The 120,914-nt window shown below is 45.2% G+C and overlaps 8 protein-coding genes across 14 annotated transcripts; 5 read left to right on the top strand and 3 right to left on the bottom strand.

Annotated features, from left to right (window-relative positions):
- Positions 1-6,666: 6,666 nt before the first annotated feature.
- On the bottom strand, positions 6,667-22,144 carry LOC108937422 (mitogen-activated protein kinase kinase kinase 3-like). 4 transcript variants are annotated; one of them, XM_018757375.2, is made up of 18 exons: positions 22,045-22,144; positions 20,551-20,740; positions 17,061-17,137; positions 15,774-15,895; positions 15,454-15,494; positions 14,846-14,945; positions 14,629-14,742; positions 13,983-14,097; positions 13,487-13,620; positions 13,285-13,358; positions 13,110-13,177; positions 12,925-13,020; positions 12,462-12,626; positions 11,857-12,005; positions 11,063-11,194; positions 10,814-10,943; positions 10,346-10,523; positions 6,670-9,111 (listed from the first exon to the last, which is right to left on the bottom strand). In XM_018757375.2, the coding sequence occupies exons 3-18, from the start codon at positions 17,062-17,064 to the stop codon at positions 8,883-8,885; spliced, it is 1,851 nt and encodes a 616-aa protein (XP_018612891.1). In that variant the 5' UTR covers positions 17,065-17,137; positions 20,551-20,740; positions 22,045-22,144; the 3' UTR covers positions 6,670-8,882. The 4 variants fall into 4 exon arrangements, with proteins under 4 accessions (XP_029110128.1, XP_018612891.1, XP_018612890.1 ...); XM_018757374.2 differs by having other exon boundaries at positions 20,551-20,772; XM_029254295.1 differs by having other exon boundaries at positions 6,667-9,111; positions 13,983-14,067; positions 20,551-22,144.
- A 7,874-nt stretch (positions 22,145-30,018) lies between these two features.
- On the bottom strand, positions 30,019-35,125 carry LOC108937233 (LIM domain-containing protein 2-like). The gene is made up of 4 exons (XM_018757028.2): positions 35,036-35,125; positions 32,968-33,012; positions 32,671-32,807; positions 30,019-31,845 (listed from the first exon to the last, which is right to left on the bottom strand). Exons 1-4 carry the CDS (start codon positions 35,123-35,125, stop codon positions 31,686-31,688), a joined length of 432 nt encoding a protein of 143 aa, XP_018612544.1. The 3' UTR covers positions 30,019-31,685.
- Positions 35,126-46,887: 11,762 nt separating this feature from the next.
- On the top strand, positions 46,888-56,340 carry strada (STE20 related adaptor alpha). Of its 2 annotated transcripts, XM_029254434.1 has the most exons (13): positions 46,888-47,029; positions 47,739-47,809; positions 48,393-48,450; positions 50,959-50,987; positions 52,756-52,858; positions 53,033-53,154; positions 53,255-53,363; positions 53,498-53,621; positions 54,007-54,178; positions 54,278-54,382; positions 54,724-54,971; positions 55,103-55,145; positions 55,343-56,340. In XM_029254434.1, exons 2-13 carry the CDS (start codon positions 47,798-47,800, stop codon positions 55,496-55,498), a joined length of 1,281 nt encoding a protein of 426 aa, XP_029110267.1. In that variant the 5' UTR covers positions 46,888-47,029; positions 47,739-47,797; the 3' UTR covers positions 55,499-56,340. The 2 variants fall into 2 exon arrangements, with proteins under 2 accessions (XP_029110267.1, XP_018612390.1); XM_018756874.1 differs by lacking the exon at positions 50,959-50,987.
- A 34-nt stretch (positions 56,341-56,374) lies between these two features.
- rnf113a (ring finger protein 113A) lies at positions 56,375-60,373 on the bottom strand. Its single transcript, XM_018756876.2, has 10 exons — positions 60,215-60,373; positions 59,713-59,792; positions 59,541-59,636; positions 59,300-59,407; positions 58,934-59,043; positions 58,435-58,541; positions 57,950-58,039; positions 57,709-57,802; positions 57,034-57,140; positions 56,375-56,518 (listed from the first exon to the last, which is right to left on the bottom strand). The coding sequence occupies exons 1-10, from the start codon at positions 60,327-60,329 to the stop codon at positions 56,451-56,453; spliced, it is 975 nt and encodes a 324-aa protein (XP_018612392.1). The 5' UTR covers positions 60,330-60,373; the 3' UTR covers positions 56,375-56,450.
- Positions 60,374-61,345: 972 nt separating this feature from the next.
- Positions 61,346-79,369, top strand: rundc3aa (RUN domain containing 3Aa). The gene is made up of 11 exons (XM_018757404.2): positions 61,346-61,706; positions 71,986-72,113; positions 72,977-73,110; positions 73,712-73,797; positions 74,634-74,723; positions 75,517-75,597; positions 76,096-76,261; positions 76,562-76,719; positions 77,723-77,842; positions 78,260-78,363; positions 78,832-79,369. Exons 1-11 carry the CDS (start codon positions 61,600-61,602, stop codon positions 78,972-78,974), a joined length of 1,317 nt encoding a protein of 438 aa, XP_018612920.1. The 5' UTR covers positions 61,346-61,599; the 3' UTR covers positions 78,975-79,369.
- Positions 79,370-81,790: 2,421 nt separating this feature from the next.
- Positions 81,791-91,261, top strand: fam117aa (family with sequence similarity 117 member Aa). Of its 3 annotated transcripts, XM_018757063.2 has the most exons (9): positions 81,791-81,894; positions 82,162-82,305; positions 84,529-84,671; positions 86,762-86,854; positions 86,992-87,108; positions 87,949-88,065; positions 88,245-88,389; positions 88,486-88,642; positions 89,385-91,261. In XM_018757063.2, exons 2-9 carry the CDS (start codon positions 82,197-82,199, stop codon positions 89,614-89,616), a joined length of 1,113 nt encoding a protein of 370 aa, XP_018612579.1. In that variant the 5' UTR covers positions 81,791-81,894; positions 82,162-82,196; the 3' UTR covers positions 89,617-91,261. The 3 variants fall into 3 exon arrangements, with proteins under 3 accessions (XP_018612579.1, XP_018612577.1, XP_018612580.1); XM_018757061.2 differs by having other exon boundaries at positions 81,791-82,305; XM_018757064.2 differs by having other exon boundaries at positions 81,791-82,305; positions 88,489-88,642.
- Positions 91,262-92,328: 1,067 nt separating this feature from the next.
- On the top strand, positions 92,329-99,546 carry slc35b1 (solute carrier family 35 member B1). Its single transcript, XM_018756891.2, has 9 exons — positions 92,329-92,791; positions 93,447-93,550; positions 93,997-94,127; positions 94,710-94,740; positions 95,437-95,597; positions 95,952-96,078; positions 98,014-98,120; positions 98,278-98,431; positions 98,558-99,546. Exons 1-9 carry the CDS (start codon positions 92,670-92,672, stop codon positions 98,608-98,610), a joined length of 990 nt encoding a protein of 329 aa, XP_018612407.1. The 5' UTR covers positions 92,329-92,669; the 3' UTR covers positions 98,611-99,546.
- A 1,546-nt stretch (positions 99,547-101,092) lies between these two features.
- Positions 101,093-103,455, top strand: ndufa4a (NDUFA4 mitochondrial complex associated a). The gene is made up of 4 exons (XM_018757112.2): positions 101,093-101,258; positions 102,146-102,234; positions 102,575-102,635; positions 103,154-103,455. The coding sequence occupies exons 1-4, from the start codon at positions 101,211-101,213 to the stop codon at positions 103,208-103,210; spliced, it is 255 nt and encodes an 84-aa protein (XP_018612628.1). The 5' UTR covers positions 101,093-101,210; the 3' UTR covers positions 103,211-103,455.
- The last annotated feature ends 17,459 nt before the right edge of the window (positions 103,456-120,914 follow it).

Consider the following 120,914-nt stretch of genomic DNA (forward strand, 5'->3'; position numbering starts at 1 on the left):
CCCGCGCTCCAGCCCCATCGCTGTCAAAATAACTCACTTTTACATAATGCACAATGTATTTCCAAACGCCAATCAGCATCATTGTTCCACATGTTTTTTTAATACTAAGGACTTTTATTATTTACCAAGAAAAATAGTGAATGTTTACTGAGTGGAACAACTAGGCCCCTTTCAAAGAACCAAACCTTATGTGTAAGTGCTTGCCTGTCAAGCCACACCAACTGTTCATAAGTCTTTCTGTTCATAACTCTAAAGGCCACAAACTGCTAAAATACAATTAATAAAAGCTTAATAATACAAAAGTCAATTGGTTATTTCCAGTTTTGGTACTACAGTAGCCTTGGGTACAGCTATAATAAATTAGTTTTTTCATTTTTTTTTTTTTTTTTTACTTTAAGATATATTAAAACCATTTGAAAATTACTGAAAATAAAGATAAAATACTTTGTCTCTGCAGGCTCCTGTTCAGTGCTGACTGCTGATGGTCCCATTAGTACATGCAATATTCATTTACTTCTTGTCGTTTTCATTTTTCTTAAAATCTCCACTCAAAGAACTTAAAAGAGGCTGTTTTACTGTTTTAATAACCGAATTTAGAAAAAGAAAACCTCTCGTGTCCAGCGTTACAGGACGCCTGTTCTTACTGCTACTTGCGGACCCACCAACACCTGACAAAAGCTGTAAACACAGTGGAAGTGAGTTCTCCCTGTTGCGGTGTGCTTAACTCCCATCTATCCGCTGGGGGGGGGAGTAAACGTAGGTCCCGTTCGCTCCGCTGCAAATGGGGCTTTTAGCAAATATGCCATTCGTGGACACAAAACATTTCTGTAAAAAAGTTTGTATGTTTGAAAACTCTGTGTGAAAACTGGGGAGCCGAAGTACAGAGGAGGGAAGACGGAGTAAGAAAAGCTTCATTCCTGATGATCAATTTCAATTATTATCATCATCATCATCATCAATAATAAAATAAGTATTGGTATTATTGAATATTATTCAAATCATAAACAAAGAGCTGATCCTGCTGTGTCACATCAAATGTCAAGAAATAATGGGAAGAGCCTTTAATCTGTATTAATGGGGAGAAGCATAATATTTTTTTTTTTGAGAGGTTATCATTCTTTGTACTTGCATCTATAAAGTAAATCTTGACATACGCAGTGTGTAACAGCCGACGAATCCTCATGAAATATTAAAGAGCGATGTTTGACATGCAGGGGTTCGAACCTTCAAGAATAAAAGTGAAGCTAAACCACCAAACTACGTAACTGTGCACTGAACTTTGAAAACTTCCATACGCTTACGGCTAAGCTCATTAATATTTCCTTCTGCAGTGGAATGTTCAGAGTTTTGGTTCTAAGCACGTCTTTTGAGTCGTCACCCCATACACCACGTCACAGGCCTACCATTAAAAGTACATTACATTTATTCACTGGGCTCACATTGCCTCCAGAGCAATTTGCAGTGATTTACCCACTTATACAGGTGGGTATTTTAAGCGCATTCAGGGTCAGTAGCATCATTAAGGGTACTACATCAGGAGGTGGGACTCAAACCTGTGACCTCCGGGTCCAATGCCAGGAGCTCTAACCCATATTACACCTGTGCCCAAGTTAAAAAAGAAAAAAATCAAAAATTAATAATGTAACAAAAGGAGAAGTTCCAAATTTAAAGAAACGAGTTCAATCACTCCTCGGTTCTCCCTCGTCGCATGGAAAGCTCACACCCGGCAGGAAAACCACAGCTTTTGCATCCCAGAATCTCTTCATCTGGGTGTCTTTCTATGCCATATAAGCTTTCGTACAGTCCCTTCTGCACAGTATCCAAAACCGGGGTCACTGCGGGAAGCATAAACTTGTAGGGATGATGAACAAGATATACTAACTGACATTGAAAATAATTAGCTGGCCTAGACATTTGTCTTCAAAAATGAATCAACTTGACATCAAGGAGACTTAAAGGATCGGGACCACAGGGTGGGCGTCTCTCATTCTCTTGTTCCATCTTAATTCCTCCCTCTTGGCAAAATAGGAAGTTATCACAACATTCCTGCGGCGTTCTGACAGCGTCAAAGAACCGGCAAGCGAGTCGTGTGCCGTTCAAGGTCGACGGCAGGCGTGGGTGCCGCAGTACGGCAGGGCCGAGCAGCCGCGCGTATTGCGCGTGTCCCCCTGGAGGAGGCCGCACGGCGCCGGGGCCTTCGTGACACCCGTGAAGCACCAACATGTGTCGGGTGTGATGTCTCTCCCCTCCCCCACATCGCCCTTCTCAGTTCACTGCCTTCCTGCACACTCGACAGGAGGATCACACACACCGCAGGTGCTGAAATATGCGTGGGGACACACAACACACAGCAGCGGAGACAGCCAAGCTGCACTTACCAACGACGGCCACTAGAGGCAGCGTTCAGCAGCGTTCGTGCGGCGCCTTTCCCACACGTTGCAGTCGCCCTAACGAGCCGCACCACGAGCAACACTCCCGTAATCGTGATTCATGCCATGACTGACATTTGAATAGGCACTTTATTTTATTTATGGCATGCCGTAAGAATCCTTTCAAGCATGCTCCTTATTATAAACTCGCAAAATACATGTACGATATTTATTCTGGAATGTTCCTGACATTTTCAAAGAAAATATGTTACCGTTTGGCTCCTCCGTGTCTTTGCGGTGTTTTTCAGCAGGGTGCCGCTGCAGGGGCCCACAGGAGCGATCTGACTATGGGGATGAATAGAGAGAACAATAATACAGCAGCCATACACGCACACACCACAGATACACACCGTGCAGAGAGAGCAAACGGATCAGGGAGGGACTTGATCTGAAAGCAAAGAGCTGCACTCACCAGTACAGACGAAAGGTGACAGGCACCACACACACACACACCTCGATACCTGGCTGCACAGCAATACATAGCCGGATACACCCGATTACATAAAAGTCCAAAATACGTTTTGCGTTAAGATCTGCATGTGAACAGGGAATTTCTGCTTGTGGAAGAAAAAGTTTGGTTGTCCTTCATGAAGATGATGAGGGCACTTTTTGATGAGTGTTTCGATACCTTAGAAAAGGTTGACAGCTTTTCAGTGATTCATGGGAAACTCATTGCAGTGCTTAGCGCCTTCTTGTGGACAAAGGGGGAAATACAGCTTTGGACTCAGTTTAAGAGGCGGCCTAAATAAAGTGCGCGCACACACACACGGAAACCGCTTGTCCCAAGTGGGGTCGCAGCGATCCGGAGCCTAACCCGGCAACACAGAGTGCAAGGCTGAAGGGGGAGGGGACACACCCAGGATGGGACGCCAGTCCATCGCAAGGCACCCCAAGCGGGACTCGAACCCCAGAACCACCAGACAGGACAGCAGGCACAGGCGAAACCCACTGTGCCATCGCACCCCCCCCCCCTAAATAAAGCAAATAACCAAGCTGAACAATTTTGCTATAATTTGCACTTTGTAGTGAAGCAATGCAGAAATCTGTGCTTTTACAGCTCGCGAAAGAGATACAATTTACAAACCGCTGGTCCTTTGAGCTGCTGCTGGTTTTCCGAGGAAGAGTACCCTGGCGTAGTCACAAAATATTTAATAGCAGCGTTTATTGTGCAACGGCCGTCCCATCCATCACTTTAAGCAGCTATGCCACCGAAGGAAAGTCCGATTTAAAGATTCACTGTTGACAGCAGCCTCATACCCCGAGCTCCGACACTATTTGCCCAGACATCTTTATTGTCTGCCCTGGATACACTTGCTATTAAATAACATCAACCAGCTGATCCACCCTTGAACACTCTGCACGTGGATGTGCTCTTGCACCCACTCTCTCTCACACACACACAGAACCTTTCTGATGTTGAATGCTCCCCCCCCCCTTACTCCTGCATCTAAAATTGTTGGATATGCTGTGTGTCGTGGCTGGGTGGACCCTTGAAAATGTTTAGCTTTCGGACCTTTTAGGGCTATAAGTATAAAATGTGTTCCACAGCTGAATAGGGGTCACACACGTTATAAATTCGAATAAAAACACATTTACAAAGTAAAACATTCTTCCCCCTCTTCCTGATCTGTACTTAAATTAAAAAAAAGTCACATATGTATGTATACTTTCATTTAGAAATGGAAGTTCAATGGGTGCTGGACTGATTCTATCCTCTGTCCTGAGTTCAAACAGAGAACATTCTCTAGAAAGATTATTTAAATTTAAAAAAAAAAAAAAAAAAAAAAAAAAAAAAGATTCAGCTAGTCCTCCTGGTTTGTGTGGAACCCAAGGAGAGGCTTCCGAATATCGCAACGGTCGGGGCCCTGATCCTCGGTGGAGCATCTCATACCACCACTGGCCGCCAGCCTCATGGCCTTGCGCACACTTGTCATGTAACTGAAGACCTGGCTTCCCAGCAGAAAGGTCACACCACTCGTCAGTGTAAAGGAGCACACTTTGCGCAGCGGCCAGGATGCTAACAGCGGTCATCCAGCGGACGGCATTGCAGCTGCAGTAGAGATCAGAGAGCTGGCCAGGCGAGAGCGGGTAAAAGGAAGGAAAAAAAAAAAAAAATGAAGGGAAATCCACGCCACTGTCCGAAAGGCTGCCAGCAGGAGCTCAACAGCGGCTGTGGGTTTTCTTCTGCGTCCATGAGCCCTTCAGCAGTTATTTACGGTTCGCAGACGCAAGCTCCGGAATGTTCCGCACCAAAGAGGAAAAAGGCGCTAAGCTCCTTTGCTGAAAGCAAGGACAGGACTACAGCAATCCCGCGCGAACATATATTAAAGAGAGACACGTCACGCGAGCACATTTCGTTCCAGCATTTTCACTGAGGTTGAGTTATTCAACTGGACCTACACTCGTGGGATGGGATTTTTAAATCTTGTTTAAGGTTTTGGCTTTCAGTTGCTTGTTCAGGAAATGCACTGCGATGCAGACAAGACTCAAAGGTGTTGACAGCTATGCAGGGTCAGGAGGGTCATCAGAAAAATCACAACCGACAAGTGTTACGCTCCACTCCTGGCTGCTTGGTGGTCTTATAAAGGTCCAAAATCAACATCTTGAAGGTTCTTGGTTTTTGGTTTCAATGTGGTGGAATGAGCTCCTTTTGTCCCTCAGTTGCTGAATCCCTTCCAGCATTCAAGAAAGGTCTCAAAACATCTCATATAACATATTTCTGTGCTGATCTACTCCTGGCCATACAGTCATACAGCAGATGTGTCATGGTCAGGTCCTTATGTTTCGATGTTATTCAATCTGTGCCATCAATTCCCTGTTGCTACTCAACTAGTGTACGCCGTGAAAAATGGTTTCAGACCAGCTCTGCTTCGGTAACCTGCTAAATGACAATGTAAATGCTGATTGTACAGAGATATTTCAATTCACTGAAAAGCTGAAAATGAGAATGTCACTAAAACAATTTTTGCACTTTTAGATCTTTGCACCCGGTAAGCAGCTTAGCCGAGCGACAGTGGCGTTTCCTCACTCCAGAAAAACCGTTGTGTTGATTTAGAGCAGCGGGTGACAGAAAACATCTGTAGCTCTTGAGTGGTGAGACAGGTCTGTTGCTAAGGATGGACGACTCCTTCCCCAGAACCAAAGCAGAGACAGTTTCTCCTGCTTTCAGTTATGGAATGCAAATATATGGACAAACATAAAGCAAAGGCTATGAGTGATGGCCCTAAGGCTGATGGGAAAGTAAGTTCACTAGGCAGCACTTGGACCGGTTTGGAGCCGCCTGACGCCATAATACATATGGCAGCTCATCTTGAATCTACTTCCAAACCACCACATTACCTCAAGGTATGTGGGGAAGAAGCGCTGGGTAGCAGCCAGAACTGGGGCCGTCCTCACTAACTCACAAGCCGCTCACCAGTGATTTTGTTTTATGAAGACTGGCACTTTTTCAGTCTTGATTGTTCAGTCAGAACAGAATTTATTGAAACTGAAATTCTCATTATGGGCAGTGCGTTATTCTCGGGGGGGGGGAGTCCATTATTTGAAATGGTGCACTACTGTATCAGAAATACAGAATAGAATGAGAAAATACTTGAACTAGGAGCAGCAAGTGGCAGAGTGGTCACAGCCATTGACTTCTAGAGGACTCTTTAAATCCATGCTGTATTATGCTTGAGTGAGGTACTCTACCTGATTTGATGCAGTAAAAATTACCCAGAAGTATAAACAGCATTGCAAGTAAGCTAGTGTACAAACCTAACAAAATGCCAGTCCAATATTTACACATTTAGCAGATACTTTCTCTAAAGTGATGTAGGATGACTGGAGTATTTCCATGATGACAGACAGACAGACGGCAATTTACAGTCACCAGTTGCCCTGAAACACATCTTTGGACTATGAGAGCAACCCCGAGGACCTGGAAGAAACCCAAGTAAAGATACAGAGAACATGTAAACACCACACAGAAATGATCTATTGACAGAGACCAAGGAATCACTGCTGCCCAGTAGATTCCTTCTGGTCTACAGTGGCCCCTATTGCGGGACCTCCCCATTCAGAATTCCAAGCTTCTCTACCACAATGAGCAACCCTAAATGACCAGAAGCAAGGAACCAGAACAGGTCTAAACACCAACCACACTACAGCAACTGTTCCCATTACTGAAATCATAATTCCTTTCACTGCACATTTTCAAAGTCTTCCAGCCATATGGTACAGAACATGCAATTCACATAAAAAAAAGTGCAAACATTTGACAAGACATACTCCTCACTTTTATTGTAAATATATTTGATATACTGGACTTTGCACTGCAAGTCCCCTGTCAAGATACAAATATATATTTCCTATATGTATTCATATATATATATATAAACTGCAGTTCTGTAATCCTTTGATTACTCCAGGGTTCATTGATTATAAGCTTTGGCAAGTGCCTTATATCACTGATCATTTTAATACTGATTTCAGCTGACTAACACTGAGCAGCTGCACGTCATCCATTTGATCATTAGCCCTCTTTGTGAGCAAGGCATAAGAAAATTGAGCCTGACAGACCCCTGTGACCATGTCCTCTGGTAGCTTAAACATATTCTATAATACCTAGGACAGGCATCCATAGCCAAAAAAGCTCCAGATACCACTTTGTCCATATATTTGAAACATAACAGTGAAACTACATGTCACTGTTAAAATTTTTTCCAATTTTCACTTCGGCTACAAAGTAACATGGTGGGAATTGTGAATTACAGAAGTTTGTTGTAACTGAAAGTTTAGTTCAATTTACAGCCAAATTAGCAGTAACTTTAGGGCTGAAGCAATTAGTTTTTCAGCCTGTCATTTCCACTCGAGGTACTGTAGAATTTCCACAGCTCTACTCTGAGGACATGAGTCACAGTCAAACCCTGGACTAACCAAAATCGTCATGCTGGGTTGAACTCTACTCTGCGGTCCTCAAGTCATCGTGGCCAGAAAAATGACACGCAGCCCTGCTTCAGGGTGTCAAAGAATGGAAGGCACTGTAACACCGTCTCCCAAAACGGATGTCTGGAACTGATGTCAATTTGCTGCCTGGATGAACAGAGCAGGTTATCAACCCTTGTTGCACAATATTATTAACCCATGGTGTAATCTCTGCAAAACCAGCTGCTTCAACGATTCTAAGTCTTATTTCCTAATCATATCCTTGTAATTCTAAACGCATCCTTGGATTTCAAACCGTTTAGAGTCAATATATAAAAAATATATTTATACATATATATTTATATATAAAAATTCAAATAAATGGACATTTGGGACATAAATAAAGAGATGCTTCACATTGAATGATAAAAAGGTGAAAAAGCTGTGACAAACAATGGGAGAGGGAAGGGAATGGGGGGGGGGAGAAACACATTCATGTTCCAAAAAAAGTGCATTTCTGGCTGAACAAAAAGTAAAAGCAAAACCAGAGGAAAATTCCTCCAATTGCCCAGTCACATCCCAGGAGAAAGTCCTACTGCCATGATCGTGCAAACACAAACTTTCTAAAGAGCATCCTTCAGCCTCACTGTGCAACTCCTTGGGAAATACTACAGATAATTCTCCTTTAGCTGTGTCTGGTTTGGGAGATTCCCTTTGCTTTTCTTCTCTTCCTGTTGAGTGAAAGGAAACTCTTTGGTATGTCAACATGCATGAGTAGCAGACATGGCGAGGAGAAGCACATGGCTTCTAAGTCCCACTCTTTTGCAAGTACAGGCTAATAGCTCTTAGGGTGGGGACATGAAGGATCTGCAGGCAGTACAAAGTCCATAAAGATGACAGAGACCCCCCTGAATATTAGATGGGTCCAGCTCTTTATGTGGCATATCCGAAGGTTTAAAAAAAATAAATAAAACTGAACAGGAGCAATGGACAAAGAAAAAAAAAACTGAGTGAAGGAAAAAGAATGGAAAAATCCTTCTGAGAACATTCAGTACATTGGCAGACCATCCTGCCATGCAGAACTAATGTACACTGTCCAATCAGACAGTGGCGATAAGATTAGCACATGGCTAACACTGACTTTGACCCTCAGATCTGCAGGACAAGGAACACAAGTTACAGAAAGGCTCAAGTGTAAACATAGAGCTATGAACACTTTGGTGTATTTCAAAAGGCACTTTTAGAGCAGATGGACAGAGCACCACAGGTCCACCTTGGGGAAGGACACTTGCTTCAGCAGTCCATATGAAATGCACTGAGGGAGCGCTGCAGTTCAAGAAGTCCACCTTCTTGTGTGGTGATGGCACTCCGGTCCGTCACACCACATGGTGCATAACGCCTCTTCCCATTCTTGGTAGCTTGTGAGGGTTGACGCAGCCCCCTAGTGGAGGGAAGTTGGAGGAGCATCACGGAAGTCTAACTGGTGCTACACTTCAGGGTATCCCAGACTGTGGAAGGAGGTGAATTCAGGATGCGAAGGGAAAATCCTCAGCACACGACCTGTAAGAAGGGGTGCCTGAGCAATTCCTCGGCACTTGGCCGATGCCTGGCCTCCACGAAAATACGCCGCAGAAAGTCACGGGCATTCTCCGAGGTGTGGGATGGCAGCACAGGGTTTGTGGGCTGTGTGGCAATTTTGAAGATGGCCGCCATAGCCTCATACTCTGCCCAGGGAGGTTTCTCTGTCAGCATCTCCACCATGGTGCAGCCCAGACTCCTAAAGGAAGAGCAGGGGGGTTGGTGGTACACAGACAGAGTTAAGATGGTGTTGAACCAAGTTTTTACCTGTATAAAAAAACACTTTGCAACACAAGCCACAGTGAGAATGTTACAAAAACCAACTATTCCCCAGAGCTCCAACAGCAACAGCATGGCCTCAACATCCCACCAGCGAACAAGCGCTTTCTGCCAACCTGAGGCCCAGGGCTGTTTTATTTTGGGATTAGGCAGAATGTTTTTGTGGAAAATTTTCCCCTACTTGCTGTTGACAATTAGACCATGTTTTTAAAAGCTGTGGGTGCAAGTGACACAGCAGACTCAGCAGGAGATGAAAAGGGCCTCATGAGGTCCACTCTAGGTCCATCTCCCCTTCTGCTGTCCCCCCCAGGGAGGCCGAGGACTCGGAACATTCCAATCCCTGGAACAGAACAGCTACCCGGCTGCAGAGACTGGTTGTGGGCCAAAGGCATCCCTTCTATGATGAGTCTAATTAAACTGTGGGGTGAGGCTGAACCGTGAATAGGGTAGGAAAGAGGTGTCACTCTTGGCCAGCAGGTGGGGCCCTCCCAGATTATTCCCTCATAGCAGCACCAGACCCCTTTTCTCACTCTATTAAAAATAGCATGTTTTCCTTGTGCCAAATTGACTTTTTTGGTATCCAAATACTCGTAGAAGTCCCATGGGGGAGATGACCTCCTGTTCAGGGGTCAGAATGTCTCCGGAGTATGTCTAACAGCTGTACACATTTATAAACATGGAAAACAGATGACTGCTGGAAACTAGAAGAGAAGACGCAAAAGAGAAAAATGTAGACAGGGGAACAAAACAGACTGCTGATTAATTTCTAATAAATTCCCAGCACTGGTATTTTGACATTACAGTCACTTATTTGTGGAAGTGTTAGGACAGAAGTTGTCCCAACTTTTGATGCATTTTAAAGTTGGTATTAAGACACTTTTGTGAACAAGTGTTGTTACTAAACAAAAGTGCTGTACCCAAAGCACTTGCATTTTAAACCACACCATCAATTTAATCTCACTCGTTTTGCATGTTGCACATCATGTACCTCCTTTACATGTTAGATGCCTGTGTTCTATGTTAGTTGTCAAATACCAGAATTTCCTCATGCATCTCACCTTACTAATATCTATGTTTCTTGGTGACCGACATTCTACAGACCCACTGCACCCTTAACTGCACCACTGCACCCTTAACTGCTGGTAGCGCCTCACCATACGTCGGCTTTCCTGCCGTAGCCCTCGCCGCTGATCACCTCTGGGCTCATCCAGTAGGGGGTGCCAGTGACAGAGCGCATCCCTGTGCTAGACATGCAGATTGTCTGAAGCCTCTTGCTGGCTCCAAAATCTCCCAGCTTCACATTTCCCACAGAGTCTCTCAGGATGTTGGCACCTGTGAATGGGAAGGGTTAGCAAAACAGACGTGACCCATTGGATTGGAAATCTGCACATTTCCATCTGTTCTGACTTGCATTGATTCCAGAGACCATTCTATAAGCTGTCCATGTATCAGTAGAAAAAGCTGTAACTACAGATTTTCTTCAGAGAAATCTATATGGTTAGATCAATAGATTATGAATCATACAAATCAGATTCTTTAAAAAAAAATTCAAAAACAACTTTAGATTAAGACTTAAAATATCAAACTGCTAAACTGCATCCATTCCTGATTCCTCTTGCTACCTTTGATATCACGATGCACAATCATGTTGCTGTGCAGGTAGGACATGCCCTCCAGGATCTGCCGGGTGTACTTCCGGGTCACGTTCTCCGTTAGGGCACCGTAGGCCTTGAGTTGGTCCTTCACTGAACCCTAAGACATATGGTCAGTACAGAACATTCTCAGAGACATGACAAAACACAAATAACTTTCTAACTATGATCTTCAACTTCCTCCTTGCCCTTTCAAACGCAGCTTGCACGGAGACGCACCCCTGGCATGTACTCCATGAAGATGGTGAGGGTCTTCTCATTGTGGTCACGCAGGCAGCCATAGTACTGCACAATACGTTCATGGTGCAGGTTTTTCAGCAGCTGGATCTCGCACTCCAGGGCACTCACCTCCTAAAGACAGGAAGAAGGTAGGCTGAGGAGGTGCCGAACACAGGCATAGCATTATCACACACAGTTGTAATGCTGAACTGCAAAAAAGTCAAGACTATATAAAAACTAACAACTATACACAATGGTTAATCCCTTGTCTTACATATCACGTTTTTGTATATATGCTGAAAGGATTCCATCTGTATTAAGACACAATGTAAATTTCTAATCCAAAAAAAAAAAAAATCTGCAACAATGGCAGATGATGGCATGTTATTTCAGCGCACTCCAGGAGCAGGAAGCCAACACACCTCCCCACAGTTCCCCTACCATCACTCTTGCACAGGACATGACATCATGTTTTCTCAGTAATAGACAGGAAACAACTTTAAAGTGCAGGCAAAAAGCCCAACTCAACCCCAGAGAGAATTCAACACACTTTTTACAGAGAAATTTCTGACATGTTAAATGTTAAGATTCAAGTGGTTTTACAAACACTGTTCACATCGTTAAGTACAGGCCAAAATATGAATGCCCCCAAAAAAAAAAAAAAAAATTATTTCATAAATTGTCTGACTAAAAGTTGTTTGGTACAATATTAAACATAGGCAGATACGAGTCTTATGTAATTGATTAAAATCCTTAAGAGTTCTTAGTTACTACTGGTTCTGCTTGACTGTTACCTTGCTGGTCTCGGGGCTGTCCGGGTCAAACTGGACCTGCTTGGCTGCCAGCTCTCGGCCCGTGTCCACATCATAACACAGGTAAACCCGCCCAAAAGCTCCTTGCCCTAGAAGTTTGCCCCGCCTCCATGTTATGGGGGCGCTAGGGGCTGGGAAACAAACAAACACATAATGCCAAGTCAGCACAACCCATGTCCTTAGGAAAAGAAACCAACTCCTGGCTATAACTCATGACCCCACTATATTGTCTCATTGCTGTAACAATGAACAACCAGGCTTGTTCTTCCTCCCATAGTATAGCAAATACTATGAAACCAAGAGAACATTTACAGTGCTGTGGGTAGATTACGATGAGTTATTTAGCTACTCAGCAGACACTGGCAGCCAAAGCAGCAAGTAACTTTACATTTGACCCATTTATATAGCTAGATGTTCACCAAGCTTTTGGGTACCTAGTGGAGCAACACTTGTATATGTAACAACTCTGACTTCCAGGACAAACATCCATAAGCCTAGCCTTCAAGACCTTCATCACAGGTAGAGCTCCTTAACCACCATACTCCCTACTGGTCTGTGTAACTTTGGAGCGGGTAGTGCAGACCCACACTTATGGGGAACCCCTCTGTCCTGGGGACGAAGCCGGCCCTGTGGATCCATCAGCTGCCATGTAGAACCCAGGCTCTCCTCGCTGCCATTGAGGGCACGGCATGATGGAACTAGCGTGAACAGGTTGCCCTGGGGGCGGCGGATTCGAGGGAAGGTCCTCCGTCCTGTGGATGTGGAGTTAGCAATGTTAGATGACAACACTGAAAAGGATGGTCAAGGAGTGCTAGACTCATAAAACTACTCTTATTAGTTGCCTTATTTAAATGTACTACAAGAGAATTTTATCAATGTAACTTATGGGATTTAATGAAGAAGCCTTCAGGTTAAAGGTATTTAACAACACTGCTTGAGGTCCTTGAAACAGCCATCACTGTTCCAAAGAAAACCTTGCACACACAACTTCTAACCATCCCTCTCTGAAAGAAACTTGCCCATCTTCAAGAATAACAAGAAAGAACCTACCTTCATTGTGGTCCTTGTGCTGGGGGGAGACATGGTACCTGCGAGGGTATGTCCCCCCCTTTCCCACCACCTTGTCATAAATGTGGTTCTCACGATCTACAGAGAACAGGGAAAAAATGTTTTTATGCAACTGAACGGCACAAAGATCTGATACATTGAACATCATCTTCCAACAGAGGATTCACCGGATAAGTCCTGCCGGTTGTCGGGGTAGCTCTTGGCTCTGTACATCCGTGACTTCCTGAGGGCAGGACTGTGGGGAGGCAAGAAGCATAAGCCAGCAAGGTTAATGATCTACACCAGTGAGTTCCTTACCTCATAACACACACACACACACAAACTGCAGAAGTCCCATCCCACCTGTCTGAGTTACTGTCTAGAGACTGGCAGCTGCTTGACACAGAGTTCTCTGCACTGCTCCAGGGGTCCAGGACCTGTACAGAGAAGACAAAGGCCACATGTGAGTGGGTCAGTCCTAGGTTTACTCCTGGGCATTCTCATAGCTTTTTACTCAGTGTTTATGATTTCAGAAAGAGCTTTACTACCCTAACAAGTTACTCACACACTGGTCATTAGTCTCAGGGATGAATTCCCCCTCGCTGTTGATGCTGGTATAGGAGCCCTGGCGGGCGATGCGTTGCTGTCGCTCTGGGACATAGCCAGGGGGTGGAGAGCTACGACCTGTATTCTGGGAGCCTGATTGGGGGAAGGTGGGGTTACTACTAACATGGACTCTGTGATAACCTGAGTTATGCTGAATAACTACAGTAGCACTGCACAGGTCTGCAGTCATTGCTCCACATGTCATTTTAATAAATAGAAAGCAGGAGCAAGAAAATGGGGGGTGGCTGAAAAAGATAAAGATGAAAACAGAGCAAACAAATTATGCTGACAAAATCCTGAGCTAACAATATTAAAACAGAACCAGCCCTACCACTAAATTTCAGCACACAATTTAAAATGTGATGCCAGCTGCATTCTGTATATCTGCAAGCAAAGAGACAGGGGGGTGGTGATACATAAGAGCTCAAAACAGAGAAAAGTCAGATTTCACTCACTGCTAGACAGGTGACGCCCTCTAGGTTCGGAAGACTGATAGGTGGCGTTGACATCACCTGTGGATTGAGAGGCTTTGATCCGCACCTGTTTGCACACGGTACTGTGTGAGGAAGCCTGGAGGAGAAAGGAGAACTAATAACAGCAGCATACAAGACAATGCAATCCTTGCTAAAGTTCATCAAGACTGTTAGATTACACTTCAAAATGTGTACACATCAGAATGCATGTATGTGTGTACTGCACATGTACAAGTAATTGTTGAGTGTTACAGAAGACTGACATGTTATGTGCAAGTATGTGTATTTTAGCAGAGGTCTCACTCCAAAACTGCTTGACAATGAAATGATGCAGTTTGGCAGGCATATTCTCAAACAGCTCAAGGCATAATTCATTACATATTTATTTGGATTGTTTTATTCAGACTGTAAATCCAAATTGTGCAGAAAGTCCAGCCCAATTGTGAACATGACCTCTCCTGATCTCTTCTACATAGCACTCAGGAACACAAGAGGAGATAAGACAGGGAAGAAGAAGCTGACAAAGATTCACCACCAACCCCGTAAAGACTGACAGTGGCCTCATAAAAGATGTCTGCACTTAAAACTGAAAAATACACAGTATCTTGGAAGAAGGCTTGCCACTTACATTGTTATGCTCTGGGGTCAGAAGAAGGATTTTGATGCTCTTTGTGTTGGAGCTGCGATCAAACAGGTCAATGGCTTTATCCAGATCATCTTGACTGCGCAAAGGGATAGATAACTGAGCAGTAGAAACAGAGAAGAATTAATTCACATTGGTTAGTGGTACAAAGTAGACAAATGTGAGTTCCAGTTGTCTCCAGGATTTGTCTAAATGGCATTACCTCGTTATTCATGTAATGCAGGTCCAGCTGTTGGCTGAAGACTGCTTTCATCTTCTGCCGTACCTCTTCAAATTGCACTGGCCGTCCAAACATCAAGATCCTGTCCAAGATCCAGCACAGACAAAAGTGTCAACAAGCAAATTAAGATAAGCTGTATAACATGCAGTATAACATACACAGAGGAACACTGAATTACTAATCCTGTTCTGGTCCTGAATGCACTACTACATATGATCTCCAGGGGGCATCCTATGTAAAACACTGAGTGCACACCTATCATTCCTGTGGTTTCCATCATCAGCTGGTGCCAAACCACAAGCATTCCATGTACAGCCTACTGCATATCGGTGCACGAGCAAACATCGGACACGTGGACACACAAGCATACGTACTCAATAGGTAGCTATGACACACAAACACGCACACACTAATACACAATGGATTTACATGTACAACACATATCCAAAATTTCTCCAACACTCAAATACTCATTGATACAGACTAACAGAAATCTGTTTGTTCTGAAACAGCAAAACCTCACAATGTATAGTACTCATATTTAAATACACCAAATGCAGATTAATATAAAACACACACAAAGTTCTGACCTCCTCTCCCCGCAGAATTCAAACTTGATTCGTACATCATCCTGCAGGGGCAGCACAGGCCCAACAAAAAAAACAAAAAAAACAAAAAGACATGAGTGGGGTTCACACAAGCACCAAATACAAAGCCATAGACAGCATGTTAAACCATCACTGGTGTAGAATTATGGCTGAACAAATACAGTAATGTTCCATTTCGATGTAATAAACCTTCAAGCAAACAAAACCAGTATGCAGTGGAAATGTCCTGCTGTTCTCCAGCCTACATGAGAAACGAGAGGCATTCATTTTATTAGGCAGCTATTGGCTGAAAACAGCCATACCTGTCTGTTGGCAGAGCTAACAGGCTTGGTCTTGCCTGTGTCAAAACTGGGCTGGACTTGGCGCCGTGTCATCTGCAGTGCCACTAGGTCTTTCATGATGGAGTGGAGAGCCTGTCGCTCATCTGCAGCAATTAGACCCAGAGTAACATGGCAGGAGGGGTCACAAGGGATGGAGGGAACAATCAAAAGGAGGTGACCCAAAAAAAAAAAAAAACACACCCCACTATACAGGAAGGTGCTATAATTGTGGAAACAAATCTTTCCAATCACCGCTTCACTTGCTTTTGTATTCAAAGACAGAAGTGGCACTATGATACAGGACAATGTTAAGGCACTGCTATTGCTAAAGGAGTATCTGTCGAAACAGGGGATTTAATCAGTAAATGATTGTGGAATGGGTTCAAATCCATTTCTATTTTCTTAGTCATTTTGGAAAGTTATGTATGTTGATCTCCTTATGGAGTCTAACAAAAATCCAACGGCAATGGGATGGAGAGAAAGTAAGGGAGTTAAAATAACAGAGGCAACTAGTCCTGAAATGACTCCTCACCTTCCCACTATATACACACAAACACACAATTCCGAGTACGAAATCCACGGATAGATATAGGACACGATGCAATCTGTATTTTACACTTGTACCTGGTGAAGATCAGCATTCCTGATAAGGGTAGACCAGTGATCTACATTTGTTCATGCATTTGCAATTGTTATTTTAAATAAATATAAAAAAAAAAAAAACCTTAAAATCATTTTTAATCTCAAATGTTTTGCAAGGACTGCATGTGAAAGCAGTTGGAAATGTGAGACTGGGTCAAATTTACTCAAGTCTTTTCGATATTTCTGTTCCCATCTTTGATCTCTGAGAACACTGCGCCACCTGGCGAAGTAGGGAAAACATTCCACTTGTGTAGTTTGGATGGACATCACAGAGAACTGGTGCAAAGGAAAGCCAGAGCAACCTCCGGAACTCTTACAAGGTATTCTTTTTCAGAGGGGTGTCCAGAAGACCAGGAAGCATCAGCGTGCAAGACTGAACATAACAGGCGGGCAGGATGGCCTGTTCCAGCAAATCTCTGGGATGCATGACTCAAACACTAAAGCTGATTGGTTAGAAAGTAAGCCCCACTGACTTTACTGACATCTTCAAAGAGAAACTGATGCACCCAACCACAGCCCTTTCCGAGACCACACTTACAAAACACCTACAGCCAAGGTGACAGAAACCGGAGGCCACACACCACCGGTTGTGGACAAGATCAACTGCAGCAGAGGTGGAAAACTCACTCATGTTGGCAGGTGGTGGTAGTCACTTCCAAGCTGCTTGCAGATCGTCAGAGAATAATCAGAACCATTTGGAGGAACTACAAATAAAGACACAGAAAGAAATTTATTTTTTTTATGCACGTCAAGTTCCAGGTAAAACCTGTAGCTTTACAACAATTGTTTAAAAAAATAAAAAAAAAAAAAACTTGTTTATCTAACCGAAAAGCTATACACTTGAAAGCACAACAGTAATTATATATCTGTACAAACACTTAACTGTTACTCAGTGTAGTTATTCCTGGCCTCACACAACACATTTGTTATGGTTTTCAAAAGCAAAGAGTACAAGGGTGCAGTTTCAACTGAAAGAATGACATTTACCTCTTAGATGTCAGGAAACAGAAAAGTTACTTTTCATGTGGTGGAAAACAAAATTCCTTAAACTATGATTTTTTTGATGCATAATTTTATTCTGTCAAAAATCATGGTATGATGCTGTGTGCAGTTTGTTGTTCCCTTTGATTCTATAATAGCCTGCACTGATATTTGGAACAGTTATTGAAATTCAGTTGTACTAGATTAGCGAACAAATTGGACATGATGGTGGTTTAGGGGAATGGTCAACTTCACACACTGACTGCAAAAGCTCCTGAAAATAAAATGCTGAATTTAAGTTAAATTCAATTCCTGCTCTATATTACAAACTGAGAGAGGAGGCCAAAGGCAAAATAAATCACCCTGTAGCAACTAAAGAACCCTTATTCTAGTTATTCATCTCACACAAACACAGCAGCTGGTACCATGCCTTCTTCTGGGCCAGTATTAGAGGAAGGCTGCTAGTTCCAGGCCTTAGAAAATGCACATCTACAGTAACCTTCAAAAAGGCACCTAACCTGAACCAAGGGGTTCCACAAGAAAATATGTAACTGTTGAAATAACCTTCAATAAGGGCATCTGCACAGCATGAATAAATATCTGGAAATAGCAGGAGTAATATTACTATCACCTTTCTAAACATAAACCTTACAAAGGGAAGAGAGAAAAAACAAGAGTGTGAAGAATAACACGCCAGTTAACTCATGGTTCACAAAATCTGAAATAGCCCATTTCTAACCCGCATAGTCAGAGTCAGGTGTAGCCTGGCCACAGATGAGGCCAACACTGACACCTGTATCACACTGCCGGCTCTCAAGTACCATAAGAACGTGAGGCATGTCCGCCAGCGGCCACAGACCTGACTTTAATCTGTCCTTACATCCTGCTACCAGAAGCATGAAGAAGTCCAGTGTGTGCTAACCACCCCCTTATTCAACTCCATCTCCCAACATAAACAGAATCCGGGGGTCGGGGGGCTTGGTTGTTGTGAATCTTAAGCAGCTAAAATTATATGACAAATAGCCTTCATTCACTCCAAGCCCCGGTGAGCAGACGTGACATCACACAGCTAGGTCTCTGACTGAGCCCCCCTTACTGCCACCCACTAATGCAAGAAAAAACTGCCTGCCACCGTGCCTCTTGCAACTCTCCCGAGTTCCAATAACCTTCTAGGAAGAACGCATGGAATGCAGCCGGGAGAGCGTGGTCAGCCATGCCCAAGTGTTTTCCTAGCATTGCATTTCCAGAGCTCATGAAATTACACTAATTTACCAACCATCTCCCCCCCCCACTGAGAAACACAACCATCTCTAATAACTAAATTGCCCCAGCTCCTCCTTTGAAGTGTTTAGTCTATGGCTGCCCTTTGAGTCCATTCCCTGCATGCATTTCATCACTCTTGCCAGTGAAACGCTGTAAAAGGCCCATGCACCTACTGAAAGACACTACTGGAGGGTCATGTGTGAACCACAGTGTTCCATGCCTGGGTGGACAGAAAGTTGTAAAAAGAAGCAAAAAGACAATCTTCTACATGCCCAGACCAGCAAAACTTTGGCTGAGTCTTAAACAAAATGATATGCCACTATGTAAAATGAAGCTAATAACTATGAATATCTGACTAATGAAACTGGAAAAGCTGTAAAAAGCATCTCACTTCTCATGCATTCATTTAATTTGTCTAGCACAACGTTTCGACCAAAGAAGCTTAAATTTAAACCGGTGGATGCACCGGGTTAAGCATTTTTACTACTGTACAGTAGTAAGGCCCCACCTGGGATTGGAACTGGAAGCCTCCTCACAACCAGTTAAAATTAAATGAAGCATGCAGAAATACTCACTCACTGTGTCCCAGATTGGAAAGTGGTTTATTCACCAAATTATATATTTTCCCTACATTCCACTTAAACCTGCAGCATCTTGCTCACAAGCCCAGCTCTTAAAGCACATTCTGTATTCATTCACTAATGAAACATTTCACCACAGTGAAGTATATCGAACAATAAAGAGAAACAAGTTTCCTAAAAGACCACTAAGGTTGCCCACACTGAATGCTGCCATTTACAACCACTGGACTATTATTAGCCTTTCACCAAGGTGACCTAAAATGTCAGATAATGAACTTCACGATTTTTCTTTTTCACTCATACAATGAGTACTGTATCAATTTGCTGCTGTGCAGCTACAAGAGCATAACTAGAAAAGCACTAAGTAGTCTAATGGTGCACACACACTTGCAGACCATCATGCCTTACAGAAAACCCTTCAAATTTCAATTTCTTTTAGCTGAAGCATTTCTCCAAAGCCTCCAACAACAAATTTGATGTAGTATTCACCTGATACCTCTTTATCCAAGGTAACTAACAGTAGCAGTGCTAGAAACACTACAGTATACAACCTCATCTATACACCAGACTACACACAAACTATGAGCAATTTAGGGTCAACAATTCACCTGAAACAAATGTCTTTCGACTATACGAGGAAACCGGAGAAACAAGTGGAAAACCAAACGAACATGGGAAGAACAAAAACTCTACACAGACTAAGTTGGGGATCAAGCTCATGTCCTCTCACACCAGTGAGGAGTTGTAAGACAACAGCGCTACGCGCCACCATGCTGATCATGTAACTGGAATGACAATAGAAGCTCAACTTAATAGGGAATGCATGACAAAACTGTTGTTCACCTTGAGGAATTTAATTTCATTTAATATTAAATCTGCAAAAAAAAAAATCTAACAATAAAGATGAGTGCATTTTCAGAAAATTGTTACACAAGTTACCCAATTTAAACAACCTACAGCACCCAATACATAAGAATGGGTTCAATAGCAGGGCCCTAGCATTTGTACCTGCAACATCTTATTAACTTTTAGAGCGCAGCTGTTCACATAAGAAAAGAATTCAAACTGTAAACTGGATTCCTTTCCAGAGATGTAGGGTACTTTCCCCTCAGAGCACAACTCAAGCCAAAACAAACCACTCATCCAGAGCCAGTCTGCAATTCATTTACTCCCCATACACGTGAAAACCCCGCTCTGGACAGCCTCCTCCTTCCTTGGCAAACGGAGTAGAGCTCAGTCAGATCAGCGATCGGCAAAGTTCATAAAAGGGAGACACACGGTCCAACACTCACCGGTGCAGACGGGGTCGAGCCCGGGGGCGGGCACCTGGGCGGCCACGGTGAGGGCCCCAGAGAGCCCCGCACTCGCTCCTCTCTGGAAGTCAGTCTTGAAGAGACGATGGAGATGCGATCCTGCGGCGGCCCAGGGGAGTCATCCTCAGCCGGAGCACACTCTGTTTACTCGGAGTGGCAAAAGAGGCGCCTGCAAGCGCCACGGCGCTAGCGTTGGGACATCTTAATTGACACAGAACGCCAAGCCAATGAATGTAAAAAATAAAACCCGCTGCGATCCTGGCTGAGAAAATGCTTTTAACTAAGGTCTGGCCGTTAAGTTGAGAAGTGCAAACTTTCTCCGATGTTTCATAAAATTACTCCCAAGGTTCACATTTACTTGGACGGTGATCGAATAAAATGTCCTTTATTCGAATAATTTCGAAATGGAAAGAAACGTCCGTTTACGTGGAATATTTACTGTCCGAGAATCAGAAAAGCAAGATGTTCCGAGTGGAGCAATAGAAGAGAAGCAACACAAGCTCCGCGCCGCAGTCTGCAGGCGAAGAACGAGCGGGGACTACGAGACACTCAACTCGAAAGGTGGAACAGCGGAGCCCATCTGTAAAAGTGGGCTGCAGCCGAGGAACGGACCGGGCTTTAGGACGGCCCCTTTTCCTGCTAATTTTACAATTATTTATTTTAATCGTTCTGCCCCAGCTCCAAAAGTGTATCGCTAATATTTCCCACCGCTTTAAGAAAAGAGATTAGTAAATTCCAGGACATATTTTGATTGAAAACGTCACGATGTGCCATCATTTGCTTCGATTAAGTCATAATAACCAGGGGGAAAAAAAAAAGGACTATTTATTTTGATTATTAAAAAGTCAAGTCAGTAGCGCTGCTGTTTCAGACTCACTTCGGATCCTCCAAATCTGAATCAAGAGTGCAGCTTAAACTGGGTACGGGAGTCGGGACACGAACTGGTGTGACGTCGGTCTGCAGCCACAATTACAATATGGAGGTTTTCAGAGTAAAAACAGAGCGATGTCAGCTGCAGTTTCCGAAAAATGCAAGAATTGCTAACTGAAGTTCCTCACTCAGAGTGTTTCGTGAAACAGCAGCAGTTAATCGATCGGTACAGCAAGATTCATTCCTCTGTTTTCAGACTTCTTCTTCTAAACACGACTCACACACAGCCCGACCTGCTGAGCACGGTAAAACTCAACTGCACATAAAGAAACACAATTATGTTAAACAGTCAAAGAAATTGTACTGAAAAACGAGGATGGCCCAAGAAAAAAAAAAAAAAAAAAAAAGTACAGTCTTGAACTGAGGCGAATTTCCTGACAGAAAATAAAAGTGACCGGAACCCATCCGTCAACTTGGAAACAACAACAGCACAACCAACAAAACCAAAAACACTACAGACGGCCCCAAGACAACGCGCGCAGTCCCTCCCTTTCGCGTATATAAAATCGAAGTTAAACTAGTAAAAACTTTTATTTTACTCACGGTTACGAATTCAAACTTTAAGTGACGCCGAGCGAAGACGGACGGGCGCGCGCACCGCTCATCCGACGAGTCGCTTGCTTTACTAGCGAGGGGGGAGAGTGCCCATTACGCGCCTGAAAGACGGGTGCGCGCACGCTCTGACGTAAACACGCCTTGGTGACGTTGTGCGCAAAACGTCTCCCGAGTGTCCGCTGTGTGGTCTCTTCGTTATTTAAATATCATACAGTATGTTAAAATACTCCTCCGTGAACCGCCACCTTACCGTGGTGGAGGGGTTTGAGTGCCTGAATGAGTCCAGGAGCTATGTTGTCTGGGGCTATATGCCCCTGGTAGGGTCTCCCATGGCAGACAGGTCCTGGATGACAGACGAGACAAAGCGCGGTTCAAAAACCCCTTATGACGGAAAAATCAAGGCTTTCGTTTACCCCGCCCGGTATGGGGTCACCGGGGCCCCACCCTGGAGCCAGGCCTGGGGGGGGGCTCGCATGCGAGCGCCTGGTGGCCAGGTCTATGCCCACGGGGCCTGGCCGGGCTCAGCCCGAAGCCATGACGTGGAGCCGCTCTTCGGTGGGCTCACCACCTGCCGGAGAAACCGTAAGGGGCCGGTGCATTGTGATTTGGGCGGTGGTCGGGGCCGAGTGCCCGGCCGACCCAAACCTCGGGCGCCAACTCTGGTTTTTGGGACTTGGAATGTCACCTCACTGGCGGGGAAGGAGCCTGAGCTGGTGCGGGAAGTCGAGAGATACCGTCTAGATATAGTCGGGCTCACTTCCACTCACAGCTTGGGTTCTGGAACCACTCTCCTCGATCGGGGGTGGACTCTCCACTATTCTGGCGTTGCCCAAAGTGAGAGGCGGTGGGCTGGTGTGGGCTTATTAATAGCCCCCCAGTTCAGCCGCCATGTGTTGGAGTCTACCCCGGTGAATGAGAGGGTCGTCTCCCTACGCCTTCGGGTCAGGGAACGGTCTCTCACTGTCGTTTGTGCTTATGCGCCTAGCGGCAGTGTAGAGTACCCGGCCTTTTTAGAGTCCCTGGGGGGCGTGCTGGAAAGCGCTCCCACTGGGGACTCTGTCGTTCTACTGGGGGACTTTAACGCCCACGTGGGCAGCGACAGTGATACCTGGAGGGGCGTGATTGGGAGGAACGGCCTCCCTGATCTGAACCCGAGCGGTGAGTTGTTATTGGATTTCTGTGCTAGTCGCGGTTTATCCATAACGAACACCATGTTCATGCATAAGGGTGTCCATCAGTGCACTTGGCACCAGGACACCCTAGGTCGGAAGTCGATGATCGACTTTGTAGTCGTTTCTTCTGACCTTCGGCCATATGTCTTGGACACTCGGGTGAAGAGAGGGGCTGAGCTGTCAACTGATCACCACCTGGTGGTGAGTTGGATTCGATGGCAGGGGAAAAAGCTGGACAGACCTGGCAGGCCCAAATGCATAGTGAGGGTCTGTTGGGAATGTTTGGCGGAGGCCCCTGTCAGAGAGGTCTTCAACTCCCACCTCCGACAGAGCTTCAACCAGGTCCCGAGGGAGGTGGGGGACATTGAGTCTGAATGGACTATGTTCCGCGCCTCCATTGTCGGGGCGGCGGTTCGGAGCTGCGGCCATAAGGTCTCCGGCGCCTGTTGCAGCGGCAATCCCCGAACACGGTGGTGGACACCGGAAGTAAGGGATGCCGTCAAGCTGAAGAAGGAGTTCTATCGGGCCTGGCTGGCTCATGGGACTCCTGAAGCAGCTGACAGGTACCGACGGGCCAAACGGAGCGCGGCTCTGGCAGTCGCCGCGGCAAAAACTCGGGCTTGGGAGGAGTTCGGTGAGGCCATGGAGGAAGACTTTCGGTCAGCCTCAAAGAGATTCTGGCAAACCGTCCGGCGACTCAGAGGGGGGAAGCGGTGTTCCACGAACACTGTTTACAGTGGAAGTGGTGCGCTGCTGACCTCAGCTGAGGATGTTCTCGGGCGGTGGAAGGAGTACTTTGAGGATCTCCTCAATCCCTCCGACACGCCTTCCGTAGAGGAAGCTGAGGCTGGGGACTTGGAGGGGGACTCGTCCATTACCCTGGCTGAAGTTGCTGAGGTAGTCAAAAAACTCCTCGGTGGCAAGGCTCCGGGGGTGGATGAGATCCGCCCCGAGTTTCTCAAGTCTCTGGATGTTGTGGGGCTGTCTTGGCTGACACGCCTCTGCAGCATCGCGTGGAGTTCGGGAACGGTGCCTCTGGACTGGCAGACCGGGGTGGTGGTCCCTCTTTTTAAGAAGGGGGACCGGAGATTGTGTTCCAACTACAGGGGGATCACACTCCTTAGCCTCCCTGGGAAAGTCTATGCCAGGGTACTGGAAAGGAGAATCCGACCGATAGTCGAACCTCGGATTCAGGAGGAGCAATGCGGTTTTCGCCCTGGCCGTGGAACACTGGACCAGCTCTATACCCTCACTAGGGTGCTGGAGGGTTCGTGGGAGTTTGCCCAACCAGTCCATATGTGTTTTGTGGACCTGGAGAAGGCATTCGACCGTGTCCCTCGTGGCATCCTGTGGGGGGTACTTCGGGATTATGGGGTTCGGGGCTCGTTGCTACGGGCTGTTCGTTCCCTGTATGACCGGAGTAGGAGCTTGGTTCGCATTGCCGGCAGTAAGTCAGACCTGTTCCCGGTTCATGTTGGACTCCGCCAGGGCTGCCCTTTGTCACCGATTCTGTTCATTATCTTTATGGACAGAATTTCTAGGCGCAGTCAGGGAACGGAGGGTGTCTGTTTTGGTGGCCGCGAGATCTCGTCTCTGCTTTTTGCGGACGATGTGGTCCTGTTGGCTTCATCAAGTCAAGACTTGCAGCGTGCACTGGGGAGGTTTGCAGCCGAGTGCGAAGCGGCGGGGATGAGAATCAGCACCTCCAAATCCGAGGCCATGGTTCTCAGTCGGAAAAAGGTGGATTGCCCCCTCCGGGTTAGGGGGGAGTTGCTCCCTCAAGTGGAGGAGTTTAAGTATCTCGGGGTCTTGTTCACGAGTGAGGGAAAAATGGAGCGGCAGGTCGACAGACGGATCGGTGCGGCGTCCGCAGTAATGCGGTCATTGTACCGGTCTGTTGTGGTGAAGAGGGAGCTGAGTCGTAAGGCGAAGCTCTCAATTTACCGGTCGATCTACGTTCCTACCCTCACCTATGGTCATGAACTCTGGATCATGACCGAAAGAATGAGATCGCGGATACAAGCGGCAGAAATGAGTTTCCTCCGCAGAGTGGCTGGGCGCACCCTTAGGGATAGGGTGAGGAGCTCAGTCACCCGGGAGGAGCTCAGAGTAGAGCCGCTGCTCCTCCGCATCGAGAGGAGCCAGTTGAGGTGGCTCGGGCATCTGTTCCGGATGCCTCCTGGACGCCTTCCAGGGGAGGTGTTCCGGGCTTGTCCCACTGGGAGGAGGCCTCGGGGCAGACCCAGGACACGTTGGAGAGACTATGTCTCCCGGCTGGCCTGGGAACGCCTTGGGGTTCCCCCAGAGGAACTGGAGGAGGTGTGCGGGGAGAGGGAAGTCTGGAGGACTCTGCTCGGACTGCTGCCCCCGCGACCCGGCCCCGGATAAAGCGGAGGAAGATGGATGGATGGATGGATGGATGTTAAAATACAAGTATTGTAATCAGTGTGATTGCTGATCTCATGGCACTTTCACTTTTACCAGTTTTTTGTGGGCTTCAGCACCCGTTGTAACAGTACCTCCCGCTTTTGAGCACGTATTCAGTATCTACTAGTATCCATAACTGAAGATCACGTAATTTTTCCCGTGAATTCTTGACTTCTGTACTGGTTTTCAGTGTTTTTTCCCGTACAAATTGATCAGATAAAAGCGTTTGCAGATACTAACTAGCTGACGTGGTGAATGCTCACTGACACGTTTAACATAACAAGAACACAGAGTGGGTGGAGATGCAGTGACTGAATACGATGCAAATAGTACAATCATTACTGGAATGTGTATGAAAATATTTAATTAATATAGAAGTGGAAATACCAGTGGGACCATATTTATAAATAGGTGTAATTATTGACACTTTAATAAATATATTTCCTTGTATACTATCTATGTTACCAGTGCAAAGTTTTGGCTGCATTCTAGTTTATGAGCAGCATGTCAGCAGTGGAATCTTACTATCCAAGAGTCCGCTGCTGAGATTTGTTAGTTCCTCCATCACCATGTAGCTCTCCCAAGTGTCATCCAGATTAATGAAGTGTGAAGCACTCATCTGGCAGGGAAGAAGTTCCACCTGCTCCTCCCACATTGCTGCTTGGACTACTGTAGATCAACCTTCCGAACTTATCTTGACAACCCCACATACCGTCTTTCTGAAGGATCCCCCCCAGACTTCACACAAGGCAGCCCAGCACGAGCCTGAGGCATTCTCCTCTTCTGGAGGAGCCTTCCAAAACCACTCTGTGCCAGGCAGCTCTAAGACCATGTTTACTTTCAATAGATTTTTCTTCCTTTCCCTTATTTAATTACATGCAATTAATCCAGTTAATTAAATGCCAAAGACAATGCATCCAGAAAACTACAGACACGCTGGCTGAAACCACTTGTCCTATATGAGGTCACAGGGAGCCAGAGCCTAACCCGGCAACACAAGGCATAGGGCTGCAAGAGGAGGGGACACATCCAGGACGGGACGCCAGTCCGTTGCAAGGCACCCCAAGAGGGACTCGAATCCCAGACCCACCGGAGAGCAGGACCCGGTCCAACCCACTGCGCCACTGCACCCCCTCTCCAAAAACTAAATCTTCTTTTTTTAAAATTTATTACAAATAAATAACGATCCGTTAACTGACTTGAAAAACATGTAGTACTTCAAAACGTGACAAGAGACTACGCATCTGTAATTACAGAGTTTTTTGCTGTCATAATCAATTTACAGATGTCCAACACTTTTCTCTAAAGTAACTTACAACATTACAACTTACAACAAGCGGAGTTCCGGTGAGCCGGAGCCTAACCCGGCAACACAGGGTATAAGGATGGAGGGAGAGGGGACACACTCAGAACGGGACGCCGGTCCGTCACATGGCACCCCAAGTGGGACCCTAACCCACCAGAGAGCAGGCCCTGGCCAAACCCGCTGTGCCACCACACCCCCCTCTTATTAAAATACTTTGGATCAATGTGTTTAAAACAAGACATATTTAACAGACGACACCCCAACACCTGAGAAGAGTGAGGCTGAACTATGTTTAGCATTTCATCTTCTTTACACTGTCATTAATTTACTCCTCATACTGGTGACATGTTCACTCTCCCTCCCATGACTTTTCTGCCTCCTGGTCACTGTCACACACACAGACTGAAACCTCTTGTCCCAAGTAGGGTTATGGCATGATGGAGCCTAACTCGGAAGCACAAGGCAAGGGGACACGCCAAGGACAGGGCACCAGTCTGTCACAGGGCACCCCCAGCAGGACTCAACCCCCAACCCACCAGAGAGCAGGTACAGGCCAAACCCGCTGCGCCACCACACCCCCTGATCACTCTTGAAAAGTGTAATCTGTTGTTCACTGACCAGAAGAGTCCTTTTCAGCAGATGTCTTGCCCATCTAATACCAGGTTCTCAGTGATATTTTACTAGATGTTTTCTGCTGCTTTGCACTTTCATACCTAATTCTGAATCCTCCCTTTGGTGGTCTGCTGATTTACCAGATGTGGTGACGGGGCAGAATCTCTGTGCTGCTGCATGTAAAAATGTTCATCAGTACCATCTTTCTTTCGTGAATCCCTCATCCCGCAAGGAAATGATTCTGCTGGGAATGTAACGTTAATGATCAGCAGGCCTACAGAGGCCTCTGCCATGATATATGCAAATTTATATAAAAACAATGCCAACCTTCAAAACTGTAATTTGTGGAAATTTAGTACTTGTGTTCAACAGTGGGCTGGCGCTGGATAAGTAATTATCAATAATTGATGTTAGTACTTGATTGACAATCATTTATATTTAATGGAACAAATATTCTGCAAAAAAACTCATGTACAATGACCTTTCTGACCCTAGTAACTAGACCCCACCTGTGTAAATTGATGTCTCCCTCAACACATGAAGCGTTGATTACAGTAAGAAGTCTGTGTGTGGTTTGGCATCAACATCAGGATTCGTAGGTTAAGCTTGTGTATCCCACATACTTTAAGACTTCCAGAAAGGTCCAGCATTTCTAGTCGACAGCTGGTTCCTTACTTCTCGTATGGGACTGTGCTGTCTTTTTATATCTGTTTACTGTTAGCGTTTTAAGTTCTGGCAAGGCATTACAGTTTTTCCCACCTCCCCTTTGACAGTTTCCATCGAGAGTGTCCTGTTCCATACTGTAAATTCCTCTGGATTTGGTCGGCTGCCAAAAATGACTAAAAATTGCCAGTGAAGGATGTATGTTAGCGTCAGGAAAATGGCCCAAGATATAAACATACTTCTTTAGTCCACAACAAATTTCCCTCACACTAACTGAAGGACTTACTGGTATACAAAACAGAAATCAGTGTTTTTCAATATCAGTTTTTAATTTTTTTTTTTTTAAATTTTTTCTGAATGCATGTACAAAATAAGGATGGATAAAACAAGTACCCACAGAACACTATTTGGTTGTTAAAACAAAACACCCCCTTTCACATCACGTATGACCCCCTACACAAATCAGCACGAGAGTAAAAAATTCAGAAAAAAAAGCCCAAATCAATAAAACGGTTTGCTATAAGGCCACATAATCCTACAGCTCAAGTGATACAATAAACTTCCAAAAAGTGCCCCCCATCTCACTTATCCTTGGAAACAAAAACATACATTAAAAAAAAAGCCAGCTGTTACTCTGCAATGAACTAGACACAGCCATTTATTTGTCTTATTTAATTAATGCATTTTTGGTACCATTGTGAAAAATGTGCGTACATACCAATTTAAATATGACAGCGTGAAGATTCATAGTACACAGTGTCTCGAAGGAAAAAAGGACCACGAATAAATATCCTGCTTGACTGTGAATGAAGTATTTACACAAGTCACACAGGAGCTGTGAAGAGGCTCAAGTGAAGGCGCTGGGAAGCTGGAGAAGGTAAATTAGAGTAAAGGCAGGAGGGGAAACAAGAGGGGACCTGAGTGTACCCTAAACACCGAGGTCTGAAAAAGGGATCAAAGCAGCTGTCCGCCGCCAAAAAGCTGCCCGTCCACTCACTGCCAGTTATTATGGCCTGCATACCAGTTACAGTAACAGTAGATGTACCGTACATTTCAGTTTGTCCTGCATGTTCAGCTATGACTGTGGCATGTTTGTTATGCTTTGAATACCACAGCCACGTACCGCACAAACATGGATACAGTTTCATAAGATGAAGTGCACGTGACTCATTTGCATACTTGGAAATACTGGGCTGGAAATAAAATTTCACATTTAAGCAGGTTATTCCCAGAGCTTGAGATAATCATGGTTCGTGTCATTTCCTGACCCATTTCCTTTTCAGTTCTGCCGCTGGGTCGCGGTGAAGTGTGACTACACTCGCTGTTATATCCGTATTATCACTGAAGGGATGGCTCTGCATGGGTGACACTCCGTTCTTATCAGCTACCGTATGCTAAAATGGAATTTTTTATTAGATGGGGAAAAATACACAAATATTTTCATACCAGCAAATTGGACGAGTGACTCAAAATTCCCAATGGAAACCAAGTCTAACAGCCATACCGATGCAGAATTGCAGCCAAAACAAAATATTACTGTTGGTAGTGGAACAATGTTCATGATTTGTTATTAAATCAGAGGAAAAGTTTTCATTTCAGATGGTTTCCAAAAGGGGGGTGCAGTGGCACAGTGGGTTTGACCGGGTCCTGGTCTCCGGTGGGTCTGGGGTTCAAGTCCTGCTTGGGGTGCCTTGTGATGGACTGGCATCCTACCCTGGCTGTCCCCTTCTCCCTCCAGCCTTATGCCCTGTGTTGCTGGGTTAGGGCTCTGGCTCCCTGTGACCCCACTTGGGGCAAGCAGTTTCAGAAGGTGTGTGTGTGTGTGTGTGTGTGTGTGTGTGGTTTCCAAAAGCATTATGTTGCAATGCCTCTCTATCACAGCAGGTGGCACATTCCCTGCTTCAAAGAGCACTTGCGTCACAGAGGACTGGACAACGGTTCTCGAGGTTTTTAAATGGATTCGAACGCATGCCATCACAATTTTTAATTCTAACCATTCACACTAAAGCAACAAATCCCACATACCACAGTGATATTGGTAAACTATGACAAATCGTATCTGTATGGGCTTCATACGGTCACATACTGCGATTTGGCTATTTAATCGCTGGCCATTTCAAGCATATACAACAACACAGTGAAGGCAAACAGGTCCGCCTATATTGAAAAAGCATTCTTTTATTTGTACCGTGGATGGAGACAGTATTAAGAACAGCGGGGCAAGTTATTAACTAGAAACTCAAAATCTTATACTGCTTGATTGTAATGTCAGACATCAGTCATAACCTGGACAGTGACGTTTTTTTTTTTTCCTGAGCAGTATTGGGTAACATCAGAGGTAGAAAGGAGGCAAGAGTTTCCCTTAATTGGTCATGAATGTAGCTGCGAACACTCACCTGGGTATGGCCAAATCTCTGATCACAATAATGCAACACCAGGCTTCCTTGGCGGGGAGGGGGGCACGATAGGTATCGTCATACGGTTTCCAGCTAGATCCACCCTCATCATTTTTTCTTTAGCAAATATCTGCGGTCCCATTTTTTAAGACACCAGGACAATGTGGTACAGTACATTCGCTTGGCATCAGATAGTCATATTCTAATACCTGCAGGTCTCACACAAGTTTAGAAAAAAAATCATGAGAACAGCCTGTATCTAATGCAAAGACTAACATTGCATCACTCAAAGTCAACCATATAACCACACGTGCCTCACCTAAAGTGGGGATCAAAATACGGCATAGGTGTCCTTCACCCCAGGGGTTAGGAAGAACGACGTTCAGGAATGGATCTGAAACCTATCATTATTGTTCCGATCATGCGCACACACACAGACACGCGATAACATGAACCCATTCCTTCGCTGAAAGCACTTATCAATCCAGGCCATGTCACACTACTGGCCCTTCCATAGCCACACCCACAAAGCGAAGAGGCACACGGTGACCTCATCACTCCAGGTCTGAGATATGTATGTGATGGGGATACCCTGTTCACAATCTTTTGCTACAAAAATTACTTTGGGAAAGAAAAAAAAAAATCTAGTGCAGTATCACAGACTTCTGGAAAAATTACTGCATCCCACAAAAAAATAAAAAATAAAAAAAACTAGCTGTCACTCCAGCATAAGCTTAACTCCAGCAATGGTCACCTGAGCGTACAAGGTTAAAAATTCAAATATAACAGTACAGGCAACTGCTAAGCGAACTATGAAAGCGATCGCGACACCATCAAATATTTTCAGAGTTAAAAGTATCGATTGAAAAATGAAAGCAAAATAAAAGGCTATCATAAAATAGACTATATTTTATAATGTCAAAGTGGAAATTAAAAAAGAGCCCAGTTGTACAGAACGACGGGCGATGCCTTGAAAAGGGATCTTTTGCTGCGTCTTGGAATGTGAGGAGTGGGCGTGGCTTGTGGGCGGGGCTCTGCCGAGAGAGGGTGGAGTTACGGAGTCTTGGTGACTCCCTCTGCCTCCTTGGAGGCCCACAGCTCCTTGTGTTGGCGCCGGCCGAAGCCCTCGTCGTAGTTGCCCTTGCTCTTGAACAACTGCTGGAAGTGTGGCTTGCAGTAGAACTCGCCCTGCAGGGCGGCATAGGAGCCCAGGCTGTGGGGTTCGAGGGACAAGGGACACGGGCAGGTCAGTACAGTTGTTCAGAAAAACATTGATATGCGGTGTCCAGAACCGGCTGCCACGCTCCCGCTTTGCGCGGGAGGGCTTTGCGGCAGTGACGCCGAGTCCCGCTGGACGGGCAGGGGTCACCATCTGGTACCGCCGCTGCACCAGTGTCCCATTACCATGAGAATGAGCCCTTGGACCACCGCATCCTCCAGATTTACACGCATGGGTCAGTAGTCACACAAAGCCATGTGAATGCATGTAAAAATTTATCTGATTTTCCATGTTATTAAATTGCTACTTTGCAGCTCATACAACGCATTTATAAAATGTACAGTTTTACTTATTTAAAAAGTGGATACTTTTCTGGGCGGAACTGCGGCTCAGCAGGTAGCGCTGGTGCCTCGCAGCCGCTACGAATAGCGTGGAGCTTGAACTTTATAACTGTTTTTCGTTTCCTCCCGCAGTCCGAAGACGCGTGTTTCAGGTGGACTGGTGACTTTTACATTTCTCATAATATGGGTATGTGAGGGAGAGAGAACGAGCGTGTGCGATTGCCCCGAAATGGACAGGCACAACCCACACACCGTGTACCCTGCTTCACACCCTATACGTTCAGGATAGACTCTAGACAACCGTGACCCTGCTTTGGAGAGGCAATTATTGATAATGGAAGAATTAACATTTCTATTAGACAAATCTGGATTAAAAAGAGGAAAAACAGCAGGACCTTCTTTGGGAGCTGAACCAACAACCTTCTGGTTACTACCTGCTGCTTCAGTGTGTGTGAGTGTGTGTGTGAGCGTGGCTCACCTGAGCTTGGCATTGCAGTGCTTGCAGCAGAAGCAGGAAGTGTGAAAGACGAGCTTATCGGCCACCAGGCGCTCCATGGGGTAGACGGTCTTCTCGCAGGAGGAGCACAGCTCCTTCTGGGTGTTAAAGCTGAAAGACTGAGAACCACAGAGAAGGAAAAAAAAAAAAGAGAAGTGAGTAAAACTGTTCATGGACGTTCCAGCGTAGGGACAGTTAAAGGGATAGATATAAAGAGGTGAAACGGAGGGGTGGCCTGGGGTGCAGGGGGTGACAGGAAAGCCACAGAAGGGAAGGCACCTTGGACCTCTGGACAGGTTTGTCCCCAGGGGCGGTCCGGTCGTCCTGCAAACGGGGGAGGAAAGACAACGCGTCAAGACGGAAACCGAGTTCCGAGCAAACCCGGCACCTTCCCGTCGGCCCCTCCCGTCAGAACCCGGGCCGGCTGCCCGCAGAGCACTCTACATGCCCGCTTCCTCCCCCTCGCTCCATCTGGCTGTGGTGACGGCACCAGTGTGCTGATCTCTGAAAGACCTGACACGCACGCGCGCTCGCACACACACACACACACACACACACGGAGAGGCCCGACTCTCCCACATCCATTGGGATCGATGGCAATTGGATTACCTCATTCGACTGAAATGATCACATTACACTGCTCTGCTGTACAGATGTGTGGATGACTGTAGGGTACTTAGCGTGGCACGGTGGCACAGAGAATAGCGCTGCTGTCTCACAGCGCCTGGGTTGTGCGAGAAAACGTGGGTTCGACCTCCACTCAGTCTGTGTGAAGTTTGCATGTTCTCCCTGTGGCTGTGTGGGTTTCTTCCGGGTGCTCTGGTTTCCTCCCACAGTCCAAAGACATGCTCTTCAGGTTCCCCCCATAGTGTGTGAGTGACAAGAGTTAGTGTGTGTGTTTCACTGATGTATGGATGAGTGACCCAGTGTAAGTAGTGTATCTAGCAGTGTAAGTCACTGCGGTGAATAAGGTGTGTGGAGAGAAACGTCTGCTAAAATAAATGTAAATGTGGCGCAATGGACTCGTCACATTGTCAGTTGCTTTGGATAAAAGTATGAGCTGAATTAGCCAAGTACTATACTAGTTAGCGATCATCAATATTCGAAAAGGACCTGCTAAACAAATGAACGTGCGTGTGAACAAACACTGCACCGTACTTACACACAGCAGCCGAAAGCTCGACGCCCGTATTAAATTACTGTTTAGATGAGGTTGCTTTTACTCCTAAATGACTTAGGCAGCTACCGCTCCCCTGATAGGTCATTGAATCAATGTAAGCTAAATGCCTTCTCAAGGGTACAACAGACAACTCCGTCCTTGACTTGAACCTGGAACAATTTGGTTACAAATCCAAGCACGCAGCAATGAATTTTATCTTAAAAAAATTATGGTTGATTCCTCTGTGACGGACCACTGTCCTGTCAAGGATGTACCCTGTCTGTCTCACACCCTCTGCTTGCAGGATAGACTCTGGACCAGCACAACTCTGCAACGGACAGGAGGTTTTTGATAATGGATGGATAGATAGACTGACGGACAGATAAAGAGACAGATGAATGGATGGAGGTATGGATGGATGAATAGACTGATGGATGAAGAGATAGACGACTGATGCACAGATGGACTGATGCGTGGATGCATTCCGATTCGTGCTGATGTCGCACCTCTTCGGCCTCAACGGCAGACCCTCCAAGCCGGACGAATCCACGGAAAGTGCTGAGCACAGACTGGACCAAAAGCGAGACAGACGGAGCTGTTGGTTCTGCAAGTGTTCCCGCACGTTGCGTCCGGGCTGAGGGTGGGTGCTGGGGGACACAGCTGACTGAGCACAGCAGCACCAGGGGCCCCAACCCTGGCGCGATAAAACCTTCACCAAAACCTTTGTCCGACAGCAGGGAAATTATGCTTTTTAGCAGATCTTTCAGTGACCTTTCATATGCGGCTGTGCCACCAGCTGATGGGTTTTCTTTTTCCTTCACTCTCACTCACACACACACACACACACACACACACACACACACACACACACACACACACACACTCTCTTGAGCCACAACCACAAACTCCCAATCGTTCATTCTAGACTTGGCCTCCTCAGTGAAAACTAATGGAAGCGGTGGACACATACACAAAGGAGGTGAGATGAGGCGCCTGAAGTGCTGGGCATCCACACACCGTCTTGAAATCCATCATCACTGCTTGTCCAAGGCAGGGCAACGGTGGTCCAGAGTATATCCCAGATGGATAGGGTGTGAAGCAGGGTACACCCTGGATGGGACAGCACTCAATCTCAGTGCTGAACTCCATCAGATGGAGCTAATGAGGACTGAAGTTGATGAGTGATACCCTGGTGGACAAAGCTGGCTTTTCTAACGAGGAACCGAAGGACATTTTGCAGGCCAGGGTTGTAGCAGGGAGGTCTGACTGCAAACACATGGTCCCAGTGAGGAGGTCAAGCAATTCAGACAGTCCTCAGAGGACTCAAGTCATCACTCATCTCCCCGATTATCCCGACTGCACGACTTCTTGACATGCAACTGACTGGCTCTTTGTCTTTATTTGGACTGGTTTATTTCTAGAGCACCTTCACTGGAACCACCTCCAGCTCTTTGGGCTGTTGGACGCGATCGCTTTCAGATGCCCCAAGAGGGGAACCCGTCACCAGTGACCGGGTCACATAGAGGGCCTCCCTTGTGTTCCAGCCTCACACAGATAAAACTCATACCAGACAGCGGCGACAGCTGGCACAGAGGATAAAGACATTATGTTCCGCCTTTTTTTAAACTTTAAAAGGTCTCCGAGATTCGCGTTACGTAACAGCTGAAAAATAAATAGTCTAAAGTGTAGCTCCGCAAAAATTCTTTGCGGTTGAAGAGGTGGAAACAGAATGAGTCAGAGCAGCAGTAGACATCTCGCACAGCTCTGGAGAAAAGTTGTCCTGGTTCTTGGCTATTCATGTCTGAAATGGAAGAATAGAAAGCCACAGAGTTCTTATTATTATTATTATTATTATTATTATTATTATTATTATTTCATCATTCCTCTCAGTCACAGCTTTCAACTGGTTCTTGATGAGCTCAGATTTGAACAAGAGACCAAAGAAATTCATCCAGGCAGTTTGCTTATGATCTACGTGGTTCCAATCTGGTTGGCCTGGGAGCTTCTCCAAGTTGTTCCAGAAGCCCCTCTTGAATGATCCTACTTCTCCCACCACTACTGACTCCTGGTCTTGATCTTCCACATTCTACCGACCTCAGTTTCCAGGTCCTCATACTTGCAAAGCATGATTTTTGCATAATCTGGGATATACAGATATATATGTCAATAGGCAGGTTTTCTCCTTCACATCGCGCAGCACTCCATCATGATGGTTCACTGACAACTTACGATGTGCGGCTGTTGGTAAGTCCCAAGAAATGTTAGTACATCCGATGTTGACAGAGAATACGTTACGATGGAAATCATGACCATTTATTATTATTAATCTATTTAGCTGTTGTTTTTGTCCAAGGTGGCTTACAGGGATAGAAAAAATTTGAATAAAAAAAAACGTTAACCCTAACAAATAATAAGTTCAAGTTGGCCACTAAGAGGAAAGTGATAAAACGCACACGTTAAAAGAACGGTAAACCGAGGGAGGGTTGAGGTCCAAGCATGTGGGACAGGAGAAGAGCTGCTTTAACCCACTCTGGCTTTGACATGTGAAGTGGAAGGTCACCGGGCAGCATCGCAGAGCGCAGCGACACGCGCCTGTGGAGGGCGCTATGGGGTCAGCCCGGTCGAGGAGAACGCACGCTGCGGCTCCGACTCGCACCGAGCTGTAGCGTGCACTAATGAGGAGCGAGGGACTGCCACTGAGGCCTGCGGTTTTACCCCGACGTGCCGACGTGGCGCTCGATGACGTGCTGCTCGCCATTTCCCGTCGCACGAACCCAGCGAGGGGTTACCGCTGTACGTCAAGTCCCTTCCCCTTGCTCACTTGGGGAGGTGGGGGCGGGCGGCGATTCTTCCCCACGATGAGATCTCAAACTCAGGACGGCGGGGCGAAGACGACGACGGAGTGCAACTCTTGCAATTGAGGAAGCGAGAATCCGGTTCGGTGCAGTTTCTAAAGAGCGTCTTCTGCTCGAGAGCCCAGCCGCCCTCCAGGGACCGTAACAATAAAATGTAATGAGAGAATTAAAAAAAAAAAAAAAAAAGGATTCTTTGTTATGAAGCCAGCCATACATTTTTCATGAAATGGAACAAAGCAAAAGAGAAAGTGCGCGGAAACAAGAAGGAATGTTGGCCGTGCCTGTTAGAACTTGAGAAATAAGGACACGATTTCTGTACCTTATGGGACATGAACAAACATGACTAAAAGTTGCTTCAGCGGTGCTGTCTTCTCCTTCTGTCTCTCCCCTCACACGCTCCTTCATGGTCACATACACAGGTTTGACAAAACCCATCGAAGAGGACATGAGCAGCGAGATGCTTCGCAGCTTCGGACACACAGCGCTGCAGGTCCGTCAGGCTGAAATGACGTGGTTACAACATACTTTACCGTATCATATTTCCGCTGTGGCTCAGTGAGAAGTAATGGCCTTGTCTTGCCTCCCTGTAGGGAGCCGAGTCCACACCTGAGCATCAAGAGGCATATATTTAAGAGGAGGTGGTACACAGGAGGGGGTGCGATGGTGTGGCGGGTTTGGCCTGTGTCCGCTCTCTGGTGGGTTTGGGGTTCGAGTCCCGCTTGGGATGCCTTGCGATGGACTGGTGTCCCGTCCTGGGTGCGTCCCCTCCCCCTCCAGCCTTGCGGCCTGTGTTGCCGGGTTAGGCTCGGGTTTGCCCCGACCCCGCTCGGGATAAGCGGTTTCACGACTGTGTGTGTGGTTTAGTGTAGTTTAATTTAAATAATGCATGTGGATATTTGTTAAAAAAAACATTCAGAGGAAATGGTAAGTAAGGAACACGGAAACACCCTGGGAATGAGCCAGGGTACCGCCCCTCTTGAGCGGTAAAGTTGCCAGGCAAGTTTTGTGTTAGGTTTTTTTGAGCCTTGGGGTATGTTTTTAGCATTTATTTTAGCATCCATCATGCAATATTTATGTTGGTTGGTTTGTTTTAGTAGATTTTATTGCATATATATTAGTGACAGCACAATGGATTTTCTGGTTTTAATTATTTAAAAAAAAAAAATTACACCAGACCATTAAATGCACTGAAGGACGGGTTGGCTGCGATAATCTCTTGAACAGGGAGGGAACGGCAGCCATAAGAACGGTCTCATCAACAATTATTTATACCTCTTTATAGAGCTGGGTAAATTTGAGGGTAACAGCAGGGGATTTGAACCCAGGTCCTTTTGATTGCAAGTCAAATGAAAGCCTCCATTATCTTGTAGAGGTGTGACCGGGGTCTTTGTGCACATTTCACTCCCTGTGATGGTCTATAAGCAGAATATTTTAATGTCACAGGAAAAAAAATTATGCGACCGAGGCATTCTGCTGCTGCCACCAGCATCCTGACTGTCACATCAGTAGATCATTCTCCCTTTCCTCCCAGAGTTCATTTAAAATCCATATCAATCAAAGGACAACGTAAACATCCACCGCCAAAGTAATAAGTAGCACGGGGTGGTTGGGGGAGGCATTGTTTGCACAGAACATCCCATAATACCTCATTTGCATTTCCACATTAATGAAGGTTCGGGTTCATCAGAAAGAGAGGCCCCACCCACTCCTCCTTCCATTCGCTGAGCTCTGGCTTCTGAGCTACATTCAGCCAATAGAGAGGGGCTTTACCCACAGAAAGGCGGATCCATGGTGAGCTTAGCCCCGCCCCACCCCTCAGGGCAACCATATGGCACCGATAAGACAAAAGCCAGCACAGACAGCGCTAGCCAGACTGTCAAAGATGCCGGCGTCAAATGCAGAGTGCCCTAGGAGTATAATGCGAGCCTTTGTGCAGCTCATAGCATGATGGAGCAAGAAAGGCAGCACACTTGAGTGGCAAATGCCTGAATCGGGTCTTTTCACCTCAAGAAAAGATTCCCATTAATGGTCAAAGACAGCACGTCGACCGACTGCGCTCGCCTACCAGTACCACGGCGTGGTGTCCGGCCCAGGGAGACTCATCGTTCCCACCGAGCACACTCCAGCCGAGTGTGTTTTACAGACGTTTAAGGATCATTTCACACTTTTTTCCACTGAGGTGGCTCTACATGTCATGAGATCCTCCGGGTCACAGTGTCCACCCCTGCACTGGGTGATCAAGTGTATGTGAGGACCGTGACCCAACCACCTATCGTGACCCGTCTCCGCTAGGAGGGAAAAGTATCCCTTGCATGGACTCCACTCCGGACCTGCGTAGATCTAAATACACGGGGGCACAGCAGGCCAGGAAAAAAAAACAAAATGACCCAAACCAAACGCCAAACACAGCTTGCGTGCAACTAATACGAACACGTGTCATTTTGAGGGCAACTGTGTTGTCAAAGACTAGCTGTCCGCCCCCAGGAGTGTTCTTCACATCCGCAATGTCTGGACTTTGGGGTTATTTTCTGCAGCACGGGGCTGATTAAAAATAGAGCAGACAGGGTCAGAGACAAGGATGTGAAAGCGGAGGGTCATAGGAGTCGAGGAAATGAAGGTAAAAAGGGCGCGAGAGGGCTGCAGCATTGAGGTGGGAGAAGAATGAAGGAAAGGAGATCGAAGGGCAGCTGACACTGATCAGCTGCCACCTGAGTGTTTATTCAAAGGAACATCTTCGAATAAGATCAGCCCTGCTATGAATTCCTTGGACACGTCTCAGAAGAGAAGGTCTACGGCGGGACGCGCCGACTCGTGTGCCGGAACCCCGCGCAGGCACCTCTGCTTTCGCAACACGGAGGAGACTTGAGCAAATTCCTGATCATATCGACACCTCCTCGCAGCACTGCGAGCGATGGAGGTGCGCGAATCTGCCGCGGCGTGTCTAGCCCTGCGCGAGACGTACGGCGTACGCCCCTGAGCACACTCCACCGCTGTCTCCTGCAGGACATCGCCGCCATCACGTCCCTTTGCACGGCGCACCGTGTCCACATGGTGCCTCCAGAACAGTGATTGAGCAGAGTCAGCATGTGGCGCAGTGGTTAGAGCTTCTGCCCTGAAGGACCCAGATTTGAATCCCACCTCCTGCTGTATAAAAGAGTAAATCTCTGCAAGTGACTTAGGGTGCAAACCTAATATTGTCAGTTACTGTGAAGAAAAGCATGAGATAAATTAATAATAATAATAATAATAATAATAATAATTAATAGGGGCTGGAGAGAACGTTGCAACCAGAAGCAGCAATTCTCACCCCAGATGTCAGCCATCTCTAGATCAGACTAGGAGGTCAATTTTCACACCAAGGCACAAAATGGACTGAAGGTTTTGCTGAATTGCTTCACTGGTTAGAGTCCACACCATAATTTGCAGGCTTCTCCAAAATGTTGCTACCGCTACCGTTTTCAGTGGGGAAGTTACTGCAGCCAGTCACACATACATTAAAAAAAAAAAAGAAACACTAGCACTCAAGAGCCCATTACCTTGCCATGTGAACATTTAAACATTCATACCCAGAATGATTTGTGGCATCAGATAACTTTCTTGTAAATCTCACTTTATAACAGCACTATGTCCACTGCAAATATTAATAACATCTTCCCCATCACCCATCAATTTTCTGTCATCCTTTCGTGCTGTGTGTATTGTCCAGAGCAATTATTGCTATTCATGAAAGCCTGAAGACAAAGGTCTCAGCAAGTCTAAATCATGAATCACATTCACATTTATTTAATTTAGCAGATGCTTTTCTCCAAAGCAACTTCCAATGAACTCCATGTAGTGTTATCAGCCCACACACCTTATTCACCGTGGTGACTTACACTGCTAGATACACTACTTACACTGGGTCACTCATCCATACATCACTGGAACACACTCTCTGTGTCACATGCTATGGGGCACCCTGAACGGCATGTCTTTGGACTGTGAGAGGAAACCAGAGTACCCAGAGGAAACCCACGCAGAGATGCAAACTCCAGACAGACTGAGCAGGGATCGAACCCATATCCTCTCACACCATCCAGGTGCTGTAGGACAGCAGCATTACTCACTGCACCACCGTGCCACCCTAAAATGTCTTTGAAAAAGACAACTGAAAAGCAAAATAACTTCAAGCAACAAAGAGGGCAATAAGATATGTGTGTTTGTGTGTTTAACACCAATGTGCAATGCCAGGACATCTTCTCACCGTCAGGCAGATGACACCTTTTCCATCATTCAGAAGGGCCTTTTTCCTGCAGCTGTACAGGCAGGTAATCACCAATAACCATTTGTCCAGTGTAAGTCTATCCCAGAAGCGCAGGGTGCGAGATAGAGCACACCTGACATGGAACACCAGGATAGGCCAGTCACACAGACAGACTGAGCCGGATTCAAACCCAAATTTGAAGCTAGTCGAGGAACTGCAAAACAGCGTCATGCTGAAAAACGGTCACTGAATATATCCGCATCTCTCCTTCTTCAGCTCATCTTGGCCCTGGAGCTCAGGCATCTATCCAGCGATTGCCAGTCATCTTGTCACCAGGGGGCTGCGGACTCTCTGCCGCTCAAAAAAGTTATTTCTCTCCTTTCTCGTCTTGACATGAGTCACTGTTTTCACAATCAGTCCACGGGACATGATAAGATGTACACGCGTGCGGCAGCTTCCGTAAAACCGGCAAAGAGAAAACCCATAATGGAATTCCTTAGGGGGTCGCGCGCAAGAGGAACACCTACAACCTCGTCATCGGCAGTGCCGTCCCAAAGGCCCCTGTGCGGCGACCGAGACGGGAACACAAATTTTAAACCAACGATTTGTTTAGCTGTACACAAATGAAGACATCCAGCTCCCCCGACGCCCACTCTCAGCCTCCCGATCCACAGCTTTCAGGCTCCATGAATCACCGGTGCTGCAGCAGATGAAACGGTCTGACAGAACAGAGCACGGGAACACGCATTTTAACACAGTAAAAGAATAATGTTCTGCGACGGGTGACGGAATAAACGACCCAAATATTTTCAGGATGTAAATGTTGCGGGGAGAACTTCAGTGAGACAGGAATCAATCCCCTAGACTGGCGTCAACTCCCAATCAATAAAACAGAGGATTAGCGTCCCCAGCCCGCCAACCCTCTCAAATGACCATATGCAAACACACTTGTGCCACACGGGAACGGCGCCAACATGCACAATATGAGAAACACACACACACACACACACACACCAATATCTGTTTTCCATGCTGGTAACCATGCCACCCTAAAACATACACCTGGTTACAGTTAACAAACACCTAGTTACCATGACTGCCTATTTAGGCTTGTCATATGAACCAGTACATTTGTCACAAACCCAGCTAAACAAAATCATCGCCTGGCTACCCCAGTGTGTGTGTGTGTGTCGCCTGCATGCTTTGCAGATGTTTCACTACAGAACAGACGCAAGTCATCACTTCGGCTCCCTTCATCCATCCTCAACAAGTGAGCCGAAGTTAGTTAAGGCTGATCAATACAGGACTCTACATTCCTTGGACTTCACCCCAAATTCCATAAAGTGATAATTTACTATATTTTTTTAAGATAAGCATTACTTTGGGAGAAATATAGGGGGTGTAATCATAGAGTTAAAGAAGGAGTTTCCTATCAGGGTTCCGCTCAAGGTTACTGCAAGATTGTCCATAATTTTGCCTTGACTTGATCAGATGATGACTGAGACTCATTCCTCAGACACATTCTATCTATGCAGAGATGTAAGAATTTTCTTGAATATTCTTGTATGCTGGTACACGTCTTAATGATAAAGCTAAAGTACATTAACATAATAGTTTCTGCCAACCATCCAGTAGGTTGTCGGTTCATGTGTTGCCAGACATGTGTGAGACGCAAGGAGCTGCTTCGTGACTCTTTGAGACGGTACACTGACTGAGCGTTCCTGGGAAACCTCGGGAGAAAAGCGATAACCACACTAGTGGTCCTGCAGAGCAGGATGCTGTCAGTAGGAGAGTTTGGCACCAAGGCAGCTCTTGTACTGACACAGGAATTGAAACTTTCCACAGCCAAGTGAAAAAGTATCTGCCCCCTTCCAAGTTCTATTTCTTCAACTTTTTGACATCAAGTTTGTTGCGCGATCTTCGATCTTTTCATCAGTTCTGTGTACGAACACACCCTGAGAGAGGGAAAGTGACACCAGTACTGTTCGTCATTTCCTCGGTGTGGACGACAATGAAATGTGCTCTCAGAGCTGTGAAAATGTATCTGCCCCCACCCTGAACGAACCCCATGAGGGGGACATGCACACACAGCACTGTACAGTAATGGCTGGGAACAGGAGTGAAATCTGGGCAGGAACCCATGGTTGGGATCAGGGGAGAGCTGGAGAGATATATGTGTGTGTGTGTGTGTGTGTGTGTGTGTGTGTGTGTGTGTGTGCGCGGCTCCAGCTGCCCTCCCCGTATCCCATCTCCGCAACACATCGGGGCTTTGCGCACCTCCACAGCGACACAATGTAACCTTTTTGGAGACCACCCAGGTCCTCCCTCATTGTTTCACATGGGGGCTCGCTCGTGCTGACTCCACTCGCAGCGTTCGCACACACCACAGCACACAGGCGCACACACACCTTGCTGGACAGCAGATCGGTGCGTGTGTTACAGCAATCACACGGCACGGCTCCGATCCCGGTGAAGCCTCCTCATATACCGCCGGCCCCGCGATACAATGGGCAGCGGATCTCCCGCAGGCGTCCGGCGGAGAGGTGGTGGGCGGGGGCGGGAAACACTCACCATGTGTGTATTTTTCTCAGTGGATCTCGTGTGAAGGCTGCGAGGTCCGCCTCAGCGTGTCTCAAATGATGCCTCTCTCATCCGATCCCCCGCGCGCTCCCCTGTGCGAGTGTGTTGTCAGTGAAACCTACGTACGGCCCCGCGAGCCTCGCTCCATCCTCTCCTTTCGGCCTTTTTTTTTTTTCAACCAGCAGGATGTGGCTCCCCATTGGCCAGAGCGCCCCAAGCTCCGCCCACCCGCGAGTGAGAGCCGCCCTGCTCTGCACGAGCGCTCGGCCTGAGGCGCAAAACGAGAACAACGGCGCGGGGCCTCTTGCATCGTTCGCATGGATTCAAAATACAGAAACGTCTTGAAAGCCATTTAACACGACGCGAAGTGCCTCGCTTGATGTTGTAAAAACCATTTCCTTCTGCTCTTTGCACCTCTTCCGGGCAAAAAAAAAAAAAAAAATGGTACACCCTTCGTCGAGAGGTGTCAACAAAACAAGACTCACTCAGGCAATTTCTTTCGGAGATCTTGCTTCTGAGTTTGTTCTCCTGTTTGTAAATATTATTTCTAAACATTTCTGGTAAATAATTGTTTCGCTTTGATCGGTAACGCCGATTTCGTACAGTACAACAGCACACAACAGCATAACAGAGACAAACTGAACTCCCGTGCATTCAGGTGTAACTGACAAATCACATCACTGTATGATGATGCCTTGCAGAATGTGCAGTGGTCCCCATGTATTTGTAACCAGGAAGTGTTTATAATAGAAGCCAGCCTTGCAGATGCCTCTTATGAAAAGGAAATTAAACAAATGACACAGGCCGGGGGGGGCTTGAAAAAACACAGTTCACACAGCTTCCAAACCACTGCAGAGCTAAAGCCTAGAAATCGGAATATTGCGCTGCGCTAATCCCATCTGTTCGTGTTTTTAAAATCTGAATTAGCATCAAACATCCACTTTGCAAAAGAGCACTTATATAACGAACTGGACTGTTGTGTCGCTAAGGGTCGAATTTAGTTGGGATCCGATGACATCCGTTTGAAAAAAGAAGGAAGGAGCCTCTCGGCCTCGGACGGAGGTGTCGTACGTTTCCAAAGCGCCTCCAATCAGTAACAGACAAAATGCATAATCACTGATTTCTCTTGAGCCCATTAAGTATTTGGTGAAACTTGTAGCATGTTGACATTTTTTTTCTGCAAAGTGACTTCCGATATGAAGTTTTTGAACTAAGAGACATAGACTGATTTACCCATCCATACAGCTGAGTACTTTTTACTGTAGCAGTTTGATCGAGGGCACTACAGCAGGAGGTGGGATTCTCACATTTGTTCCATGTTTCATTTGGGCGTTTCAGTCTAATCACTACACCACCTGCCGTTCCTGTATAATTTTCCGCAAGTCAATCAAGACAAAACAAAGGAAAAATAATGAGAAAACGGTATTATACCTTGGAGCAGAACCTAGACATAACCTTGTAGCGGAGGAGGCTGTGGCTGCTTGCACTAGCAGCAGAGCATACAGATGTGGAGGGGGAGGTCCAGGCAGGAGGGGTCTAAGGCAGACTCTGAGTCCAGCCATTGGAAACAGATGTTCACAGTTGTTCTTTTAACAGGGGATTGTACATAAGCATGAGCGAGGGCATGCAGGATGAAGGGAGTGAGGGGGTGGGTAGAGTCAACAGTGAGCATGGGAAACATCTGTCCTTTGGTGCTGTTCTGGGAGTTCTGGACTTTGCCCAGAAAACCAAAGCAGCAAATGCAGCGCCACAATCGCAGGCTGTGGGGCACCGGGCCCCGACACATCCGTACGGAACCAGAAATCTGGACACGCGTTTGCAGGTGCTCCCACATTTCAACAAGACAGAGGTAGAAACCCAGAACTTGCGTCGCTGGAAAAAATACAAGTTATCTTCACAAGTTCAAAAGCCTAATGACGTGGCCGGTCTTCACATACTGCGAATGTTCCAGTACGCGTATGCTAACATGTAATGTTGAAAAACTCGTTCCAAATGCTTCCTTTTTTCATTGTGGTTTTCCGTTCTCTCCTGTTTTTTCTTTTTTATCGTTGAAAGGTTGCATTAACTGGATGACTACAACGTGTAACATTATGGCCTAACAATGGTCAATTACTGTTTTGTGCAAAAAAAAAAAAAAAGTTTGAATGCCTTGGTAAACAACCAACATAAATGGATATAACACATACATGCAAAATGGAAGAATGCAATTGAGGAAATAAAACTTAATGCAGTCATGGCAGGAAAAAAAGACACTAAGGGTGGACCAATGTGCTGCCCACTAACCTGGGGGATATTAACATCTTTAGGATCCGATTCCATCTGTCTATCAGCATAATCAGGGTCTTCAGCACTGCTTGTTCCTGAGGCAGTTCCTTTAGTAGCCCTGCTGAACATTCTCACTCTACTTTTGTGTACAATGTTTTCATTGTTCGAAATCCTAATTGACAGCCAATGGATGGCAAGGGTGCACTGAGGATGCTGCCATCTGGTGGTCAAAGTGAAACGCTACAGCACAAAATGTCTTTAATTTACAAGTTTATTAAGGGTGGTGCCCGCTGTGTGGCGGGCCTGGGGTTCGAGTCCTGCTTGGGGTGCCTTGTGATGGACTGGAGTCCCGCCCTGGGTGTGTCCCCCGCACCCCCGCGCAGCCGGGCCAGGCTCCGGCTCGCCGCTACCCCACTCGGGACAAGCGGTCGGTGGGTGTTTATTGCCTCCTCCTGGACCATCTTGAGAGAAACAAACACAGTAAAAGTCACATTACACTGCTGCTTATACCTTGCCTAGGTCCATTTTCCACGTTGCTGGTGTTGCTACTGTATCCAACACAGTACACAAATATTGCCAACTGACGCACGTATAATTTGGGGTGACAAGCTTAAGTTATTTTGCCACACAAACGAGCCGGTAGGCTATTTAATTCATAAACTGACATGCATAAGACTGGGAGAGACAACGTGCAGCTGATGTTTTATGCAGCATTTCACTGCTGGCAGGTCAAAAACATTTACATTCTGCAGTAGACTCCTCCGAGCTTTGCTGAGGGGAAAAAAGAACTGTGGCTACTAGCAACCAATAATTTCAGAACATGTACTTTATCATAAATGTTTTACCCCTATAACTTGTAACTTAAAGTGCTACCTAGAGTATCAAAACAAAACGCTTACTACCAGCTTTTCAGCGTCCGACGTCATCATTCCACGTCTTTATTCAATACGTAACACACCTGCGACAGGAGCGGGAAAGCGCAACTGCCCACGCAGCGACCAATCAATGAGCTGAAATCGCCTGCCTCCCCGCATTCAAAGTAAATCAACCAATAAAATGGCTGTACTTGGACTGAAGCCCCTCCTCCGGCCTACAGTGGCAATTATTGATGTCCGTCTCTTCGGCGAGACGAGTTTATAGCTAAAATATAAACGAAAAACTATCTTTTGTTAAAAGCAGGGGGGGAGCGATCGATATATACGGACGTATATACTAGTTTCCAAAAGTTTGCCCAGCGAGGTAAGGGAATGCATGTTTTTTATGTGTCAGACGGTCTTGCAGTCTCAGTCTGACGTAAATTTAAATTAATACAAATCGGGCACCTCAGCTGAGGTGTGGGAATATTGTGGAAATTTGTGGAGATATCGGGCAGCTTTTTTTAAAACACATATTTAAATGCGGTTATTTCAGTTTTGTACAGGCCTGTGACCGAAACTGTCAGCGTGCTATCGGATGAGACGTTCATTTTAAATTTAATTCATTATGGCTTTTTCGTGGCTCGTTCGATCTGTAATCAACTCATGTAGATCACATGATCATCTGATTCCGTACGGTGTTCTGGAAACATCTGGGAGGTTTTTTAAAGGTTGTTATGCGTCGATGTTGAAGGATCAGGCCATCAATTTTGTCATTGTCTCATTATGCATAATGTAAAGTAACCTGCAGTATATTATTGGCCTGTTTAAGCAACTAACACCCACCCACACCATGAGCTCCAGTATTCCAGAGTAAATAGCTTAATAGACTATATAGAGGACATTACATGATTGCCACATGGAGTGGGACTTGAACCAACAACCTTCTGAATGCACGTTGATGGACATAACTGTCACCATATCTGCTGCCTCTGACCAGTAAACATTATTTAGATGACTTGTTTCTCTGGTTTAATTTTCCTTCATCTGCTGGATTAATTGTTTTTTAATGCCTTGCTCTCTTTATACTACAGCTATTCTTCACTGGTGAGTGAAGTTTCAGAGCTTCTAGATACAAACACAAGCAGAACCCATGTCTTTTCTGGTAAGTGAGCTTCTCCCCTTAGCAAGTTGTCAGTTGGATTGGGTTTTCAGAGGCAGTTTGGGGGAAAACACACGGCATGTTAGTCTTACCCATGTAAGGAAGGCATCCGATGATTAAGACAGCTGTAGAACTACAGGGACAGCTGGTAGTGTAGTGGTTAGAGCTACTGCCTTTGGATCCAAATATCACAGGTTTGAATCCCACCTCTGGCTGTTGTACCCTTGAGTAAGGTGCTTACCCTAAATTGTTCCAGTAAAATTACCCAGCTGTATAAATGGATAAATAATTGTAACCTTAACACTTTACGTCACTTTGGAGAAAAGCATGAGCTAAATAAATAAATGTAAAACTTTACATACAACGTTTAGAGCATACGTATGTTTTTGAGAGATGACACATTAATTTGAGAATTGTTGGTGATTGTGAAGTGAAAGCACAGTGATTTTTAGGAAATTGTTTGCCCACCCTTCACCATAGATGATTTGAAAAGGACGAAAGAAACGTACAAGGGTTGGCATTCATTCTCTCGTTCCCTCTGTTCTTCTCCCTTTCGTCCCCCCCCCTTACACTGGGCGTCACTTAGCGTTGGGTGTCCGAGAAGCTGAGCGTGGAGAGCCTGAGGGACCTGGAGCTCTTTGGAGGTGAGTTCGGAGGAGAAAGCAGCCCCATTCAGCCCACAAGCACCTGCATCGGTTCCAAGCTGCCCCTCGCTATGACGCTTGGCCAGTGTCGCATCCCTGCGTGGCTTCACTTAATAAATGTCCTGCCTTGCGCTTATTATGAGTCCAAAAAAATTTTCGGAGATGGTGAATAGATGCACAGAGGTAATGCCAGTATCGGTCAGTTCTCTCTGCCATGTGGATTTAGGGAAGCAAAATGTGACACCGTGTGTAAGTGGTGTTTGTGTTGTCATGGTAGAAATTGACTTGCTTCACTAGATGTGCTCTGTGAGAATCAGTTCAGATCCTTTTATGGAACACTGTTTTCTGTCTTGTCTTCTGACATGTTGTATTCTGTCAACGAGTCGGTGACGGAATGTTAACCCCAGCCTGTGTTGTTGTGTGCTGGTTTGTTGAATTGTTTCTGTTGGTACTTGTCAAGGTTTCTGATGTGTACATGTCTTGTACCCCATCAGTTAACCAGGCATGGTAAAGTTGCCGTTTTGCAGATCAGATTCACAGGTGTCAGTCGGCAACATGAAAGCAAACTTGGGTTGTCAACTGGTAAACCTCTTTGTCCATTGCTTTTTGGGTTTACAGTGAGTGTGGTACTTGTCTGTTTATGACTACTGAGTAATTCCCCCATTCACCTTCTGCAGGTGGTCAAAGGGGGTTCCAGTTGATACAAAATAAGTTGCTATGGTGATAATTGAATGTATACTTGGTGGATATGATCAAAACATCTTTGGGTTTTTTTCCGTGAACCACTGGCCTAATGTTTCAAAGAGCACACTTCTGTAGTGTGTGTTAATGTCTGTGTGGTGCTGTTGTGATGCATGGAATGGACTTAGAGGCTGTTCCCTTAGAGCTGCATCCTAATAGGAAGACCTGGATTTATGCAAAAATATGCTGATGCAGTAAAATAAATGTACGTGGTGGTGGTGGTGGTGGTGGTGGTAATATAATAATGTCTAGCTGTATCTCTTCATGTGATTTTGTCCAGGTGACTTTCTTGCATAATGGTTCTGAGGTGGAAGAATCCCTGCCATTTAAATTTTGCTACATTAAGGAAATGTGGAACTGTTTACGTTTTCCAAATTGGTATTATGCTTCTTTAATGAACTGGAAGAGGGTGGGTCAGTTATTTTGTAGTGTTTTATAAACCTCTCTAACAGCTTTCATACTCCTCAAAGAATTTTCTTTAATTTGGCACATATTGACGCATGCCAGTCATGGTCTTCCATGTGATTGAGGTGACTGTATCTGTCTTGCTTTTTACGCTTCTCATCTTCACTTTGCTGTTTCATCACACAACTGTTGCATGTCCATTTATATTCATAAGTAATTTTTAAATAAAAGTGAGCTTGTGTGCTTCCTGGCCCATGGCAATACATAACAGTTCAGTTAACAGAGAAATGAGTGCAGTAGCATTTCAAGTGATGCACCCTTGTCCACTTGTGTATGAACTCCTGTCTTTCGTGAAATCTCACTGGACTTGCAGGTAAGATGATGCCTGTCCTTGTTACAAAAAACCTCAGCATTTGTCACACGGTACATCGAAGTGGATTTTCAGACCGCGCAGTTACATCTTTTATTAAACTGTTTTACCTGAGCTAATGGGAGTTGATTTAAAGCATGTGCAGAGAACTCATGGTTTTCAGTGGTGGCTTTTCACTCTGGCACTGTGCTCTTAACCCAGCGCATAACTGCTTCATTACCAGAGATTAGTTCAAGATCCTCCTGTTTATTTTCACTACATGATCCACTGGCAGAATGAGCTAATCTTATTTATGATGCAAGCACAGTGTGCTGAGACTCTGGAAACCATAAGTCTCTCCAGTGCAACACACTGCACTGCATAAAACCCAGCTGAATGGCACTCGGGATTATCAAACATAGAGCCCATTCTCAGCTCTGGTATAATGGTGCCATGATGATTGCAAGTTTTTCTGGAGCGTGTGTTTAGTTTATGAACGACTTGCAGTAGATCCAGATCAAAGTTTGGCTTCAGTCAGAGATGCTGGGCAATATGGGACTTCACTCCAAGTCTTGGGGGACCAGCAGCATCAGGTTTTAATTTTACCTGAACTCAAGGGTCTGATTGGTTCAGACTTCATATGCTTTTAACTCTTTTGCGTAAATCACTAAGAAGTGCTGGACATGCTGTACACTCAGAGGTTCTCCAGGACCAGGAGTGAAGACATCTAGTTGTCGGCGGTCTTGGCCATTTCTGAGGCTGACGAGAACAAAATCGTCATGTGCCCCACCAGAGTTGAGCAGTGTTCTCATAGGGATCGCCAACAGCACTGAAGTATGCCAACATTTCGCATCTCTTTACCTGCATTGGTGTTTTGAAAAGTTACGGCCTGCTGATTAACTTCACACAATATGAAATGGTGCTTTTTTGAAGAGCAGACGTGCTTTTTTTTTTTTTTTTTTTTTTCCCCCCCCCTTCTTCCCCCTTTCATTGATGTGATTTCTCTGTCCCAGAGCAAGCTCAGGGGAGCTCTCACAGGAAAGTAAGTCCAGCGTTCCTGTTGTTGCTTCCCCCACCCACACCACCCCCAGATTAACCTGCATTGACTTCTTTGTGCGTGCGTGAACGAGGAACGCGTCCTATGGCTGCGCGCTCTCCATGCATGGATAGCACCTCATCATAGTGGTGTGCGCTCTCTGTGCAATGAAGCTCATCCCACCTCATCCTCACCTGCCATCGGGGTTTCGTGTTATAGGTTGGGGTGAGGGTGGGCTGGGGTTGGGATTGGGATTAAGAATTGAATTTGCACCCGTTTACCACCTCAACTGAGATCCATGGTTCACAGACAGGTAAAGCACATGCTGTAGATGCTGCTCAGTTAATGGTTCAGGGGTTATTGAAAATACAGATGAATTATCGATACAAATGATTTGGTGGAGCTAGAATCTAGGAGTGTTTTGGCTAAAATGTCTCAGATGGCACCATTTAGTTGGTGTTACGTAGTTTAATAGACAATATAGTTGACAAAACTGTGCCCTCTGTGACAATGTTATGTGCCCGGTTAGATTATGTCATTACATAGTGGTCCATTAATGGTTTGCCACATATATACATTCTTATTGTAAAATGTATGAATGGATCAAAGAAATGGACTGGACAAAAGAAAAGACTTCTTTGACAAGATCACCTTTTTTTTTTTTTTTTTTTTTCCAAAAAAAATCTTTAATGCCCTTTAAGGCTGTGCCCATCAAAGCTAAGCCCAATCTGGCCTTTGTAAAACCCTGCGTGGGTCTAACACTTGGTTCCTGCAACTCAACCATTTCTCAATAATTAACCTGTGCAGTGTCTACGAGAGGTCAGTCCACGGTCTCCCATCACGTAACGGTTAAGCGTCTGTCCATTGTGTGCTGGGGCTGTTAACAATACTAAATATGAGTGAGCTCTAGAGTCATGCTGTTGATATCCTGAGGGTTTTTGGAATGCTGGAATCAAGTTCTTAAATGCTGGGAGCAGATGGTGAGTTCAGAGGCCCGCTTATTACAGAGAATCCAGATGATGCTGGAAAAAACACGGGTGTGCGGTGTGGATCTCCACAGAGGATCTCTGCATCCGGATAAGATCCCAGGTCATCTCATCCTCTGCTCTGTCAGATAAGGCCGCTGCTTTAGTCAAACTCAAGCCCTCAAAGGCCAGGATAGGCCCACTGCTCTCTTTGCCTTCAGGTTATTTCTGTCACGTCAGTCTGTTTTCAGTGAAGAAAGTTTCATAAAATGATTCTTGAGGGAACTTTCTCAGCCTTTGCAGTGGCTGGAGTTTGATGTCAGAGCTTCTGTCTAATTATTGTAATTTTTTTTTTTTTTTTTTTTAATGAAGTCTGTTGCATTTCTCCTTATTTGAAAGCCACTTGATTTGTAGTAATACAAACATCCCCGTATGATGGTTGTGTGTTTTTAACGGAGTTGTTGAATGGTCATTGTTACTTATTCTAGTGTTTCCAAACTGTCTTGTGGTGTGGCTAGTCTGTTTAACACTGACAAGTTGGGAAAAGGCTCAGCTTCCCACGATGCACCCAAGAGACACCTGCCCCTCACTCTGCATGTGCTCTTAATCTTAGGAACTTTAATGAACTGCAGTGAATCATGAACCCAGCCACACAGACCCTTCCACAGTTGTATCTCCCACAACACAATAAAAACAGCCTCTGTGCTGTGTCCTAAACCCTCAGCCTCATGCGACACTTGAAGTTAGCTGAGCTAATACATTTCTAAGTTGTTGACCCAGTCCATGCCTGCTTCTTTCCTGCTGTTCAGGCCCATGAAGATAGCAGCGAATCCCTGACTTCCCTCCCTCGCCGGGACACCATGGGGAGCTTCCTGCCCGACAGTTCGTCTTACGAGCTCCTCACCATCATTGGTCAGTGTGGGCCATTGGGCTTCCTTTACTGAGGTCAAAGACTTCTTTTGATCAGTTGTATAAGATGCAGCTTTATCAGATATTCAGGAATATGAAGCTCACTCCTGGTCATGGATGGGATTGTTTAACAATCTTTGGTTAGGAACACCCTGTGACGCATTTGTGTTGTTGCAGGTAGGGGATTGGAGGGCCTGATGACGGTGAACCTTGCCAGATACCAGCCCATGGGCGAGCATGTTGCCATTCGCCGCATTGACCTGGAGTCCTGCACAAATGACATGGTCAACTACCTGGAGGTGGGGGAGCCTGTCTTGCTTACTTACCTATGGCCTTTTGTTTGCCCCTTTTCTTCTGGGGGAGTTGAATAGATAGGTCTGATTCATGTTCTCACTGCAGGGTGAGCTCCATGTGTCCAAGCTATTCCATCACCCTAACATACTACCCTACAAGAGTGTCTTCATAGCAGAGAATGAGCTATGGGTAATAACTCCCTTCATGGCTTACGGTAAGAGTTAACGTGGCCTTGCCGTAGACTTGGCTAAACTAAACAAAGACCTTGTCATCAATGTTGTTTTCCCCACTGTCATATTCTATTATGACTCATACCCTTTTGCTCCTACACCCCAACCTCCCCTGCAGGTTCCGCCAGAGACTTGATCAGCACCCACTTTACGGATGGCATGAGTGAGCTGGCCATTGCCTATATCCTGCTGGGTGTCATCAAGGCCTTAGAGTACATCCATCATATGGGCTATGTGCACCGGTAAGCTTTGAGAACCTCTCCGTTGGACGAAAAGTAAATGATGTTGACTTTTCCTTCCCTTCCTCAACTTAGGATGAATCACTGAAGACCCATGAACCAGAAGCAGAAATGTGGAAGCTGAGTGGCTGGTTCTACACTCTGTGGGGCCAGAGTATCTAGTGAAAATCCAGCACTTGATTGTTGGTTATATTGTTTCAGGTCTAAATGGATCACTTGTGGAAACTCTTGCAGTAGACTACAAAACTCAGATCCTGGCGTCAGTGGATCTGAAGCACCCAAGTCTATGCTATCATGCTTTGATAAAACTTCTTGAGGTCCTTAAGTAGAGAATTATGTGATGTTTTTGGTCTGTATTGAAAAGTAGGTGTTTTTGTGTGCACATCAGCAGTGTGAAGGCTAGCCATGTGCTGATCTCCGCCGATGGCCAGGTTTTCCTGTCAGGCCTGCGCAGTATCTTCAGCCTGATCCGCCATGGGCAGAGAGCCCGTGTTGTCCACGACTTCCCCCAGTACAGCGTCAAGGTACTTCCCTGGCTCAGCCCAGAGGTTTTACAGCAGGTACCTTTCACCTCCACTTCATAAGACCTTTGCAACTTCCTTAACAATCTTCAGGGAAATTTCATTCCAGTCCAATTCCATTTCCCTTCCTCGGGTCAGAATCTGCACGGATATGACTCCCGCTCCGATATCTACAGCCTGGGGATCACTGCTTGTGAGCTGGCCAATGGACATGTACCCTTCAAGGATATGCCAGCCACCCAGGTAAGCTCATTAAGTATCCTGCTGCACATTCTGCAACATTATTTTTGGTTCTTTGAGTGGTGGTTATTACTAAGAGTATCAGAATACATCTCTACAGAGTACTTAATAAAATTTGGATAATTGCACTTTCTTAGGAACTGTTTATTCAGCCATGGTATCTTAGCCACTTGTCAGGCATCTTCCGTTGGCATGCTGAATTAAAATTTAAATAATTTTTCATTGTGTCATCAGGGCAATGATTGAGCTTTGTATGACACTATTAATGAACAGATACCACTTAACTTATGTCTTAAGCTGTCTCCACCCCTGACCGCACCTTTGCTTTACCTTCCTCTTTCCAGATGTTGCTCGAGAAGCTCAATGGGACTGTGCCCTGCCTGCTGGACACTAGCACCATCCCACCAGAGGAGCTCAGCATGAAGCCTTCACGCTCGGGTGCAGACTCGGGCATCTGTGAGGGCCCAGGGGCACGTCCCTCCAATGGGGAGCCCTCTTCTTCCTCCTCAGCTGCCCATCCATACAACCGCACCTTCAGTCTCCACTTCCATGCCTTTGTAGAACTCTGCCTGCAGCGGGACCCTGCAAAAAGGTAGGTGTCTAACAGATGTCCCCTCCCCTACTGCCAGAATTCTTTACTGTTTTGGTCTTTCATGCTTCCACAATAATGAAATGGTTATTTCTGGAATATTGAGGTTTTGTTCTCCATCCCATCACCTTTAGGCCCTCTGCAAGTGCACTCCTTGGCCACTCCTTCTTCAAACAGGTAGATGGAACCCTACTTTTTATTACTTTTGTTGACATCAGGGTAGAGCACATCACTTCACCCAGATCTAAGTTTGCCCTAATAGTCAGCAATTGTGTTTCTGCAATTTTGTTGAATCACAGAACGTAGGCATAGCCAGCATCTAATGCATTCTGCTTAACTCCTGCCATCTCACTAAACCATCCTTACCTCTTCAGATTAAACGCCGACCCTCGGAAGCGCTACCGGAGCTTCTACAACCTGTGTCCCCGATCACCAGCTTTGAGAGCGCACAGCAGCTTGATTCTCCACCTGGACTGGCTAGCTTGGAGTCCAGCCTCAGCCACCTGGAGGTAGATGACTGGGACTTCTGACAACAGAGAGGAAGGGCACTTCAACCCACTACTGCCCTTACCTAGTCAAAGACTCGTTTTCCTTATTTTAACCTTTGTAAATATTAAAAGACGAGCTAAGGGCTTTTCTTTCCAACTGTAACAAGGGATTTGGTGAGCTCTGGGACCTTTGCCAATGCTCAACAGCTTCATGTCTGTCCAAAGTCAGAGACCAACTAGAGCACTCGGAGAAACTGTCAAAGCCTGGTCTCAAAAACTTCATCAGATTGGTCATGTGGATTGAAGACAACTGTTTCTCACTATCAAAGTCTTTCCCAGTAATGGGGTTAAGTTCTCTGTAGAGAAGATTTTTTTTTTTAAAAATGGTTAAAGTCTTTTGAAAGGTTTTGTCATACTGAGGACTGCCTGCCTCACCCAGCAGAATTTTGTTACACTTCCTAGCCAATTTGGGAATTTGTTTTTGGTCACACTTTCATCAAACTGGTGCACCTTGTCCACATCAAGGAAAAGTCCAGTGATGGGACAGTGGGCTACAGATACTTGAACATTCAACAGTTAATGGTATAAAACGCTGAAACATTTTGAATTTTGTACTCTGGTTTGGTGCTTGAATACCAATCCTCCTCCTTTCACCCTCATCTCCATTTTCTCTGCATGAATGTCCCAGGCATATAGTAGGTATATGAAGGAAGTTCCCCCCCCCCCCCAAAAAAAAACTTGATTTCAGCTGTTTCAGGTTATAACAGCATACAGAAATGCAAGTTTCTTACTGGTGTCTTGTCACAAAATGAGAATGTTTCAACTGTATGGCAGTTTTACCTGATTAAAAATCACATGGGACCCCTGGGTTGCCTATAAACTGACCATATGTTTAGAAAAATTACTTTTAATCCAAAAGACTTGACACTGTACACAAATTTCTATGCACCATAGAAACAAAGGAGATAACAAAAAAAGCTCAGAAAAGGAAGTGCTAATCTTCTTCTTCTGAAGCGGGCTGTTCTGTCAAGGTCTTGTGTTTCTGAATCTTAGCCATCAGCTCTGAAAGGAAGGTAGAACAAACACCTGGTTTAGTGCATAAACACTAATGTAACCGTGCAGGACCATTGTTGTGAAGATCTCAAATTGATCTTTCACTTGAACAGCCATATTCCATTTACATTTATTCATTTAGCAGATGCTTTTGTCCAAAGTGACATCTCAGCAAAATATTAATATTATTAGCCACAAGATCTTGTTTCACCCTTTTTAGAGAGGAAAACCTGGGAAAGAGCTATTTATTTTACATCTGGTTAACAATGCACAGCCATATATATGCTTAAGATGGCATGTGTTATGAATTACAAAAATCAGTTTTACTATAAACAGCATATACAAAGCAATGCTCCAGCTTTGGAGTTTTAATTATTCTGTATTGCAATACATGTTACAGCAACAGTTCTCTTCCAAAGATTTGAACTGGCACTCTTACTGTTCATCAGCCTACCCTTTTTCATGCAACTACCCTAAAGATTTGAGAAGTAAATACAAGGGCAAGATGTTGTCTGTGGCAGTACCTTTGGCCGGGTTGAAGACGCCGTTAGTCTGTGCGTTGCAGACATAGCAGCGCTTTGACTTGCGGTAATGCTGTAGAGCACAGGCTTCACAGAAGTAATGCCGACACCTGACAACACAGGAGGAGACCAGTTCTGTATGAGTTCAGCTGAAGTGCAAGGTTTAGTGACCATTACTACCAGCCCAACTCTCACCCAATTCATGGTCTTCCCAAGAATATCGAGATTTACATTTATTCATTCAGCACATGCTTTTCTCCAAAGTGATGTACAACTCAAAGAAAAAAAGCTGCATTTCACCAGCAGACAGATATAGATGAAAACATGCAATTCTCAAAGCAGCTTGTCTGATGCCACGATTCAAACTAGCATACGTTACATGAGTAGCTGCATTTAGAATTGGTAGAAAATACATTTTAAAACGGATAACATTAACAATAACATTGAGTAGCAGCATACAGAATTGAAATAAAATGCAAAGATAATTATGGAATGTAAATTTATGGAGTAGGCAGATGTGTTGAGACCCTTCTTCAAAGTTGAGAGGGATTTGGCACTTTTGAGTGAGAGAGGGAGATCATTTCACAATGTTTTCATATTCAATATAATGACTACACGGCTCTTTCCCAAAAAAGGGGCAGGGAATCTTCAAAACGTATAAAAAGTGGAGAATCTTACTTTGTAATGACGGGATTCTTGAAGGAATCCCGGCAAATGAAGCACTTGAAAGGCAAGTCTTCCTCATCGCTGCTCACCTCATAGTTCTCTTCATCTAGAAATGTATGAAGCACCACATGCTTCAGTACAATCCAATTATCGGGTCAACCACATCCTCAGTTGAGTTGAGGAAATAGCAGCGTGGACCGTAAGGTATGTGGAAGGTCATGTGACTAGTCCTATTGAGTTGTGGCTGACTCACCGTTGGCCCCATACCTCCCTTCTTCCAGCTCTCTCTCTATCTGCCAGCCATGTTTGTAGTCAGAGCGATCGTGCAGGAACTTGCAGCTGTCTGTGAAAGCATCAGGGAAAAAAAACACGCAAACACATCCATTACAGCAAGCTTCTGGGTGCTAAGAGCTTATTGCACATTGAGAAGTTATCCTGCAGAACCTGAAATTGGGTAAGTAACAAGTTCTTAATTAGATTCAGGTATAGGGAGAGCTGGTAGCATAGTGGTTAGAACTACTGCCTTTGGAGCCAAAGGTCAAAGGTTCAATCCCCACCCGCATTGTACTTACCCTAAATTACTCCAGCAAAAATTACCCAGGGTAAATAATTGTAAACTTGTAATAATTGTAACTTGTTTTGGAGAAAAATGTCAGGTAAACGAGTATATGTAATTATGCCTTCTGAAGAAACAATTCTTCAGCGTGAGGGAGGATCCAAGCCCACAGGTTTGCTCACCCCCAAATCCACAAAACCCTGTCTCCTTGTAGTCCTTGCAGATGTCAGGCTGGTAGTCCCAGCGCACCGTAGCCCGCAAATGTTCTGGAGCTCGGATGGGACCCTTCCTGTCACATGCAAGGGACGGAACAATACCTAACAAATCAATACATAGAGCATTCTTTTCAACAGCGATGCAGAGCAGTGAAAAATTGGGCCTAAGTGACACAAAAGTGATAAAGACAAAGATAATGATTTGAAAACGGTAACTAAAGCCAACTGGCAGCTGAATGGAGGATATCAAAAAAATTTCCTGGTATGAAGAAAGGGAGAAAAAAATATCTCTGGGGGACCAGGTGCCAGCAGCTGCCCACCCTTCCTGGGAAATAACTTGACTCACACCTGGGTTCACTTGATATTTTTTCATCCAAATCCTGGTAAGGGTCATAGCCACCTCAGTGTAATGCACTGTCATCAATAATACAATGATATATCTGTAGACATGCTTTGTCTTATATACCTGACCATTCCTGAAGACGCATTGCCCATTGTGGAGTCCTTCGGCTTGATGTACTTGTGGTAGTTATTTATACCACGGTAAAGTTTATCATCGTCCTTTCCTGACAGTTCCTAAATAAATGTCAAAACAAAATTAAGGACAGTGTGTAAAACAGACAGTTAATAAATACCTGCTGAACAAGTTTTTCATATTTTCAACAGACCATTTTTATTATAATGACCAGAACTGAAAACAGTGCTTCCCTACAGTTAAAATACTTTCCGCTGTTTTAACAAATCTGGGGTAGAAGGGAGAAGCAACAAGTTTTCGAGAGTATCCCTCCCCCATATTCTGTTTGCATGGGTTCTGATGTGATTCACTACTGACCTCCTGGATCTTTTGACTCCGCTCAAAGATGGCTTGAGCATCTTTGTCCCTCTCCGTGTCCAGCTGGTATATGGCGGTCGCCCCCATGTCATCCGGCCCCTCAGGTTTCTGGGGAGGGGAGATTGAGGACGAAAGAAGAAATCACGGATGTGCTGGTATAGGTCAGGTGTTTAGGCATGAGGACACATATGGGTCCTCGTCAGGTGTGGGAAGAGAGTCCTGTCCTCAGGGCCATGCTCACCGCCGACCGTGTGGACTTGTACTCCACCATGATTTTCTGCTGTTTTTCCTCCTCACTGTCACTGGAGGACACTTTCTCTCTCTCTGTCCGTTTTGTCTGGAGGAAAACCAGCCAACATTATGATAAATCCACAACAGGAAACACACACACACAACTTGCTGACAGGAAATACCTTCTGGATCATGGGGTTCGACACTGAGGTCTTCTTCTCCTTCCTCACCACCTGGTTCCCCTCATCATTACTGCTGCTGCCTAAAAACAACCACTTCTTTTTATACATTTTTTACATTTATTTGAAAAATTAATGTACTATATATTATATACCCTATCCATGAAGCAACATTTCTTAATTTTAAGAAAGCTTCTTCATTCCTTAAGACTTAAGTTAAAGCCTTATAAAAAAGGTAAACAAGCGGGGATATACAATTAAAAAACTGACTGACAAGGCTGTCATCTGTCTAATTTTGTATGGCATATTGACACAGTTAATAACTGACAGATTAATTTTCGTGCAGTTTTGTGCTAAAAAAAAATTACACACACACACACACAGACAGAAGTTGTTTCCAATAATAATAATTAATACGACGACGTCGACGGAGGAAGGCCAGGTACAAAAATAAGGGCTGTTTCACTTTAATTTAACATTAAATTTTAGTAATAAACGCACTTGCCTTTGTCGCTGTCGCTCGCCTTCCTTTTGCGGGCACTGAACTTCTTGTTCGACTTTTTGAACAGGAACGTACAGGTTGACTTGGACTCCGACTGCTCCTCCATCTTCCCCTCCATTACGAACAAACCGCGCTTGCGCGCCACGAAACACTCGGCCGTTATGACAGCGCCCCCAGCGGTCAGTAGTGAAACAGCGGCTCGATACGACTGGACTCCTCACTGAGTGACTAGCGCCCAGTACTGTGAGAGCGCCTTGAATTGCATTATTGCAGCGCCCCTGGCGGCCACTAGTGAGACAACGCTGTGACGTCATCGTTTCTCTATTTCTCACTTATTATTTTACATTCACGTGTATTCATTTAGTTGACTCTTATCTTTAAAGCAGTATACAGTTGTATAAAGTTACTTAATTTACCGGTTTATACAGTCTTTTACCGGTCCGATTCAAGCTAGGTACCTTAAGGCACTCCATCAGTCGAAGAAGAGAATCGCATCTGGGTTCTTTGGATCCAAATGCGGCAGATTTGTTGCAATACTAATAAATTATTCCTTGTATCTGCATTATTATTATTATTATTATTATTATTATTATTATTATTATTGTTATTATTATGTTGCTGTTACTGAAATGTAACATATTTATATATTGTCTCTTTTTTAAGTTTAGTTTTGATGAATCCCTCATGTTACTTTCACACAGATTCTTGTTTAATATATTTTGTCACTCAGGTTTCATTAAACGTGACGTGTAAGTCAAATGGCGGCCTACGAGACATCCTTCATGCTCACACTTATTCTGCTGTGGATCCCGACCACATGTCCGCCCTTCTACACACTTTGCCCATCAGCTCCCTCCTTCAGGTTCACTGCGGGTGTATTCCAACAGCTGATTTTAGATATTACTATTAATGAATGCATGTGAAAATGAGCGTTCTTGAATACGAAGCATTGTTTTTCTCATGGTATTGTGTGTTTATCATTAAAATGTTTACATCCTGCACATGTTTAAATGTTGCTGACAGCTGCCGCTGCTGATCACGGAGGGAGGGGGGGGGGGGCGATTTTTCGTAACAGTTCAACCGTGTGGACTTCACCTCCCATCATGCAGCACCTCATCTTACCACATGAACGAAGCCTCACTTCACCTCGCATACGCGCTCGCACGCGCTCCGTCTCGTGACCGCGCTCCGCAGCCCCTAGGTGGGGAGCAGGAGAAGTGAGGAGGCGTCGTCCGATTCATCCTTCGCGCACCGAAGGCTTGCGCACAGATCTCGCATCAGCATCAGCAGCAGGCTCAGCAGCATCAGCATCAGGCTCAGCAGCATCAGCACCATCTTCACCGCGGAGCGCTGGAAGTGGGACTGGGAGGGGAGGCGCGGGCGTCCGAATGGAACCGAGCTGCGTGCGCTCAGCGATGGCCATGGGTCTGTCCTCCAAAAAGACATCTTCTCGGAGCATCGCCGTGGAGCGCAAAAACCTCATCACCGTGTGCAGGTAAAGGCCGTCGTTAGCACGGCTTACCGTCCCTTCTCATACTATGGTACACAGAGCAGGTACCGGCGGCGTTGTTCGTCATGGTTTGCTGTGATTTTCTATGGCTCACCGTGGGTTTTACTCTAGTTTGCTGTGTTGTAATGGCCCATTTTTCGTAAGAGGGACCGTTTTAAAACAAGCAAATAAACTGTAAATATTTCCAGTTGTCACTGAACCTGCCAGATTCATAAATGTAAATCATTTATGTTTATTACTCCTAATAAAGGGAAGATGCGCTCCTATGTTATTTATTTGAATCTGTACCTTTTAACATGGTGAACTGGCGGTGTACCCACCACACTATTAACTATGTAGGCTGTGTAGTGTACATAAGGCATGGCCCCTAATTAAGATGATTAAATAACCTGGAACTAGAGGAGGGGAATGTGTAACTCCTTTGTTATTTATCCTTGTTCGAAGACCAACGGAATATTTGATTGACCATATTCTAGGATGTACAGTATAAGTGCTCTTTAAGTGGCGACAAGGGGAGCAGCAGACAGGTGTGTTGGCAGTGGTTTATAAATTGGTGGAAAATCTGCATAATAGAAGTCACGGTGTAGCTCCTCGTAGTGTGCGGTGCCTTGGCTGCGCAGTGTTGTTGCGGGGTGGGTTTTCTCTGAATGATACATCACACTGTACTTCCTTCCTACTCGCAAAGGGCCTCGTCATGGGCCCGTCCAGGAGGCCGTCCTGTGGTTTAACGAGGATGTGATTGATGGTGTCATTTCCATGGCAACTGCCCCACCCCCCCCCCCCCCCAAGTCAGGTCAGGTACAAGGGTAATTAGAATGGATAAAAATATTGTAATTTTTTCATTAAATATACACTCTTCAGCTCAGATCTTTATGTGAGCTAAGATATTAATGAGAAAAACACACAGTGGCAAAAAAAAAAAAAAATCACAGCACAACTCTTTCTTTGTGGTATTCAGTGGAAACAAATTGTTCCAGATTTTAGTTTATGCCTTGGAAATACAGCATTTGTCCTGTAAACCACACTATGGCAGTACTACTAGGGGGCAGCATGGAGCGTAGTTGTTAGAGCTACCATCTCTGGCTTGCGGGTTGCAGGTTTGAATCTCACCTGCTGTAGTACCCTGGATCAAGGTACTTACTCTAAATAGCTCCAGTAAAATTGCCCAGCTCCATAGAGGGGAATTTTAGGTAACCGTAGGTACCTTAACACTGTAAGTCACTTTGGACAAAAGCATGAGCTAAATGAATAAATATAAATGCAGTCTGAAGGCTGAAGGTTCAAATCCCACTCTTGGTGCAGCATCCTTTATCAGAGTACTTATCTTAAACCGATGTAGTGAGAATACCCCGCTGTATACATAGGTAGATCACTGTAAAGTTACTGATCTAGCAATGCAAGATGCTTAAGTTAAATAAAGGTAACAATGACAATTGTACCCTGCAGAAACACGATGAAGTGTCAGCTGTTGATCCTGCCCACACAGCTCTCCCGAAGAAGATTTCACACTGGTTATTTCACTTGGAAGGACTGTCGGAGAGACCAAAGCCGCTGCGTCCGTTTCATAAGACTGCAGCAAAAATCCGGAATGGATGAAGCAACCAAATGCAGAGGGAATGTTATTTTGTAAGTTGGCGTGATCTTACAGGGCCCGGGTTTTGCCTTCTCCTCGTGCGCTCCTGCAGAATGGGCTTGGGCACGGAGCGAGACAGTAGGCCGATTGTCCCGTTCTCGGCCTAGCCCCACTCTAGGGCTGAAGGAGACATTGTTGCCACTGAAGCAACTGTTATTTACATCACTCAACTCTGAGGAATTGTTCTTCAAGTCGGTTTGCGTGGGCAGAGCTGGCCGGGAGTTCGGAACCCACCTCCCGCATATGCGCAGACCCGACATCTAGAGCTCGCAAACAGGTCCATGCTTTGTTTCTGTTATCGTTTATTTATTTTTGCCACATGGCCCCATAAAGGATGTATTACAGAGCACTGGAACATACAAGTTGCACATACAGCAGTTTGCGAAGAAATGTTCCGCACTGCCGTTTCGCAAAATTGAATTCCCCTGGCACTTTCCGAAGTTCCGCTTTACTGTCACATACACGAGCATGAGAGTAGCACCTGATGAAGGAAACATTAAAATAAAACTATGCTATAGCACCAGAAGCAAACACACTGACCTCAGACAGAACAGTGGCGCACGTGTTTAAGAGTGTTATATCCCAGTTACAGACATTCATTTTTATTCCACGGGACTCTCAAAAGACATATCTGGAAACGTATTACTGACACATGAAAATCACACAACTTATTTTTTCATCCGGTTAGTTTGCGATGCCCTGGGTTTTATCTCCCAAAACATTAGGAAAGGTTTTCAGCAGATGCCATAGTAAATCTATGCCTCATTTCCCTCTGCGTGATATTTAATAGCAGAAGGTCTAAGTGTGCATGATAAAGTATTCTATGGCATTACACACTGACACTTTAGCACCTACAGATATAATCTGTGTTCATATCTTGAGGTATGCGAGGCTCCTCGATTAGGAACATTTTCCAGGAACGCCTCTTCAGATGGATGGGAAGTGAAGCATTTCGTTCCAAAGACGTATCTGCCATTTCAATCCTTTCCTTGGGAGCAACTCCTGCAGTTGATGCGTCTTCTTCACGGTTGTTGTTTTTCGTCTTAATTTGCCAATTTTCTCTCAGTCAGTCAGATTTTTTTTTTCCGGTTCTGCAGCCCTCACGTTGCATACTTCTGCGTTGGAACACATTGCTTGTGTGTGTCCCGATGATCTGATGACGGGCTGTAAATGTGTGAGAAGGTCCACTAATAGTGCAGGACAGGACTTAGACTAGCGGGCGTCAGTAGCAAAACATTTGCGCAGTGTTTCAAGCCAAGTGCATAGCTAGCATCTGCCTCCAAGCACGTTAACCGCATTGAAATATGGAAAATGTGGTTCCGTCCAGTACGTTGTGTCTCGAGCTTGTTTCAGCAGAATACACCACAAGTGTCCCAAGCTTCTGCAGAGAACGTGATGGTACTGACCTGTTTGCATGATATATTCTTCTGTGACCAAAGAAGGGGATCCATACTTTTGAGCCCCACCCCATAATGGTGACAATGACAAACCCAATATGGATCATGCTGAGACTCCTTATCCTCCGTGGGTGTCATTGTCCGGATCCCATTGACGACCTGTCCACCTGGCTCGTTGGCGGACTTAGCGCTTGGCGTTAGCGGGCTTGCCGAGAGAGAAGGTGGTCTTGCCCCTTGTGATGGTGGCTTTCCCCAGAGACGTGGTGGTCTTTCCCTTGCTGAAGCTCGACCTGCCCATGGATGAGGTGGCCTTTTCCCTCTTGATGGTCGTGTTGCCCATCGAGATGGTGGTCTTTCCTCGGGTCAGGGTGGAGTCCCCCATCGAGATGGCCGTTTTCCCCTCGGTGATGCTGGTGTTCCCCATGGAGATCCTGGGGCCGTGTCCCTTTTGTAGGAGGTACTCAACACCGTGCCTTCCCTTTGGGGCTCTCCGCCAGTGCTGCGGTTGAAGGAAATTGCAGCACCAACCTGAAACAGGTCCACTTGCCTGATGCAGGGAAAAGAAGTCCTTCTGCGTCCTGGTTCATTTGTCGAGTAGTGAAACGCCCTCACGTACAGGCCAGAGCACAGATTCCATGTGCCCAGTAAATGGGCAGAATCTACCCACGGGTCCTGCTGCATATCGGGGCCGGACAGTGGACCGATTGTCTTGTTGCCATGGAGACAGTCTTGTACGGTTGAAGGAGACATTGTTGCATGCAAGGCGATGGGTAGTGACATCACTCACATTTGTGGCATTGTGTCCAAACCATTCTTGCAATAGGGATTGGCCCAAAGTGAGTATGAAGTGTTTTTTGTGTTTCTCCAGTTTATTAATATCCCATACACCCTTATTTGTAGTGACCTAGGAGACACTGTTATTGGATGATAACTATAATGTTTTATTTTTTGTGACAGTTAGGTGTACGGTATGGTTATGATGGCATTCAAAGAAAGATAACATAGGTGAGTTAAAAATAGAAAACTGGGGAAAAAAACCCTTCAGTCCTTATGCTAACACTATCTACAGAAATGTGGGTAGTTTAAATAAATATATCAAGATTGTTATTGAGAATTTGATTTATATATATATATTGTAACTTCCACAGCAGTTTCAGGTGCTGCCTTGGTGGTGACAGAACTTAAACAGCGAGTTAAGCTTTGATATTTGTGAGTTCACCATTTGATATCCTTATATCCATAGATTTTCATAATTAGCTGGTAATGTTAGCTCTTAGACCACAACAGTAATTTGTTTAAAATAATTTGTCATAGTGTACTGAAGTTCCTAATGAAATTAGCTCCACATTATTGCATAAAACTGTACCAGTAATTGCAAGCTTTTATAAAAAGAAACTCGTTGATTTTCAGTGGTTTTGTGGTCTGGTTTTATGAGGATATGCAGAATTGTTTGGTTTCTTCCATATTTTTGTTTGATTGCAAAATATTAAGCACAGAATGAAAGATGCACTGTACACAATAAATGCATTGTCTTGTTTACTAGAGTCTGTGTTGGTAGAAGCCAGTTATACTGAGTTTTACTGAAGTTTCTGCATCTGCATAGAAGGTGGGTGTGTATGTGGGGGAGAGAGAAAGAGATTGTGTGTGTTTGTGCTTGAACATGTTTCATGGGCGTTCCATGTTCAGATTCAATCTCTGAAATGCCAGGAATGGATTCCATATGTTTTACCGCAGTACAGTGGAGCAATTGTCCTGTTGCTGGGGGGTATTATTGAATGGCTCAAGGAGACATTGTCACACACTGGACAATTGATGGTGACATCACCCAAATCTATGGCATTGTTTGACAGTTGGACTTATACATTACTCGGGACCACCGCTTACTGCCATGTCTGACGTTTGTCCGTATTCAAAGCTGGAAGTTGGCACTGAGGTCTCTGCACTTGTTTTTCTAATTTATTTGGCAGATGTTTTTCCAGTCCAGAGTCTACAAAATGTTGAAACATACAATGACTTCAGTCTTTCCTACATGGGCAAAATTTATTTAAATCCAGACAGTAATGTTTTTTTTTAAAAATTATGACAGATCACTCTGGTACAACAAGGCCAGATCGCACAGTTAGGCAAACATGCAGACTTATCGCAAGCGATGATCTCGGACTCGGAGGGATCGCTGGAGGAATCAAAAACTTCTTGGTTATTCAAAGGTCTAGTTAATGTTTACAAAATGTGGGCATTAGCGAAACGGAGCCATAGCTTAAGCTGCTATTCTGCGGTATCAGGATGTACAAAAAGAATTTTATGCTCTTCACGTTTACAGCGCTTTCCGTTTTACTAACCTGCTCCACCCATTAGCTACTTCCGACTAGTGGTTCCACGAGAGGGCGTCAAGGAGGGGGTTCGAGGGTTCTTGCTAAGCTGCCCATCCCTATTTTACAGTTTAACGTAGTAATTTTGGTGCTAGTAACAGGAGATTAGTTAGCACACCAAGCAACAGTTCTCATTTTCTCAGTTTGTTACACTAGCGTAGTAGCTACATGCTAACAGGAAGAAGGTTCGCAAGATTTGCAAGCACATCACATACTATATACTTCCCCAACTCAGCAAAATATTCAGCTACATAGCAATACCAGCACCATTTTTAGGCAGAAGTCATCACCTTTTTTATGAGTAAAATCACTATCCATCAGGATTTTTAATTAGGCTTCTACAGTTTTTCATTTTTTGCCCCCAATTCTGTTGCAGTCTAAAGGTTTTTTTCTTGTGGGGATTATTTGTGGAATGACTGTAGAATTTGGAACCTAGAAGTTTCTCATTTGCATGTATAAATGTTTGGTTTCCCTCTTTCAAATTATAGTATTGATGATATTTAGCAAGAACTCATTTGTAACTTGTCACAACTCTGGTTGGAAGAACACAATTTCAGAAATCCCCCATGTTTCAGATGCATGCCTCCTTCTGAACTTCCACACATGACATTTTTTGTCTCGGCAAAAACTTGGCGAGAGCAAAGTTATGTCCCAAGAACCGCAACGCTATTGTTGTCAGTGACAGAATAATAATGAAGAAGCTCTCAGAAGCTCTCTATTGGTGGGACAGCACACTCGATGTGTGAAGGAGGTTCACAGGCCACGCTATGTCCTTTGAAGACAAAGGAGAATGTTTACGGATGAGAATAGTAGGACAATGCCTGAGACTTTAGAAGGACAGGGATAATCTTTGGATCAGGCATCCCTTAGGCAAATGTTTAACGGTGCACTCTTGGTACCATGCCAGACCTCTGTGGATTACCTAGGGTGAGAGAAGTATCCAGACAATCAGCAAAAGTAAAACCCTTTCTTCCTTATCAGGAAACAATAAGGATCGCTCGCTTACAGTAGGGGCAGACTAATGGCTGGGGTTTCATGATACACAACAAATGGAACTGAATCCATTAGTTCTCTTCTAAACGCAATTAGACTTTGTTTGGAGAATCAACTAACAAGGCAGCTGCTAGCAAAGCAGATGTGCACCCGGATAGGATGCTGAGGCCGGAGGCGGAAGTCCAGAGTGGTGCTTTGCAAAAGCCAGGCATTGTGTAGCACAAGCATGTCTGATAGCATCACGGGTCTACATTATGTGAGGTTACATAATTGTAGTATTTTTCTCAATTGTTTCTCATCATTGAATTTGAATGATCAATTTTATCATTTCTTTTATCAGCCAGGTAGGGGTCAGTTTTGGACAGATTGCTTGCCTGGGCTTTTGAAAATTAACTTTATCTGGTTGGCAACACCTTTAGCTTTGGCTCTCTGTTGACAACATTCAAATATATCACTTTTGTGAGCTCATTTGGTTCAGGCCAATGCTAACCCTAAACTAGTGTCTGATTACCTTTGTTCACTGTGTATTTCTATATCATTCAACTTCAACATCCCTAAGCTTTTCCTCAACATCCTCTGAAATCTTTATTTTTGCTAATTTAATTGCTGCAGGTGCAACACATTTTTTTCCATTTTTTTTTTTTTCCCTCTTGCTTGGAGTACCTCCCTTTTGGATCAGAATTTAAAAATCACCAGCCACTGCTCCCATGCTGCTTCATTTCCACACCACCCTCCATCACAAACATACATTTACCACAAAAGACTGCACTTTGCTTTTTTTGAGAAGTTTTGAGTCATTCACAACATACTGCCTCTCAGTCTCCTTTCACTTGTTTCTCCACATGGTATATGGAATTGGATCTCTCTGGTCTTCTTCTCAGACGTGTTCTCAAATATGGGGTTTCGGGCTCTTGCCACTTCAGACGTACCTCCTGCGGTCCACTCTGTCCAGAGCCAATGGCTGAATGGTGCCCATTTTTGGTAATCCCCTCTGGGAAAATTTTGGTGAGGCCTGCTGCTTGTCCACCCACAAAGCAGTACCCCCAAAACCAGAAAGAAAGACTTAATCAAGCAGGGGCTTTTGTCCAGGATATGCAGGTAGTAAAACTTCACTGGTGCTTTGATGAGATACAAACTGTCCATAACCAACATGGAAGGTTCCAGTTGATCCTGTTGACTATGCCAAAGCTGTAGGAAGAAAAGTGAACATTAATAAATACAGTATATGTCTATTACATGACCACAGGCATCCAAAATATATGTGCAGAGTAGACAAATGTCATACCAAAACCTTGCACAGTTTTCACCCTCTCTTGTGTGTAAATATACTCATTTATTTACTTATCTGTGTTTTGTCACTGTATGTAGGTATATATACATAGGTGTGTATGTATGCATATGCGTGTGTCATATATGGGTATGTATGTCTGTTGTTTGTTGAATGCTGCTACAACCAAGTAGAATTTCCATCTGGGATTAATGAAGTTTCATTCCTTCATTCATTAATCGTTAAACCCTAAGTGGGAGCAAAGGGCATTTTTTGGGTCTGACTACGTCAAGGTTCCACTGTTGTTTTTCAGTGTCACATCGTACCAAGAGCATCTTAATCTGAGACAGCAGTTCACACATTCGAACCCCGTACAATGGAATCAGTTTCCAAATCAGTATGATTTAATTTATTATTATTTTAATGAAGTGAAAAGCTGTTTACGGTTAATTGTTGACTGTTCAAAATTGCACTTTCACAAATGCATGTGACAGTGTGTTAAGGTATATTTTGTTTGTATATTACATGCATTACTCATACATTACTTCCATTAACAAATAGATGGTGAGTCAGTACGGCATGTGGTCAAGTCCTTTACTTTGGCCACAGTCGGAAAGGCAAGTTTCAGATGTGTAACAATACTGGGTGCAGAAATACTGTATATGTGCTGTCATATATCACCACACCCCTCAGTATATACCTCAGTCATGATCATGTTCCAAATAAGCAGCAAAAGCATCACTCGGGACAATATTCACACGTGGTGTGTCAAGACATAACAGCATAACCTATGCTAGAAAATCCACTACATCATTATTTCTTGGTTTCCGTTACAAAGAGGGAATCTGTAATTCCACTATAATGCAGTGTTGTATGGTGGGGTGGTTTCCATTGCATAAATCTGATACAGGTTCGAAAACAAACAAATAACCATAATGCACCTTCTAAACAATGCTGGTTGCTGTCAGTAAAAAGTACTGCCTTACCCACAGAAACCAAGAGGAACCAGCACAGACCAATGGAATATCAATAAACCTCAGTAAAATCAAGTAAAGTGAAAGCACTGCCAAGTATATTTTTTTCTGGCATGGAATAGACTTCCATCTACCAAGGATGTCTTTTTCATTATTTTCTTTATTCTGTTTGCAGACTTAAGCTCAGCTCAGGAAGAGCGCAGGTGTTTATTATGTTACCTACCTGTAATTTGATGAATTCCTCTGTGATGTGTGAACAGGGCCCTGGGCTCACACATGAAAATCCCAGTACAGGTTCCATTGAGTATCCTTGCCCCTTGTGATGATGGAAACACCAACAGAGATGAACTTCTCTCCTTTTGAAATGGTGACCTTGCGCACTGACACCGTGATCTTGCCCCTGGAAATGGTGTTTTTACTCACCACAAAGCTAGTATTGGCCCTAGCTATGGTGGTTTTGCTTGTTGAGAAGGAGCTTTTGCCCTTTGAGAAAAGCGTTTTTCTCCTCAGGATGCTGGACTTGCCTCTAGTGATGGTGGTTTTGCTCCTCAAGATGGTGTCTTTGCCTCTGGTGAAGGAAGTCTTGCTCCTCGAGAGCGTCGTCTTGCTCGTTGGAATGGGGGCTTTGCCCCAGAAGGGGCTCCTTTTGCCCCTGGGAGTGGAAGTTTTGTCCATCTAGACGGTGGTCCGTCGCTTGAGGAAAGAAGCCTTGCCCAGAGTAGTAGTGGTCTTGCCTCTGCTGAAGGTGTTTTTGCCAAACGAGATGGTGGTCTTTCCCCTCTTGATGGTTGAGGTGCCCATGGAGAAGGTTGTCTTTCCCCTCTTAATGGAGGTGCTGCCCACTGAGATGGCTGTCTTTCCCTCAGTGATGCTGGTGTTGCCCATCGCGACGGACGTCTCCTCACATCACCTACTCTGCGGTTGTGTGACCATCACCTACAAACCTCAGTTCCCCAATGGTGGTTTCTCATGGAACCTGAAACTAGACACTTGGGCAAGCAAGGAGATGGTCCTCCCTGCCTCGTTTTGGTGCATTTGTCCAGCGGTGAGACGCGGTCCCGTAAATGCCAGGGATAGTTTCATGTGACCTAAAGTGGGCAGAGAAAGCTTGGGAGCTTCGTCGCCCACCGGCCAGGACAGTGGTGCGATTGTCTTGTTCTAATGGCGCTGGTTTTACAAGGTTAAAGGAGACATTGTTTCACACTAGACCATTGTAAGTGACATCAGTCCACCCTGTGGCACGACTCCCGAATCTGCGAGTCTGAATTTGAAATTTCTATGGTATTTATTTCTAGTTTTTGGCATCTTTACAGGGTTTTCCTGTTTACAAGTTTCTTCCTGAGGTTTTACGCTGGCAACGATGGATTCTTTTTTTTGAGTCTAAGTTGGATGCTACTTTATGAAATCCCTTAAATGCAGTTGTTTAACAGAACTTGGACTATTTTAACATTACAGTCACCACATTATGACTTTTATTTAAAATTATAGACTTTCACGCAAGTGAAGACTATTTTTGTTGTTTTAATGGTGACATTAGTCAAAGATGAAGTCCCACGGTTTTGGCCTTTTGTTAGTTAAAGGTATGGCATGAAATATGAGCTTGACACAAGCATCGTCACCATCCTCTGCAGGTTCTCTGTGAAGACCCTGCTGGAGAAGTACACCACGGAGCCTATTGATGACTCCTCAGAGGAGTTTGTCAATTTTGCCGCCATCCTAGAACACATCCTTAGTCATCGCTTCAAAGGCAACGCAGCAGGTAAGTCAACCCTGTGGGGGTATGGGCTTGTGTGCGAGTGTGGGGCGTGTGGCTGGATATCGTTTATTGACATTTACCACAATGAATTCTTCATAGATTTTGGGTAGGAAATAGTAAATAGTAGAAAATGCAGTAAGATATTAAATAAGTAATATACATTGGTATTTTACATTACTGGTAGTCCTCGACTTACAACAACTTGGACTTATGACAGATGCCGCAGTAACCTTATTATATATTTTCCTGACATAAGTCATAACGTTTAGCCATAATGTCTAAGGGCTGCCGCTCTATGTGCTGTACGATAACATTGGTTGGCTGCACTGCTGCCAGAATCCATATTTTTTATTGACTCAGTAAGTGTTTCAGTGATTGCATTGGATTTTTTTTTGCTTACAGAATGTTTTGTCTATGGCTCCATTCAAGTTACTTTATATTTGAAAGAACTAACTGAAAGTGAAGACCTGAATGTTCCAGTGGTTCAGAAAAGAAAAATCTAAAGAAAGCGGATTCAGAGATGAAAGCAAAAATATTAGTGCAGTATGAAATTATCATCATAATACTGTGCTGTGCATAACAGTCCTCTTATGCAGTGTAGTATTCGTGCATGTTAATTGTTTATATTCTTCTGGTTTTTATAATACAGTATAACTTTGACTTACGACGAGTTTGTCGGAACAGAACCGCGTTGTAAGTTGAAGACCACCTGCATATGAACATTTCTTTTCTACTTCCAGAATGAAAATTACAGCTGAATGTTTGCAATAGTTTAAGGAAAGCTCAATTTGATATAACATCGCGTTTCTTGTATTAGCTCTCGAGTGTTCCTCTGACTGACCCTTGGCTCTTTTGTTTCGGGACAGGTCCGGGCAGCTGGTTCAGCCACGATGGCCAGCGCAGCTTCTGGGACTACATCCGCCTTGCCTGCAGAAAGGTCCCGAACAACTGCATCGCCAGCATCGAGAATATAGAGAACATCAACACCTCCCGAGCCAAGGCGAGATGGGGCAGGGTGGAAAGGAGGGTAGATGGTGGGCGATGCATGGCTTGCACCGTACACCGCCCTCCCTGCTACTGTCATCCAGACTGCAGACATAGCGTAGCCTTATTCCGGGCACAAGTGCGTCTTTGTCGCGGCGTGGGCAAGTTGCTGGACCAAAACCGTATGTGGGAGGAAACCGGTGCAAAAGCTCACTCTCTGGGCCGCCGTGCCTTTGCACGCGTGGCCGGTCGGTGCCAGTCGCAGAGGGCCTGTCATCTCGGTGAAGTCTGTAGTAGGATGGCTCACGATGGGATTGAACAGCGAGAGCAGGAGGTGAAGTGCGAGGATGCAGAGCAAAATCAGAGGGAGTTTACCGTGCAAGAGTTGCATGGTATCCCCCAGCCATGATGAGCGAAATGCAGGAATGATGTGGGGACTCCAAATCGATAATCATAACAGGGTCTGTTTTCTAATTATTAGCGCGGGAGAGATGGGAGTTCTTGGACCATAGGAGGTGCAGAAAGGTGTCGAGGAACAGAACGAGGTGGCGACAAGTGCCTGGAGGACAAGGGTTCTGAATCTGATGGAGTCTCACTCCAGCCTCTCTCCACCGCAGGGCCGGGCCTGGGTTCGAGTGGCTCTGATGGAGAAACGACTGTCAGAATACATAGCCACGGCCTTGAGGGACACGCGGACGACCAGGTGGGCACCGTGCAACGCTGCATTTAACACGAAAAGACAACTCGGTAGAGGACGGAAGTGACGGTACACCGGGTCCTGCTCTGACGAACAGTTTAGAATTTTTGAAGACAAGTATTTTCCCGTTTAATTGTTTCAATTCTATTTTCTTATCATTTTTAAAAAAAAAAAAAAAAAAAATTTGTTGTGGATTGATCATGACCTGTACTTACGCAACCAGCTGATAGGTGTCAGTAAAACGCACCCGAACAAAATAGGGGTGTTGGACAGGCAATTCTCTTCCACAGTGTTAACAGCACATGATCTGATGTTCATGAGTGTTAGTGATGACCTGCAAGTGTTTTTAAAAATTTTTTTTTTTTTTTTGAAGGAACTGGTCAGTAATCAGAATTGAGTAAAAGTTTGCGAAGAAAAGTTATTTTTATTTTCATTGATTTTAGTTCTAATGTGACTAGAGGTTAGTTAAAATATTTGAATTTGTTTAGTATTTTATTTCTAATTAATATATATTTATGTAATTAATATTGAAATGCTGCCTTTCATCTACATTACATTTCTCCAGAGAAATTTACAATGTTAATCTACCTGCAATTCTTTACCAATTTATACAGCTGGGTAATTTTACTTGGAAAATTTAAGAATAAGTACCTTGCTCAAAAGTACTACAGCTGGAGGTGAGGTCCAAACCTGTGACTTTTGGGTCCAAGGGGCGCAGCTCTGACCACTACATGACCAACTGTCGCTGTAACCTATGCTTGGAGAGAGCTTGTTTACAGAATACCATGAGGCATCTCAACAGGCTGTAGTTTTGGAGTCAGCTAATTCTCGATGCCTCGCAGGCGTTTCTATGATGATGGAGCCATCATGCTGAGGGAAGAGGCCACGGTTCTCACTGGAATGCTGATTGGTCTCAGTGCCATAGACTTCAGGTGAGGGTTGATGCACCCTATGGCATTCAGGTTCCATCTATACGTGTCCCCGGAGCCGAGATCCTCCACGAATACCTTGTTCCATCGCTGTGGACCAGTTGTTTTTTGCTGATTTTTTTTTTTTTTTTTTTTTTCCTTTTCCCACTTTTAGAAGAGTGCTTGTTTTTTAAACATGGTAAATGTTCCACTTACTCACAGTTTAATGCCCCATCCACAGTGCACTCTGCCTCACACACTATACCTCTGGGATAGGCTCTGGAGGCTCTACATAGATCCTACACGGACAAGTAGTTGGCGATAATGGAAATATCTTCCCCTTTTTTTTTTTTTTTTTTTACCATACATGGGTACTATACCTGCTAAAGAGCTAAAAGTTTGGTCCTGGCTTTCGTACAGCAGTGAAATGCTAGTGCGGCCAAGCTCTTTAAGATCTGTGCTTCTTTTTCAGTTGTTTGCTGAAAAATATTTTGATTGGGCGGGGTGCGGTATCGCAGTGGGTTGGACCGCAGTCCTGCTCTCCGGTGGGTCTGGGGTTCGAGTCCTGCTTGGGGTGCCTTGCGACGGACTGGCGTCCCGTCCTGGGTGTGTCCCCTCCCCCTCCGGCCTTGCGCCCTGTGTTGCCGGGTAGGCTCCGGTTCCCCGCGACCCCATATGGGACACGCAGTTCTGAAAGTGTGTGTGTGTGTGTGTGTGTGTGTGTGTGTGTGTGTGTGTGTGTGTGTGTATTTTGATTGGCCCCCATGAGCAGGTGTTGAGGCGAAATCAGTAACTCCACCTGTCATCTGTTCCACAGCTTCTGTCTGAAAGGGGAGGTTCTAGATGGAAAGATTGGGGCGGTGATTGACTATACACCTTACCTGAAGTTCACACAAAGGTGAGTGCAATGAGACAGAGCAATGGCTTTCACGTTCCGGAATGTAGTTTTTCAGCATATATTTATAAATATGTACATTTAATTGGTAATTTTTTGACGCTGATCAACAGAAAAATACTTTTTAATGTGAAGACACATTTGTACAAATCAATTTTGAATCAAGTATAAAACGCAAAATAACCGAGTGCAAAAATGTTTACCCCTTTTACTTTGAATATATATACTGTAGTACTCGTGGCTAGTTTTGCTCATCCTGATCATTATTATCTAGAACTGTTATTCAGCTACTGATGAAACTCTTTATCAATCTGTTCAGCCCTACTGGAATTCATCTGAAGCTAAAGATTTTTTTTTTTTTTTTATGACAATTCTTATTGACCTGTAAGCTAGTATTGTGAATCAGGACAGACCCAAAAATCTTCCTGAAATTCCCTAACGCCAGTTTCATGTTCATCCAACTACAGTATTTGGGAACCAGTTAGCTTTCCGTTGTTGCAGCTATGACTACCTGAGCGATGAGGAGGATCGGCGCAGCTTAGACAGCAGCACCAGTGACGACAGCATCCCAGAGCACCCGTACATCCCTCTGGTCACCGACGAGGAGAGTTGGAGCAACAAGTGCCGCAAGCTGGAGCAGAAGTTCAAAATCGTCTATGCCCAGAAGGTCTGCACTATTAGCACCTCTTTCCACCGTTGCTGATTGTTATTATTACCCATCCATCCATTGTCAACAACCGCTTGTCCCAAGCAGGGTCGCGGCGAGTAGGAGCCTTACCCGGCAACATAGGCCGCAAGGCCGAGGGGGGAGGGGACACACCCAGGACGGGACGCCAGTCCGTCGCAAGGCACCCCAAGCCGGGCTCGAACCTCAGACCCGCCACATAGCGGGCACCTGCCGAAGCTGCCACGCCACCACGCCCCCAATATAATAATAAAAACATCTTGAACCTTTCCCACATTGCAGGGCTACTTGGAGGAGTTGGTGCGTCTGCGGGAATCCCAGCTAAAGAACCTGGAGACGGAGAACAAGCGGCTCAGCCTGAGGCTGGAGGAGGTGCTGCAGCAGAGCCAGCAGGAGAAGAAGGAGCTCGAGGGCATCGTTCTGGAGCTCCAGGCACAGCTGTGAGTTCAGGCCGTTGTGAAAGAACATGCAGCGTCCCGGCAGGCTGCACACAGACAGTCTGGCTCGTGCTCGTGTTTTTCTTTGAGGTTGTACATGTTCAGAACTCATTTATTAGTTTACATTTATTCATTTAGCTGACGCGTTTCTCCAAAGCGACTTACAATGTTAAGGTCACGATTGCTATTAAAGTTACAATCTTATAACTATTTACCCATTTATACAGCTGGGTAATTTTTTACTGGAGTAATTTTTAGGGTAAGTACGTTGCTCAAGGGTACTGCAGCCAGAGATGGGGATCAAATCTGCGACTTCTGGATCCAGAGACAGTAGATCTAACCACTACACCACTGGCTGCCCCGTAGCCCCAGTTTGTATTTACATTTATGTATTTGGCAGACGCTCTTCTACATAGTTACATTCAGCTGAGAATAAACAAAAGTGGATTTCACAACAAACAGAAGACTTGGATACATATACATGATTATTGAAACACAGATTATTTGTTCTGTAAAACCCTTGTCATGCAGCACATATTCCAGTACCTAAGTACTGAAGTGAAGTACAAATAGGAAAATAGGCATATAAAAATTAGCAGGTGGTGAGAGACTAACTTAAGGTTCCAGGAGCTAGGGAAGGAAAACGGGTTTGAAAGAGATGATTTAAAAAAAAAAAAAACACACAACTTTTTTTACATGCTGGAAGGGATTCAGCAGCTATGAGGGACAGAGGTAGTTCACTCCACCACAAAGGTGCAAAACTTCGAACTGAAAGATGGAAGGAACTCCCACAGAGTTTGGATCTTTTGTAAATGGGACAAGCAAGCTGCCAGAGGTGGAAAAGTGTTAAAAAGGTATAAGGTAGCATGCGCTTCCCTGCATAGACGCACACGTACGTACACACACACACACACACACACACACACACACACACACACACACGCCTGTATAGTCTAGCAGGAAATATGTCACATCCCCTCACTAGAACACCTTCCACCCCCTGCAGGACGGCGCTGATCCCTTGCGACTCCAGCCGCCTGGCCAAGGAGCTGCCCATCCCCCTGGTGAACCAGTGGCCCTCCCGCCAGCCCTGCAACAACCGGGAGGACAGCAAGCTTTTTCGAAGGTGTGTTTGGTCTGCAAGCATGCACTCTCGTCCTGTGTAGGTAGTCTTTATATTAAAAAAATTAAGAGAATAAATAAGGGAACTGATCAGATAAAACTTAAATTTGAAGAGTTCAACCCTGAGATTGTTCCATACCTACAGTGAAGTCCACGCTCATCCTTGTTTTCAGATTTCCAGCTATAGCTAATTCTTCAGTGAGCCATTTATTGATTATCAGCAGTGTTTTTTAATTTTTCAGTTCTGAAATGTAAGGATAAAATAGCATGCGATCAGCCATATTCAGGTTGGGAACCTCCGTCGGAATGGTGTGTGGAACAGATTTGTCCAAAGCACCATGGGCCCATGGTGCTCCTGCAGTAGGGCCTCCCGCTGGCAGTATGGCTTCCGGGTCCACTCCACTCGCATCCTCTTCCGCAGGAGGAGTTTCCACAGCCTGGATCAACTTTCCGCTGAGATCAGCCTGAACTCGGACTCGCAGAAGACTGACGGTCAGCAGAATGGGGACACCTGGTGCTCTGCAGGTACACGGACACACACCGTATGCCGACACCAAAGTTTGGCGGATTGAAACGTGATGGTCTGTTCCACGCGGACCAGTGTGAACAGTGCTCTTGGCTGAGCTTGTAAGCATCATCTGCATTCGTTACGTATTCATTTAAAGTAAAGCCACCGCATGCTTAGCTTTTGCTACTTCAAAACGAAAAGTTTTACGAACAGCAGAAGGTCACAACAATATACGGGTAGACGGTACGCACAAAGTGCAAATTGGTCACCGTACAGAGAGCGAGGGTTCACGGTCGGAAGGTTGCAATGTATCGCAGCTAACCAGCAAACGTATGAGCTGCTTCAGATCTGAAGCTGGGGGGGGGTCAAACCACAACACCACTCAGTGCCCATTAATGGGAGTGGTGTGGGTGCGTTGTGTCCTGAGACATAACTGTGCATGAAAATGATGATGTGTTTTACCCCTCTATGTTCTGCTGTTCCAGGTAAGGAGTACACGCCGTCCATGCTGGGTCTCTGTGGCTCTTTGGCTTCCCTCCCCAGCTGCAAATCCCTGGCCAGCCTCAAGTCCAGCGAGTGTCTGGTGAACATCAGCACGGAGGCCAGCCCCGCTCCTTCTCCCAGCTAGGCGGGCCTCACCTTCCCCTTAGCTGTACGCGCACCTCGTTCCGCGGGGCGCGGGATGTGGGGACCGGTCCGTTGTGGAATCTGGCCCCGGTGGGACAGAAACGCAGTTCACGCAAGAACCCTCAGATTGTGGCAATCTCTTTGTTGAAAATTTAAAGTCAAGAGGTGTGTTGACTTTAAACTTTGTTGGAAGACTTTGTACTCATACGCCAGAGTTCAGGTGCGGCTCGTAGTATGAATGTGGTCTCGTGAGCCGTCCTACAGGAGAGCTCGTATTTCATATTTCAGCCTCTATCCTACCTGCTATCTTAATGCATTTCCTGTTCGGATATGTTCATATATAAATCTGCATCTGACGTATGTGTCCATCTTACGTAAAAAAAAAAAAAAAAAAAATCACACTATAAGGACACCAATCCTCAGTCCAAGGAGGAAAATACTGCCAAATGTGTTTCCATCGTAGTCATTATGAGTAACGCTCTCTGATCGAGTGAGTGATGACATTTACCGTATTATTGTTGTTCGATATTTGTTTGCATGTCCGAGGCTGACTTCGATTTGAACACGGGGAGCTCTGTTTTATGCACTAGCTTGCTTTACCAAAATCTGTGTGAATTTATTTACTGTATATTTATCAACATAGGTGTGTGTGAGAGTGTCCCTGCTGCTATACGCATAATCACTATGTGTACTGATTGTAATACTGTTAAAGGACTGATTTTCTTTTATTTTTCACACAATGTTGTATCAATATGTATATTTTTACTTTTTCAGATTGTGTGTGTGTGTGTGTGTGTGTGTGTGTGTGTGTGTGTGTGTGTGTGTGTTCGTTCCTGGAGGACTATGCGTCTTTGCCATTTCAAACTGCAATAAAGCGGCCTTTCTGTTTACATTTTCAGAGGAAAAACAGGGTGGCTTTTGTCTGATTCCCACGTGCCTTTACTTGTAAGGTGTTAGTTTTAGGACGGATGATCTGGTAATGAAATAAAATTCAAAAGAAATTTAGAATTTTATTCAAATTATTTGAATTATATTCCAGCAAAACTGGATGCCTCTGCATCATCCTTAACATTTAAAAGTCCAAATTAAAAATGCAACACTCTAAACCCTTATTTAATGGGAAGTCTATGCGGGGGGGGGGGCAGGATGTATCAAGATAATCTCAGTCCCAGAATTCCGTTGTTCTCCTTCACTTGGACCACGATGCAAGCTGATGTCTAGGGATTTTGGTGGTATTTTAATAATGCGCTCGTCGTCATTTTCATTTGCGTTAAGGAAATTTACAAAGGTTGCCGATATTCTCTCAAGTGTAAGTGCACTGTTTTAGCTGCCAGCGGCCATGGAGCAACTCTGATATCTCATATCATCACTGTGCGTGTCGTCCCTGCGTCAGCAGGATATGGTACAAATAATTCGGACAAAGGGCCAAGTCAAATTTCGTTATGGAGTCTTCCTATACATCGTGTTGTGTAACCACAGATCTGGGTGTCCATAGGTCACAAATGCCCATATCTACCTTGCAATTACTAAGAGGATGTATGGGTATACACTGCAGAGCACAGTAAAATTAGCCACAGCATGTCTTGCCATTTCTTCTGCAATACCAAGCTGTTTTCACCAGATACAGGAAATAGCTCTATGGTACTTTTTTTACTTTCATGCAATTTTGCTCTCAGATTATCTATCTATCTATCTGTCTATCTATCTATCGTTTTGATATCTACTGCCCCCTGGTGAGTGATGTCCTAAATTCAACGTAACAGGACTTAATTCACACTTCATGACTGAGACTTGATGCCTTCAACAAATAAACTTAAAACAGCTTCTCTGATCCCTGATCTCATTGATCTAACTCATTTGGGGGATACGCTGATATGATATCCATATCATACATGTTTCGCTAAGGGCACAACGTTACAGCAATGCCGAGTTTGTTACTGTGCCGTGATTACACACCCCCAAGTGTGTGCCGGCACACTCGGAAGTCAGTTTCAACCCGAAAAGCTCTGCTTTCGGCTCAGCAGAACTTTCTGGTTGATTAAGGGCCCCTGATGCTCTGTCACACTGCAAAGGTGGCAGCGTGATCCGTGTTTCTTTTAAGTAAGAAAAATCTGCATGGTCACTCTGGGATATAGACCTTTTTTATGCAGGCTCAGACACACACGCAGTCCCCTTACATCTGCTCAGTGACTCGGGACAATACCTCCTGTCCACGCATTAATGTCCCCGAGCCCCAGAGCCAGCACGGAACAGGCCGAGCACCATTTAACATCGTTTCTCTTCCCTCTTTATTTTGGCGCACCTTCCTAATCTGCAGGAAATTTCATACGCTAAGAAAAGTTTTTGCATGCATGATAAAATAATGAAAAATTGAACTGAAGGTAGAAACATTAACAAATAACCAACTGAATTATTCACTTAGGCCCCAGCATTGATCAGTGGGCTGTGTGTAGGCCTTATGCACCTTCACCAGAGGGGAAAAGTGTTCAATACGCTTTAAAAAGTTTAAAAGTTCTATTCAGTTTTTACAAAATATGTATATTCTGCGCCGAACAATGTTGGCAAAAACATAAGCAGGAGGAACAGCTAAAACAGCAAAGAACAAAGTCAGTAAAAACGTGATTACTGTATTAACAATGCGGAGGGGCGTGTCAGATACGTGGGCGTCCTCAAGTGAGATTGACAGCGCTCTGACAAATAAATCCGAAGGAGTGTTTCTCAGTAACCAATTATATCGAGGATTTAGCTGTGGCCACGCCCCTTCGCAGTAAAGGGAACCGCAGCGCGTGGCTGTTGTCACTGTTCTAGAGAGTAAAGTGGCAGGTCGAGCGGTGGGTTGTTCTAACAATTAACACGTTTAAAGAACTTTATTTGCAAAACTTTGTTTGAGGCGCTCGTAAACTTCTCGAGGGATGCCGAAGGTACACGTCCTCGCCCTCTCTAAAGCTTCATAATTTATGCGTGTTGAAAAGCATTTTTAAAAAGAGTTATCGCCACAAAAGAAAGGCTAAGTTAGCATAGTTAGCTCGCGAGAGCTGTGTGTGTCGGTAAAATCTGCCGAACTGAGCAAAGTAAACTAAAGATGTTGGTTTAAAGTTAAGAAGTTAAGCTTCAGCCGTCCAGCTAGGTGAAAGCTGACATGTGTTTCTAAACTTGAGGGAGATAGCAGAAATATTCTTTCTTTCAAGAGCTGACGGGTCCGTTCCGTTCGCCGCGAGCGAGCATGTCGTGCGTCGGGTGCGCGGGTCGGGGGCGCGCGTCGGGCTTGCAGCCCATCAGAGCCACAGTGCAGTTCCAGCTCCACGGCAGGACCCCCAGGGAGGCCAAGACAGGTAAATCTGAGGTGCATCTGCACGTGCGAGGTTGTGTTAACAGCAGCAAATCGGATTGATCCGTTTTTGCTCATTTGAAATAAGTGGAAGGACAGGTGGTGAATCATCATGTGCTCATGGACAAGAAGGAGTGGGTTTTAAATACTTTTTTTGGCTTGGGTCTGCATACCTGCGAAAGGCTTTCTGCCTGTTTTACCAGTGGTTTTCTACTGGTCAGTATTATAATTATTTCCCATTATTTTTTAGTATTTTTTGCTGGCACAAGGCATTATTTACGATGTCACATTATCAACTTTATAAGTTATACAGCAGGGTATTGTACCAGAGTACTTCAGGGTAAGTACCTTGAATGAGGGGACTATAGTATAACAGGAGTCGGATTAGACCAGCGGACTTCTGATGGTAAAGCGATTGCCCTAAACTTTACAATGCCTGCTCCCTGTACCAAATCCTTGAAGTGGTGCTCAAACCAGTTGTCTGAGACATTCTATTTGTGGGATCACTTTTTAACAGCAACACACTGATTTTACAGGTTTGTCTTGAGAAATGCCGACGCACCCTGTGTGACCAGTGTGCGGAAAATGGCAACATGCTAAAGCCAGCGTTCATAAATGGGTTGTAAATTTTATAGGCATGTTAACAATTTTCAGATTCATGCCCTGCAACCAGTGTTCCACAGTCTGATGTTGTGATCATACAGATTTCAAGTTTTTTTTGTGTTATGCCACATGCGAAATGTGATTATGGATCATTTCCTGCTGTTGGGGAAGAAGAAATAACCATCTAAGCATTTTAGAAATAGTTTAGATTGTTGTTTCTCATTTGTTATAAACACAACAGTGTAAAAATGTCCACACAGACATGTTCTCACATGTTTTCCCAGCTTTCTGTGGCTGCTGCTGTTCGAAGGGCTTTGTTTTCTTGTGGTGCGTTGAAATACATTGGGAAGGGATTTAAAGCCATCTGTCCATCATGGAAAGTGTAAGAATGTCTGTCTAGGTTTCCCCTCCCCATAAGTGTTACAACAGGCTGTGCTGTGTAAGTGGCCTCTGGACAACACCTCCCAATGATAAAGCCATCAGTCAGAGCCGGTTGACCACATTTGCTAAATTGATGGTGTGATGAAGCAGAGAAAAGAATTTGCAGACTAAGGAGACAAATCCAAGTGGCTGTTTGTTCTGGATCGTCCTATAAAATTGATTTTTTTCCTGCATGTGGGATGAGCTGAGGGACCAGCTGTGCTGCTGCTGTAACGTAAGGAATCTGGTACATCAGCAGCCCAGGCACCAGTCCCATCACCTGTTGCAGCATTTGCTAACTTTCAGGATGTCGGCAGATCTCAGCCAAAGGATGACGGTACAATGACAAGTACTGTAACATGCAGCTCTTGGGTTGCGCCCGCCTGAACTTTAAACAGCGGTGCACCTTTCACTGCTTTCTCCATGGTCTTGCCATGCTTCTGTCCAAAGAGTTGGCATTTTCCTACAGCAGCTTCACAGGAAAGACTTCATGCTAAATACTCATGAACAGTTATGCTTCCTAAAACTTGTAAATGCAGCAAGACGGACAAGTTTAGCACCAAGAGATTATGCTGAATGTCCCATCCTTAAAGGTTAATTTTAAATATAGTAACACAGGCTCAGTACCTTGCTCATGGGTGCTACAGTAGTAGTGCAGAGTGGGACTTGAATTTGTAACAGTCCATGCCCTTTATTATTACTGTACCTTCTTACCTGTTATACTTTGTTTTTAATTGCAGAAGTATGAAACATTTAAGAGTAACAACACAGTTTAATATGCTCCTGAAAGCCAACTGTTCATTTTTCCCTCTTTAGAGGATGTAATGTTTTAAGTGCATCTTCGAAACTATCCATATTACAATGCTGAATCCTACTGCTCCCAACAGAGAGCTTGCTATGATTTTTAAATGACACTCCATGATTTGGGGGTGGGACTTGGAGAGCCTCCTATAAATGCTAGATATACATCCACAAACCTTTTTTTTTTTTTTTTTTCTTCTTTTCTCTCCTCTTCTCCCTCCTTTTGTGTCTCAGGAGGTTGTAGTTTGGTTTAGTAGCACTTCCTGAATAGTAGTTTGGTTTAGTAGCACTGCCTGAATAGCACGCAAGTAATTTAGCTGAAACATTTTGACAGTTTTAAAAAATTCTTTTTATACAGATATAGAAAGCATTACATTTTCTCCTGTCTTCTCATTTTTATCAGTGGAGAAAACCAAGTCTCGTCCACCAAAGCCAAGCATTCGCCGTACGCTATCGCTGGAAACCGTCGTAGGACCCTACCTGCAGGGCCGCTGGCCCAAGGAGCCCGACAGCCACAGCTCCTGTGTCAATGACAAGGCTACCCAGGTGACTTGAACCCAGCTGACACCTTTTGTCATCATCTTACTAGCGCTGTGGAAACGGTGCCAACCTTACATGCTCATCCCAACATTTTAACTAGAAGTAGAATGCCGGTGTTTTCCACCCATAACTTTGTAGTTACGTTGGTCTGTAATGTCCAAAGGTGAATGAAATTCAAAACCAGCATCACTTAAAGAGCGGCATGGCTGTATAAACCTTTACCTGCTGCAATGAATTTTGAGAATCAGTTTTTAATAACTACTTATCCAGTCACTGTAGTCCAGAGTGTATCCTGAAAGCATTGGGTGTGAGGTAGTGTACACCCACAATGGCGTGCCAGTCCATCACGGGGCAGTCACTTGCACATTCACTTACACATGTGCACACTACAGGCAGTTTTTAGTTAGCAGTTCATCTGAAATGCAGGTCTTTGGACTGTAGGAAGGACCTATGAAACTATGCAAACGCATGTCTTGAAGCGACAGCTGCAGATACCTCAGAGCTCTACAGCTGCAGTGATAGTTTTTTTTGTCTTGGTGGTGCATAGAGGTGTCAGTCAAACAGGCTTTTCAGGTCAGACTTGGCTCTGAGAGTTACATTGTAAGAATATTTAATACTGCAGCAGGGGTGTTCTTTGAAAGTGTAGAGCAGGGTGTCCAGCCCCAGTACCAGAGTCAACCACATTTACCATTTAATTAGCTACCGTTTGACAACTGAAATGCCAGGTGAAGTGATTAAGGTCCAGTTTCAGTAGAGAAGTAGTTCTGAGTTGCATCCAACTAAATTGACACCTTTTGTCCTGGGAGGACCAGGCTTGGACATGACTGATGCAGAGGAGATGGGATCATGGTGTGGCTCTCAGTAAACACTTATGGACTTGGGGGCAGGAATAACCAGGTTTCCATTTGACACATTTCAGCAGGTAGCTCAGAGTAGAAGTTGATGTCAGTGTCTTGTGCAAAGCTGTCTCTGCAGCAGCCACTATTGCACATCTCTCGTTTCACACCAAACATTGTGGACGCCCTTTACCCCTACCATGCAAACCCTTGCTCCTTGCCCAGGCTCTGAAACACAAGCTCCGTCCTCCAGAAAGTTCTGCCATGCAAAGTGTTGCCAACTCTTTTTATAGCTGGCATCCTGTGACCACCTGGCTTCCTTTAGCAACAACTCTATTCCCGACCCATGCTGTCACGGTGAGGTTTCTAGACTGACCGTGGAGTGTGGAAGCACACTCTTTGTGCGGTGCTTGGTGGAGCTGGTCATGCAGGCCATTTTGTTAAACTTCAGTGGTCAAGGCTCTGCCTGGCAGATGAGATGACGGTAAGCACGGTGGTGAGCTTTGAAAGGAGCCAGGGGTTTTTCTCAGGGTGGCAACAGAGCTGGAGGTCGTTATGTGTGCTCATGTTGGGGGGGAGTTGAGGGTTGTGGTGGGACAGGGGGAGGGAGATATGCTCTGTCCTACCCACATCCTTGCCTGCAAAGATGATGTGCAACATGCTGTGGATGCGAATAGGGCCTTTGTATTTTGACATCCTTCTACCACCGTGCGTTTTACTTCCATCTGTGGTTAGCAGTGGTTTAATGTCACCTCCTACACATGACTGCTGCAAAGTGCTGACTCTCTGGGTTGTGTTTTAAAGTGAGTGCAGTGGAAGTTAGATGAAATAACAGGTGGTTGCTTTGCATAACAGAACTGTGTGACGTATGTGATAACTCCATTGTCACCCATAATGGTGAAGTTCTCATCTGACTGCTTGCTCCTGTTAATGCTCATGCTGGGGTTGTTCTAAAACCAAATAAACTATATACAGTTGGGTTTTTGTATAAAAACCCAATTTTGTAGGAAGATTCAGAACAGTCACTTGGACTTGTCTCCTTAGTCTGCCTCTCTTAGTCTTTTTCTGTTGCTTGTGTTCTTGAGCTTCCTGCTGTGACTTTCTACTCTTGTTTCTTGTTCAGCATGTTTCTGTCCTGTATGTAAATGACAGGTTGACCTATTTTTCTAGACTGGAAGCTTTATACATGCTTTCTGTTTAAAGAGCCCACAGTAGAATGCTGGGGACTTATTGGGTGAGCTTGTATTATTCTCTCCTCAGACACCTAGCTCATGGTGCAATGAGTCCCGTAGCCGGAGGAGCGGAGGACACAAGCGCTCTGCATCCTGGGGAAGTGCCGATCACCTGAGAGAGGTAAGTTGCTGCAGCAGTCACCTGGATAGTGCTCAGTGTTTAAGACCCTCTGCATGGGTCAGAGAGGGACAGCAGGTGCACTTAACCACTGTGGGATAGTTCAGAGGTGACTCATTGCCTCTTCTACCCCTTTTCAGATCTCCAACCTGAAACACCAGCTGCAGAAGCGCTCCAAGCACTCTCCCCGAGGGGGCCCTGAGAGGGACTGCCCCTCTCACCATTCTCCTGGAGGCTACATTCCAGGGACCACACAGGTACTGCACATGCTTAGATTAACCTGTTGCATTTTAACTTCAGCACTGTTTGCATATGTTCAGCATGCAGTTCCATCTTGTGATGGGTCTGGGTGAAAGTTAGTAGGGTGTTTTTAGGTGGCACGTTCTTGTCCCAAGCACTGTGGAAGAGAAGCACCAATAACCACCCCCTATTTTTTTGTATTGCCATGGCTACTGCCAACTCTGCCACGGACAGTCCTAAGCCTGGTTGAGAAAGGAGGAGGGTTTGGCATGGGGCTTGCAACCCCACACCTTTAAAACCTTGCCAGTTACAGAAATGCCAACAAGAAAACGTCATGACATCTCAGCTCTTAGGGATGCCTGGAGAACCCTTGTTGGAGGCATATGCCCCAGGAGGTGTGGAAGGCATAAGATGGCTGCTAGCACTTGTTCCATGGAGTGTTGCAGTCTGTGCTTAACATTTTTACATTTATTTATTTAGCAGATGCTTTTCTCCAAATCAGCTTCCAGTGAACTGTGTAGTGTTACCAGCCTACACACCTTATTCACCAAGGTGACTTAGACTGCTAGATACACTACTTAAAATGGGCCACTCATCCATACATCAGTGAAACACACTCTGTCACTCTCACGCTATGGGTGAACCTGAACTACATGTCTTTAGACTGTAGGGTGGAAAGCAGAGCACCGGGAATAAACCCACGTAGACACTGGGAGAGTATGCAAACTCCACGCAGACTGAGTGGAGATCAAACCCACGTCTTCACACCACCCAGGCGCTGAGACACACCCCTACTTGTTGTGCTACTGTGCTGTAATGAACACCACATCTGAAAATGACCCCTTGTCATCCTTCAGACAACACCTTTCCTGTCACTGAGCCGGCTAACCCCTCGCCTGCGTCACAGTGTGGAGGGACTCAACCTGGAGCTGGAAGGTGTCTTTGTGTCTGGAACACCCCAGGAGCAGCGCTCAGTAAGTTTGTTGTATCCCACGTCATCCTCTTCACCTGTGCATGCTTGGGTTCTAGTCCTGCCATTAAATTCTCTTCAGGTCTGCAGTTGGTTCATAATAATGTTGCTGTGGAGGTGAACGATGATTGCTTTCCTCTGTCGTAATTGACTCCTGAGTGGTGCCCTGATCCATCTCTGTAGATCATACTAGATGTGCCCGATGGCCACCGGGCACCGGTGCCATCGCAGAGGTGTAGCAGTGAGTCTCAGAGCAACTCCTCTCCTGCTCCACTGGATCCTGCTCTGTTGTCCCCATCTCCTTCTCCCTGCCCCATGGAGGATGTGGGTAAGTAGGGTATACTCCCCTCCACTGAAATTCTACCCAGAGCCGTTTGCTAAACTGTCTGTTCAGATACTAAAAGGTGCAATCTTCTCTTGATAGCAGCCGACACGCTGTGCCCATCACCCTCGCCCCCACTAGTTGGAATAGGCTCCTCCCCCCTGCCGATGTCCTCCTCTCCTTGCCCCAGGAAGATCTCCACCTTCCAGAGGGAGCCCCCCGAAGGCTGTGAGAGAGTACGCGCCTGTGAGGAAGCCCTGTAAGCTAAACACACACAGAGCTCCAATTTCCTGTTTGCTGTCTTTAGCTGCATTGATGCTGTGTGTGAACGCTTTACTCCTATCAGTGAGCATAATGCTGTGCTTAATGTTTTGAGCAACGATGCCCCCTACTGGTGACACTTTTGACAATGAGCTGATTTTTAAATTTTAAAAGGTGAACTTCCCCCATTCTGTAAGCTATTATTAGATTTCTATGAATTGATAGATGCATGGTAAATCAGGGAAAATAGCAATGGGGTAATTTGTATTAAATATGAAACTACCATATGGCTGCCATAAGGTTGTGAAAGATGCAAATCGGCAGGTTTAGTCGTGTCTGTTTAAACTACAGGTATGGTATTTCAAGCCAGCATGGTTGCAGGTGGAACTTCAGACTTTTTGTTCATGTTTAGCAGCCTTTCAGTTAAATTTATTGTGCTAGTAGTAATGGGTGGAAACACAATAAGATTACCATTTCATCAGGAGGGCAGAGCTAAGGTTCACATCATTGCCACAGCACATATTGCCTCAGTTGCCTATTGATATATATATTTTACTAACAACAATTACGTTTTCTGTACGAGTTTTTTTTGGGATTTTACCCTCTTGGTGTAGTGAGTCTTGTCATGACTCTGTATCTATCTTAAACAGTGCATACAATCTTTAAAAGAGAATAATTTAAATTGATATTGTGATTTATAATGCTTGTACCCTTTTTCTTTTCTCAATTCCTGCTGCCAGCACTCCCAGTTCCAGCCTGCTACTCACCCATCCCTTGTGCCCTGACCCCAACAAAGTGAACTTCACCCCCCATGGGGGCTCTGCCTTTTGTCCTGTCAGTCTATTGAAGCCGCTGCTGCCCTCTGTAGACTTCCTGTTTCGCAGCCTCTCTGTGTCTCCTGTCACCAGCTGTCCACCCACAAACACCGAGCCTGGAGTTGGCACGGACTGTAACACCACCGCTGCTATGTAAACGCAGAGGACCTACCCCATCGGTGGGAAGGACGAATATTAGACAGGGAAGAGAGAGAACCCTCCAGCATTGGTTTGAAGCAAAAATGCATACAAGCCCTGAATTTTCTTGTCATACTGACAATGTTGTGGACTTTGAAGTCACTTGAAATTGCTAATCTTCACCAAATACTTTGCTGGAGAACTATGAATGTACCATAGTTAATGCTGTGGGTTGTCAAGTGAATGTCTAGCACTGCTAGGACCTGCAAGACTGGTCCTTTCTGACCCTGTCCCCAAATTACCTATGCCTATCTTTACAACACATCCCTGTGAGGGATAACGTGCAAGATTTTGGAAGCAATTGAGGAAGGAGGAGACACTTAGCATGAATGAAATCTGCTCGGAGGCAACACAGGGATTTCAGCTGTTGGGTACCATTTTAAAAAAGTACTGCAGGTTTCCCTAACAATCTGCCTGTAAACGTAAAAGTACAATCTTTCTTGTCTCCACCTGTGCTCTTCAGGTGAACTGGTGATATTTGTTCCCTGTAAAATTACCCATAGACCTATAATTCTTGCCAAATGCATGCTTCCTTTGTTTCAAACAGTGCTTTAACTGCAGACCTGTTTGGTTTTTGCCCCCCCCCCATTGTCTTTACAGACAGACTTGACACTTCATACTGTATAAGATGTATTTATTACAACTTTAATCTAAACACGAAAAAGTGAAGCAGGCACTGGCAAACATTCCTATTTTTATTTAGGTTTTGGAAAACTTAATCTAACTTGGTTGGTTAATGAATTTGCCACTTAAAATATGTAGTTAAGGAATCTCTTAATCTAGGTCTTAGGTGTCTTTTAAGATTACAGGGTGAACACCTAAGGATCTTAGTAAATGGTCTTTGAATTTATTTGAGCACAGCTGTGCTCTAAATCAGAATTGCTTGTTTGTAGTATTTCAGTTAAAGATTTCATCAAATTTAAAATATACTGTAGGTTTAAATGTGACAACTCTGTATGTTGATGGTGCTAGTCCTAAAAAAAAAAAAAATTTTTCAGAAGTTTTCTTCCTGTTTGCATTTGTTCATTCTCATAAAATGAGATTATGTGGATTTCACTTTGAAAGGAATGTTTCAAAGAGTTTTGAGGTCATATTACAAAGCAATGCCTTTTTTTTTTTTTTTTTAAAAATATGAGTAAAGTGTATTCTGCTTCAGCCTGTGAAACACAGAAATTGAAGAGTTTCTCTGCAGCCTTAATAGTTTAAAATGGATGGCCTTTTCTTTGAAGTTGGCCTGCTGGAAGCATAATTATTAAATGCAAGAAATGAGTATAATACTTTCTCAACAATGCTTTTGTATATTTTTGGGGGGAGTAATATGAATGCTTCAATCAATTTATAATCGTATAGGGAAGCAATGACATTTGTAAATATTTAATATATTAGTTGACTACTGTCAAGTCTGAGTTTCAAGTGTTTTATTTATTTCACAAACCCTTCATGTGCTTCTGCAGTTTTTAACCTAAATTTTACGTGTATTGTTCCTACACCCTCATTCATGGTGCAGTATGCTTGTAACCTCTTTACATAATACCTAGTGTATGTCTCTAACATGACTTGTTTCACAACTACATTTTATAAAAGTATTTATTTCTTGCCTCCCCCCCCCCTTTTTTTTTTTTTCTTTATACATCTTAACACGTAGTTATATGTTGTATTTTGTCTATGGATAATTTGCACAAAGGAGTTTTAAGTTGAATAAGTTTAAAAGCATCATCTGTTTTATCATTAACTGCATGTGTACATTTAGATGAGTGTATTCAATTAGAACTTTATTGGCTAACTTGGAATAACTGGACTAACAACTTTAATAAATGCAAAGCGGTTCTGAGGAAAATGTTGAATATGAATTTTTATGTATGTGTACATACGACTGAATTATTCTGTTCTAAACTGTTCCTGCCCTTTTTGATATGAATGTTATGAGAGTAATACATCGAATTTGAAGCTGAAGAAATTCAAAGCAGGTGTCAAATGTTTGAAATGGGGAAATGACAGGCATTTTTCTCCGATTGTACTGGAAATAAATTAAAATTCAGTACTTTGTATCGGCGGTCTATAAATACAAAGCCAACTATCCATTCTGAACACGTGTAGCACAGTTTATAAGTGAGGGTTTAAGTTGCAAGGCCACACCCCCTCGTATCCCCGTTATTTTGTTATTGGCCCAAGTTTCCTTATTTGGGCCAATGATAGACATCCACATCTTGAGACGAAAAATTAGACGCGACTATTGTCCTTTGAGGGCCTTGGCATTGCAGCATGTAGCTGACCATTTAGAGTGCCAGATTTTAAATTCTATTGAATGTGATTCCAGAGAGTAACTAATGGAACATGTTTCCATTTTCTTTTTTTACAATAATTTTATAACGGCAGTAGTTTAACGTCGTGGAACTCCATCGTTTCCTTGCACATTAATCTGCCCTGCAGGTTTCTAAAAACTACAGGGGGAGGACCCAACATCTCTATCCTTGACCTTTCATGTGGGGTTCAGCACGGTACGAAGAGAGGAGTAATATCCTTCAGAAGGTGAAGATGAACATACCTGAAGTGAAATACTCTTGCGGTTGCATAGTGTTTTTTCACTTGGACTTCAAGTGAAGCAGCCAACCGTTTCAGGCGGATCCATGGGCAGCTCTGTGACTGTTTCGCAGGGGCCCGGAGACCGGATTAACAGTGACGTCGCTTTAAGTGCGAGACAACAAACCAGCGTCTCGCGGAGCGTAAGGGAGTGATGGCGGGTTGATACTAGAAGCCCGAGTCAGTCAGTATTACAGCCCGTCATCATTATTCTGTTAGTCTTATTCATTCGCCAGGGCTTGAGGGCGAATTGTGTAGTAGTTTGGTGAGCAGAGAGCCCCCCGTAGGGCTGATAGCTCCATCATTTCCGGACTCGGGCCGCCGGCGGCGGGGAGAGTGGAGCGGGACGCGGCGCTGCGGAGCGCGGGCGGCGGCGGGTCGGTGTCCGGGTCCTCGGTGTCGGTGTCCGGACCGGCGTTGCTGGAGGACGGAATGGCCGCGGGGAAGAGCTCCGGACGGGCGTCGCTGCTGCAGAACGAGCGGCTGCGCCTGGGCGTCTGTTTCCTGGGGGTCTTCGTGTGTTACTTCTACTACGGAATCCTGCAGGAAACCATGTGAGAGACAGTGAGCCGGAAAACACGAGACGAGCAGCAAATGGGTTTAAATGACAACAAGAACAGCAGCAGCTCAGCTGCGATGATGATGAGCAAGTCGGATTGATTCTGCTCTTTTTCCATCACGTGGAAGCTGCTCAGTAGTCTGAATAGTTCTGCTCAGTAGTCTGAATAGTCATAGAAACCGAGTTCACGTCAGCCGCGTGCTTCGCTCCTGCGTGTAACTCAATTGGACGGCAGGGGTCGTAGTGGCGCGTGATGAAGCGCACGTGTGACCTTCAGGTGGTTGGGTCACACCGCACCCTCTGCTACTGCAGTATCCAAGGTGCTTACCCTGAAACACCACAGTAAAAATAAGGTGCTCTGAGGAGGGAGGGGGTATAAGACTAAGCTATTTTGGGTGAAGAAACAAGTTAGGATATAGATGGCATTTGAAGAGTTCTAATATCGTCTGTCATGTTGTTTACGCAGCTGACACCACTTGCTTATTTTATTTATACGGCTGGGTGATCCCCGCCGTACCGATTCGGGATAAGCGCCGTAATCGAGGGTATTGCAGCACGAGGTGGGGTTTGAACTCAGAGCCTTCGGATTGCAAGCCGACAGTCCTAACCGCTGCGCCATCTGCTGCCGCGTTTTCTTTATTCTTTTGCAGCACGAGGGGCGACTACAGCTATGGGAACAAGAAGGAGAAGTTCAGATATGCCACCACGCTGGTCTTCATCCAGTGCATCTTCAATGCACTTTTTGCGAAGATCTGTGAGTGAATGGCCTCCTCCGGAACCACACCCAGGTTTTGTCTACGCGGTGGTGTGCTGGGGTGGTACCGCACAGCTCCGAGCCATATGGGTTACAGTAGTCGTGTTTATGTTTTGCACGGTATTCATCTGCTGCTGAATCCACGCTTCCGTTTGGATTTCTGTTTCCAAATTTAGCTGTAGCAAATTACTCAGCCCACTCAAGGGTCCAATTTGTCTTCTCTGGGACTCCTGTTCACAGATGGTTGGTGTTGCCAAGTACACAGGGGAGGCCCTCTGCTGTGCTTTTCTATGAGAAATGTGTTCCAAACACTATAATTAAAATTTAAAACGGAAAGGCCCCACCTGTGACTTGAACCACCAACCGTCAGGTTTCAGCCACATGTTCTTAACTCCCATGATGATGCTTGCTGACACTCTTCCCTTTTTGCCTCTCCTTACCTTTAGTGATCCAGTTTTTTGAACACTCCAAACCCGATCAGACCCGGAGCTGGCTTTACTTGGTGTGCTCCCTCTCGTACCTCGGGGCCATGGTGTCCAGCAACTCCGCGCTGCAGTACGTCAACTACCCCACTCAGGTCTGACCCCTGTCCCGGAATCCCATGTTCCTTCTACACTCAGTATCTCTAAGACCTTCCTGTGATTATGTATTATTCTTTTAACCATTTACCTCTGACTGTAAAACAGAACAGTACTTTTCCCTTTGAATCACTGTAATAAAATGTTTCCCAAATGATTTCGCTGTTCTCCTGGTTCTTATGTGACATGACAATAATGCATAAATCTAAAATATTTTGAGGACAATTGAATGTGTGCAGACAGTCCTGCTGAGATCATTTATAACTCAATGAAAATGTCACAGATATCACAGTAATCGTGTTATTTTTAAAGAACTGCACACACTTCGGTGCATGTCTCTGTCCTGTCCCTCTGTGCTTGCACCCGGTACACGTCATCCCTGTTTGTCTCCAGTTGCTGAGGTCACTGTGCCCTGGCTGTAATGTACCAGCAGCGCTCTGGGCTCCTTCCACCTGCTTCTCATTGCTCCGTTAAAGGCACATTTGAGAGCCAGTAAATCAAGAGATTTCTGTGCTCTATTCTAATTCTCTTTTCACTTTTTTTTTTTCCCTCCTCCCACCCCCCCCCTTTTCTCCCTTCAGGTGTTGGGGAAGTCCTGTAAACCCATCCCAGGTACGTGACAGTAGACTTACACATAAAGAAACACAACTGCTATTTACAGCATATTATTGTGCCCCCTTCACCCCACCTCAGTGCAGCAGTTTACAATGGATGATGCAGAGGTTGCTTATTGCCCCCTTAGCGATGTTTGTTTGGCTCAGGTCTTGTTTTTTATGGGGATCAAACTGATTTGATTTGCTGACTTGCCAACCTTTGCAGGATCCCAGTGTTTGTTCATGTCTCTCACAGGATATTAAGGCCCTTGTTGACATACACGTGTCCTCTGCTCCTGTACTGGGTTTTGGGGGTGGACTGCTGAGGGCTTCTGAAGGACAGTTGTGGGACATTAGCTTGTATGTTTAAGCCTGTTTTAGCATTCTTAATTACTTCATGTGTATGTAACTGCAGAATGGGAATACTTTTTTCCCCCACTAAAATCTGTGCACGGGAATAAATATATCCATGTATTGTCTTTTTAGAAATTATAGATGGGATTTCTAATTTAGTCACGGCAGGATTTTTAATTTGAAGACTTTGTAGCTGATTCCAGCCCCACACCCTGCCGTACTGTCTTGAGTCATGTTAATGCATGTCGCCTGGCTGGATGCCGTTCCCTCTGGCACTGGTGACGCCTCTCCTTTGGCAGCGTGTCTGCCATGAGCAGTGCTGCTCCCTGCATGAACCGCCTCTTTGCTTCCGCCTCCACAGTGATGATCCTGGGTGTAACCATCCTGAGGAAGAAGTACCCGCTGGCCAAGTACCTATGTGTCCTCCTCATCGTGACAGGCGTCGCCCTCTTCCTGTACAAACCCCAGAAGGGTGCTGATGTCACAGATGACCATGTCTTTGGCTTCGGGGAGTTGCTGCTGGTATACTCACTCACTCATATCCATGTACACAAACAGATTCTGGTTAACTGTATATGTGTGGGGGGCGTGGTGGCGCAGTGGGTTGGACCGGGTCCTGCTCTCCGGTGGGTCTGGGGTTCGAGTCCCGCTTGGGGTGCCTTGCGACGGACTGGCGTCCTGTCCTGGATGTGTCCCCTCCTCCTCCGGCCTTACGCCCTGTGTTGCCAGGTTGGGCTCCGGTTCCCCGCGACCCTGTGTGGGACAAGCGGGTCAGAAAGTATGTGTATGTGTGGGCTCATAAGTGTCCCAGTCCATGTTTGTGATTGTGAAACGCCAAACACTGCATCCTGAAATCACACACCTGGTGTCTTCCAGCTGTGCTCACTGACACTCGACGGCCTGACGGGTGTGGCCCAGGACCACATGCGGGGTCGCTACCAGACCGGATCCAACCACATGATGCTGAACATCAACCTGTGGTCCACCCTTGTACTTGGCATTGGTGCGTTTCCATATTCACTTTCTTGTGCATGATGGGTGATGGTACAATCGGGTCAACAGCTTACACGTCCAGATACTGCAACATAGAAAGAAAAGTATCAGTATCATAATCTTAGGCTGCAGAAGTAGTGTGTTCTGACAGAGATTTTGTTATAATGAATTAATTTAGTTAGTGCCTTTGTCCAAAGTGACTTAGTGTTAGATTTGTACGCTAAGCTCTACAATAACTTGTCCATTTATACATCTGGGCATTTTTTATTGTATCAATTTAAGGACCTTGATTAAGGGTACTCCAGCAAGAGGGGGCATTTGAGCGTAGGTCCTTCATATGAAAGGATATTGCTCTGCTACACTGCCTGCTGTCCCTGATCACTTGATTTTAATTAGAAAAAAAAAATCAGCATTCAATAGATGGTTGCAGTCTTCAGAAAGATTTCCTTGGCATTCAGATCCTGCAGTCTGCCCTTCCCCCTGTTGTATCAATTTTTCAGTGCTGTCTGTCACAGTACCAGCAGGTCAGAAAATATTCCCTTTTTGGTTCCTAGTTCTTGGCCCTAAGTGCTGCTCTTATGGGGGTTTCTTCATACTTGCATGACATTACCCATGTACACACACAGACACACAGTGGCACCAGGCTGCTGTTTTGCTGCTTTTTCCTGACACCAGAGGGATCCAGCTCATGGCACTGGGTTGAACAGCTCACCTTTCTGTGAACACTGAAAGATTTGTCGTAACTGGACAATAGCAGTTCACTCAGTCCTGTTGATATCAACATCCAAGTTGATTGTGAAGTAAGTGAAAGCACTGCTCTTTTGGTCTGCATTTCTTTTTGGCAGCCCGCCCATTGTGTCTCTGACATAAGGCGTCTAAGCAGATATTTTCGGCCCTGACATTTCCATGTCAGCGTCTGACATTTACTTTTAACCACTAACTGAGGAATTAAAGTATCGCAGAGCGATCGGAAAAATAACACAGACAAACAGAGCGTTAAGTCTTTAGTCTGACATTTAATCTAGAAGCACACGGAACCTATGTGTTAGTTTACATTTCAGAGGCCCGCTGATTCACGAAGAGATCTACAGCCGCAGCGCTGTCATTGTGGAGGTTTGAATTGATGATCAAATTAGTTATGTGCATAGAAAAAATGTTAATGTCCCAGAACCCTTTGTTACAATTTCAAAAAAAAAAAATCCATGATTTATGAATCGGCATGGGTAATTAAACCATTTAATATTTCAGCAGCGGCCTCAGTGGTGATGAATTTTATCAAAGCTTTGCTGAAGAGACAAATGGTTTAAAATTGATGTAACCAGTTATTATTTATGCATTGCCCATAAATATAAGAATGGTTTTCAACATTTACTGAAGTAATCATTAATTGGATGCATAATTTTTTTTGCATTGGATTGTTTTATGTTTTTCTCAGTGCTTTTGTAATGGCCACTTAAGGGTGGCATAGAGGGTAGCACTGGTGCTTCCACTTTTGAGCTGCAAGATTGGATATGGGTTCAAATGCAGCTCAGTCTGTGTTGCGTTTGCATATTCTTCTCTTGTTCTAAAGATATGCTTCAGGTGGATTAGTGACTCTACATTGCATATGATGCGTGAGTGAGTGTGTGTGATTTCCCTGCAATTTACTGGTGTCCCATCCAGGGTATACCCTGCCTCACGCCCTGTGCTTCTGGGATAGACTCCAAACCACTGTGACCTTACACTGGACAAGCAGTTTTTAATGATAAATGAATGGATAAATAGTATGTTTTCGCTGTTCGTCTGCAAAATGTTGATCGTTCAGAATAATGTAAGTTATTGTAATTGTGATACTGGATGTAGCAATAAATAACACTTTTGGAAATGGCATTTTCTTTTCACTGCCCCGAGCTCATATCTTCCTAACTGGCTGCTGTACCTCATGTCCTTTATGCCTTTCTCTCAGGAGTCCTGTGGACAGGAGAGGTCTGGGAGTTTGTGACTTTTGCTGAACGCCACCCCCACATATACTACAATATTCTGCTCTTTGGGCTCACTAGTGCCCTTGGCCAGGTGGGTCAAAGGTATCACAGGGATGCTAGCTAGCTTAGAGCTGTAGTAATTTCCAATAAGGTGACCTAAGCCCAGGACACCTGTGGCAGAAAATACTCCTGGACGTGGAGTGTTGTTTTCATGTTGATGAAAAAGTGCCGTATTTTCTCCTTTTTAGACATTTATCTTCATGACGGTGGTGTATTTTGGGCCCCTCACCTGCTCCATTATCACTACCACACGAAAGTTCTTCACAATCCTGGGCTCAGTCATCCTCTTTGGCAACGTCATCAGCCTTGTTCAGTGGGTGGGCACCATTCTTGTCTTCTTGGGTAAGCTACACGTTCTCTAGCCTTGTCCCCCGCTGGTCAGCAAACCTTTGCTAGGCATTGAATGGAGTCTGCTTTTTATGACATGTGTGATTTAACTGTACATTTGTGTGTTTGCTTGTTTGTTAGGCCTGGGGCTTGATGCCAGATTTGGAAAAGGACCGAAGAAAACTACACACTGACATACAGAGGATGATCTGTGAATGTTGGAGCTTGAGTGCTAGTGTGGACAGGCATTCAGTAAAGAATATTCCTCCCTCTTTTCAACAGGCTCTCTTTAAACAGTATCCCAATAGCCCCACCCGCTTTTCTGGGAGAGAACTAAATCCACCTTTCTTTGGGTGTGTATGTTGCCTGAAGTTGTGCTGTCCACTTGATCTAAGGAGAGCAGCAGTGTGTTCTCTTTCACCTCCATGTCCTCTGGAACTCTCCTTCTTCAGCTTACATCACAGCTGGACTTTTTAGGCAAAAATGTTTCCTGATGGCATGTCGAGAGCTGAATTCCAAAACAGAAGTTTATGAAGTATGTTTACACTAGTGCAGGACTTAATTTCCCATCGCCACATATTGAGCTCTGACTTTCTTTCTTATGTATTGTCAGTGTGCACCCCACTGTATACTTTTAGGATACTGTTTTATGTTAACTTTTTTTGTCTTGGTTTTTTTTTTTAAATACTTACTTGGCAAAAACAAATAAGGGACAGTAAAGCAGAACTGGTCCCAGAAATCTTGCACAACATCCAAAACACACAAGTAACTATGTTCTTTATACCTAGTTTGTGTTAAAAGATGAGGTTAAAAAAATCATCATTCAGAGAAATGGTAATAGTTTGTCTTAAGTATCATATTGTATGCTCCTGATTTTTTTTATTATCCTGCCTTTCCTGTTAAATACTGGATATACTTTTTTTTAATTTAAAATAAGGGATAAGAGTATTGACTGGGTCATAAAGGGGACTGTTTTACTGTAAACAGTGTACTGTAGGTGTCTATTTGAAAATACATTTTAGTTGCTGCCAAAAGTGTTTGTGATCTTTAATGTCCCATCTGCAGTATCCAGCAAGAACTGCCCAAGAAATTTAAAAAAAAAAAAGGAAAATAAACAGTTGTGGATAAGACTGTGCGTTCCTGTCTGTAGCAATGACTGTGTTCTGTACCTTTGTTCTTGGGGACAAAGAGGGGCTGGAGCATGCACTGGATCAAAGGGGGCCCAATGAAAAGAAGTTACGTGACATTGCTGCTGGCTAAATGGCTCTTTGTACAAACCAGATCCAGTTTCCAATTTGTGTCACAGTGCTGACAGCACCCTCTGCCCCACGTCTCACAAATGTTTATGAAAGGTTAACGTTCAATTCCCTGAAGAAAATTAAATTCGGGAAGTAAACACCTCCTGGTTTCGGGGAGCCAATCTGATTAGAGAATGAGCCCGGGAGAGGACGTGCGGGCCGTGCCAGAAACGCAATTTCCTGGGTTACCGTTTTAACGCGCTGCCCTGAGGTACCCTTACTTGGAGCTATGGAGTCGAGGATTCGAGCCAGGAGCGTCACTGCTCCAAACTGCTCTGTTGTTGTTCGTCTACAAGTGATGAATGCTGAGAACCCTAAAAGAACAAAATGTCTAGGAACTCGGTACAGGGCAACGGGCTGTGCAGCGTTAAGGCTTCACCGTCTGAAAGTTCTGGGTTCAAATCCTGCTCCTCCTATTGTACCCTTGATCAAGACATTTACCTTGAATGAACAGCAACAATACCCTACTGTATAAATGTGTAATTCAATGTAAAGTTATATTATGTTGTAAAATACCTTGAATAAATGCTAAATAAGTTATATTCCCAGTAAGTGGGTGAGATGTTCTGGCCACTATTTCTTTTGCACTGTTGATGTCCCAAGTTTACATCCATCAGATGTCCATTTCATTTCACATTTATTCATTTAGCTGACGCTCTTCTCCAAAGCGACATACAATATTAAGCTACTTACAATTATTTACCCATTTATACAGCTGGATGATTTTACTAGATTAATTTAGAGTAAGTACTTTGTTGAAAGGTATAGCTGGAGGTGGGATTCAAACCTGCAACCCTTGCATCTATGGCAGTACACTACCAACTGCCCCTGGGGTATAGGTAACACGCCCTATTTTGGAGGCCAGGGTTCTTTTCTGCATTTGACACTGGCTTATGATCATAAATTCTAATTAAATGTTTGCTGGAAAAAAATAAAGAATTTAAAACATGACTCAAAATTTGTCCTTAAAGACGCCGAAGAAACTCATACTGAAAGGGGATGTAGCCTAAATGGGTCGATACTTAACGAATAAACCAAAGAAAAATACATTTTGATGTATTTAAAGTTAAAGAGCGATGAGAGATCCTGTTACTGAAAGCATTAAAGTTAAGTCAGTTGTAACAGCTCAGGTTCCTTCTTTAGACACCAGAAACTTGACTTTCAATTGCGCAAATTTGTAGGTGTTCAAATTGGTGCCTGAATAAAAAAACGACAAAACGAAGTAAATTCTTTTAAAAAACTGCTTGATAAAGTAGAAAATAAGCATGAATAAGGACAACTATTCTAATCTATATAGTGTTTCACAGCAAAATTTTAATGTAATTTTGTATAATATTATCGCGGGCTACGAAAGGTCCCCCACGGAGGACCCTATTTTTCCTGCCCATATAAACTACAGCCGTCCACTCGGGGTCCTTACGGAGATCTCCATAAATCTGTAATCCTGTTATTATCCCCCTACGGTATAGAATCGTGATCCTCTCAGCAGCGCCACGATGTCCGTATTCGGAATCATCACTCGGCAGATGAAAAACCACCCCGCGGTACGTGGAGCTCCTATGTGAGAAGCAGAAAACATTAATTTGTGGAGCTGTATGTAGCTGTGGCGAACATGTCGGGTCATGACACAACACACACGTTCGGGTCACACTTCACTTGTCTTGTGTTCGGTCACTTATTCGTTAAGTGACCTAAACTTCAATAACTTCTTGAGATATCGAGTTAATAAGTATGTTTGTATATCACCATACTTCTGACTACTATTTGGAGTTTTGCAACGACGTGGAGTCAGAAGTTGTGCGGTCACAGCTACCTACCTAGGTCACATTTAGGATCAAGTTAGTTGTGGGCGTGACATTCATACTAATTACTTACTATTATTTTGCAATTTTAGTGAAAGCGCTGTGCAGAAGTAAAACGTGAGTAAAATGTAAATGGCTAACTTATGAACAATTCCGTGATTCGGCTGCCAATGGCAGTTGTTCGTACTCGCAAGCGCATGAGAAGTCACGTGACAATAAGACCCCGCCCACTTTCCCCACCAATGGGGTGTGGAGGTTTAATTACTTATTAACATATCATGTTGAACCATAAGGCATGATTCTTTTTTCATGAAAATATTTCTTTCCTCATTTATCATTTGAATTTATATTCTAAGGTTTCTTTTATGTGCACTTCATTTTTAAGTGGACCAGTTTAGGAGGGAATAATACTTCATTATTCCCTCCAGGGAAACTGGAATGTTTATGATGTAATGTAGTACTTGGAATGGAGATACCCTGATTTCTGTGCTTGTATGGAGGGGGCATTTACTGGGTTGATTGTTTGTTTGTTCCTCAGCATTTCCAACTTTCCTCCTTGTTGGGCGTGTCTTCTGTGGAAGACAGTATTGTGTTTGTAAGTCCTCATTATTCATGTCTTTGCTCCGCAGCTGATCCCGCTGTTTGCTTTCATTGGAGGGGGGGCCACCATGTCCATCTTGTACCTGGCCCGCCTGGCCCTACGCAACCCCGACGTCTCGTAAGGGCTTGCTGTTTTTTCCTCTGGTTTGTTGCTGGACGTGGAGCACAAAGTCAATCTGCTTTTGCTTTCGGAGCGTGTTAACGGGTACTTCAGGAAATTGAGTGCAGAGCAGAATGTGGTGTAGTAGCTCAGGATACAAATGAGTTTCTTTGTCCCACAAGGGGCTCTGCTGTACAGTTCTTCAGCAAGATGTTTCACTTGAATTACACCCCGTATTATGTCCAACAGTATGGACTGACAAAATTGTGGATCAGCTGAACACAGAATGATTGTTGATAAATGCTATTGTGTTCTTTAATGAAAATGGAAGTTTAGACGTTCGTTACTTTTTTTGCAGATGGGATCCTAAGAACAATCCTGAGCCGTGGAACAAGCTGGGTCCCACTGACCAGTACAAAGTACGGCACTTCCTCAATTCATGCCCTCCTTTCCCAGGGATCATAGCTGCAACTGTGTAACTTTCCCCGAAGTCACCATTCTTTAAATGTCCATGTGATGGATCTCTTTTCAAGCAACTGTATGAAATATCATAGAAATGGACTGATCTGTGAACAATGATGGACCCCTGGTTTTTCCTGGAGGTTCTGCTGAAACTGGTTTGATCATATTTACAGCTGTAAAGCCTGCAGCCACAGTTGAGTTTAGTGATCCTCTTATTACTAAGCATTCAGAGCATAATAATCTGATCTTGTTAAGCTTAAGATTATTATAGTTATGATTGGAGCCTATGGTTTTTCAATTTGCAGCATTATAAATATTTTAAATGATTTGTTTTTCTCAGGTATGTAATTAATACATCTTTTTCTTTTTTTATTGTTCCCGTTAGCTCTGTATTTACCATGCTTGGTGATGTTGTTAGTTGTATTAATTTCGTGGTTACACCATGCTGACTATGCTCTGCACTTGATTCCTCCAGTTCTTTGCTGTGAACACGGACTACAGCAAACTGAAGAAGAATGGCCCTGACTTTTAAGCGAGCCTGTTGAAGTCGAGCACCGACGACTTGCAGTCGTCTTGGCGAAGCAGATCCGCACAATCGGCCAAGCCCAAAACTGAAACTCTACAGATGCATGAAGCACACCGCACAGTTTGCTTTCCTCTGGTCCCCATTTTTGAGCAATAATGTCTTTTCACCCACAGAAAATTTTCTAACCTTGTTAGTATTTCTGGCCGTCTGCAACAATAAACTAGAGGCAGCCACCTACATGTACTACATGAGAACTGTGTGTGTTTCTTTGCTTATGGCTTTTACTAAAGATTAAACATTAGGATTGAACATGTATGAATTCACCAATGGGGGTGCGGTGGCGCAGTGGGTTGGACCGCAGTCCTGCTCTCCGGTGAGTCTGGGGTTCGAGTCCCGCTTGGGGTGCCTTGTGACGGACTGGCATCCCGTCCTGGGTGTGTCCCCTGCCCCTCTGGCCTTACGCCCTGTGTTACCGGGTAGGCTCCGGTTCCCCCGTGACCCCGTATGGGATGTGCGGTTCTGAAAATGTGTGTGTGTGTGTGTGTGTGTGTGTGTGTGTGTGTGTGTGAATTCACCAATTAGGGAACTCTATCTTTAAGTGAACTTGTACATATGAACCAGCTAGCAGCTCAGTGTAAGTATAGCGACTGACTCGGTGTTGTGTCACGCTGGAGTTTTGAATTCTGGGAAATCTCTAATAGAGGTGGCACTCTGTTCGCAGGTCTCGTGGTCATCGGTGTCCTTCCGGTGCTCTATGTGGGGAGGCACCTAACTCCAGTGATACTTGTTAGCATGGCAGTGGTCTTCAACTGTGACCCAAAAACTAGTGTAGCCACTGAAGAAGACTGTATGTGCAGATAAGGTAGGAAGACATTACGAATGCATAACTTAGAAAAGAAACACAACCCATCCTCTCTCATGACAGGGACAGTAGGTAGAGGAGTGGTTAGAGCTGCAGGCCTGCACTCAAAAGACCCGGTTTCAAATTATACTTCCTGTTGTAGTACTCGCAGGGGGCGTGGTGGTGCAGCAGGCTTGGCCGCGTCCTACTGTCTGGCTGGTCTGGGGTTCAAGTACTTCTTGGGGTCCCTTGTGACAGACTGGCATCGTGTCCCCCTCCCCTGCCAGCCTTAGGCTCTGTGTTGCCGGGTTAGGCTCCGGCTCACCGCGACCCTGCTCAGGACAAGTGGCTTCAGCCTGTGTGTGTGTGTGTATGTGTGTGTGTATGTGTGTGTTAGTACCCTTGATCAAGATACTAACCCTTAATTTAAACAGTAAAAATTACCCAGTTGTGTAAATTATTAAGTAGCCCAGTGTACAACCCACAATTTAGGGAAATATGACTTTGATTATTGTTATGGATGATAATAATAACAGGGAGAAGGCGTGTCTCTAGGACACCCCCCTGGCGAGGGTGAAGCTGACCCGCTTTGTAGAAGAGAGGCATTCGTGATACCAGAAGTTCATTTAATGTACTGCGGTTTTACCATTCTGAGCTGCTGGTTTTATGTGAGGTTAATGTATCCCATATGCATCATGAAACATGGATTTTTTATTACTTTATTCTTGCAGTTGAAGTCCATTTCAATAATCCAAATCAGCAAATGGTTCATTTTCACTCGCGGAAACCCACCCTTTGGCTGTTTGCTTCCATTTGTCTTGGTTTGTGTCAACAAAATAAGTTGTGTTCCTGTTTCAACAATCGGGTTGCTGAGACAAATTTAGAAATAAGGTGATTTAGAATGACCACATATGTACTTAATCTCTGTGAAAATCAGATAGTGGAGGGATTGTGCTTGAGCTGTAAATGTCAGCAAGTGAAAATTTAAATCTCCCGTGGTTCCGCATTGCAAGGGCGACGTGTAAACGCATTCGTGGGAATGTCAAGTAAGCTATTGCGTATGAAAATAAATTCTCGCTCAAACATGCCTGCCATCGAAAGGTTAGAACAAACTGTATTTAAACAAAGGGAGATCGATAAACCTGGAAGATGAGAAGTTGCGTTTATGGTTTGCATTTTCAACCGTGACCATAAAAAATAAAGGATTATATGAAAGTTTCGTGAAAGGATAGTTGTCAGGTAGCCAGGGTTTATGCATTTGCATCAATCTTTGGTCCATCCAGGACTGTCCTCTGTCCACTGTGGTCTGCAGGAAGAACAAAAAGTTTTCATTTTGCTTTCTGCTGGACGGCATGTGGTTTGTTCTTTCCCTGCATTTTGTTCTGTTGTTGTGAGTTTGAATCCGGTTCAGTTTGTGTGTGGTTTGCATGGTCTCCTTCGACTGGCCAAAGGGGAACTGGTGACTCAATTGACCATAGTGTGTGTGTGTGTGTGTGTGTCTGTGCGCAAGTGAATGAGTGTGTGTAGTTTTTCGGTGATGGATTGGCATCCCATCCAGGCTGTGAATCCGGGATAGACGCTGGACCACTGCTACCCCACGTTGTACAAACAGTTACTGATAAAGTATCACTAATATCATTTTGACATGATCAGATTATTGTTACTTTCAGTTTATTTCTCCTCAGCTGTTTTCAGGACTAAATCCCAAATTCCCTGAAAAATCTTTGAAGGAACAGGCAGCACAGCAAAAGAGTTTAGCCAGACACCCTTGACCCCTGGTAAGTGCATGAACTTTTGCTCCTGCCGCAGAAAGTGAGGAAAGTGTAATGATTTTGGAGATGGCTCCTGTTATAAGAGACCTCCTCTGGGTCATACAGGGGCCATCAAAACACCAGACTTCTCCATCCCCGGTGATGTGAGGATGCTTTCGTTCCTCATCGATTTGAACGTACCGCGATGGTACGAGATGAGGTTCTGGAAAATTTCCTGGACGTTGCTCACTATCAGATCTTATTCAAGTTCCGTCGGTGCAGACGGTGAGGATGGCTGAGGTCTGCCTGCAGTCGTGTGTCAAGAAGACGAGCTTCTCAGGATCCAATGTGGGAGTCCTGTTTGGGGACTGTCATTTCTACGGTACCTTATCCTCTGTGCAACCTGAGCACAGGAGCTAAAGCGCGATACGAAACGTTGCCGGACGTTGACGCCTCCCTCCCGCAGGCCGCCGTTCCTCCAGTGACCAACCCTCTGCTTAGTTGAAAAATTGCGATGGCGTTCGCCTGCGATGGGGGCGTTTGCGACGTACAGGCTTGAAGTTGACAGCTGCTACTTCACCCTACCCCACCCTCCCCACCCACGCACGAACTCCCCCCTTCCATTGTGCCCCTAGGCGTTCGGGGATCGTGTGAGTCACTCCAGGACACATCAGGCTGTGGCTCTCAGGGACACGGCTGGTTGGAGCCGTCGGGGGGAATCATACTGAATTCAGAACTAGCGGTGGGAGTTCAGGACTGACTGTTGATTAGTTTTTCCATGCTGCTTCACATACTCTCGTTGCATATTGAAAGGGAATGCAGGACTCCGGATTTTGCGCGCTCTCGTACCGGCGCTCTCTTTCATTTGCCTTTGGAACAAACAGTAATCAGAGTTCTCCCTCAATTCACTGCCATGTTTTTGATGGTCTAACTGGAGGGTTAGGGTTAGGGTTACGCTGGATCCGCCAACCAATGTCCCCTGAATCATACCTTTGCGATGTGCCACGCTGAATCAAGCAGTTTCCAGTGCGCTTATCTAGACTCCTTCCCTCTGAAATACGTCACTGCTGGAAAGGTTACGACCGTATTTCACCTCACACGCATCATCATTATTTTTATTATTATTGCCGAAGAGACGATGCATTTTTTCAATGAACCAAACAAAATGTTAATAATTCATACATGAGTTAAACAGTACCGCTGAAAAATTTCAATTCGCTTGTGGGAAACTAGTTTTTTCACGACATTCAGTTACATAGAAAGACAGACCGATACAAACTGACATAATAAACAGAAAGCAGTAGTATGTGCAGGATACTACAGTATATATGTAGCAAAGTGGTGATAGAAGACACTACGGGGGACTGGCCACTGCACGCAAATGAAAAGAGCACCGACAGCTCAACTGCATCAATGGACCGCTGACGTGAGAGACCACAGCGAGTGCACGGGGCCACTCCTTCCCGAGCGTCGTGATGGTAACGTGGGTGACGTCACGCACCACCTCTGCGCCAACAAACAAGGAAGGCGTGGCGCGCAACGAAGTGTTTACGGCCGGCGGGCAGCGCGGTCTCCCTGCCTCGCCTCGGATCGGGAACTGAGGCACCGCGTCCTCCCGGCTCTTCCGTAGCAGGTTCCAAAGATGCGGGACACCTGTGTGTTGCTTTGCTTTTACTCTTCTGTCCGGTTCGTTCCACACGGGTGTTGTCCAGGTGGACTCGCATGTCTCCGGTCCTGTATGTCACCATCCCTGTCCCAGTGCGCAACACACAACGGTTTCCAAAAGCAGCAAAGGGTCCGTGACGTCGCTGCGGTTCGGAGTGAAGGACCGAGATCATTGTGGCTCACGGGGTCAGCGAAATACCGGCGCTGATCTTTGCCGAAATGAACGTTCCTAGAGCTGCTGGAGGCGAAGGGTGCCCTGATAGCGTCACGGAGATGCGCAGCAATGAGTTATCAAAAAAAAAAAGGTGCGTCAGTAATGTTACACTGGGAACGCTCCCCGACTAGGACAGCCAAAGGACAGAGCTTTGAAAGGAGGCCCATTTCCACTCTCAGCACCTTTCTCTCCAGCAGCACAAACAGCAGCGGCTCCAGGGCCCATCGTGGGCTTCGCATCTTAATGCGCCGCTTCCTTTCTCTTCCGGGAGGAAAGCAGGTCGAAATTTAAATAGAGGAATGTGGAACAGCTGGCAGGGGTCGTCAGGTGGCGCTTGATGAAAAATGGAAATGCGTTGCTCTTCAAAGGGAGCCACGGCATCGCACCGGCCCTGGGGCGCACCCGGCTAACGGCAGCTGCCCGCGGGGGCCCGCTCCGGCTTCTTGGTGCCGCGCGGCGCCAGCTCATTAGCGCCCGCCGATCGGCCGGCCCGGCAGCTGGCATCATTAAACTTCAAACCCATCCCTGCCCGCTTGCGCTTCGGATGCCAGCTGATAAGCCACCCTCAACACCACCCCCACCCCCAGCACCAGCCCCACCCAGGACCATGTGAGATGCGCTGGCTGGCGATCTCCTTGTCCGTGATTCATCCGTCTCCCAACGGTGTTCCCCTCTCCGCCGGGCGCAAATGGCATCATCTTAGAGATGATTTTTTTCCCTTTTGTTTTGGCTCTGTTAGTAATGTGCGGAATGTTCCAGACTAATGAGAAGCCCAGTTTGACGCTGACAGACGCTGGAATATCTGACTGGACAAGAAGATCTCCATTGAGACTATTGTTTTCTCGGAGCCTATGGAGAGAACCCCGGCGAGGCTGTTTTTAATCTGCTTGTTTAGAGAGAAGAGGCGGTACAATTGCCAAGTGGTTCGCCGTCATTCCGGCCAAATCGGGAAGAGTGTCAGAGCCCGATGCCGCCCTTTTGCCGGTCCCAGGAAAACCTGTGCGACCCTCAAGGAACTCCCAGCGTGCTCTGCCGCGGACCTTCTGTGGCTATGGGCTCTTGCTATTTATGAGTGACATCACATCAATGACCCGTGGTCAAACGACGGTTGAGGAGTCCAGTAGGAGATGGCCTTGTAAGGGGGCGCTGTGCCACTCAGAGTGACTCGGCCGTCCCGTGGCACAAATGTCACTTATGAGCACTTTTTTGCAGACCTCCGGGATGGAGCCGGATAATGATAGAGTGGAAATGACACACTGGAAGCAGTGATTTATGGACTATAGGATCCGGCCTCTTTAAGATGTACATTAAAATTAGTGGGGAGCCTCTCCTCCAACTTTATTGATGGAAAACAAGTCACATGCTGGTCTTCCGTTGGTGGACATGTGACCTTCCGCAGAAAATCGTTGTTTCCTTCAAAGACTGTTTTCTTTCCTCCCTTTATAACTAACTGGACAGTTTTAATGAGAGGTGGCATAATGGCCACAGCCGTTGAGCTACAATCAAAGGACTTGGGTTTAAATCCCACCTCCAGCTGGAATGCCCTCGATCAAGATATTTACCCTGAAACTACTGAAAAAAGTAAAAGCTACTTCTGAGGGTTCGTGGTTTTACCGCTTCTCTACTGGCATGACCAGTGGTCGCATGTTCTTGTCTGAGACTCTGAGTCTCAGCACCAGCCAGGACACCTCGCTTTTACCGCACGTCAGGGTTCGACACGGTGGCCCTACACTGACTCACACATGGCGCATACAGTCAGACGTTGTGATAGTGATAGTGCCTGATAGTGGCCAAAGGCATAGCCTCACAGTCAAAGGACCCAGGTAGTAGCCGTGGTACCCTCGATCAAGGTATTGACCGTGAACTGAGACAGTAAAAATTACCCAGCTGTACAAATGAATAAATCACTGTAAGCAGATTAGTGTACAAACCTCTTATTGTAAGGTGTTTAGAACAAAGGTATCGGCTAAATGAATAAATATTTCATACGCACACAGTGCACCATCTTCAAATTCTCTCAGAGGACTTGTTAATATATTAATGACGTAAATAATTCCTTCAGTCACGCCTGCCGAAGTACAGCGTGTAAAGTACGCGCGCTGTGGAAGAGGGTCTGCGAAGTGCCGCATCTGTTTTACTTTTTCCGTCCAGGCGAAGCATCTGGCTGCACAGCTCCATTCCTGGAAGCCCTGATCCATCCTGGGGAGTCTGGCTGCCGTGCGGGGGGGCGGGGGGGGGGGGGGGGGGGTTGGCCCCGGCGTGTTCCCGGCATGATCGATGCCCTTGGAGAGCGGAAAGCGGTGCTGGAAGATCATTCGGACTCCCACCTCCACCTGGCTGCCGACCAGGGCTGGGAGAGGCGCAGCGAGGGCCAGGTGCGGCCGCCCCGCAAGCTGGTGCCCCTTTCATCCGCATTTGCCTTCGTACTCTCTCTTCAGCGCTTCCCTTTCTAGCACCGGCGGGCATTCCCTTACACTTGATTATATGCGATTAACCAAACTTCGTCGAATAATAGTAATTGTGCTGCCTGCTTTTCCCTAAATCGTAATTCAAACAGTCTGTTTACGTTCGCACTTTAAAGTTAGGTGCGGATGACTTTCGTTCGCCAGCCTCGACCCTAAAGGCTCCTGCAGAGGCCTTCGACAGATGGTGCTGGGAACTTGTTTCGCAAATGTAGATCGCGAACAGCACGAGGCTGCGCTATACAGCGCGGCCCTAGGGGGCGCTATAGCCACTTGAAATTAACCGCAGTCGAATTCCTGCGTCTCAGCAGCCTGGAGGTCTGCAGATTGTCTGTCACATTAGCACACTTACTTCACCGACAGTTACATGCAGCCAAAGCGTGCATAAGTCAACGTTAAAATACTTTTTCATTTTAATGTACTGTGTAATAAATTCATTACCCTGTGATGCAGGTGTGCTTTGCCTCTTGCCCTGTGCTTCCAGGATAGACTCTGAACTGCTGCCACCCTGTGTTAGGACATGCCGTTGTCCATTGTGAGTGAGCGGTCACCTGTTTCCATGGTAACCAGTAATAAACAACACAAAGGACCACCGACATGAACGCCAGTGCCGTCCCAAGTCCCGGTGGACACCAGAGCTGGATAGCAACGAGATCTGCTGGCAGCATAACGGTTAGCGTTATTGGCTTTGCATCCAAAAGTCACAGGTTTGATCCCCACCTCCCATGGTAGTACCCTAAATTGCTCCAGTAAAGTTATTCACCTGTATAAATGGGAAATAATTGTAACCTTAACATTGTAAGTTGCTTTGGAAAAATCCCTCAGCTAAATGAATACATATAAAACGAAGGGGAATTTCTTTGCTTCTCCTACAGCGTTTCTTTGCATCCTACTGTAAGATAGGCGAGCATCGTAGATAAAATTATAGATCAGTGAAATAAAAATGGAAAAAACACATCAGTCAATGATGCAACCGCCTGTATGCAATATACAAAACTGCATTTTGAACCGAGAATATCTGGCGACATAAAGAACGTTGCTGCCGAATCACATCAGCACGTGAATCTTACCGCCGCGTGTCGTAAAACCGTACGAAAGAAGTCATTACGTTACCCTGCGTCTCGAAGCGGCTGCAGCAAAGAGTGACGACAAAATTGTGTCGACACGCGGGAAATGACTACTGTTTCCTGTCCTCGGCTGCTGTGAGATGCGACGCACAGCTGAAATTATTACCTTTATTAATGCGGGCCATGCTGGGGTGACACAGTTGTGTTCCCCTAAGTCTCTCATCCGCCGCGATGTGGTTTCTGGAATAACGCCGACTTGGCCTCGCGTTGCTGGAATGTTAAACAAGTCCGCGTGACATACACAAACAGGGAGCTGGATTTGCGTCTCGTCAACGAGGGGTGGTTTCAGCGGGCCGGGTGGCTCCGTATCACTGCACTTTTAAAGGCAGGCTGGAGGCCTTGCCCTCAAGGATCCTCCCCCCCCCCCCCCCCCCCCCCCCGGCCACGTTTACCTTGGAGGTGTTTGAGAAATGTCGTGTCAGGGCACGTTGACAACGGAGAAATAACGGAAGCATAAAAACCCACAGCGTAAATAAAACACGTTGATATGCTGTTGCGTGCGGGTTCTGATTTGTGGCGTAACACTGATCGCACCGGAGGCTCGGTGTCATTGTCAGGACCGCTGACCTTAATGAGCCTCTTCGGGTTCAAATTAAAAAAAAATGTTAGTAAAATCACGAGTGTTCGAAGACGCTTTGCGTTCTGGAGCTCCATCCCGTTCATCTTCACACACGTTGCTCCCGTCCCTTGTGGGAGCCGGACTTTATTTCCTGTCCCGAGAATAAATTACGTCTTGTTTTTAATGCTCATTAAGACGGAGGTTATGGCTGTCTCGTAATTTAATTTCCTCTAGCTCTACTTTACACGGCGGTACAGCGGGTAGCGCTGGTGCCTCCCTCTACCCGGCTGCGCATTTTGACGAAGGTTGGAATCCGGTTCATTTTGTGTGAATTTTGCCTGTTCTCTCTGTGCTTGCAGGGGCTTCCTCCAGGTGCTCTGGTTTCCTCCCACAGTCCAAAGACACGCGTTTCACTTAAATTGGTGGCTCTAAATTGCCTGCAGTGTGTGAGTGAATGAGTATTTTACATTACCGTGGTGTAAAAATGGGCGAATAATGGGTATAGAATTTGTACATAGCTTTGGACATCACTTTGGACAGAAATGCCAGCTAAACACTAGTCCAAAATAATGTTACGAAGTCTTGTCCCCAGTTATATTCCCAGGTTAAGAGTTAACTTAGATTAAAAACTAGCTGAAAGCATTTCATGGCAGCCTCAGCTCAACCGCAGCATGGTGGTCATTTCATAGGTAGGTATCACCCTTCCTCTGTTTGGTTAACTGACCTTTTCAGGCTGCTTGACCCAAACTTTTCCAGCAGCTGGTCATGTTTAACTGAAGATCAGTGAGCTTCTCGTGGTTCACAAAAGGTACAGGGAGGAATGATTTCTTTTTTTTGATCCCAGGGGAGCCCAGCTAGGTGAGCGAAGTGAAAAATATTAATCTTCTGCCTCGGCAGACTGGCATGTCCCGAGAGATGAGAGAAAGCAGACGGCAGCTCCGGCGCTCGGCTCGCAATCCGATTGGAGAAATGGCCGAGAGGTAACAGAAGCGATTACGGGCAGGGCCGCGCCAGAGCCGATGCGCCGCCGAGCATACGTAATGTCAGCGGTCGTTTCCAAATGCTGTTTCTCCAGCTCCGCTGCAGTTTTCATTTATTGTGGTGGTGGTCAACGAGAAAAGGTCCAACGATGCATCTGAGATTGTGATGTTTCATTGCCGTTACCCTATACGAGAGGGAATTCCAGATATTTCCATCTAATCAATTCCTTGTGTCACAAACACTGATGTTAGGATGACTGAATGAGTCATAACTTGATCACCAATAAAATTTGCTTGTATGTTGCTTTAAAAAAAAAAAATGCAGGTGAGGTTTTTTTTTTTTAACTAACAGCATATGCTAACAGAGTGTCAGTATTCAGAATTGGTTTTTATATTGATTTTATTTCATTGCAACATATTTGGCCCAATAACTATTTGCATTGTCTTTTTGTACACGTGCTTCATTCATCCATTATCAAATTCAGTCCGGTTCAGGGTTTTGGCAGTCCAGAGAATGTTCTGGAAGGATGAGATGCGAGGCAGGATACACACTGAGCGCCAGTCCATCGCAACGCAATCACGCACACTCATTCACTCACGCACATGCACGATTTAGATTCACCAGTTCACCTGAAATCAGAACCCCAGGAGGAAACCCATGCGAACACGAGGAAGACGCGGAAATTCAACACGGGCTGAGTCCGATTCAAACCGACATCCAAACTCACTGCCCAGGAGCTGTGAGGCACCAGCACTTTCTGCTGTGCCACCCCCACATATCTTCAGGTGTGGCATGCACTATATATGAATAAAGACAAGGCCTACTTCATGTCATCATAAGACACTTGGTGTGACAATTTTTTTTCCTCTTCCAGCACAAATGAAAAATGAAAACAAAGAGCAATACGACAAGACTCCGGACGGTTGAGTCGTTTCCAGGCATTCTGCGTCAGCCCTAAAAAAAGAGGCCGAAGGGTCAAAATTATCTGCCGTGGTGGCTTTGAATACATTCTTTATTAATGGAGAACCTCATCTAAATTAGCGGTAAAAAATGTCAGTCATCAGACATGAAATATTAGAGGTAAACTGAATAAAGTCTAAAATTTGGTGTATTTCGCGCACAATCTCTTACTTCCAGAGAAGTGGTTGACAGCTGCTCTGAAGGCTCTCGACTGATCAACTGGTTCAGCTTGGATACAGGACAGGAGAGGGAACTGAAGTCCTGTAACAGCACATGAAGGTGTTTACCGTGCCCCTACACCCAGATGATTCATTAAAGTCATTGTTGGGATTGAAAATTTCATCACCTTCCTTCTGTGGCATGAATAATTTACTTAGGAGCCACTTTCCAGTTAGTGGCAAGATTTTTACCGCCGAAAGTCAGGTGTTATTTACTATCCAGCTGATTAATTTATGACATGAGCTCGGGGACAAAACAAGAACCTGCAAGCCCTACAGCCGTGATGGGGCATAACTGTAGAGTGTTCAAGGAGAGGTATGAAGGTTTCTGAACTAGACGGTTAATTTGATTTATGTAAGAACAACATTTTAGGCCACGCCCAGTTTTCAATCACGTACAATGCAAGTACACATCCACTAACTACCCTTCGCGCACCCGCACGTGCTTGTTTTCCAGCAACCCGCCGCCGCCTGGTGTCCGCCTCTCTTTTGCCCGAACGTCCTGATGTCAGGGCCGCGCGAGCTCAGCCACGCGCGTGTTTGGCAGCGAGCCGTGCGTTCTCCGTGCAGCCAGGCATTCTGGGTAGGCGGCTGTTAAATCAAGGAGTCGCTCCTTTCAGCACGATCAGGCGAAGGAGAGTGTAGTTTAGACGGCGGCGGTAGCAGGGACGCCACGCTCAGAGCGGAGGCTCTGGCAACAGGCATTCAAGAAAGAACGAGCACAGGGACGCGAGTCTGACTGTTGAGCGGGAAAACCGGTGCGATAGCTCTCCGCCGAGCTGGATGCGGAGCGCTCCCCAAGCCCGCCGACGTCAGCCCGGCGAGTAGGGGCACATGGCGCATCCTGCTTTTTAAGGCACGCCAATGCTGGCTTCAGCCCATTTCTCCTTTCCTCCTGCCCAGACGCAGGCTTGCGAGGAATCCACCCAGGACATCCCTCCCGCTGCGTGAATTAATAAGATGCACTAGCGCTGGGGCGCGACTGAGCAACGCGCCGTGTTTCTGTTACGAGTTGAGCGGAAAACCTGCGACGGGGAGCGGACCGGTCTCGGACCGTTCTAGAGTCTCGCCGCGGACGGGGGGGGATGGTGACGGAAGGAATTAGTTTGGTGTCTCCCGATCCACCTTTACCATGCAACCGTTATGAAGTTCGAAGCTGTTACTTTGACACCTTTGATTTCAGTCACTCACGCCAGATGTTTACACTATAAATAGACAGCGCTTCCATTAGGCGGAGGATGATTGCCTAATTACTGTTGACGGCATGTACGAATCCCCCAGCGGAAATCAGGCAAACACAAACAAGACAAACTTGGGGCTGCTTTTAAACCACATGTCCCATGGCTATGCCTCTAAAGGCGTTATTACATTATTTACTGTTTGGGAAAGGTAATTATTGGGGGGCATCATGGCAAAAAAAATAAATAAATTTTGCTAGCTCGGTCTGCCGATTAACTGGGAGGTTTGTTATAGTTATTGCGAGCAGAGCAGTACATGTCAGCGCCCAGGAAGAAAAGATGGCGAATTGCTCCTTTGTCACGTCAGGGGACAATAAAAATCGTGATCGTGACTTTTTTCATTTGTGGAAGGAATAGAGACGTTTTTCTCCCCATAGTGACGAAGTCCTGATGTGTCATTTTGATGATATTAGTGTTTGGACAAATACCCTTTTCTTTTTCTTCTCATTTTATGTTTAGCCAAGCCTGCTGTTCTGGGTTTCAGTTATTTGCCAAAATAAATCCATACTCCCGAATGGGTGGAGAGTTGCTCTCACTTCTTTATTCACAGTAACATAGATGATATTTCAATGTGAAACAATAACGTGGACAACATATTTACAAGAGAGCAGTGATCTCCTAAGGTTTTTGGGCATTTTAGCGCTGTACCGAGTTGCCTTTCACTCGCGCAGTTAAGAAACCGTCATCTGCCATCTTCAAATGGGTCCATTAACCAGCCCGATGTCCGCATGCCCCTCTACACCCCTCCCACAGCCTCAAACCCTCACCCACGTCCCCACCGTCCAGCTGGCTGGTAGACCCTAAGTGCAAGGTCCTCGGAGTCCCGCGAAAAGCAGCGAACACCACATCGAGAACCGGCTGCCGCTTTGATTTCTACATACAAATGAGAGTTGGTGTCGATGATCGATCATCGGCTCGATGAACAACCGAAGCTGAGAAACGAACAAACCTCCGTCCGCGACTCTGTGGGCCAAAGCTTCCGGCAGCGTGCCGAGCAGCACATAAGTGCTTTCCCAGCTCCGCTTCGCAAATTGGTTTGAGTTATGTGTTGGATGTGACTGGGACTTTGATTTTTAAAGCTGCGACTTGGCGGGCAAGGGAATAAGATCCTTCCCGGAGGACCGCTTTGACAGAGCCCTGGTTTTACAAGGAGCCGGGTTTATACTGATGCAGCTGCAAATACGGATAGAGGCACAACAAATCTATTGCTCAGCGCGCTTTACTGAGCCTTAACCATTCTCGTGAAAAGTGGACGGATGCAAGGTTATTTAAGGTTAAAATGTGACTTAGTCCCTCTTTTGAGATTTTACAGTACAACCCGTTCTAGAATGTCTGTAATCCAAACAGAGGTTATTGTGTTTTTGCTCTGTGAGGTTAAGGGTGCAAAGAGGTGAACGTTTCAATCTTCTCCGTGTATTCCAGACCTCTTCTGACAGAAGTTTTGACTTTGTTTGCTGATTTTTAAGCTGCTCTGACTTTGCAACTTGGGGGAATTATGATAACTAATAAAGACTGGCAAATGATTATAGCATAACAAAATAAGACAGGGACTTATGAGGAATCAAGTCTTTTGATATTGCAAACATCTGTTGTTTTGTTTGGTATTTGCACTGAAAAATTCAAATGGAATTGCTTTGGTAACAGTTAGTCTCAGACCAAAGGAATAGATGATCAGCCGAAATCTGTCTTCCATTACCCTCCACGCATTGATGTGGCCTAATGAGACTTAATTAAAATGTCAATGGCGTCGTTAATGACTGGAGCTGTTCTCATCGCACTGCGTGTTATTGACGCGGGTTTGTGTCCAAAGTATGAATTACAAGGACAAGCGGAAAAAATCACCTGACTATTAGTGAAATATCATAATCTTTTTTTTTTTTTTTTCCCGTGCATGCAAAATCAGCGTTGTATGGAGTCATTTTTCTAAGGAGTGGTTCTGACATGCTCATATAATTGTGCTACGGATCGGTACGTCTACGGAGGATTCAGCCGGGGTCGTCTCTCATCCTCCGCGCCGTTTGCGTTCCGCATCCTATTTGTATCTCCCCAATCATTTGCGTACTTCCACGGACGTGGCAGTCTGGTTCAGGTGAGCGCTCGCTCTTCGTTCGTGCCTCACCGCTTAACGGGCTGCATCGTTAAGCTTTTGCTAATTTTAATCCGCGGTTCTGCTTGCGTGGCAGTCTGGAGCTAGCAGGATTTCGCTGTTAGTTTGCGTCTGGCCGATTAAAAAAGCCTCTGTATTTACATCTGCATAATCATTTGCTGGCTGAGCATTTTGTCGCAGGTATGAGTGTTTTTTTTCCTTCCCTCATGCTTTGCATCTTGCTGATAAAAAATGGAGACGATGGCAATGCGTGAGCAATCGGCCCGCTCGAGTCGGAGCGCCTCACCTAAACGTTTGCAAAGCGAAATTCAGCCCGAGTCCAAATTTGTATTCTGGCCTTTATTGAGCAATTAGAATTCCAATTGCATAACGCCGGCTATGGCCCAACTGTGTCCAGACGGCTTTCACTTCAAATATTTCTCCCTCACTTTTCATGTTCTGGTGGCTAATTTAGACGTTAATAACAGGATCGTTCAGCAGCCAGTGCAGGGAGAAAACTGAAATAGGAAACGGGATATTTCTCTTGCGAGTATCATCTGAGATATTAAAAAAAAAACCCCATCACCCCACATGCATTGAATTACTTTGCCTGTTTATATTAGTCTTCTTCATCTAGTAACAGAGGCTCGGGCTTCGGAGATACGCCGGCATCCGAGCGCATACAGAAGTCTGCCATCCGGCCTCTGGCTGTGTCCTCCACATCAGCCTGTGGAAAACTTGACTGGTGGAAATGGCACAATGGTGCAGAAATAAAAGACGAGGTTATTTGCCATTTATCCACGCAGGCATAGAGTGCTGCTTTCCATTGGTCGATTACGAAAATTAGGGGTATTTTGGAACAATTTCCATAGTGCTTTGTCAACACGTGCATTGTCACCTCTAAGTTGATGGGCCGAAATGTAGACCTCTGTGAGCCTTTTGTAAGGTATTACGGGTGTACCGCATCATTAATGTAACTATAATGGAACAGCAGGTAGCATAGTGGTTAGTGCTGTAGTTTCGCAGCTGAAAGACCTGGGTACTGCCAAGAAAGGTACTTGCCTTGAATTTCTCTATTTTAAGAAATTATTTTGAAAAGGAGCTTAGTGCACACATTTATAAACTACTTTAGAAATGAATAACAATAAGACGGAGGGCCAAGGGAGATCCCTTTGCATGAAAAATATTAATGAACAGATCGATAATCAAACATAAAAATCATGTATGAAAAATATGTCAAAATTGGGGTGCAGTGGCGCAGTGGGTTGGACCACGGTCCTGCTTTCTGGTGGGTCTGGGGTTCGAGTCCCGCTTGGGGTGCCTTGCGACGGACTGGCGTCCCGTCCTGGGTGTGTCCCCTCCCCCTTCGGCCTTATGCCCTGTGTTACCGGGTAGGCTCTGGTTCCCTGCGACCTTGTATGGGACAGGCGGTTCTGAAAGTGTGTGTGTGTGTGTGTGTGTATTTTGACTCTCAAGAGGTACCTGCGGATGGGCGAGCTGTAACCCAGCAGCGCTGAGGAACATTTTGGGTGTGTCAAGCTCTGAAGCTCTGCACTCATTGCACAAGATCACATAAATGGCCTCAGTGGGTTGACCTACTGAGAATAGCTTCGGGTGTGACCAACTTGTACTTTTTCCCTGTATACCTCTTCAGAAACAAGTCTCCACGGACTGTAACTCTTCACAAAACTTACTTCAAGATGTTGCACTGGCAGCAAGCTGAGACTTAGAAATCACATATGGTCCACGTTATATTACGCCAGTTTCACACCCTTGTCCATTTTCAGACTTGAACCTTTCGTATTCCAGAGGTGGGATGTGTTATCATCTGTCCTCCACATTGCCCGGAGCTTTCCTGGAACATACACAAGCCTCAGGTCTCGTTAACTGACGCTTAATATTTTCCCATGTAGGCTAATTTATCATTTGCATTAACGTAACACGAGTCTGGATTTTTAATATATAGTGCTTCAGTTTAACGTTTAATGAGAAGCAGCCTGTGAGAAGTCGATGTCCAGAGCTTGTCTCCATACATGGCAAAGTCCTGTGATCATGAGTGAGGAAATTTGAAGGGAACACATATCCTTTTGAAACCACATAAAAAAAAAAGGTTTTTGGAAATATTTGCAGGATTTCCAGGTACTTCCCGAAGCCCCATCTCCAAACACGGGGTGCTGTTTAAAAACACAGGATGTCCTCTACGAGGTGCATCTGGAGTCAGAAATGTCCCGCGTTTACAGTTTCAGAGATACACTCCAAAACATACAGTTTAAGTTCTCCGGAGTGGACAAATATGAATGGCCCTGTCTCAGCAGGATTTTAAACTCAGTAGTACTAAACCAATGGAAATAATCTTTCTTCCATAATCTAATTGTTCCTGCTCTGATTTATTACTACGTTAACAGTACATGAATTCTAATTCTTTAAATTTAAGGTCTTTCCAAGGAAGCAAAAATGCTTTCACTTTTGCCCACAGGTTTTCGCACTTCACGTTATTTAGGAATATGTAAAGTAGGACACAAAACACAATCAGTAATTAAGCAACAAGAGGCCAACACAAGGATGTGTAACAATTAATTATGCATGTGATAGGATGTTGTCCTTTTAAGCATAGCCAAGAAGTAAAATTAGTTTTGCCATTGCCCTGTTTATTTTTTTTTATAAAGCATGTCCTTCAACACTCTCTTTTCAAATGGAAAACTAAGCCGAAGAAAGCCAGCTATCGTTTATCACAGCCTAACAGACAAATCCACTTTAAACGGACAGTTATTTGCTTATTTCCCCATAATCCACCAGCATATTCATCCAGAGACGCATTGTTGTCGCTTTCTTTTTGTTGTGATTTTCCAGAGCTTCTCCGACTTGAAGGCGAGTAGCGTCGTAAGCAGGACGAAAACGGAGAATAAATAGATTAATCAACACTTCAACAAGCATGATACTCCAGAGAGAATTGCCAGCGTTTCCTTTATTGGTGTAGAACCGTTGCCATATTTCACTTCACTTTCCTTCTCGTCGGGGGATGAATTGTCTCCTCTTCCCATTATGCCGTGTTTTCCCTTTATTTGTGCGCGTCACTCAAGGAACGGAGCGGGGCTTTTCCTTCTCCCTTCTCTCTAGAGCTGCTATTCAAGTAGCTCTGCCCTACAACGGCTGGAGAAAAGGCTCTGAAGCTATTTCGGGCCCCTGCGGACGCAAGCTGCCGACAGCTGTTAGCGGTGGCGAGGCCTAATGTCCTTCTGTCTCACAAAGCACCGATAAAGAGCACTAACATCGCTTTTTGAAGGAACCGCGTGTTCTTTAAATACTCGGGTGTTTATCGCTGTACATGTGTCATTCGATTGCCCTCAAGGAATTACAGCTGCAGTCTTCGATTAAAAGCTCCCCGGTTTCCCGATAGAGCCGAGCGGACGAGCCAGCGGCAAACTGTTCAGACTGATTAGTGGTCCACGCCATCTTCCAGGGCTACGTGTGTGTTCTGCTGTTTGCTTTTCTCATTTTCTCTTGAAATGCACTGTAACATGTTACATTGGATTCAATGAAGATGACTGTCTAACTTGAGCAGGACACATATATGCAGGGCATTTGTGAAAGTTCGTGTGTGCACGTGA

Source organism: Scleropages formosus, chromosome 8, assembly GCF_900964775.1.
Source record: "Scleropages formosus chromosome 8, fSclFor1.1, whole genome shotgun sequence".
Taxonomy (NCBI): Eukaryota; Metazoa; Chordata; class Actinopteri; order Osteoglossiformes; family Osteoglossidae; genus Scleropages; species Scleropages formosus.

Excerpts from the sequence above, each read along its gene's own strand:
- LOC108937422 (XM_018757375.2), bottom strand. Across the intron at positions 15,495-15,773 it reads TTAGCTCTGCCAACAGACAG|GATGATGTACGAATCAAGTT; the intron begins GTATGGCTGTTT and ends CTGCCCCTGCAG. Across the intron at positions 13,021-13,109 it reads CAACCGGCAGGACTTATCCG|ATCGTGAGAACCACATTTAT; the intron begins GTGAATCCTCTG and ends TGTTCTCTGTAG.
- LOC108937233 (XM_018757028.2), bottom strand. The coding sequence starts at position 35,125 with ATGTGTTTGCAGTCAGACCTCCCTGCTACAACCCTGGCCTGCAAAATG. Across the intron at positions 33,013-35,035 it reads AGCCAGCTTTGTCCACCAGG|GACGACCGGACCGCCCCTGG; the intron begins GTATCACTCATC and ends CCCCGTTTGCAG. Across the intron at positions 32,808-32,967 it reads AACCTGTCCAGAGGTCCAAG|TCTTTCAGCTTTAACACCCA; the intron begins GTGCCTTCCCTT and ends TGTGGTTCTCAG.
- strada (XM_029254434.1), top strand. Across the intron at positions 50,988-52,755 it reads AGGGGAGCTCTCACAGGAAA|GCCCATGAAGATAGCAGCGA; the intron begins GTAAGTCCAGCG and ends CCTGCTGTTCAG. Across the intron at positions 54,972-55,102 it reads CAGCGGGACCCTGCAAAAAG|GCCCTCTGCAAGTGCACTCC; the intron begins GTAGGTGTCTAA and ends CATCACCTTTAG.
- rnf113a (XM_018756876.2), bottom strand. The coding sequence starts at position 60,329 with ATGGAGGGGAAGATGGAGGAGCAGTCGGAGTCCAAGTCAACCTGTACG. Across the intron at positions 59,408-59,540 it reads ACAAGTCCACACGGTCGGCG|AAACCTGAGGGGCCGGATGA; the intron begins GTGAGCATGGCC and ends TCCCCTCCCCAG. Across the intron at positions 57,141-57,708 it reads AAGAATCCCGTCATTACAAA|GTGTCGGCATTACTTCTGTG; the intron begins GTAAGATTCTCC and ends CTGTGTTGTCAG.
- rundc3aa (XM_018757404.2), top strand. The coding sequence starts at position 61,600 with ATGGAACCGAGCTGCGTGCGCTCAGCGATGGCCATGGGTCTGTCCTCC. Across the intron at positions 73,798-74,633 it reads AGGGACACGCGGACGACCAG|GCGTTTCTATGATGATGGAG; the intron begins GTGGGCACCGTG and ends GATGCCTCGCAG. Across the intron at positions 78,364-78,831 it reads GGACACCTGGTGCTCTGCAG|GTAAGGAGTACACGCCGTCC; the intron begins GTACACGGACAC and ends CTGCTGTTCCAG.
- fam117aa (XM_018757061.2), top strand. The coding sequence starts at position 82,197 with ATGTCGTGCGTCGGGTGCGCGGGTCGGGGGCGCGCGTCGGGCTTGCAG. Across the intron at positions 82,306-84,528 it reads CCCCAGGGAGGCCAAGACAG|TGGAGAAAACCAAGTCTCGT; the intron begins GTAAATCTGAGG and ends CATTTTTATCAG. Across the intron at positions 87,109-87,948 it reads ACATTCCAGGGACCACACAG|ACAACACCTTTCCTGTCACT; the intron begins GTACTGCACATG and ends GTCATCCTTCAG.
- slc35b1 (XM_018756891.2), top strand. The coding sequence starts at position 92,670 with ATGGCCGCGGGGAAGAGCTCCGGACGGGCGTCGCTGCTGCAGAACGAG. Across the intron at positions 92,792-93,446 it reads GGAATCCTGCAGGAAACCAT|CACGAGGGGCGACTACAGCT; the intron begins GTGAGAGACAGT and ends ATTCTTTTGCAG. Across the intron at positions 98,432-98,557 it reads CACCATTCTTGTCTTCTTGG|GCCTGGGGCTTGATGCCAGA; the intron begins GTAAGCTACACG and ends CTTGTTTGTTAG.
- ndufa4a (XM_018757112.2), top strand. The coding sequence starts at position 101,211 with ATGTCCGTATTCGGAATCATCACTCGGCAGATGAAAAACCACCCCGCG. Across the intron at positions 102,235-102,574 it reads CTACGCAACCCCGACGTCTC|ATGGGATCCTAAGAACAATC; the intron begins GTAAGGGCTTGC and ends CTTTTTTTGCAG. Across the intron at positions 102,636-103,153 it reads GTCCCACTGACCAGTACAAA|TTCTTTGCTGTGAACACGGA; the intron begins GTACGGCACTTC and ends TGATTCCTCCAG.